This window comes from Medicago sativa, chromosome 8, assembly GCF_051527215.1.
Source record: "Medicago sativa cultivar Bolivia chromosome 8, Bolivia_mono, whole genome shotgun sequence".
NCBI classification, from domain to species: Eukaryota; Viridiplantae; Streptophyta; class Magnoliopsida; order Fabales; family Fabaceae; genus Medicago; species Medicago sativa.
The window spans coordinates 73,503,977-73,648,155 of record NC_140756.1 but is presented as its reverse complement, the minus strand read 5'-3'; the positions used below and the strand labels follow the sequence as shown (position 1 = coordinate 73,648,155).

The following is a 144,179-nucleotide window of genomic DNA, read 5'->3' as shown; positions in this document are numbered from 1 at the left end:
TAAATCACCCTCATTCTTACTTCTAAGGTCAGCTCAAGACTATACGTGCGAAAGGATCGCATCGGGACAATTTTGGGCAACTAACAGCCTAACTCGCAGTTGCGAGTAACTTCACTCGCAATGGCGAGCAAAGTGTGCATTCTGGGTTCCTACGTATTTACTCGCAGTGGCGAGTTATTCTGCTCGCAGTTGCGAGCTTACAGGTCACTCGCAGTTGCGAGTTGCATTGCTCGCAGTTGCGAGTTCTGGGTTCTAGCTCGCAGATGCGAGTGTTCTTGCTCGCAGGTGCGAGCGATGAATGTCAGTACGGCCAGAAACCTAAAAATTCCAACTTTTCACTTAATCTCCTAATTCTAACCTCAATTCAACATCTAATTATCATCTTATGGTATAACTAAGTTCTGTACACTAATTTAGCATCAACCTAACATCTTTTCATGATTCAATCATCCAATTCGGTCTTAAACCTAATTCCCAATTCTCACCAAAACTTAACCTAATCATGCCAAATTCATCCTATAGAATCATACCCTTAATAGTAATGAAAATTAGTCTCACCCTTACCTGATAATAGCAGAATCGCAGCTCTCCCTCTAGTTCTCCTCTTTTCTGACTTTTCTCCCTTTTTCTCCAAAAACGTACGTATTCTGTTTTCTAACTTTTGTTGTCTATTTATCTCTTCTAATTACTCTTATCACTACTAATTGCTCATCTCACATCACAGCCCAATTTTTCATATTTTTATTTTATTTATCAAATCTTATTTTATTTAATAATAAAATAAGTCATAACAACATAGCAACTTCACCACAACAAAATACTCCACATTATGCAGTTATAAATCATATAACCCACTCAACTTCATGAATCATAAAATTCACACATATCAATCATGAAAATCACGTAAATCATATATATAAATAGATTTTTAAATAATCGAATAATTAAGACGGGCGTTACAGTTTCTATCAATTTATGTCAATAGGATGCAAATGAATATACATGTGAATTTTCTTTAGAAAAACTTTAGAATTTTTGACATGAATTGCACAATCATATCAAGTGTATCAATCAATGATAATTTACAGAATTAAGTTTTTTCAATTAATCTTACACACTAGAGAAAGAAGAAATGATTTCGAAATATTTTCGGCTAAATTTTGTCTCATAAAACTATGAATTTTGTACTTTATTTTTTGCCTCAAATATATCTCTATTTATAAAAAAAAAAAAAATTATGTCATGAAGAGATACCATTCTTGAGAGAGTTTATGCAATTTCGAATGGGTATGTATAAATCATGTTCGTGTTGTTTCACAATCGTTTCGTTGGTTAAACAAGCACCCCTTCATCAAATGGTATTGGGTTCAATTCTATTCTCACTCAACATAACCTTTCATTTTTGGCCCGTTAATTAATTAAATAACTAACTAACATAAATCAAAGACACACAAAGAGGCGCCGAACCCACGACGTCACCTTGTTGCCCAATTTAATCAAAGGGAAGCACAAACCACTAGGCTACGTCAATGATGCTTTCAAATTATATATTTTGGAAATATCTCCTACAATCCTCCACCATTTTTAAAATAGATTTAAATCAATTATTCCATAAATCTTATGGTTTCAGATAATGATATCTCACGATTTGAATCATCACTAAGTTAAGTTTCACTCATCTTTAAATAGTAGACAAACTTTGATCTAAATATTCATTAAAACAAATGCGTGCATAACTCGCATATATATTAGTTATATGATAAGCAAGGCAATACCTCCAAACCATTGCTTAAAGAAAAATAAACGTTGTCTTTTCTTCTAACAATTTTCGTTAGTCTGGGGGTTGCACATTCCTTAAACTTTTAAACACTCCTATTGTTATCAAAGAGAACACTTTTGAAACGTTACCATTTATTTTAGTGGCCCATCTAAGTTTTTTTTCCTCATAGTATTCCACTTTGATGAATAAATCATATTAATTGTATTTATAGAGGTTAGAGTATGATACTGATATGGTGTCATAAGTGCCATTACACTTTTTCCCTCCTTTTCTATCTATTTCAGTCTGTAATTGGGTTGGAGCATTACTGCTCCCCTAAACGTTTTCCTTGTATACATATATAAATAATTTTGCTGGTTTATACATTTTGGTGAAATGATACAAATTAAGAAATGTAACTTTTGATGCACCTTTTAATACATAATCATGAAAGAACAATCTGTTAGACAATATTTAAAAGCCACAATAAAACACCTATTAGAACGAATCATACCACTTTGCTTTATGTTTGAGGACTTCCATTATTTTGAAAATCCCTAGAACACATATAAAGTCAAATCAAAGACATATACCTTTTACGGATTCAAATAAGAGTGTAAAGGACAAGCATCACCGGTATAAACTGACAAAATAGTGGGTTATTATTGGTTATTAGTGTAAAATAATTTTAGCATGCCCTTTTTAATTCTTCAAATAATGCATGGGTAAGGCATATTGTCATTGACATGCCAAAAAGGGCACATATTTATTTCATTCATCATATGCATAAATTCTTTAATTATTAGCATAGTACTATTGATATAGCAATGTGAGAAAGATGAACTTATTGAAATTCATTATAGGCTGATATGGGAGGGACTGTAAACTACTATTTATACAGAACGATTCCATCTAAGTAAAGGATTGTCAATTGTTTCCTTTTTCTAATTAATAGCATAGCATACATGCAACCTCCCATTTACAATTGTATAGTGGCCACTGTACTATGTGCTATTTTGTGCACCAGAATCAACTCCAACTATTCTTGAGTTTAGTGCAGAAATATTTTTTGGTGCTTTTGTGGATGCTAATGACATCTTTTCAGTGTTTAGTCTCTATGGAAAATTTCAAAGATTATGTCACAGTCCATGTTCATATTTTGATATTCTTTTAAGCTATAATTCTTTTTAATAAATATTGAGCTTTTCCTACCATTACTTATTTTAATCACTCTTCTTATTTTTCATTTCATGCTTTCTTTAAAAAAAAAAATCGTCGCAGTTCTTAGTTTCCCAAGCATTAGAAGCGCAATCGTCTGCAACTAAATCTTAGTCGTTAAATTTGGACTATACCTTGATCTAACGACTAACACTTGGCTATACCGACTACAAAAGTGATGACCCAGGTTTGTGGCTTTGAGTGAGAGATCCTGATAGAAAAAGTTAGGATCCTCTTCATTTGATGAATTTTTCTATTTGGAGAGAGATCGATACAATTAATATACTAATATTATTTTATTCATCGTGTCTATTATTCTCCAAATAGAGATGATCCTAATCCTAACAGGAAAAGTGACGACTTGATTGATAATATTCAAAAACACCAAGGGGTATTTAGGTACTTTGAAAAGGGAAAGCTAGGGACATTAGATGGGGACCTCTTATTATATCAATAGTTAAAAAAGAAAGAATAAAGCAATAATAATTCCCTCTCCAATTCTTATTTAAAACCTTCAATCCAACACCTCATTGAAGCCAAGAAACTAAGTGCTCATATATACAATAATTTCTATCTAGCATCCACATTACAACAACCAACAACATGACAACATTGTCAAATTATTTCCATTCACTCTCACAAACTCCACACAGGCTTAGGAAAAGAATGCTAGCAACATGGACACCAGACCAAGAATTCAACCAAGTGAGGCAGAGGTCTGGTGTAGACATGAAAAGGAAACTTAATTGGTATGATCTTGTAGCTCTTGGAGTTGGAGGAATGCTTGGTGTTGGTGTGTTTGTTACTACTGGTCCTGTTGCTCTTCATCAATCTGGTCCTTCAGTCTTTATTTCCTATATCATAGCTGGAATATCAGCACTTTTATCGTCTTTGTGTTACACTGAATTTGCAGTTCAAGTTCCAGTTGCTGGAGGAGCTTTCAGTTATTTAAGATTAACATTTGGTATAAATAAAACACTTTTTCTTATATATGAAGTTAACGTAGCACTAACAATTCAGATTAAAGACGTGTCCAACACGTTTGGGTTTGGACAGCGACATAACACTGACACACGTTACATTTAGTAATTTCATTTTCTCAAATTATTACTAGTATTGTTGTGACAGTGTCGTATCGAGTGTCTGTCGTTATTTATTTCTTTTTTTGCTTATGATGCAGGAGAATTCTTGGGATATTTTGGTGGGGCAAATATACTAATGGAGTATGTTTTCTCAAATGCTGCTGTAGCTAGGAGTTTTACAGAATATTTGAGTTTTGCTTTTGGAGAAAATAATCCCAATGTATGGAGAGTGGAAGTTCATGGATTGCCAAAGGATTATAACATGTTGGATTTTCCAGCAGTAGCTCTCATTCTTCTCCTCACTCTTTGCTTGTGTCATAGGTTTGTTTCACATATTGCTTCTGTTTTTTTAATTCTTTTCCTTCTGTTTTTTAGTTTGATATTGTATCAAGGTTTAAATCGTGCTTATTACGCTGCAAACTTTTATATATCGATGCAAAATGCGAAAAAAATGTGGTTGACATGGTTGAATTACTGCTATGATACCGTTGCAGAGACTTCAAAATCCTTTATATTGCGGTTGCAGACCACAATTTAAAACTATACTAATTAGGTTAATTGGGGAACCTTATTTCATTGGGTGGATATTTGAATATATTATCATATTATGTGACAGCTAACACAAACTTGGTGTTTTTTATAATGAAAGGATGGAATTAATGCTGAACCATTATTTACAATTTTGAATATTTAACTGGCTTTAGTGGATTTTGAAAATGATTTTTTCATTCTATTTTTTAAACCAAATAAATAATTATCATTCTTATTATTTGATGATTGATTTCAGTACAAAGGAAAGCTCCATATTGAACCTCATTATGACAGTGTTCCATGTGATTTTCTTTGGATTCATCGTTGTGGCTGGTTATTACAATGGAAGTACCAAAAACTTGGTTAATCCAAAAGGGATAGCTCCTTATGGTGTTAGAGGTGTTCTTGATGGAGCAGCAATAGTGTACTTTAGTTATATAGGCTATGATTCAGCTTCAACCATGGCTGAGGAGGTCAAGGATCCTTATAAGAGCCTACCTATTGGAATAGTGGGTTCAGTTCTTATAACAACTTTACTTTATTGCCTAATGGCTCTGTCTTTGTGCATGATGGTTCCTTACAATAAGGTCAGTCATATATAGTTTAATATTGACAATCAGCAAATCAATATCTATCATACATGTGACTTTAAAAATAGTCATGCTTAAAAATAATCATGCTTAAAGTCAACTATGCTTAATAATCTGACGAAAAAATCTGTATACCGCCTAACAATGTATTTGAATTAAATACGTCTAGGATTTAAACCCTGAAGAAAAATACTAACATAACAATTAATATACTAAAATTTATCATTAAAAAACTAATTTATTAGTTGAACAATGAATTGGATGCAAATATAAATTACATGTGTGTTTGGTTCAACTTTGGATAAAATTGATTATGACAAAATTGATTATGATAGAATTGATTCTGACATAATTGATTTTGAAAGAATTGATATATGTTTGGATACAATAATGTCGAATTGATTAAAGAGAATGAATGTTGTTTGGATAGTTTTAATCAAAATTGCTTTTGAATGTATAATTACTAAAATGGACATAGCTATATACAAATAAATGGATATAGTTGAATGTATGTGTAGATCAACACTAAATGTATATATATATATATTATTTAATTTAAATAAATAAATTTCTTGTATATATTAATTTAAAAAATAATAAATTCGATCATTAAACCAATTTTTTTTTGACAAAATATTTGTTCTATGTATTTTATATTTTTTGATAAAATATATTTAAGTTAAATAATAATGGAGCTGGTTGCCAAAAAAGAAAAAATACAGTTCTGAACGAAAAAACTGTATAAAATATCCAAAACTTGGTAACTCTTGACCATAAATATTTTTTGGGGCTAATTTGATTCGTTAAATTTTTTGATTAAATGTGGTACATTAAATTAAATACAAACCAAAATGAAGGAGAATTGATAAAGGACAATAAAGGAAAATAATGGGTGTTCACCAAAAAAAAAAAAGGAAAATAATGGGTAATAATAATCAAAATATAAAATTTAATGGATAATTGGTTCTAGTTAACTCAAAAGCTAGGAATTGTAGCTTCAGCCAGAATAGCTTTTGCAGAAGAGAATTGCTTTTGTAAAGCTGAACCAAACATGTGAAAAATTGCCTTTTTCAATTTTGAGGCTCTAGAATTGCTTCTAGTCTTAGAATAAGCTGAACCAAACAGGCTCGTAACTAGAATAAAAACTCTAAATTTTAGCTTCTAGTTAGAATTCCTTCTAGAGGTAAAGCAATTAAACATATAAAAATCAATTTTATGTGTATCAAAACACTTTTACACATGTTGATCATAAAACACTTTTACACATATTATATTTGTTGTTTTGTAGTGATTATAAAGCTATATATTCTTTGAAATGGTTACTAGATATCAGAGAAAGCATCATATTCAATGGCTTTCCTTAATATTGGTTGGAGTTGGGCAAGCAACATTGTTGGAGCAGGTGCAAGTTTAGGTATAGTGGCTTCTCTTCTAGTTGCAATGTTAGGACAAGCCAGATACCTTTGTGTCATGGGAAGGGCAAGGCTTGTTCCATCTTGGTTAGCCAAAGTACATCCTTCAACAGGCACTCCATTGAATGCCACTATCTTTTTGGGTAAGCAAATTGTTTGCCATCAAATATTTTTGAAAATTTCATTTATAAATAAATCTTTTAAAACTTTAGTTAATTGTCTTATCTTTGGGGTTCCGGCTTAATGATAAGAGCTTGATTTTATAAAATATATAGTTCAAATATATTTAGAGACAGTTGTAAAATGACTATCAATTCATTTATTGACGCAGGATTTTGCACTGCATCAATTGCGCTTTTCACAGAACTAGACATTATAATTGAGTTGATTAGCATTGGCACGCTAATGGTGTTCTACATGGTAGCAAATGCTCTAATATACCGTCGCTATGTAATCATCGGCCATACACCGCCTTTACACACACTTTTGTTCCTCTTTCTTCTCTCCCTCACTTCCTTATGCTTCTCCATAGTTTGGAAATTCAAACAGCAATGGTGGGGTCTCTTACTCTTCGGTGGCTCCATGATCACAATCACAGTTTTTTTCCAACACATGGTGCCTTGTAACAACAACCTTGTACAACAAGAATATGCTCAATGTTGGTATGTGCCATTCATGCCATGGCCACCTTCAATGTCCATCTTCCTCAATGTTTTTCTCATGACTACCCTCAAAACACTCTCTTTCCAACGCTTTGCTATATGGTCATGTTTTATTACCATGTTTTATGTGCTTTATGGTGTTCACTCTACGTATCAAGCCGAGGAGATTGAGAATTTGGGTGGTGTTAATCAAGTGGTCCCAAATTTGAGTGTAACCAACTTACAAACTAAGGTGGAAATCCAAATGCGTTAGTTAGCTGAAGCACATTGTTCTCCTACATAGACACTAAAAATGTACATATATATTGTGGGGGTAGAATTGATGTTTTCTAAAGGAATGTTGTTTTTGTGATTATGCTATATATCTTGTACGGTTTTGGGTACGTATAAAAAAAAATATGTTTGAAGATGATAACTTCTTAAATGAATCTTAACTACCTCAAGATATTAGTTAACTATGTGAGGATTACATTGATTTTAAATAGGAAAATGAAATTTTCGGCCAAAGTTTCCCGAATGAAATGTCAATGCTACTAAATCCCAAGTTTGACCAAAACTTACACCCATGACTCCTTTATTTTCGACCAAAGCGAGTTTTTATTGAACGACGGCAATTTACGAAGCTTTCGAGACAAAATTGCTCGCGATAAATAGCAGTCCCCTTTTAAATAAGAAGCAAATTAATCAACCACCAATCATTCTTTTGTTGTATATCGAACCAACTCAAATATAAGGCATCACAAATCCTTGTTTAAGGCCATAACTAATACTAAAATTTAAAACTTCTAATAATAAAAGCATGATACTAAAATTTAGTACTCAATTAGTCCATGATTATAACGACCATCGAAAGAAGGAAAAAAAAAACCTCACCTTAAGGGTGTGTTTGGTTTAGAAGAGAAATTGTGAAGAGAGAAGTATGTAAGAGAGAGTATGAGAAGAGAGAAAAAGGTGAGAAATAGAGTAGATTTGATGGGTTGTTTGGTATAAGAGAAAGATGAAAGAAATAGAGAAGAGAGAAGTGTGGATTATAGCAAAAAATACAAAAATACCCTTGAGATAAAAATCTCACATTAAAATGATTTAATTAATTCAATTACTTGATCTAATTATGAGCAGTTTAAATAATTGGAATAATTGAACTAATTATTATATTACTTAATAAATTAATTAATTGTTTATAAAAATAATTTCATTATTTTATTATTAATTAATTAATTTAAGTAATTTAATATTTTAGTTTTATTAGACCAACTCAACGACTTCTCCTTTCCTACCTCTCAAAAAAAACTTTCCCTTTCCTAATCCCACGAGTAAAAATTTTAGATTACTCATCTCTAATTTAATTTATGATTTTATCAATTAATTGGTAACTCACCACACAAAAAAAAACTCATACCAGTGTCAAAAAAAAAAAAAAACTCACACCACACAACAACCCATTCGGTTGTTCCACTTCATCATCTGCATTTACATATTAATTGAAACACCCTCCTAAACAATTTAGACCCAGCTTCTCATATTTTTGTCCAAAGGAAAAAGAGAAAAATAATCTTCTCATGTTCCTCTTGTAAAATACAGTTTGTGATTTTCATATTTTGAAATAAAGTAAAAGTTAAATATTGCCAATTACATCACCTTCATCGCAATACCTTTCTCCATATATACAAATACACCTTTGAATTGGAACAGCTGAGTTTGAATGTGTTCAACAAATACAATGGATGTTCAACAAATAAAAAAAGCTGAGGTTTGAATGTGATAAAAAAAACTAGGTAGGAGACAAGGGTATAATGGGAATAACATTCAAATATTGCTTCTCTTCCCTCTTTCTCCGCAGATGAGCGAAGAAGAAAAAAACGGTGGGACCCACAGGTTTTTTATCTGTCGCAGCAATTTCTCTTCTGCACCAAACGAGAGAAAGAGCACACTTCTCCCCTTATTCTCTCTACTCTATTTCTCTCTTGCCTATTTCATGCCTACCAAACAGACCATAAATGAATGTTATGGGTCGTGCTAACCAGTGTTTAAGGGCACTTGTTAATGATTAAAAAATAAAAACAATTGATATTTTTTATGTAGAAAAAGTTGTTTTTTGATGTTTTAAAGTGTTGAATACACAAATCCCAAAATAAATTTTTTACTATAAACTTCCTATCAATTGACCTTAAAGCACTTGTTAGCATTTCCCAATAGTTATTAGAGAGACAATTGAAAGTATGATATATATATTTTTGGCAAATGTTAACTTATGCCCTTAAGGCACAAGTTAAGATATTAAATATAGAAACATTTTATTGGAAATGCGTCGAACAAATGTTAACTATATTTTTTTATGATAGAATAAAGTATGATTTTTTATTTTATTTTTTATAAACGCGTCGAACAAAAACACTATTTTTGCTTTAGCCTTCGCAAGCCAAATTATATTCATTCAGGACGGGGTATGGTTTTTCAAAAACACAAGGAGTAGTTACTTAGAGGGTATGGGTACATGTGAGTCCAGGTATATCTTGCATTTAACACTTGCTCCATTTAGTCCATTTATAAGTTTGGATGTAAGACATATGGCAAAATATCAATCAAAGGTTGAGATTTAAAATTAAAAAAATAAGAGTTTGTTTAGTAAAATAATTAAATCTCTCTTCTCTGTTCACCTTTCCTCTGATCTCAGTTTTCTTCCCTCATCTTCTCTCATTGCCACCCACCATCATTTCCAGTCCTCCCCAACCGCCCGTTTCTGCCACCAACGTCCATAACTGCCGCCACCGTCCTATTAGTTAAAGCACTGTCAGCATAAAAGTTCTTTGTTAATTTCAGCATTGATCCTGCGATTCATTGTTACTATTACAATATACAGGTTTTAAGCTTTTTGGTTGTTGTTTTCAGGCTGTGAGAAATTCCTCAATTATTATTATTTTTATTAAATAAATAAATACCTTTTTAAAATTAAATCTCAACCTTTGATTATTTTTTTTGTCACATGTCTTGCATCTAGACTCTAAATGGACTAAATGGAGCATGTGATATAGACCAAATACATCAATTACTCAATGAATCTAAAAAGTCAAATGTTTCTTATAAATAGGACTGCAGCTTCTTCCTCTCCCATATTTTAATGGGTTGGTTAAGAAGATTGAGGGGGGCGCAATCAGTGTGACTTAGTTGAAGTGCTTTGGATGATGTTGTGGCGTTGCTCTACTCTTTTAAGCTTCTTGGTTGTTGTTTTCAGGAAATTCCTCAATTATTATTATTTTTATTAAATAAATAAATACCTTTTTAAAATTAAATCTCAACATTTAATTATTTTTTTTGCCACATGTCTTGCATCTAGACTCTAAATGGACTAAATGGAGCAAGTGATAAATGGAGCATACCTATACGCAGTACAAGTACGCAGATCGAGTACTCACATGTGTATGGATCCAACCTGGATACAATATTACGAGGACATATACAATATTACGATACTCAAACCCTACCCATTACATCTCTAATTTTGATGGAAATTTTTTTTTTTTTTTTTTTACAAATGATCTCATATCTTATGTTCCTGTAAGCATTTTTTAAAAGTTGAACAACATGGGGGACAAACCGCAGTTACCTTCAATTTATGATAATCCCAACATTTCTCAAAGTCTCTTAATCTATTCAGATTTTAAGATTCATGTGTTTATTTATAAAAGAGATACAGAATTTGTACTAATATTTTATAACAACTTTTGAGACAACATTTTTCAGCACAGCTACGTGCTGGCACTCAATTAGTAGTGCTAGCGCGTCACTCGGCTCCTCGGCTCACTTTGGTTGCAAAGACTTCCTCCTTAGAGCATCCACAATGGTAGTTCCCTAACAAGGACTCCTTAAATAGACCCCACGTGACACATCACTTATTTATAATTTTTTAATAAAAGTACCTATTAAGGACTCAATGACTCCAATGGCAATACACTAATAAGGACTCCAATGAAAAGTATTTAAATATGTCCCACTATCTTTACATATTAAACAAAAATAATTTATCTATTACTCATTTTTACAAGTGGGACCAAGTAGTACACATTTTATTACTTCTTTATGCAAGTGGGACCAAGTAGTACACATTTTATTATTTTTTTAAACGTGGGACCCGTTAGTTACTCAGGAGAGAGAGGGTCCTTATATAGTTGCCCGTTCCTTAACGGGGACTCAATTTTTCTTCCTCCAATGGAGGGTCCTTAACGGGGAGTGGTCCTTGTTAAGTAAGGACCCCCCATTGGAGATGCTCTTAGGCGCATGTCTCAGCAACACAAAACGAGGGTATCTCTGTTTTTATTTGACAAAAACAATAAAAAGATAATTGTTTAAAAAATTATTCTAAAATAGTTGTAGAAATATCCTTTATCTCGTACACCCTCCGGTCACTAATATAGGCAAAAATTCACTTTTTAGATACATTTAATCAATGATGTATGTGGTCTTTATTATATGTCACATACATCATTAATTGAATGTATCTAAAAAGTGGATTTTTGCTTATATTAATGACCGGAGGGTGTATATCCGAATTTCAAAACTCAAACAAATCACATAGCTTTGAGAACCACAGGGGAGTTGGATGAGAAACAGTCTCAATTACCGAGTCTTTTGGAAAACACTGCCGTCGTCTTGTTATCATCTGGAGTATGTGTTTGGAAGGATCCTTTAACTTATTTTTCTGCCAGATAAGAACCTTGTTTATTTACTTTTATCCTCAAATGACTAGCCATGATTCCTTCGGCAACTTACCCTCGGTGCATGTAAAGACAACAATGTCTCTATCTCAATTCAATTCTACAAAATCAGAGATTTGTCGTCAAATGAAAATTGGTGCTGATTTTTCTATATTTAAGTTTAGACAAGTTCTATCGTCACCCGATTAAATCCGAAAAAATATAAGATATTGAATAGTGTTTTTTCACATTTTTTTACACCTTTCAAATTATAAAATGAAAAATATTATAGGACACACGACAAACAAATATTGTCGAACTCTCACTCTCTCTTTTTTTCCTTCACAAAAACCCTAATTTCTTCTCCTTCATCCACTAAAGAGAGGTGATTTAAGGTCAATTTTTGACCCAAAATCACCTCTCTAACTCGTTTTTATATTTTCCTTTTATTAAAATAAGTGATTTTCACATCTATTTCGTTTTATTTTGTGGTTTCGTCGTCTTCATGCGACGTTGGTTGTTCGTCGTCTGTGCGACGTTGTTTGTTTTTATTGTTTCTCTCAGGTATTTGATCGCTTCAGATTGTCAGATCAGCTTCAATACAGTGCAGATCCAATCAATGACTTTGGCGTCATCCACGTTGCAGATTCGGAAAACATGGATATTCCGGAGATTTAAATATAGTCATATGTGTAGGCATTTATACTTTGCCATTTTATGCACATGGATGCCGTGAGTCTGTTCACAGATTCATCCTTTTTGTTTTTAGCGAATTTGCATTATATCGATGAATGAATGAATATCTTTTATTTTGTCAAAAAAAAATTATATTGTCGAATAAATTTAAAATTTTACTTCAAAGCCTACGACACACGGCTTTGTCAATAGTTGGGGAAAGACCCGTTACCCTAGAGCATATGCGTCGATTTTATCTTTTGAGAATTATTTTAACTTCATACCTATCGGAAGAAAAAAATTGTTTCATCAATATATATCTATTCAAAATCCAGGGAAAAAAATGTGTTTTTTACCGTGCAAAGGTAAACATCCGAAGAACATTGTTTTATCAAACGAAGATTTATATTTTAGTTTTATATAAGATTAGTCAAAATTTCCACTACAATTTAGCGGAAAATAAGCAACATAAAGATGAAAAAAGAGTAATTATACATTGACACTAGGGATGGGAATAGGCTAAGCCGAGTTAGGCTTTGCAAGGCCTAAGCCTGACCCGTCATATTTTTTTAAAGCCTAAGCCTGATTTGCGGCCTGTCATAAGCCTACTTTTTAGGCCTGAGCTTCACCTTCTGAAAGTCTGATATGACCTACTAGCATATTTAAAAGCCTATATTTTATGAACATATTTAAATAAGCAATGTAATCTAAGTTTAAATGGAATAGTGAACTAATAGTTCAATTAGATTAAATTCTCTTTTAATAATCAACACTAGGTTTTAGGGAATTCGACTATATATTGTATCATATTTCTATTCTAGTTTATAATAATACATTTATATATGCAACAAATTAATGTATACTAATAAAGCTTATCTTTCTTTTTTTTTTTTTGGATTACAAGAGGGCTAATGCCCAAAGAAAAAAAACAACTACCGCTTAACTAACCGCGGTGTGGAAATACCAATAGAGTCAGCTAACATTAACAAACTAATTTGAGCAGGACAATGCTCATATAAAACCAAGGAAAAACCCCCCTCACAAGCCATATTTGCCAATGCGTCTGCACAAGCATTTGCTTCTCTGTAGGAGTGTCGAATTCGGACCTCCCAATTCAAACTTAGCAGCGTCCTAATATTTTGCAAAAGACTCCAAGCTGCAGCTGAACCCCCTTTTGTCGAAGTAATAGTTGAGACTACTACCGAAGAGTCCACGTGAAGCTCCAATTTTTGAATCCCACGTGCACTAGCAATTTTCAAACCTTCAAAGACTCCCCATAATTCTGCAATATAAGCATTACAGCAGCCCAAACCTTTTGAGAAACCACACATCCAATCACCATTTTCTCCCCTGATAACTCCTCCACAACCAGCAAAAAGGCCACCTTTAGAAGCTCCATCTGTATTAAGCCTTATCCAACCATTTTCCGGAGGCTGGCAACGAATATGCTCTTCTACAAAAGTACTCACACTCGCTGCCCTGCTGCTACAAATATGAGAATTATAGAGTTGGGAGTGAACATGAATATTCAGCCAAGGAGAATGAGGCAAAACAAAATTCCCTTCATGAACCATTTTGTTGCGCCAATACCATAAAGTATGAGTTGTTGTTGCCCAAAAATCTTTCCAATGTGGTTTGCTGAGATTAAAATCAATCCATGCATCAAAATCTGCCTCAAAGAAATCAGTACGAAACTGCTCCGGAACGGTGTTTAACCACACAACCATTGCTATCGGGCAATCTCTAAGCACGTGCAATGTGGTTTCTTCAATATCTGCACAATGATAACAATATGGAGAGCCCATATGCATGCTGCTAAGTCTGCTACGCGTCAACAATCTGTTATGCTTGATGAGCCATACAAAGTATCGAACTCGTTCCGGAGCTTTAATCCTCCACACACGGTTCCAATCTGAGTTATCATAATTGAAACTGAAATTGCAAAGATAATTATAGGCGAATGAGACTGAATAATCATCAACTGAACCACCCAAGCAAATACCAATATCCCTCCCATGCTCTACACTAGGAGGCGGAATAGCATGAATTTTGCGCAACACCTCATTAGGCAGCCAATGACATAACTGTTGGAAGTTCCATTCCCCATTATCGTCAACAAGGTCTGAAACCTTTGCATACCTCAAACTAGTAGGAATGGAGATGTCTAAATCAATAACACGCAACCCCGCCTCAATCCAACATTGCTCCCACGCTAGCACTGAGTTACCATTTCTGATGGACCAAAAAACCATGTCACGAAGGTTTGGCCACAAGTACACCAAATTTTTCCATAGACTAGAATCATTGGGTTTAGACACCACTAAATCCATATTCATGTTCTCCCTGTCATATTTACCTTTAAGAACTTGACACCACAATGCATTATCTCCATTCTTCAACTTCCAAGCTAGTTTCAAGAGACAAGCTTGATTCATTTCTTCTAGCCTTCTAATACCAAGACCCCCACATTGCTTTGGACACGTTACCACATTCCAATTAACAGCATGAATAAAGCTTATCTTTCAAAAAAATAAAGCTTAAATTATTGAAAAGGTTAACATATTTCTATTTTAATTCAAAGTACAAAATATAATATAATAATAAATAATATTATTCATATTACTTAAATAGGCCGGCCTAATAGGATTAAGAGGCTTTTGAGAGGCCTGTGGCATGGCCTTTTAAGCTAAATAGACTTACAAAAAAGTCTAGGCCTTCTCTATTTATGAAAAAAGTCTGGCATGACCTGGTCTGACCTGTCGTAGGCTAGGCCGTAGGCCCCTGTAGGCCGGCCTGGCCTATTCCCACCCCTAATTGACACCCTTTTATACTCTACTATCTTTGTACCATCCTATGTAGCTTTCTTTTAATTTTCTCTCTCTCTCTCTCTCTCTCTCTCTCTCTCTCTCTCTCTCTCTCTCTCTCTCTCTTCACATCCCTATCTCTCCCCGTTCTCTCTTTCCTTCTCTCACTACCACCATTTCTCTTCTCTCTCACACCACCATCTCTCTTTCTCTCACCACCGTTTCTCTATCTCTATATCTCATTCACCACTATCTCTCTCGCTGGATTCTCATTGCCTTCTCTAATCGTCTCCATTCACGGTCTCTTCGACGAAGATGCCTCCTGCCTCTTCCTCTTCCGTTTCCGACAACGACGCCGATGGTGAGATCTGAGGGTTGTGATGACGAGGACGGTTGTGAGATATGAGGGTTGAGACGGTTGGCGACGGTGGTGGTGACAGCGAGAAAAAACGTGAGAGATGGCAATGTGGTGGTTAGGACTGAGGAAGACGGTGGTAAGATTTGAGGTTGAGGACGGCCGATTGTGGTGGTGGTGGTCGGTGAGGAGAAGAAAGAGAGAAAAGACGACGAGAAAGTTGATGAGTGTGTTGGACAAAATTGCCCCTTATTTTCTTCTAATTGACAAAATTGTCCCTTTTTAATTAATAAAAAAATGCCACAAAAAAGGGTGTACAAGGGGGTATGCCACATGCGAACGTCAATGTATCATTTTTTTTTTTTTGTTGAAAGAGTCAATGTATCATTGTTCGGTGAAAAATTACACGGGCCTAATTTTTTACGAACATGCAATTCAATAATTATCATTTCTAAAATTTGGAAGATTGTATAGCGAAACATATTTCACGAAATCATCCCTACACATGTATTCAATTACATGCCATGTTTTCTTTCCCCGATAATGCAGTTCTCTTTATCAGTCAACTATGTGTTGCGTTTCATTTTTTTCTGCTTCACTATGTGTGCTTTTCATCATTTTCTACTTCCGTATGCATTGCGTTTCATATTTTTCTACTGCATTAATGTGTTTCTTTTCATCTTTTTCTACTTTACTGTCTCTTTCCACCCACCTTTTGTCAATGCTATGCTCATCTAGCCGACGTGCTAACTAACCCTTCAATATGAAAGACATACTATATTCTACATTAGTGACGATGAAAACCAAAAATAATTGAATCATTAAGAATTAAATAGTACACTTTCAACTAGATCATCCATAATTGATATATAATGATAATAAATAAAATTTAACTGGCATGGAAATTTATATAGTCAACTTTAAACTTTGAGTGGGTTGGCGGGATTAGAATTAAAATAGTACAATTATTGGTGAAAGAATAATTTAATTAATTAAATAATTTATATAAAAAATTGTTAATCAAGTAATAGTACTTTGTAGGACACCGAGATCTACCTTAATTTGTGACTATAAAAACCCATACTAAAGTACAAGTTCAACACCTCCATCACAAACATTAAGTCATACAAAGAAAAAATACTAAGATGTCTGGAGGAGAAACAGATCGAGTGAGCATAGAGGATGAGACAGAGACAACAAAGGAGATTACAGAAAAGAAGCTGAAAGATAGAAAGGTGTCATGGGCAAAACTACGTCGTGTAGACTCTCTCAATTTGGAAGCTGGAAGAGTTTCTATGAATGCAAACCACAATTCCAAGGTCTTCATGCATATTTTTCACATATACCCTTTTTTTAGAGGATCTATATCAATGAATTGTTTGGTCTATATATATGAATTAATATTTCCCTCTTGACAAATTAATTATATGTGTCATGCAGGTGGGTTGGAGCGTGACATTGAGTTTGGCATTTCAAAGCATAGGAATTGTATATGGTGATATTGGTACATCTCCACTTTATGTGTATGCAAGTACTTTCACTAAAGGGATTAAAAACAACGATGACATTCTTGGAGTCTTGTCTCTCATCATCTACACTATTGTGCTCATACCCATGATCAAATACGTTTTCATTGTCTTATGGGCCAATGACAATGGCAATGGTACGTAAAACTATATATCTGACTCTAATATTTAAAAGTGTAGTACGTATCTTTCCGTTTATGTTGAAATTTTTATACTTATGTCATTTTTCTTTTTTCATAAATAAACCATTTTAACGCCTATAACATAACATAGCAAACAATTAAATTAACTAACATTTGCATGTAAAAAAGTAATGATATTTTTGTTGCACTATATCATAAAATACTACCTATATCAAAAACTATAGTGAAAAAATGGTTGAACTAGTTTAAATAAGCTTATGTATCATCAAATTAATAGTTGGTTTATTTTCTCAAATAAAAAGATGTCAATAAAAATAAAAAAAGTGAATTTCACAAGAGTTGCTTTATTTTTCTATCATGAAAGCAAATATGTTTGAGTTGTATAAGTATGATTTGACAGTGTGAGAATTTAATAGTGGTTATAGAATCAAATTTAATTTCCTTACAAACTTGTCATTGAAGTTTGAAAATCAACTTGAATGAAAATTGAAACTTCAAAGATTGACCAAGTTTCGGTTCAACTAGCTAGTTGGACTCGATTCTAAAAACACCGTTTCATTTGATTACAAAAAGAAAACTATCTGATTTATTAGCCTTGGTTTTAGAGTCAAATTTGTCCATAAGTTTAGCTAGATCCAATCTTGATTAGTTTATTGTAATTATTTTGGATCATTATGCATATTTTATTGTAATCATGTTGTCATCGAGCAAGATTAATGCACATACATTCAAATAAACAACTGATATATACTAGTACCCCGTGCATATAATGGAGTAACAAAGAAAAACACATTAATTATATCTTCGAGTTTTAATTTCCTTTATGAAAAATATTTACTTAAAATTAGACAAATTTTATGATGCATCCAAAAATAGTTTATTTTTAAAGATAAACCTTCCCAAGTTAATACTTTCCAAGGTAATACCCAACAAAAACCCACCTACCTTAGGTATTTTTTTTTTTTTTTTACGGAAACCTACCCTAGGTATGTTTTCTCACAACTAGACTTTTGAACCGTGCGACGCACGAGTCTTGTCGACTATAATAAAGACCAATGAATAATCTTTAACCCGTAAGATCATGGGTCGATCAATAACGCAAATTAGATTATTAGAGATACAATATTACAATCAAATTTGTCTTATTATGTCCTTCAATGACACTTGAATCTTATCAAATTTTACATTTTAATTTTGAAAAACTAATCAATTAAAGACCGTTATTTTATTTTATCACAATATATTATTGGGGCATTATCTTCTCTCTTTTTTAAAAAAATTTATAAAGAAAAAAGATAAAAAAGAATACAATACTATTATATTGTTGCACGGGTCAATTTTATTTATTACTTTTATAGTTTTTTTTTTTTGAAGGAATTTATTACTTTTATAGTTAAACATAAAAAATTGACTTGTAATAACTGTTTTAAATTTCTACTAACATGAAAAACAAACTCATTTCAATTAATAGAATTTCTAAATTACACGTACATCTCTAAAAAGAATAATTACACTTTGATATTTACTAAAAGTAATAATATATTTTTCCAACCAAATACATACATATATATATATATATATATATATATATATATAGAATTTAATAATAGAAGAGATCTTATACAATGTATTAATTATTTTGAAGATGTTTGTTTGGTTGAAGAGCTATGTAATTTACCACGGTTTAGGTTTTTTTTTTTTGAGAGAAACACGGTTTAGGGTTTGCTATATATAGCCGAGTTTGCATGGAAATTAGGGTAGCCGAGTTTGCATGGAAATTAGGATATTCTGTTTGTAAACGTATAAAATAAGTGTATAACAAGTTTTGTCAAAAAAAAAATCTACAGAAACAATAGATATATACAAACGATGACACAACATGATAGGAATGAAAAGCTCATCAACGAGGAGAAATATTAGAGATTGTTGCATTTTAGAGGTAATTGTCAGGTTAAATTGGGGCGCTGCATTTTAGATGGAATTCGTTAGGTTAAATTATTGCTAACCTAATGCAGCATTTTAGGGGAAATTATTAGGTTAAGTTGCTGCAGACCTAATAAAATTAATAAATAAGGATAAGGATTTGGATGAACAGGTCAAAACCTAGGAAAAAAGGTCAAAACCTTTATTATTTTTCCCTTTTTAAATTTGAGAATCGTTTTTATTTTCCATAGGTGTTCAAACGAAATAATGATATTTTTCAATCGTAACGTCAATCATCGTTAATTTTTTTTTATAATTTTAAATACTTGTCTGCAATGAACCACTTATGAACCTAAAAAGTGAAAAGTTGCTTACATTTGAGACCGGAGGGAGTATATATAGGGTTTTCCTAGAAGTCACCCATGAATGTGTCTTTTAGCAAGTCACACCTCAATGTGTGATTTCCACTTTTTAGTTATAACTTTGTTAAAAGACACCTTCATAAAAATTAGTTGCTGTCTTTTAACAAATGCTCATAGAATAACTTGCTAAAAGACACCTTCATAAAAGGTGTCTTCTAGCAAATCCTATATATATATATATATATATATATCCTTGTGAGCTCAGCTCAGTTGGTATGGACAATGCATAATATATGCAAGGTTTGGGGTTCGAACCTGGACCACCACAAAATATATATATATATATTGCTAATTTACATTCACCTACAAACATTAAAAAGTAAATTAGCAACCTACCTAAAATTATTAAAGAATAAGTTAGAAATCTACACCCACTCTTATAATTTTGGGGTAATAGTCACTTTGGTCCCTGAATGTGTAGCAATTAGTCACAATAGTCCTTCAATGTATCAAAATTCCAAAATAGTCCCTGATTGTCCACTTTGTTAGTCAAAATAGTCCCTAAAGCTTAAATAACCCTTTAATACTCACAATAACTCTTTTGATATATGGACTAAATTGACAATAAATAAGTACGTATAAGGACTAATATGACAATAAGTAAGTCTATTGAAGGACTAATATGACAATATTAACGAAATATTTGGGAAATTAGTCACTTTAGTCCCTGAATAGGAAAAGAGTCGTCAATTTAATCCCTGAATGCAGATAAATTGCAAAATAGTCCCTGAATGTAAACTCTTTTAGTCAATTTAGTCCCTGAATCCAGACTCAGTTAGTTAATTTAGTCCCTGAATATAGACTCCGTTAGTCACTTTAATCCCTGAAATTGACCAACAAAGTCTATATTCAGGGATTGTTTTGCAATTTCTCTGCATTCAGGGACTAAAGTGACTACTCCTTTCCTATTCAGGGACTAAAGTGACTAATTCCCCCAAAATATTTTAATATCAAGGACTATTTTGACTAACAAAGTGCACAACCAGGGACTATTTTGCTATTTCGATACATTGAGGGACTATTATGACTACTCGTCACTCATTCAAGGACCAAAGTGACTATTTCCCCTATAATTTTTATCAAGTTTTATACACCCACTTTCATCATTCCAAATATATTTTTTTTATTATTACAACAAAATTTTGTTTCTTTAAAAGCTTGTCTCGTGTGAAAACCAAGAAAAAATTATACAAGATTGTGAACACAACAAAAAAAAAAACTTTGACGTTATAAAAAATACACTATTATTAGTTGTCGCTTATTTTTCTACGGTCTTTTTTCTTGTTATAAATTATTAGTTGCCTCTACAAATTTTTATATATAAGAAAAACATTGAAACATGTATATTAGCTAGCTTAAACAAATGTTCAGGGTTGTTGTTGAAAAAGAAAATTTATGTTTATCCTTGCAATATTAGCGGTTGTTAACAAAAAAATAGATTATAACATTGTAATTTGATGATTTTTTATTTTGAATCTTCGTAAATTTTGACTGTACAAAATCGAATTAACTATTTTGAATGGATGTAGGTGGAGCGTTTGCATTATATTCGTTGATATGTAGGCATATAAAGATGAGTTTGGCTCCCAATCAACAACCTGAAGACATGGAACTCTCTAATTACAAACTAGAAATACCATCTAGCCAGCAGAAAAGAGCCCATAAATTGAAACAAAAGCTTGAAAATAGTCATTTTTCACGGATTATACTTTTACTTCTAGCTATAATGGGAACTGCCATGGTCATAGGTGACGGGATTCTCACTCCATCTATTTCAGGTTGGTTATAACAATTTAATAAATTTATTTTGTTTTTCAAAGTTTATATGTGTGTGTCCTTTTCTATTTACATACAAAAATTCATTTATAGACACGGTCAATTTTAAATGATTTTCAAGAGGAGACAAAAGTAATTGGCAACAATTTTAACTTTTTTTTACCAAGAAAAAGTTAACTATTATCATTAATCAACCAATGTTCAATACAAGAAGGATAAAAATACGGTGACTAGCCCAAGAACAGACCGCCCTAGCTAAAGTATGAGCAACCATGTTTGCTTGTCTCCTAACAAACTTCACTTTAAATAATAAATACTAAAAACAATAGCATAGAATTCTGAATCACCATGGCCTAGAGACGATAGAGCTTGCACTAGAGTAGCAGAGTCAGACTCGAAGACAACCCGGTCCCATATATTCACATCAGCAAAGTGAATAGCATCGAGTAAGGCTACTGCCTCCCCCTCCAAAACTGTCATATTTGCCCGTTGCCATTTCGTTTGAGCCCGAATAAATTGCCCCCGGGAATCTCTAACACAACACGCAAAAGATGTAAGATGGTTACGGTCATGGAACGCGGCATCCACATTGCACTTCAACCATGTCTCGCTCGGTTTTTCCCACATTGAGTTGTTACCTTGCACTCTACTCAGGCCGTGGCAACAATTTTAACTTAATACATTTAGAATATGTATCTTTTAGATTATTTTATAAAAAAAATACACTTATATATATATATATATATATATATATATATATATATATCAATATTTTGAAATAATTAAAGGCTGAAAAGTTGAATATGATTGTAGTAAAAGGTTATTGTCATAAACAATATTATAGTGAAAAGTTATTTCCATCTCCGATTTTAATAAATATAATAGTTGTGATAGGATATCGAAAATTCATTGTTAGGTAAAATAATGTTTGCTTTATAGAAATATATAGAGTTTGTTAACTTACTCCCATTTAAAAAAAGAGTAAGTCAACAAGCCTAATCTCACTTTTCATTTACTAAAAACCCAATTACACTTGGTCAATATGTTTTTTATATGCAAGGGTAGTTTTGTAATTTTCTTATCTAAAACTAACTCAAAAGAGTGAAATTGGTTATTTAATCAAAACGAGGTAGAACTAGTCTTGCTAACTTACTCATTTATATCCAATCCAATCCAAAAACTTACTCCTTTATATATATATGATTTGATTTTCTAATATGATATTGGATTTTTTTGAAGGATAATATGATATTGGATTTCAAAAGTAATGTTTGTCTAATTCTAGTTGAGTTGAATGAACTCATTTAAACAAACTTTTGTTGCATTTATTATATTTGATACAATCACAATGTTTTATGCAGTGCTATCTGCAGTGAGTGGGATCAGTACATCACTGGGTCAAAGTACGTACTTGATTCAATTATTTATTCTTATTTTTTTTTTTTTGAATAATTTCTTTATTGTTACTATCATCATGTGACAATGTTTGTTATTATATGTGATTTTTAATGCATGAGAATGCTCGGGTTTATGTCTTTCAGATGCTGTTGTGGGCATCACCGTAGCAATTTTGGTTGTCCTATTTTGTATGCAACGATTTGGTACTGATAAAGTGGGAGTCACATTTGCTCCAGTTATTTTAATATGGTTTACATTTATTGGTGGTATTGGTCTCTACAATTTTTTCAAATATGACATTGGAGTATTAAAAGCTTTTAATCCAAAATATATTGTTGATTACTTCAAACGAAATGGTAAGGAAGGATGGCTATCACTAGGTGGAGTCTTTTTATGCATAACAGGTTAGTAGAATTCAGTCTATTGATTAATCTTTTTAAGTTGTATCTTTTTTTTATAATTCTAACCAAGATACATATTATCATAGGATCTGAGGCCATGTTTGCTGATTTGGGTCACTTTAGTGTACGAGCCATTCAAGTAAGTAAAGAAAAATTATATATTTATACTTATAATGTATACTCTTTGTTTATGACACACACATATACATATGCACTAAAAAATTGGTGGACAATATCATTTTGTTTCAAAAAATGATAATTAAACAAGTTCTAACTTCATGCTTGGAGTGAAACATGCAATATTATTTCAATCATATCATTTTTATTGTAGTTATACTGATCACATTACACATATCATAATAAAATAATAAATATGTTTTTGTATGCAGATTAGCTTTTCTTTTGTTACATTTCCTGCAATATTGATAGCATATATTGGGCAAGCAGCATTTCTAAGAAAGTTTCCTGAAAAAGTGGGGAATACATTCTATGACAGTATACCAGGTAATTATTGGTAGATTAATTTTTAAGAGAAAACATATGCAATTGGAAAATTCATAATCTGGATTCTCTGCGGTTGATCAAAACACTCATTCACACAATCAAGTTGATATTGATCGTCCAATCCTGACATTTGATTTTTTATTTTATAATTTAAACTACCGAATTTTATTCTGAACTTTCCAATCTTGATTATATCAAATTTTAATCTGGTTTGTTGAATCTTGATCAGACAGTCCCCAATGTACGAATGTGTGACTGCAAGTTCTGGTTAACTGCAGAAAAACCCGGTCCATTAATTAGACAATATTATTACTCCCTCCGGTCCTAAATATAGGAGGAGAATCTTTTTTTAAGTTCATTGAATTATTAACGTATCTGGACTATAATATGAACTAAATACAACATTTTAGTCAATAAATTTCTCCATTAATTAACAAATGTGAATAACATGCAGACCCCTTGTATTGGCCAACATTTGTTGTGGCTATTGGTGCTGCCATTATAGCTAGTCAAGCAATGATTTCAGGAGCATTTTCCATTATATCACAAGCCCTTAGTCTAGGTTGTTTCCCTAGAGTTAAGGTTGTTCATACTTCAACTAAGCATCAAGGTCAAGTTTATATTCCAGAGATCAACTACATGTTCTTGATTGGATGTATAGTAGTATGTGTTGCCTTCAAGACCACAGAAAATATCAGTCATGCCTATGGTAATTACTAATTATGTTTATAAATCCTTATTTTCTTTGTCACTTTTTACAAGTATTCATTTATTTCAAGTTGGAAATGCTTAATGTAGGGATTGCTGTTATTGGTGATATGATGATCTCAACAACACTAGTTTCACTTATAATGCTTGTTATATGGAAGAGGAGTTTATGGATGGTCATCCTTTTCTTTTTTGGATTTGGTAGCATAGAGCTTCTTTATTTCTCAGCTCAAATAACCAAGTTCACAAAAGGAGGATATTTTCCAATTGTACTAGCTACGTTCTTGACAATAATTATGGGAATTTGGCATTATGTTCACAAAGAAAGATACATGTTTGAACTCAAGAACAAAGTTTCTACCGAGTATTTGAAGGAATTGGCGAACAACACAAATGTACACAGAGTGCCTGGAATTGGACTTTTGTATTCCGAGCTTGTACAAGGAATTCCTCCAATATTTCCTCACTTTATAGCTAGTGTACCATCCATTCATTCAGTTGTTGTGTTCGTCTCTATCAAGACAATTCCGGTTAATAGAGTTGCTTTGGAAGAGAGGTTTTTGTTTCGACAAGTGGAACCAAGAGAGTATAGAATATTTCGATGTGTTGCAAGGCGCGGTTACAATGATACGCTTGGGAATCCCGTGGAATTTGAGTCACAATTAATACAAAATCTCAAGGAATTTATTCAACAAGAGAATTTTATGCTTGAGGTTAATGAAGGTGCTGCTACTAATAATGTAACAACTACAACAAGTGAACAATTAGTAGTACCTATTTCCACTAATGAGAGTGATCAAATGGAAGATATATTAGGTAAAGAAGGGAAATCAGGGTCTAATAATTCTTCTAATAGAATAATCCCAAGTAAAGGTGCGTCTCATGTATCATCAGATTCCATTAGATCATTGCCTGCAAGTGTGAGAAAATCATCAAATTTCTATGAACCTATCATTCAAGGACCTGAAGAGGAAATAAAGTTTATAGATAAAGCAACAGAAAAGGGAGTGGTATATATGATAGGTGAAGCAGAGGTAGTAGCTCACCCAAATTCTTCCGTTTTGAACAAGATTGTTGTCAACTATGCTTATAGCTTCTTGCGCAAGAACTTTAGACAGGGAGAAGATTCTATAGCAATCCCACGCAAGAGACTTCTTAAAGTTGGAATGACATATGAAATATGATATATGAGATATGTAGTGAAACAAAGTGATGTATATGTTATGCATTATATGTTGACCATTGTTGTGTTATCTATGTAAAGAAAAATTGTGTTGGTGTGCTATATGATAAATATGTATCTTGAGTTCAATTTTATTTTAAGTTTGTAATTTCTTCACCAATTATTGTAAGTTTTGAATCTTGGAGAAGTTAAACTCATTGCTCTAACATAAATAAAAAGCATATTGTGAATTATATGTTGAGTACAAAATTAATATTATCTCATTATATTATATGATTAATGATGACGAATGAGAGATCTGGTGGGTCAAATTATGTCTTTATTTCCGGCCTTTTTGTTTTTTTAGTGTTCCATAAACAAAACATATAACAAAGTTTTACAACAAACATTTCCATCACACCTATAATAAATTCTGAGAACAAACAGTCACAAATTTGCAACACATGTATTCAAATATTTTATAAAACTGTAATAATTAGACACACCTAAAAACTATTGCCTTAAAAGTGTTTTTTTTTTCCTTCCTAAATCAGGTATCTCTATGCGCAACTGCTGAGACTAATCATTCGAACCTTGTAAGACTCAAACAGGTAAAATCTCCCTTTTAACAATGCGGCATGCCCTGACTTCAAACTCAGGACCTTAGTTGTTAAGTTAAAAGAGACCTACACCATCTCAACCGTAAAAGTGTGTTGGTTTCAAGTGTTTTATTTTAAATTATTTTCAAGGAAGTAAGATTATGGAAATATATTATTTTGAGTAAAAAAAACTTAGACTCGTACCCAAAAATAAAAAATAAATAGATACTATATTTTTTAAAAGTTTTTTTTTTAAAAAATATTTTCAAGTTTTTTTTTATTCTTAGAAATATTTTTACACGGTTTTTTCACTTATCTATTTCCCTGTTAAGGAATATGAGAATAAACAAACCACACTTAACTCTGATCTCCCACTTCCATCTTATATTATAACATTTATTTTCCTTTTTTATAATATTTAAATAAAATATTTTTAACCATAAGTGGCTCATCGTGTATCATTAAAAATAAAAGTTTATCATTGTTATATTGTAACATCCAAGATAATGACCTAATAGATATTAATTTGACAAAAGTAAAATTATCTTTGTATTTTTCAAACCACCGTTCATATTACATTTTTGATCCACTTAAAAAAACATTACATTTTCGATCTTGAAGACAAATAAGACCATAAACTTCAATTTTTGAAGGTTGTAACCATCGTCGATGACATTTTAAACGATTTTAAAGCATCGGTATACAACGAAGAAACCATCGTTTTTATAAATCTTGCAAAGTACAAAATGCACTTTATGTTATAACAAAAAAAAAAGATTGTGGCTAAGTTAACAAAAAAAAATCGTTAGTCAAACACAAACATAACGTGGAAATCCACACAAATACTTTAAAACTGGTTTTTATATTATTACGTCTCAGTTCTAACATCAATCGGATCCGTGGCGCAATGGTAGCGCGTCTGACTCCAGATCAGAAGGTTGCGTGTTCGATTCACGTCGGGTTCAAATCCCCCGATTGATTTATTTTTGTGCACATACGCCAAAATCATCACATCAGCAACCAAAGTTTTCCACATTCTTATCTCTTAATTAATGCAAAGGTTGATTGTTGGTGCCTTCATATCTTATAAAGTGCCAGCAAATGTATGTAAAATATTCACCAGGTCCTACAAAATATCGTCACATTTTTTGTCTTGCTAAGGACCAAATCAGATCTTATATCAATGTCATATATTAATCAAAACTGAAATACCAACCTTTTCTGTCTATGTGCTCTACATTGAAATCATCAAATCACACACCCTTTTGTTAAGGAAAATTATATGAATGATTTAATGGTAAAAACTCTACATTATATAACTATAATGCCAATAAATAAAATAAAATATGTTATGTATATATTATTTTTTGTAATATTTTTTGTATTACTTTCATATGCAGTAAACTCGTACATATCCACTAGCCGAGTTTACGAATCGATTTCATATACGCAACACGAATTTGCCGATAATCTTGATTTTGACAACCTTGTATCAATTAAAATAATGTAACTTTTATGTCTGGAAAAAGTCAAGTGAATGTAGCAAATGTACATTTTCATAAAACCAAAGTTTTGGAAGAGCTTTTAAACTGTGTATCAAACCATTTTTCCTTTAGTTTGGGATTTACTGATCAATGAAAACCAATTCAAGCCTTTTTATCAAATGTTATTCACACTCAAATAAACACAAATTCTATTTCAAACCTAGGTATAGTGTGTGCATAACATGAATGTTGCAGTGTGGTAAATGTTGATAATAATGCAGACCATGTCTAATAAACAATACAGATGAAGGCCTCAATCAGACATTTTCATATTCACCACTGACATCAATTTCCTCGTCATCTTCCATGTTCATTGAACCGGTACCAGCTTGACCAGTACCATCGCCGACTTTAGATCCTTGTCCCGGTATCCTTGCCTCTTGTATGATCCTCATGATTTCTTCCACACTTTGGCTTAGTTGGTCCTTCTTTGTTTCCACATAACCTTTTCTTTCAGCTTCAATTATCTCTTTAGGCATATTCTTCAAAAACCAAGGGTTCTGTTTGATCTCTGGGATGGTGACCCTCTTTAACAAGGATCAGAAATAATTAGTTTGAAAAAACGAACATATATAATCTCATTATACAAGATCTAAGTTTTTTATTTATTTTATTTAATTCTATCAGTGATGTTAGAGGAATTTCATTACCTTGGTTGATCTATTAAAATATTTTTCATTCGTAATTCTAATATTATAGGCTGTATGTATAATATAACTATGTTTGTATACTTTTTATAGAATTGATAAATTATACATACCTTGGCAGGATCGGCAACAAAGATGCGAGATAGAAGATTCCTACACTCTGCAGAAATGCGTACATAGTCGGGAACGGAGTACTGAACACCTATTATTCTCTACCAAACAGAGAGAATCAGAGTTAAAATTTCCTGGTATCAGAAATTATTCATAATGGCATTTTTTAAGTTCAAGATAAATAAGTAATTACCCCAATAGTCTTTCTGAAATTTCTAGGATCTTCTGGTTCTTCAAATGGATATGCACCAACTAACATGACATAGAGTGTCACACCACAAGACCAAACATCTGCAATCTACACAAGAGCCAAAAATACTTACGGGTCGAAACTTTCAGATTAAAACAGTAAACTGTTTATTCGATTCGGGACTGTACTATTACTATGTGTTAATTGTTAAACCATGGCTGTTAATAGAAATAAAATGTGGCTTGACATTATTCTTTAGGCCCTCAAGAAAATGAGAGACAAAATCTCAGGTACCTTTCCATCATACTCCTTTCGTGACAGAACCTCGGGAGCAATGTATGCAGGAGTTCCAACTGTTGACTTTGGTTGAGAGTGCAGTATTGCAGACTGTAATTGAATTAAATGCGAAAATTAACAAATAGTATTTTATTTTTTTGAAGCAACAAATAGTCAAATACTATTAACCTTGGATATAGTATAAGATATCATAATATGATATATCTCCATAAAGGTTCATATAAATGAAATAATATTAACCTTGGAGTAACCAAAGTCACAAATTTTAAGCCGAGGGGATGGATTTCCGTCCAAGAGAGTGTTTTCCAATTTCAGATCTCTATGACAAATTTCCTGCAACACGAAGCGTAATATAAGACACGAATTTGGAATGACGAACACAACAAATTCTGAGTTCATGCATACCATTGAATGACAGTAGCTAACACCGGATAATAGCTGTTGGAAGAAATATCTTGCCTGAAATATAGGAAAATTGTCCACTTCGTAAGTTTCAATGTGAATAGGAATTTAAACACACGGATTTTTCAAAAGGAAAAACAGAAGTTCAATTCAAACACATTAATTTTATAACCTCATCTTCACTAAATCGACCAGCGGAGCATATCCTCTCAAAGAGTTCACCACCAGAAGCATACTCCAAGACAATGGCTAGATGAGAAGGGGTCAGCAAGACCTGCAGAACAGATATTTCAATATTCATTGTTTCATTATAACTTCTCAAAGCTTTGAATAGTACGAATTGGAATCGTGCTTCACCGATTCAATGTCAAAGAACAGTTCAACAAAACACAACATTACATGCAAGAAGTTATACTTATTCAGCATTTATTGTTTATTTTTGAAGGTACAATCTATGTTAATGGGATAAGACTTAGTTGTTAGCTTGCTTCTAGTTTCTGTAATGCAGATATTTTCAAACTAATGATATTGGCTTTGCACGATTTTGTTAAGAAATATTGCAAGATATGAATAGTATGTAACATAAACTTTCGAGTATTATCAACAGTAATTATCTCAATGCAAAGGAATATGACCTTTCTTTCAGTAATAATGCACTGCACCATATAACTTATTGCACATTATGATCCAATTTCAATAAGGTGTTATATGAAAAAGCTAAATGAGAGTACTTTCGGAAAAACTGAGGCACCAAAATTGATTTCAACTTATGAAAGATTCTAGTAGCTGGAATACTCATGTATGTTTATTATAAGATCATATTAACATTTTCTTCACTATAAGAATTAACAACAAAAAAATTATCCAAATTAACATTATGTCAATGCTAATAACTCATTGTGCAAAGGGAACTACAAACTATACCTGGATTTCTTTTGAGTTGGTCACATTAAACTATGAACATGTCTTTTTTTAAAATAAAAAAAAACTACGAACATGTCAAATCTCTTTTTGAGACAAGTTTCAAGCATTTAATTATAAAGTAATGCATATAACCAAACTACATTCAAAATGCCCCTCCAGACCTAATGGAAAAACAGTTTAAGAAAGAAAAAACTGTTACCTCTTTGAATCTGATAATATTAGGATGCCTTAATGAACGGTGGTTAATTATCTCCCTTTGAACATTCTCATCAATCTGAAATCACAGCCACAAACTCACTTAGAACAGACACATATCAGAAAGAACTTGAATGAAAAAAATATCCCTAATGTAAAGTTTAAGCTTGATAGAGAGAGCAACAAAAAACTCACTCAATTCAATGAGAAAACTTATGAATATCACTAAATTCCATTCAATTCAAAAGTACAATCTCCAAAGTAAAATGCAAGAATATAACCATTTAACAATCTACAGCTAAAAATTATACTACTAAATAAAAAAATTGACAAAATATTTAATTAATTAATTTCCAAATAAATTAACTATTTACCAAGAAACATCATATTCATATCAGCATCACAGATATTCAAGAGAAGTAACAAGATTACTCAAGAAAACAGCATTAGTAAAATTGAATTCATGGGCAGTGAAAAATCATGAAAATTTTACCTTTTTACCCCTCTCTATGTATTTGAGAGCAACAAGTTCCCCAGTATTTTTGTCTTTAGCCAACCTAGCAACACCAAAATTTCCAGAACCAAGTTCCTTCAATGGCTCATATCTTTCTTCCATGTCAACCCTCTTAACAAAAACTCTCTAAAACTGAAAACAAAGAACTAATGAGATAAAAAAGACAGAGACTCAGACAAAGGGCCCCATATAAAAAGACTATGTCTATAAAAATTATATATAATTCAAGGTGGCTGATATAATATACAGTAATGTAGATAATTAAATTATTTTGGTTATGATAATGTTTTGTAATTTAATATGAAAATGACAGATGCAAAGACAAAGAAAAGTTCAATGACATAATTAAAGAGTAATGATATTTTGACATCCATTTGATGACAACTTTGTTGACAACCTTGTTTTTCTCACTTCTTATTGGTCAAAAACAATGGAGAGAGAAAAAGGAAGAGAGAGGATAACAACATCATGTGAGTATGAAAGAGAAAGTTGTCCAAAAGTTGTCAAAAAGTGGTTGTCAAAATATCATTTCTCTAATTAAAAGGGAGTCAAAAGAGACATGATGGACAATAGTTACAGTTAGAACTCAATAAAGTTATTTATGGTATGTTTTTAATGAGTTCCAAAGTTAGGAGTGGAATGTTATTGTATTGATAGGAGAAGTTGCTTTCATGAATATTTTTTTAAATACAAAAAATGATGTATGGTGTACAGTATAGGAAGAAGCGAGGTAATTATTGGATTGGACTTTGGAGGTTATGATAAAGCTATTGCCGTGTATTAATGAAAGACTATATAGTTGTAATTTCATTTCTTTATTTTTGGGTCTGCTGTATTGAATTTGAAGGTTGCTGTAGCCTAAAGTAAAATAACAACCTCAACGAATTTTTTTTAATCCAAATTTGATTTTTGGATGAAACAATTTTAGTAGACTATATTTAACTTACGAGCAAATTTTGGATTACTATAACTTCTTCTTTGAAAAATTGATAGTAACAACCTTTTTGAAACCAAAAAATCAAAAAATGCCCTAGTTGAAACAAAAATACCAAAACTGCCCTACTTTTTCAGAGTTGACTGGTATGTCGCAAGTTGGACTTGCGACCTACCTATGTCTCAAGTGGGAATGGCGACATACCCATCTCTCAAATTTTGCAATTTTTTTGTCTTATTGTATGTCACAAGAGGCAATGGCGACATATTTATTTATTTACATGCATGTCGCCATTCTAAACTGCGACCTATTTATTTATTTATTTATTTGGCATAATAAGACAAAAGTAGAAAGATATAGGTCGCAACTCCCACTTGCGACATAGGTAGGTCGCAAGTCCAACTTGCGACATACCAGTCAACTCTGAAAAAGTAGGGCAGTTTTGGTATTTTTGTTTCAACTAGGGCATTTTTTGATTTTTTAATTTCAACTAGGGCATAAAAAAAAAAATTCCCCTTTTTGAATACTCTCTCGTTCCTTTTTAATTGTCACTTTTGGATTTTTTACACAAACCAAGACAACAAATACATTTTACTACTTTTGATACAACAATTTATCTTTTTCCTATAATAACCTTCATCATTTAATATCTCATTTCATATATTTCTCTCTCTGCAATAAATAACCAAGGGTAATAATGACAAAACAACATTTAATGTTGTATTGAACATTGAAAGTAACAGTTAATTAGAAACAAAAAATTTCTACAAAAGTGACAATTAAAAAGGAACGGAGGGAGTAGTTGATAGTGTATAGTTTATAGTTGATGACTAATAGCTTATGACTATCTTTGGTAACACAAATAAGCATGCCGGCCAAGTGCAAGATGACATATTACACCGAGCTTCAATTTTTGGGGTCCAAATTCTTCCAAAAATATTAAATAGAGATGTTTAAGATCCAAATTTTAATCAAATTTAAAATTTTGAACTAAATAAATTTATTCACGTATATACAAAAAATGACACATGAGTGGAAGACAATCTATCAACAAACTATGTCGTTAAGAGGCTAAATTCCTACTTATATCAAATTTAAAGGTCCAAATTTCTACATATACCAATTTTAAGGGTCTAAATTCATTCATATACTTATTTCGATGTCTAAAATTTTGAAGGTCCAAAATTAAACCAGGGCCTCTAAAATGTTTAAGACAACCCTGCAAATAAGCTAGCTTATGGCATACTTTATAGTTTTTTTATTAATAATTAGAAAATATTAAATTATTAATATTTTAAAATTTGTCATCATTTTTATAATTTAAATTCAATTTAAATTATTGAAAAAATATTACTCTACATGCAACCATAACTTACCCAATTTAAATGTGTGTTTTTCCTGAACTTATCCCTCACTTATTAATTTCTTTTCACTATTAAATTTTGCATCATTCTTCTCTCTCATTCTCGAAAAGAATCATAAAAAACGACAGACATTAAATCGTTGTTGTGGTGAAATTGTTACTACTCTATATTGATCATTATCTCTATAATTTTGAAAGCATAAAAATACCTTGTTGTGATTTCATTGTTAAAGAGTCTCAAATTGGATGAAAGACGACGCCTACAATTTCCCGAATCTAGGTACTAATTTTGAGCTGCCTCAACAGTAAACTCGAATTTAGGTATCATGGAAATGAAACTTAGTTTACTCAGCTGCCTCAATCGTAACCTCAAATTTTAGGTATCTTGTAATGAAACTTGATGATAAAGATTTTTGTTCTTTTGGTCTTTTAAATTCTCCTATGCAAGCTATATATTCAAAAACTTTAAATAGTGTTTAACAAAATCCTATAAGGTGTAAATGTCATAAACTCGCAAGACAAATAATGGTTATTAAACAACTCTATAAGCAAGTAACTTGGCATTGCAAAATAGAGCCCAAATCTAAACTACTAGTATGCACACCCGTGCCAAGCACGGGTTAGAACTTCGTCTTACTTAAAATATTGAGTGAAGATGTCGTACCATTCTTATTTATGTGACTGCTCTATGTTCAATGTGTCGACCCACACAAGTTAGCTCCCCCCATGAGGTCCAACAATGTTATCATTGCCCGGTTCGACTTTGTGAGGGAAGCATGAGTTGTTCTTAAGGGAGGGATGTTAATATATCGAGTGTCAGTTAAAGTTCTATGTTGGATGGAAGTTCTATATTCTCAGTTAAAGTTCTTTCCAGTCGTAGATCTCGGATGCAAAGAATTTTATACTTAAGGGAGGGTTGTTAATATATCGTGTGTCAGTTAAAGTTCTATATTAGATGGAAGCGTAGATTTTGAGCAACATATAACTGATATGATCCATATACCCAGTTCTTTAAGGTTGAGGGTGAAGATGTGGTATCAACTCAATTATGTAAATTCTCTTAGTCTAATGGATGATCAAACTCAATATAGGATGGCTCCATATACTCTGACAAACAAAATGCACAATACTTAGTAGTTTTTTCCTTATCTTCTCTCATTTGCAAATTCCTTATTCAAATATGTTTTTTCATTTTATTTCTTCTCTGGAAAGAATTGAATGTAAACCTTCCTCCATGCAACCACCACCAACCAACCTTTGTGAATATATTATGCATTTGTTTGAGCCTAATTGACTATACCACATAATTACGGACGTGGATAGTTGCACATTTGGTTGTGTGAGTTAGAGCATCCACAATGGAGACCCTCAATTTTGAGGTCTTAAACGGGTCCCACATGGACACATCACTTTTTTTATTTTAATAATAGTACCTAGTAGGTACTCAACCATTCCAATGTAGACCCTCTAACAAAAGGTCTATATAGGTCCCACCTATACCTATTTATTTAAGATACTATTATCTATTTTATAATATTAAATTGATTAAATTGCAATTGAAAAACAATAGTACAATGACAATGATTATTTTAAGAAAAAGTAATGTGGGGACCACTTAAGCATTAGAGTCTTAAGTGAGACCCTGATTCCTAGAAGACCCAAAAAAAAATTTCCACATTAAGGGTACCTATTAGGTACCAGGTCTTAAATGGTGAAGACCTCACTAATGTGGATGCTCTAAGTTCTATATTGGAATGAAAGTAGGTTTTGACTACATATAAGTGAGATGACTCATAAATGTGATGTCTTAAGGTTTTTGATGGAGATGTGATATCAATCTCACTTGTATGATTTCTCCTAGTCTAATACGGTGATCAAACATATTGTAGGATCTCCAGAAGTTCCAAAATTATGATGAACTATTTTGTTAGTATTTTGATGTCATTTGTTTAATTTTTTTATCTTAGAGTCTAGTTATTGGATATCATTCACTTTCATGTTTTTTTATTCAACTTCCATTATTTTAAATCCATTGACTTTGATCTTCGGTGAAATCTGACAATGAAAAAAATTAATATGTGTTCTGCTGAGTTGACAAAATATATATTATTATAAATTTTAAAATGATGTGTGTGTTTTTTTTTTAATAATTGAGTCTAATTTTTTAGTAAAATAACTATCCCAAAACTCTAAATCCTTCAACAAACCCAAAAAATTATCAGCAACTCACTTTGTTCTCTATGCTCTCATAGTTAAAGCACACTATCTTATTGTTTTCCTTACCATTTCTCTCATGTCGAAATTTCTTTTTCATCTTTTTTTTCTCTGTCTCATGAAAGAAAATAACAAAAAAAAAAACCTCCAAGAAACCAACACCAACCCACCTTTTTTTACCATGTTGTGCCTTAGTCTAACCTTATTTAGCTAGGTCACAAGATTACTGATGCAAAGAGTTTTAAACTTAAGAGATAGATGTTAATGTGTCATATGTGAGTTAAAGTTCCGCATTAAATGAAAGAGTAGGCGATGAGAAAAATAAAAGTGAGATGACTCAAATACCTAATGCCTTAAGATTTTGGGTGAAGATGTGGTGTTAAACTCACTTTTGTGGTTGATCTTCTTTTATGATTATCCAATCCAGTTTAGGCTCCTCAGAAGTCACAACATTATGATGATTTTTTTTTTTATATCATTTGTTTAATTCTTTTAGCTTAAATTTCAGTTTTTGGATGTCATTCGCTTTGATGCTATTTTTTTTATCCAATCTTCAATAATTCAAATTCCTTCACATTTGATCCTTGGTTGGATCTGACAATGGTAAAATATAGATTTGTTATGCCGAGTTAATAAATTATATGCTTGTTTGTCAAAACAAAAAAAATATATGCTTATTAATTTTTTTTAAGTGAAGATATAGTATCAATCTCGTTTGTGTGGTTGCTCTTAGTCTATTATGATGACCCAACCCAGTTTAGGTACCCCCCAAACGCGTTGTGATGAGTTGACGAAATACATGGTTATCAAACATTTTAAAATGTGTGACATTTTTTATTTGAGTATAACTTTTTGATAAAATAAATACCTAAAAATCTCTAAATCCTTCAACAAATTCATAAAATTACCAACAGCTCACTCTATTTCTTACACTTTCACGGACAAACCACACACTCCTTATTTGTTCCATTATCATTTACTCCCTCCGTCCCATATTATGTAACCTAGTTGACTTTGTCATACATGCCAATGCACAATTTTGAACTTAAATATCTTTAATAATTTATTAGAAAAAATTATGAAAATTTGATATTTTGAAAATATTTATCGAGACGAATCCAACATCTTATATGCTATATTTTGTTTTTATTTATTAGTAGAAAAATAAGATCAAAATATATTATGTGAACACTAATTTTTTTTTTAAGTAGGTCATTTAAAATAGGACGGAGGGAGTATATAAAGTTCATATTTCTTTTTCATCTTTTTCATTTTTCTAATTTCCTTTCTCTCTTTTCATGAAAGAAATTAACAAAAACCTCATTGTATGATATTGCCACCAGCCCAACTCTTTTAACATGTTGTGCCCCAATATGATTTTATTTGACTATGTTTCTATATGATAGACGGAAAGAGTCTCACATTTAAGGGAGACATATTATTGTGTCAAATATGAGTTAAAGTTCCATATTAGATGTAAAAGTAGATGTTGAGCAACATATAAGTGAGACGATAAATATACCTATGGCCTTAAAATTTTGGTTGGATATGTAGTGTCAATATCACTTATGTGGTTGCTCTTAGCCTAATATAAAGATTTAACCCATTGTGGGCTTTCTCGGAAGTCAAACATTATTATGAATTTTTTTCTTAGTTTTTGATGTCGTTTATTTTATTTTATATTAAATTGAAGTTTTTCTATGTTGTTCATGTTCATACCATTTTTTTTGTCAACCTGCATTATTTTAAATTCCTTCACTTTTGATCTTCGGTGAGATTTAACCATAGAAAAATGTTGATGTGTTATGTTGAGTTAAAAAATTGCATGCTTATTCGACACTTTTAAATGATGTGGTGTTTTTTTACTTGAGTCTAATTTTTTGGTAAATTAATTATCCAAAAATTTACAACTCCTTCAAAGAACGCATAAAATTACCAGCATCTTTTGAAAAATATGTTTGATTGGGCAATCCCAACAACAACAATTAATAAAAAATCAAGATGAATATGTCATCTATCATGACTATGTCATCTATCATGATTAGTTTGAGAAAAAATATATTTTATAGTTCTTTGTAATTTTCCAACTTTAAAGTTTTAGTCTAGTAGTAAAAAAAGATAGACTATGGATTTAGAGATTACGGGTTTTGAGCCCTCTTAGTATCTTTAGAGATAGGTAAATATAGATGTATTTGGGAGTGCTCTTTTATTGTTAAATTCTTCCCTACCTTGTATACATGGCCGATCTTAATATTTTTGGTGCCCTGTGCGAATAAATAAAGTTGTGTCCTTTTAATTATTCAAATATCTTTCTTCTTACAAAAATAAAAATTTGTTTATAAATAAGATTCTCTAAAAATTATTTTCAATAAAATTAATCAAAGCTATTTAAAGAGAAAAATATGTATGCACTACTAACTACTAAGTAAACTAATAATTTTGATGCCCCTAAAAAAATGGTGTCTTGGGCGGCCCGCTCCTCCCGCCCATGCTCAGGGCAACCCCTGGTTGTATAAAATCAGCATTCCCTCGCCAAAACTTTATTTTTCCAAACAAAAAAATCATTGAAATTTTTGTTTTCCTTAAAGATAACGGATACCAGTGTGGAACTTTCAATTTTAAAAATAGATTTTACCATCCTCAAATGTGTAAACAAAATAGGATTTCTATTAAACTTTTTTTTAACAATTATACTAATAATAATAATAATAATAATAATAATAATAATAATAATAATAATAATAATAATAATAATAACAGTAATAGTAATAATAATAAGTATATAAAATCGTGAAAAGGAGAGTTTAGTTGAGCTTTTAAACTTCACAAACACCATTCCCGTTTTCTCCTCAATCGAGGTATCTATTGCATACTATTGCGGATGGTCTAATACTAATAAAATGGTTTGCAATTTAAATTTTATGCAGTCACCTTTCACGTATCTTTGTGATTGAAAAATTATGCTTTGACAGGATTGATTACATAGATGGAATTCCATATAGGAGCCATTGAAATTTGAAACGATTTGAAAGATAATTTGTCTAAATTAAAAGTATACTACACACACACACCAAACAACTACATTATTGAGTCTTTTTCAACAAAAAAAAACGTACATTGTTGAGTCTGAAAATAATTCAGCATCTCGTTAGGATCTCGTTAGGATTTGAAATGCCACATGACTCAAATAACGCTTACAAAGGTGCTTATTGATCACCCATCAAAGAGGTCATCACACACAACGGGAAATTGAATCCACGATCTTGCAGTTGAGTCAATTCATTACTAATTGAGTCAATCTTCATTGACAATGTTATTATTAGTATTAATAGCAAAAGGAGTGAATCAAAGACATGTTACCATACTTTAAAAAAAATAACAGGATAGACCTATTAATATTATTTATTTTTGACAAAAACCTATTAATATTATTAATATCATTCAATTCTCCTTCAAAATGTTGCTTTTTTTTTTTTGTGAAGGAACCTTCAAAATGTTGCTCTTATTTCTATTTCTACAATTATATGATTTTTTCATGTGATCTTGAATAATTTTTTTCTTTGGCTTCAATATCACTTTGATCCCTTAACCTATTTTAAAGGTTCAATTGGTCCCTTAACTTTAAAACTGGTCAACTCGACCTTTTAACCTATTTTAAAAATTCATTTCGTCCCTTAATTTTAATACCGGTAAATTTGGTTCCTTAGTGCAACTTAATCCCCTAACTTTGATTCTCGCGATTGCTAATTTCAGTTGCCAAGTTTATATTCTTAAAAAAATCATATCCACTATTGATATTAAAATTAAACATTAAGATTTAGAGTAACTATAAAATGTGATTCTTACTATATATTCATCCTAATAAAAATATCCATATGCATCTATCAACACAATGCATAGTCAAAATGATCGATTGTCATTTTTCACATCACATATAGAACAAAGCCTAACAATAGTACTACCTAGCTCCAGGTTTCTCCAACATTTTCCTAATTAGTATCATAAATCAAATCAGTTTTTTTAATAGTAGTTATGTAAATTAATAAGAGGATCATCTAAAAAATGACAAATCATAATGACAACATAATTTCAAATTAATTACTATAGTAATTTGTTAATCGATTCTCCTTTGAAAAATGAGTGAAAGTTTAAAGATCTTAAACATGAATCATAGAAAAAATCAATATGCACCCAAAAATAAAAATCAATAGTCATTATTGTGATTCTAGAAAGACTCTTAATCGTTTATAGTTATAGATAAATTGGAATATTGATAGAAAAATGATTTTTTTTAATATATTGAAAACTGGTGTTTGAATTTGAATATTCATTTTATTTGTTTTTTTTCCATCACTTTCTATTTTGCAGCATGATAATTGACACGATTATCATAATATTTCACCATCCAATGATCATGTTGTTGAATTTGAATATTGCATAATAATATTTTGAAAGTTTATTTTGGTTCAGACTTATAATCAAGGTATTTGGAGTTGCAACGGTCTTTGTTAGGGTTTCCCTGTTTTATATGTTTGTGTAGTTGTTTGTTATGGATTTTTGGCTTTCTATACCTTCGTGGATTTTCTTTTGGCACTGATAGTTTTATAGGCATTGGATTAGATATTCAGTTTTTCCTTTTATTGACTATTGTAAGCTATTTCTATTGTGCTATATCCTTATATTATTTTCCTCTACCGAGGTCTCGTGATTAACCTGTTACACAATAACACACCTCATGAAAATGATTCAGAAAAGAAGCTAATAAACCTATATACCACGAAGAGACATTGTAGTTAGCCTTAGAGATATTCAAATATAACTTTCTGTACATAAATACCAGTGCAGAAGCTATTGGAATACAACTATAAGACATTAACATCAAAACCTTGTTACGATCAAAACCTTCAATAATTTGAGAAAAAGAAATATTTGAATGTGTTTACCTTGTTTCGATCAGGAAGAAGGCAATTATCAACTAAAGATTTTTGCTCTTAATTTTTTTGGATTGAAAAACATTCTCCCTAAAAACGTGAAAAAGGAAACAGTGTCAAAATTTGGAAGATAAAAGTGGCAAAAGAAGGAGGATAAAACATATATGCCTTTGTCAGGTTTAACTTTGAAACAAATAAAAAAAGCAGCTTAAGTTAATAGCATTTATACACCATAAAAACATTCATTTATTTTTTTTACTCCGCAATTAATACATTTCAATTAATGTGTAAAATGAGAAGGAACATTTTTTTATGAAAGGAATATGCTCTTAAAAAATCATTAAATGAGTCATTGCATTCTTAAGTGACACGTGTACTATTGTTTTTAAGCAAGGGAAATGTTTATAATAGAGATAGAGATAGAGATTTTACTTAGACTCAGGTCAAACTCCATACTATCATAGACCTTCCATAGAAATTGGAGGGTCAGCACAAAAAATCATTATCATTCAAAATTATTATTTGAGAGTTTAGATTATCGGAAATTAAGAAAGTAACTTTTTTTACATATATTACTTCAAAAAACCTTTTTTACATATATATAATTTGTTTTTTTTTAATCATGATGGCCTACTATATTTATCTCTTTTTTTAGGGATATTATATTTATCTTTTTAGGTGTTAATATTTATCTGTATATTTAATTTTAGCAACATTGTTGTGGTAAAGGGATGAAGATAATAGGAAAAAAAAAAGTCATATATATGATACAACACTCATCAAAGAAATTAAATCAATAAAAAAGAATAGTGTCCACTCTAATTTCCCAATTACACAAAGCAAGTTAACAACAACTATCTATAATATTCAATATGATTTTAATCAATATTATAATCATAACATAGTCGGTGAGCAAAAGAAACACTGCTATTTGAAATGTAAAATATGATCTACAATACAAATCGTAGCTCTAAAATTAAGTACATGAATAGTTTTTTTTTTTAAAAAAAAACAGTAGTCATCGTGTGCATCATATTTCATCAAATCCGTTCTTCGAGATCCACATTTTGAACACTTAAAGAGAAGGTGAAATAGGTTTCCATATGCTGAATTTCCATATGTTCAGCTGAAAGAAAGAAAATCAGAGTGAAATAAGTTTAATTGTTGTACCCGTGGAAAATATAAAAAATAGAATCAGTTTTTGGAGACAGATATATGAAAATAAGAAAAAATCAATACATTGAAAGATGAATTTCGAAAACAATTTTAAAATTTTTGTATGAAATTAGAGATGATCTGAAAAATGGTGTGGGAAACATGAGCTTCAAAAGCAATATTTATAGCCAAAAAACACCAAATAATTACCACAACAATTATTCCACTGATTAATGGATGCAATAATTGGGAATAAATTATACATTAATTTTTGAAACAAACTCATACACATACTCATGATATATTAGTCTTTTAATTTGAAATAATCAAAGTCACAATTTTTTTTATTAATAACAATATATTGATTGCGAAAAACGAAAAGCATATAATAAATTTTTTCTTATTTACGTATCTTTTTTTTAACCCTGTGTCGATCTGGATTTAAACTTATAATTTAAATGTGTTAAAAATCAAATGAATAATTATTTAATTAAATATGTACAATTATTTTTATAAAGCACATATTTTTTTTCCACATAAAGTGTACACAATAAAAACAAATTCCTTCAAAAAAAATAATAAAAACAAATTATTTTTTATAAAAATATATAAATATAAATACTTGTAAAAACAAAGCAGAGTCTTGAAATAACTTATGTTCCATGATTTAAGTTTTTTTTTTTTTGAGAGAGTGATTTATGCTTTTTTGTTAAGACTTTTTTTACTATAGCCATATTTACGGTTGTTTTTTTAACTAAAATTTAAATCAATTTTTATGCAATTAATTATCATCAAAGTCTTAATCAATTATTATTAATGCCCAGAAAATTTAAATGTGTATAAAATATAAATTTCTAATATCAAAATAAAAAACATTATTTTTTCATACTGAACACTTTTTTTAAAAAAAAAATTCTTGGAAAATATAATAGAGTGGGGATATTTTTTTAAAAAATAAAAATAGAAGTTTAAATACTCCTTCTCCAAAATTTTCGGTTAATCAGAGTAATTTCATATGTAAATTTTCGGTTGTCATTCTGGTACATTAAATACTCCTCTGAATTTTAGCAAATAACATTTTGATGTGTATATGAAATTAAATGCACCTTTCAATATAAGGTTGTCACGTGTACTATCAAAATAAAATAGGGAAAATGTTTATAATAGAGATACCTTGATATCAATTATAAAATATACAATAATAAAATTGTCTCACAATAATATTAGTACATTTTCATCATGAAAATAACAATAAAAGTTAGTTCAATTCATTACCGCATAAAAAAAAATTCATGGATTGGCAAAAAAAAAATCTAATAGGGTATCAATATGAAAATAAGAATAAAAGTTAGTTCATTTTATTAATTTTATTACCGCATAAAAAAAATTCATGGATTGGCAAAAAAGAATTTAATAGGGTATCAATCGGTCAATGTTACAATAATATTTTGTATTAGAAAAAAAAATTATTATTAATACTAATATTGCATTAAATTATAATATAAATTATATATATGTGGTTATAAATATAAATATGGAAAGTTATTGAAATTCAAATGCTTGAGAATGCTATATAGAAGGTTATTGAAATCCAAATGCTTGAGGATGCTTGGTTTTTCAAAAGTGTTTCTCAAGAGCGCCACATGTCACTACAATATTGAAACTTGAAAAATAGGTCTCAAATTTATATAACTAGTATAGTGACCCGTGCCAAGCACGGGAAATAAATTTTTTTTTGATCAAATGTATAGATTTTATATTATGTTATCTTAAAGTTATAAGTGTGGTTATAATTTAAATTTGTCATGCAAAAAATATCATCTTAATTTTGTATATATTTTGAAATATCTAAACGACGCACATAATGATTAAAGTATTTGTATTTATAATTATAAAATATATTTGTAGTATAACGGTTGCTCATTGTTAAATTTAACGTATGTAATATTTTTGCAAAAAATACGCCGACGTACTGTATATTATATGTGACATAACGTATTATATTAATCATAAAAACTAAAATATTTGTATTTTTTTTATAAAATAGTCAGCGTCAGATGTAGACACCCAGTACGTGAATGCAAGCGTTAGAATTTTTATGGGTGTGTATAAATATAGTTCGTGCTACACAAACGCTGATTGTTATTTGCTTTTATTTTTTACAATATCAATGGTCTAATGTAAATATTGTATTTTAGGGTAACAACTATGTAAAAAAAAAAAAAGTCTCATGGTTGTTACACCTGAAAAGTGCATCAATTAAAAGTCAATTGCAGGAGGATCTGCTTATATAGAAATTGCATGTCTTGTAATGACCAGCACGGCTTACAACGAAATCAAAAGAAAATACGACTTACAAACATTACACAACTTTAGTTTTCTCAGTTATAGCAACAACAATTCTAAAACATAACCAATGATCATACTTTTTGAAAAACTTCATGATACACAGCATTTGTGGCCTCCTTGCAAACATTATTATCTTCATCCAATATGAGCAGCTTCAAACCTTTTCTAGAAGTAGATCGAGAGACACCGACATAGAGTTATCCATGCGTGAACACGGGCCTAGGAAGATAAACTCCCACTCGAGATAAAGATTGACCTTGACTTTTATTAATCGTCATTGCAAAACAAAGCGTCAATGGAATTTGCTTGCGCCTGAATTTGAAGGGTAGTCCTGGATCACTCGGAATAAGATTCATCCTGGGAATGAATATCCTGGTACCTGCCCTTTTCCTGTCATGACTGAAGCAACTATCGTGCTCTTCCCAAAATGAGTAACTGTCAGCCTCGTACCATTACACAGTCCATTGGCCTGATCGATGTTTCTCTTAAGCATAACTGGGCATTCTACCCGTTTTAACCGATGATTTGGAATTCCAAAGCTCTTAATACTCTTAAGAAATTCCGGTGTGAACCACTCGCTCTTGACATCATAATTTTTGTCCGATTGACAAACAGAATCAGAGCTTAAATACTCTTTCTTTTCACCTGGAATCAGTGACATCATAAATTCGTTAACATGCTCAACTGAATCAAGCGTTGGTGGGAATCTTCGGGAATTTCCACCTTCATTTCACCATTCTCATCCGAATAATCGTTGTCGTCTCCAATTGAGAGTATCCACTTGCCAAAATTAGCAATTTCTTTCTGCTCTGTAGGTACCGAAGATGCACCCAATCTCATATTAACATTGAGCCTCAACACATTACAATAAGCCCATATCTTTGATGAATTGATTGTTGCATCAACAATATCCTATCTCGATCCTTTTCAGACAACATGCAATATCTTCCTGAAATCACCACCTAAAACTACCATCGTTCCACCAAAAGGTCTAAACTCGTTGAGGGGATCATTCTTCGACATGATATCACGCATCGATCGATCGACTGCCTCAAAACACCATTGGTGCATCATTGGAGCCTCGTCCCAAATTATCATCTTTGCAGCACGCACCAGATTTGTTATATGACTATTATTATCCATGGTCGGCGATGATGCCTCATTAATCTCAACAGGGACTTTGAGCGTTGAGTGTGCGGTTCTTCTAGATGGTAATAGAAGAGCCGCTATACCGCTGGATGCAGCATTTAAAACAATTAACCCCTTCAATCTAACAGCATCTGACAATGTTTTCTGTATAAAAGTTTTTCTAGTACCACTGTAACCATATAAGAAAAAGAAACCACCATTGTCAGAACCAACGGATTCCATGATCTTGTCATGCACACATCATTGTTCATCAGTCAGCATCAGTAACATATCAGCGTGTGTCTTTGCCATTTCATCCTTGTTGTAATTTAGCTCATCAACGATAAGCTTGTTTGTGAAGGTTGGCATGTCTGCTGCGTTTGGCCTGGGCATAGATTTGAAATCAGTAAGCGACCGTTCATTTTCATGAAGCAACATTTCAATTTGAATCAAACACAGGTTCTTCAAGTCATTCACCAATACGCAGAGCTTCATATTAAATATAAAGTCACGAAATTAATATTAACACATTTGCATGCATATGTGTGCACGTTGAAGAGAAAGAAAAAAAAATAGCTTTATATGAGAAGCCTTTATATTTAAACGTATCATTATGTGTTGAGACATGCCTATTTTCACTTATGTCTTTGACATAAAAACTAAAATGATAGGGAAAATTGTAGCCTCTTGTGGGTAGACAGCGTAAATTCTTTGAATTATATGCAATGCAATGAAAATAATGATATTAAAGTTACAACTCAAACTCTTAATAGATAAAAGCTTCTTTCACCTTAACTCAAACTAAAAAAAAAATAAGCTTATTTGTAAAGGATTGATTTAAGTCATTATTTACTAAATGTACTAAAAAATAGATATAGGAACTGATACAAAATGATGTCATGAATGGAAACTAATCTAGATAATGTGAAAAGTTAACCAGTTAAAGAACATATAATGTGAACAAATTAATCATGATATACATTGTTGAAATCTATATACCTACTTTGTTAGGTAGCATGGAATTTATCAGTGTTTTACTTAAGCTTATATTTTCTTACATGCATACACTCATATTTAAATTCTCTCTTTCTATTCTATATATTGTTGTATAAACTTATTCTCATCAAATAAAAAATATTCAATAGTGTATTTGTTAATTTTTTCTGAAAGACTACTGTGTTTGTTTATTATTACTACTTAAATAGATAAATATATTTATGGAGACAGGCACATAATACTTTGAGCATGAGTATGTTAACCATTTTTTTAAACCTTGCCTTTTTAGCCGTGCATTGCACGGGAAAATAATATACTTTCTTGATCAAATGTCTTGATTATATATCATGTATCTTAAGGTTGTAAGTATGATTATAAACCAAATTCGACATTAAAAAAAAATCATCTTAATGTGATATATATTTTGAAATATCTAAATATTGTATATAAGGATCAAAGAATTTGGATTTAAAATTATAAAGTATATTCGTGTATAAAATGTATTCATTGTTGAACTTAGCATGTTTAATATATTTTCAAAATTACGTTGACCTACTGCGTATTACTATTTGCAACAAAAATGTATTATATTAATTATAAAAACTAAAATATTTGTATTTTTTATAAATAGTCAGTGTTTGACGTAGATACCCAGCAAACGACAAGAAATGTTAGATTTTTAATGGGTGTGTATGAATATAGCTTGTGCTACACAAATGTTGTTTGGTTTTGTTTCCATTTTTTTTACAAAACCAGTGGTCTAATGTCTATTACTTTGATAATTAAAGAACACACTATCGTTACATACCAGACAGTGCAAAGGAGGTCAAAACAAAGCAAAAAAAATCGCATGGTTGTTATACCTGAAAAGTGCATCAATTAAAAGTTAATTGCAGGAGGTACTGCTTATATAGAAGTTGCATGCCCTGTAATGAAAATTACGCACGCAATGAAAAAAAAAGTCAGACTATACCTTGAAAATGAGCCTATGAGGGGTAATAGGCCAGACTCATGCCTATAATTTTTGAAGTAGGAAAAGCTTATGCCTTACAATGCTCGGCCCGGCCTAGCCCATTTCAACCTCTAGTATGGGTCATAAGTTTAATTCCCTTGTAATTTTCCCATTTTTGTATATCACTCTCGTTCTTATAGACCAGATCCACTCATTCGACATTTCCTTTGACCTCGTGATTTTGTTAAAAAATTTGGTGAGCTACCCCATCCCTCTTTCTCCTAGTATTTTATACACTTCAATTGGTATGTTGTCATGTCAGACTTCCTTGTCATTACTCATCCTTTTCAAAGTTTTTTTCCCCTCATGTTCTTGGATCTGACAAAAATAGTTATAGTTTTAAATCCTCCTCTCCAGTGTTTAACCAGTTAGAGTCCGGTAAGATCTCATTCCTTTCATTAAATAAGTTGCGGAAATGATTCTTCCATATATTCTTTATATCTCTTTCCTTCATCTCTAATACACTTCACTTAATCCAAATCTCGTATCTTTATTTCTCATCCCTTAGCAAGACTATATATAGATTGTTCTCACTCCTTGGTGCCTAAGTAATAGTATTGGTGTAACCCATCCAAATCTTGTGCAATTGCTTCATTCATTCCATTTTTTGTCCCTTTCTTAGCTCTATTATAATTTTCCCAAAATTTGGCCCTTTTACACATAGATGTACTCTTTAAAACATTTCATTTTGATTCTCTTTTTACTTTGAACACTTTTCTCAACCACCAATATTATTTGCTCCTAGGTCCAAAACATTTTGATTCTCCTAGTGTCTATTCTTCTACTTTTCTAATCTCATATTCCATCTTACCCCACATATCACTTGTGTTTCCATGTAGCTTCGTGAAACTTCCCATTAGAATATTGTGTTGGAAAATACTTTCATTTTCACCCTATAAATGTAATCACTTAGCTTATCATGGGAGTCTAATTGCGTCTTCTTATATTCTCTCTCCTTTTAACCTTTACATATGTAACCAATAATCTATGTTAGATAGTCAAACTCACTCCAGGTAAGACTTTATATTCCAAACAAATCTTTTTATTATAGTTCATAGTAAGAAATAAATTTATCTGAGAACATGACATCTCAATGTTTGATCAAAAGTCAACATACAATTTGTGATGAATTTACCGTTTGCATTTAACTCCCCAATGTCATACCAACCCATGCACACCTTAAAAACTTCTTGAAACACTATCGGCCATACATGTCCATTTAGATCCCCTCCTAGGTAAAATTTTCTCCTACTGGAATATCCTAAATGAAGTATTCTAAATACTTCGAAAAACTAACTTTAAGATATTCTTCCAACACTACAAAAGATGTGTGATGACTAATAACATTAAAGATGTATTGTTTCCTTACAAATTTTAGGGTTACGATAAGGTCTCGTATCTATTTTACATTCATAATATCATTCTTCCACTCATTATCCACGATAATTCCTATCTCATTTCTCGATCTAACTTTATAATTTGTCAGTGTACCAATGCTAACATCTAATTCTTTCGCTTTTTCACTCACCCCACTTGGTTTTTTGTAGGCACACAAAATTAATCTTTGCATAGTCATAATGTCAACTATTTCCATATTTTTTCAAGTAAGAGTAACTATATTCTATATTCGAAAATGGATTCTACTCTCAGATACAACTTCTACCTGTTCATAAAGAAAAGGAAACCCTTACTTATTTTTCACTGCATCTAGACGACAATGTAGAGAACTTTGCTCATTTGACAATGTACTTGAGCTAACAAAATGTGTTGCTTCTAGACATCGAGTGTTGCTTATAGGCATTAGTGGGGTTGACTGTTTTAGACCCAGTCTAATGGTGGATCCTTTTATTATTAGTTTCAAGTAAGAGTGACTATATTCTATATTCGAAAATGGATTCTACTCTCAGATATAACTTCTATCTGTTCATAAAGAAAAGGAAACCCTTACTTATTTTTCACTGCATCTAGACGACAATGTAGAGAACTTTGCTCATTTGACAATGTACTTGAGCTAACAAAATGTGTTGCTTCTAGACATCGAGTGTTGCTTATAGGCATTAGTGGGGTTGTCTATTTTAGACCCAATCTAATGGTGTATCCTTTTATTATTAGTTAAGTTTGATATATTATTATTTTTTATTCTTCAATTTTTATTATTATAAAAAAAAATTTACTAAAATTTTAAAGGTTAATGTTCAAATTATTTTTTTGGTTCATATTAGAGACACCTCGAAATGAATGTGATACGAAGAATTCACATCTTCTCCAAAAAGACTCATAACTTGAGATGGATGGGGTACTTAATAAGACTAATCACAAGGGGATTTAGAATCTTCTTAGTTTATGACATTTAAAATGTTTTACTCTATCATAATCATAAGAGATATTCGACTATTTTGAGAAATTGTGAATTAATTGATATTAACACAAACTTTATCATACTTATCTGTCACATTTACTACTACATGTGTTTTATATATTTTTTTTATGCATTTCAGTATAAAACGAATATTCTATAATAGATTTCGTAACTAAAAAAAATGTATAAAATTAATATAACCAGTTATCAACAAAATTGAAATTTTAGACTTGAGGTATTTTATATTTTTTATAAATAGCATGTGGACAAATAAATGATTATATATTTTAGACTTGAGGTATTTTATTTCAAATTCATGCTTTTTGAAATATAAACTCCAAATGAAGAGATTTTTGTTGTAACTAAACGGTTCAACGGTTTAAAATTATATGTTTAAAGAGGTAATGGCCGAAGTCGAGTTTTTACGTTAAAGATATTCCGGTCTTATTTTCATTTAGAGGAATTCATTCAATTTGATATCTACTTAATTAGCAATTAGAGAGACAAATTAATACAAACAAATAATAAACAATATTATAAATAAATACTACACATTATGATTTTTTTTTTGAAAGGCTGCACATTATGATATATAATTATATAGTTATATAGGGCATGTAAACGAAAAATTATAGGATTCGTACATGTAAAATTATAGCTAATTGCTTATATCTCATTGAAATGAGGATACGTACACTGAATTATAGATTCAAAAAAAAAATCAGTGATGTAGATGAAAAATTATATACCGTAACTATATATGGCATGAAACATTAATTACCTAATGTGGTATTATACTAAATAAGGGAACTCGTTAATTCCGTAAAAAAAAGATCTCATTAAAAGATCAAGATTTTGTATCTTATTAAGAATTCGTACATTGATTTTATTTGTCTTTACGAACGCGTCTCAGAATACAAAAAAAGAGAGGAGACATCGGACAAAGAAATTAGACTAATGCTATAATTTTAAACGGAAAAAATAACTAAATAAATCAACCACATGATTTGACCATTGATACTCCAAGTTTCTTGATGTGAATGAGAGATATCAGGATTGGGTATCATTTATATTGATCAAAAAATATATATAAAAACAAACAAACAGACGAACAAAAAAACGATCTAATATAAAAGCAGATATAAAAATATAAAAATAAAAAACAATCGGAGTCAAACAACCTTATTGCTCATTAGAACCATCTCCAAGGAGTAAGGAAGTTTGTCCTTGTTCATATCTCTCGCAAACCAAAACCGGACAACTTGTACCCTAATATTCCAACTTTCTTTCAAATGGGATATATCAGAAACAAAGTCGATCTTTGGAGACATTTGATTATAGAGAGAGATACGAAGATGACACAAAGAAAAAGAAACGAAATAGAAAGAAAGACAACTGCATAATTGGAGTTGTGATGTGAATAAGTTGTTGGCCAACATGTCTAATTTATAGTTGATTTTTTAGGACAATTTCGTAAAATAACAATATTTAATTTGAACTGATATCTTTTTTTTTTTGAAGAAATTTGAGCGCATATCTTAGCTATTAAACAAAATACATTAATTTTTATTTGTTTTGTTAAAGCTTACCAATCATAAGTCTGTCGTTAACCTATTAGTACTATGCAATACATGTTTCCTTTCATCAATTACGTGCAACATGTATGGCAATTTAAACTCCTAAATTAAACCAACAATTAAAGCCTTGCAATACTCGTTCGTCCAAAAACTTTTTTTTATGTGCATATATTGTAAAGAAAAAAAAATAGATTATCATTCTTAACAATAAACAATGAGTATTGACATTGTAACCGATTTTATTTTTGGGCATGATTATATTATTAAAAAATACATTTTTGTCCATTATTTGTTGTAATAAAACTATTATTATTATTATTATTATTATTATTATTATTATTATTATTATTATTATTATTATTATTATTATTACTACTACTACTACTACTACCATGACGAAACTAAACAGAGGAAAATTATAATACAAATAATTATTCCCTTGTCATACTTTTATAGAAAAATTATAATACAAATCCTTAGATAGGGTATCAAATTGATATACATGGTAACAAAAATTAATTACAAAAAATAATATGGAAAGTTATAATAATTCAAAGGCTTGAGAATAAAAGAATAGAAGGGTGCCACATGTCGACACTTGCTTGAAATTCTAAACCATTAGAAACAGCGACACATGTCAACACCAAAGCAAATGGAAATCATTTCCATAAAGGGCGATGAAACAGGTCGTAAATTTATATTATATAGATATAGATACGACTTATAATGATGTAACAATGGTTTCCTTTTTAATTTCTTGTATCGCAATATACACCATACACTAAGAAAGATACAACTGAATATACCAAAAAACAAAGAAAAATACCACTAAAGAATTAAAATAATCTTGATTCTTGAATTTGAAATAAAATGATACACATGATCTTGACCAATTGGCCAGAAAAACATAGAATAATTTGCTCACTTAAGGTTTTCCCTGTAGATCAACACCACCATTGTCACCATTCAACTGTGCTTCCTTTGTTGAATCCATAAAACTTGTATTCAAATTTGCACCAATTGGAGTATTTGGAAAATGAGAACTAGTAGAAGGTGCAGAAGAAAGATTATGTTGTTTACAATAAGCTAGTAGATTTCTTACATGATCTAACTCTTCAAGAGACTTCTTTAACTCATCTCCGTATGTAAGAATAGCACCAAGACATCCAGTAGCAGGGAATCTTGCACGCATTTCAGACTCAAAGATAATTGATTTCATTGCTTCATCTTTTAGATGATCATCATCAATATTCTTTAGCATCTTCACCATGTTGGAAACACCAAACAAACGATGAGCCTTGGCGAAGATTTCTGGTTTATTGGCTGGAAAATAAGGAGCTAAAGCGCAATTTGGAGAACACTTTCTTCTTTGATATTTGCATGCTGCACAAGCCATTCTTTTTCTCTGAATATCGTCTAGGAGGAGTAGTAAAAGGGTTAGTGTGTTTAAAGAATCAAAAGGAGAAAGAAAGGGTTTCTTTGGAAATGTTCAGAAGCATGAAAGTAGAAAGAGAGGTTTAGTACTTATAAATGGAAATTAGGAGAAACATTCGAGATTTACTCAATATATAAGGATAAGGATATTCTTTTATCTGTGATTTAGTCCATAACGGTATTGGTTATTTTCTGTTTGTTTGTTGAAAAACGGTTAGGTATTTTTTATAGAAAACTATATACTAGTAAGTCTTATAACTTGATAAGCATATCAATAATATCCATTAAAAATAAGCATATCAATGATCTATACTAGGTATACGTTCCTTCAAAAGGTATTATCTTACTATTAAAAATTCATGCAATTCATATTTTTTATGTCAGAATATATGTACAAAAACTATTTTGGTTGTTGAATGTGGAAGAGGCTATCATGATGGTCTTTGAAAATATTGAAATTGTAAATATAATCTTAAGGACTAATACTTGCAATTAACATCATCTCACTTATTCGGAGAATAAAATGGGTTTTATATACAGAGCAATGTTATTTGTAGCGACAAATAGTTTCCCGAATTATTCACGAAACTTGGCTCAACCAAATTTATGAATGGACGGATATCAAGCAAGTAGTGGATTGAAATTCTTTGACTCTTTTAAAAAAGAGAATACGTGTTTGGAACTAGTGTTCGCGATGTTGTCGTGGAATTAATTTTCGCGAGGTTCACCATTATCATTATATATAAGTATGATAGATCTATTGATTAATGAGTTAGTTACCACTTCCTTAATATCTTAGTTACCGTCTTAAGATCTAGTTATAACTCCTTTAAAGGTTAGTAATTTGTTGTTAATAAGTATGTACAACTCCTAACTATATAAAAAAAAACAGAAATATTGATCTATTAATGAAATTTGCAAAATAAAAATAAAAATATTGATTGATTAATGAGTTCTTTTTTTATTGACAAATATCGATTAATGAGTTAGTTACCACTTTCTTAAGATTTCAATATATATTTTTGGATAAAAAATTAAAAACTACTTCAAATACAATGCCAACAGAAAAGGGAGAATGACATCCATTCACCAAATGAAGGCCTGAATCACACATTTTCATAGTCATCCCTGACATCAATTTCCTCATCATCTTCGACGTTCATGGAACCGGTGCCAGCTTGACCACCATCGCCAGCTTTTGATCCTTGTCCCGGTACCCTCGCTTCTTGTATGATCCTCATGATTTCTTCTACACTTTGGCTTGGTTGGTCCTTCTTTGTTTCCACATAACCTTTTCTTTCAGCTTCAATTATCTCTTCAGGCAAATTTTTCAAAAACCAAGGGTCCTGTTTTATCCCTGGAATGGTGATCCTCTTTATCAAGGATCAGAAATAATTAGTTAAAATGAACATAATCTCATTATAAAAGATTTAATCTAACTCCTGTATTTGCATTAATTCTTTTAGTGATGTTAGAGGCATTTCATTACCACGGTTGATTAGTTAAATTATTTTCCATATCTTAGGCAATTACCATGAACATTTGTAATTCTAATGGTATAGGTTGTATGCATACTATAAGTATAATGTTTGTATCTTTTAATAACATTAATTAATGTTACATTGGTACATACCTTGGCAGGATCGGCAACAAAGATGCGAGATAGAAGGTTCCTACACTCGACTGAAATATGTACATCGTAGGGTATGGAGTATTGAACACCTATTATTCTCTACCAACCAGAGAGAATCAGAGTTAAAATTGCCTGGTATCAGAAATCATTCATAATGACATTTTTGAAGTCAAGTTAAATAAGTACTCACCCCAATAGTCTTTCTGAAATTTCTAGGATCTTCTGGTTCTTCAAATGGATATGCACCAACTAGCATAACATAAAGTGTCACACCACAGGACCACACATCTGCAATCTATACAAAAGAACCAAAAACACTAACTCAATCGACAATTTTTGACCAAAACGTGAACTTTTTAATCAATACGAGACTGTACTATTACTATTTGTCAATTGTTAAACCATGGTTGTTATGAGCCATAACAAGTGGGGTTTGAAACGTGGTTTTTAATCGAAAATGATTGAGAAAATCTCAGTCACCTTGCCGTTGTACTCCTTTTGTAACAGAACCTCGGGAGTAATGTATGAAGGAGATCCAACTGTTGCCTTTGGTTGAGAATGCAATATTGTTGACTGCAATTGAATATTGAATATGATGAATAAAATTAACAAATACTATTAACCTTTGGATATAATATAAGATATCGTAATATGAAATACTGTTAACCTTGGAGTAATCAAAGTTGAAAATTTTAAGCCGAGGGGATGGATTTCCATCCAAGAGAGTGTTTTCTAATTTCAGACCTGCATGACAAATTTCCTACAGCACAAAGCATATTATAAGACATGAGCTTTTAATGAAGAACACAGTGAATTCTAAGTGCATGCATACCATTGAATGACAGTAGCTAACACCAGATATTAGCTGTTGGAATAAACAGCTAATATCTTATTCGTGTATACGATTTTCATTAAAAGGAAAAACAACAGTTCAATTATATAACCTCGTCTTCACTAAATCGACCAGCAGTGCGTATCCTCTTGAAGAGTTCACCACCAGCAGCATACTCCAAGACAATGACTAGATGAGAAGGGGTGAGCAAGACCTGCAGAACAGATATCTCATTCATCATTTTGTTATAACTTCTGAAGGCTCTCAATAGAACAAATTGGAATCTAGTTTCACTGATGCAAATGATTATAACCTTCTTTCTTTTAGTAATGATGCACTAAACCGTATAACTTTTTGCGCAGAATGATCAAATTTCGATTCGGTGCTATACAAAGAAGCTAAATGAAAGAGCTTTTGGAAAAATTGGGGTGCAGAAATTAATTTCAGCTTATGAAAGATGCTAATAGCTAAAATACTCATGGTTACTGTAAGATCATTTAAAATATATTTTTCTATAGAAATTAGCAAAAGAAAATTATCCAAACTAACTTCCCGTCAACGATAATAACTCATTGCGCCAAGGGAACTACAGATGATACATGATTTTCCTTATGAGTCGGTCACATTTCATTATGAATAAATCAAATCTATTTCGAGACAAGTTTAAAGAAATGTGTAAAATGAGTGCAGGAAGCATGAAGTAATACAGATAACCAAATACTACATTCATAATGCCCCTACAAAACCTAAAGAAGAAACAGTTTAAGAAAGAAAAACTGTTACCTCTTTGAATCTGATAATATTATGATGCCTTAATGATCTGTGGTTAATTATGTCCCTCTGGACACTCTCATCAATCTGGTATCACAATCACCACTCACTTAGAACAAACACACACATATCAGAAAGAATTTGATTGAAACTTCTTGTACATAATATCCTTAATGAAGAGTATAAGTTAATTAAGCTTTGTTAATACACTACACTTCTCCATAGTGCTGCTGAGTGTGATTAGGCAAGCTACTTAAGCTTGACAAAGAGTACAGCAAAAAATCAATTCAATGAGGAAACTTATGAAATGTTTACCTTTTTACCCCTCTCTATGTACTTGAGAGCAACAAGCTCGCCAGTATTTTTGTCTTTAGCCAACCTAGCAGGACCAGGTTCCTTTAATGGCTGATTCAAAAAATAAAAAAGTTCCTCTAATGGCTCATAACGTTCTTCCATGTCAACCCCTCTTAACCAAAACTCTCTAAAATCGCAATGAAAGAGCAAATGAGATTTAAAATAATAATAATAATAATAATAAGACAGGGGAAAGAAGGTCGAAGGACCATGTATACAAGAATGTGACTATAAAATTATAAAATTCAAGGTAGTTGGTATAATGTAATGTAATTTTATAGGCTTAAATGCGTTTTTGGTCCCTTAACTATATTTTTGGTATCACTTTGGTCCCTTAACTAAAAAAAAGATTATTTCAGTATTTTATCTTTATCTCCGTTACCTGTTTTGGTCCCTTCCGTCAAAAAAATTCAGAAAAACGTTAGGGTTTGTACTGTTCATCTTCTTCCTTCTCCTTCCATCCTTTTCTTCATGATCTTCATCATCAACAACACACCAACCCAGATTTTGAGACCAAAACGATACCAAATAAATACTTAAGGGACCAAAATAACATTTAAATCCAGAAAAAAAAAACCAATTTTCTTCATGATCTTCCAATTTTTCCATTCAAAAACATCCATTTCAATCCAAACAACCGTATCATTTCCCTTCTGTGAGTTCTTCAATTTCTTCTTATTCTTTACTTCTTCAAACCCCCACGCGCACACACACTCTTTCAAAATTTTGAATTTATATTCACACCATGTCAAATAACAACACACCCAATTTCTCAAATCCTCAAAACAATCACCGTCCTCAACTGGGTCATCCTGGAAATTATCAAAATCAAAACTTAGAAAAGTTATGCATAATGCTCAAATTTGAAAAAACCTCCTTTAGAAAAACCCATCCTTCAAAAATTCGAAACAGGAGAAGAGTAAGGTTCTGCAGAATGAATTTGAAACAGGAAAAGAGTAAGATTATGCAGAATGAATTCGAAATGGGTGAAAATTAAGGTTCAAAAATTTGAGTTTCTGGATTTTCTGTGTTTTTTTTTCTGGATTTAAATGTTATTTTGGTCCCTTAAGTATTTATTTGGTATCGTTTTGGTCCCAAAATCTGGGTTGGTGTGTTGTTGATGATGAAGATCATGAAGAAAAGGATGGAAGGAGAAGGAAGAAGATGAATAGTACAAACCCTAACGTTTTTCTGAATTTTATGACAGAAGGGACCAAAACAGGTAACGGAGATAAAGATAAAATACTGAAATAATCTTTTTTTTAGTTAAGGGACCAAAGTGATACCAAAAATATAATTAAGGGACCAAAAACGCATTTAAGCCAATTTTATATCAAGGTGGCTGGTATAGTGTAATGTAATTTCTTTAATTTAATTTAGTAATGATAATGTTTTGCGATTTAACATTGTTGGATCATGGTAAGCCCCAAGATCATTCACTGAAGTCAAAGAGTAACCGTGCAACATATTTAATCTAAAATCTTAAAATATTTGGTTTACGAGTTGTTTTATTAATAAAGTGTTCAACATTCACTTTTTTAAACAATGTAGGACTTTTAACTTTCTTTGCAGTTACCATAACAAATATGAAAGAGATAGGCAAAATTTAATATTTTAAGATTTTTGGTGAAGATGTGGTGTTCAGCCTTATTTGTGATGATCTTTTGAGATTCCGCCGTGACGAACATCAGTAATGTATCAATGTCGATAGTTTAACTAACAAAAACTAGTTCTTTGTATCAAAAGTTTTCATGATAATGTTCATCAGTTTATGTCCTATTAATAGTGAATGACAACAATTGTGCAAGTATTTGTGGATGAAGAACGTTCTTCTCATTCCCAATAAAAAAATGGATATTGAACATTTTAAATAGAGATTTGGCATCAAATTCAACTCGAATAGTTACTCATCATAATATAATGACACTAATGTTGGCTTTTCTAAAAATCCCCCCCTGCCGACCTATCACACATTGCAGCTAAACCAATAGGAGTCCCACAATTTAGCTCATTGTTTCCCATTCTTCTTCCTGCATTATCACAATCACCATCTCTAAACTCTACTAATGTATGGGTCTGGCTTACCATATGCCCAATTATTTAATGCATTACTTTGGCTTTTCTCAAAAAAACCTATTAAATGATAATAATGAATAAAATAGTTCCATTGAGTATGACTTCTTTGCCTAATCAAAACTAGACATATCAATTCATCTCAATCCCAATGATGAAATTGAGTGATAAGCCAGCGACCGACCGTGTATAATATTCTTTTATATGTGCATATAAAATTTAGACATCTCGTAATAAAAATGTGAGAAAAAAACTTTCACAAAATATAGACACATTAATGACCAGTGAGACAATATGGTTGAGTCAGTCTGAAATCAATGATTTCTTCTAGATTACCTTGTACATCAAAAACGTTTATTGACTTGAGTTTTGGAATGTCTTTGCATATACCGCTTTCCTCTTTTGGAGAAGAAGGCTATTGACAAATCTCCTACAGTCAAAGGTCTTTCAACACCGTCACTCAAGTGTCTGAGGTCTTGAAGGACCAATCCCAAAATTAATTATTTATATTGTATTTGTCATATTCTTGTGCAGATGTTGTATCAAATATGACATGTCTTGATGATTATGCATTGACATTTTATGAGCAACGTCGTACTCAAGTTAAATCATTGGTGTTAGTTGATTGTGAAGATTTGATCATTTCATGTTTTATTAAGTTATAATTTTATTTAGGCAAAATATCTCATTTGGTCAAGTTTGACAAAAATATCGAGTTAGATTCTTTAAGTTATTAATTTAATGTTGAGCTTCTTCTTACTAGGATGCCCTTGGCCTTTTCTGGCTGCTTTGGATTCACCCACGACAGCTCCAGTCCCAAAGACGGTGAAACCACCGGATCCGGTTAAGTCCTTTGCTCAAGCTCTCTCCGGCGAGGTTTCAGATGCAGGTTCCGGCGATACCTTCCGCTTCCCTCCCAAGGTGGTGATGGGAGCCTCAGTTCGTGTTAGGATCTCCAAGGCTGCCTATGAATCTGGGTTAGCAGCTTGCAAAACCCATCTCCATGGACGGCTAACTCTACACAAAGGTGATGCTCCGGTCACTACGCAATCTTTGAAAGCGCGTCTAGATTCCCATTGGCCTCACTTGCAAAACTGGACACTAACTCTGTTGGGAAAGGGGTTTTATGAATTCAATTTCAGCTCAATTGAAGATATGAGAAGAATTTGGGCTCTTGGAGCTATTAAGCTCAAACCAGGATTCATGTGATTCTACCGCTAGACCAAAGACTTTACTCCTCAGGCACAACATCAAACTCATGCTCAAATTTGGGTAAGATTCATGAACCTTCCTCAGGAATATTGGGAGAAACAAACTTTGATGGAAATTGCCTCAGGGTTGGGCACCCCAATCACCATTGATGATGCCACACAACACAGGCGCTTTGGAATTTTTGCTAGGGTCTTGATAGATGTTGATTTATCAGACACTTTGTTTGAATCGGTGGTTGTTGAGTTGGAAGATCATGCTCTTTCCATTGCTGTCCAATATGAAAAGCATCCTATGTTTTGTTCACACTGTAAAATGCTTGGCCACGCTATTCAAAATTGTTCCAAATTGAATTCTTCCACCAAATCTGATGGCCCTGCTCATGCTCATAGTAAGTCTACTACTAGCTCTGACAAGGTTATTTCTAGCTCTGGTTTGAACATCAAGAAGGCTCTCAACAATCCTGGCAGCAGTGCCCTGTTTGGGAATCAATCAGCAGCACTTAAACATACTGAGGAGAATAGCTCTGGTTTGAATGACAAGCAAGTATCTAAGGACCCTAGCAGCAGTACCCTATTTGGTAGACAATCTGAAGCACCCAAACTTAAGAAGAATGAGTCCCTACACACTAAACATGGATGTTCCAATACACATGATATACAATGTGATTCCATTGCTATGTTTGAAGAAGGAGAACTCTCTCCCTACTACAGCAACACAATGATGCTCAAGATCTATCACAATTTGATGAGATTCTCTCAGCTGGAGATCCTCCTAAAAACCTACAACTCCATAATTCTTTTGAGTTGTTGGAGGATGATGATGATTCTGTAGAGGAGTTGAGACCAGTTGTTGAGGTTCACCCACCTATTGCTGTTGAGGATGTTTTGATGAGCAATGGTAATAGAGTGGTTGCACCCACATAAAAGGAAAGCTTGTTGCCCCCAAGATCTGCAGAGGTGATGAAAGTAGTTTTGCATCAAACAAGATAAGTATTTGTGTATCGTCTCCACAGGGAATAGTGCGTTATCAATGACAGTTTAACATCGATTATCATTCAAAGTATTAAGAGTACTTGTTTGTTTGAATTGAAATGTAACTAGCTAAACTAATTGCAATAAGTAAAAGTTGAGATAAATAAGGATTGAAACTTGTTAGGAGTAGCGTTCCTTAACCAAGCGTCACACGTAACCTAATGATCCATACGAATTCTAGCTTTATAAACAACATTATCACAATCAATTCTAAACTATCCTTCGTGTCCAAAGTGATATAATTATTTCTAAGTTATCGTTTAAACATTCGTGTCCAAATTCCTTAAACGATAACAAAGTCGATCGGATAACCTAATCGACCGTGTCCAGCCTGGTTAAGTTATACGAAAGCATTTAGCTCTTGATTATGGTGATTATCACAAGATTAACAAAGATGTCAAGTAAGTTAACCTAAGATATATTGCTACTCTAGCTCAAGATTCAAGAGTTTGTGTCCAAAGCATCTTGAATCTCATTGAAAGCATTAACACAAGAATAACAACAATATTGAATATAAATTGCTAGAACCATATATTGCAAGATAAAAAGGATTACATGTTTAGCAAGATCAAGTACCTCTCATCCCAACAAAGGGTATTTAGCTACTCATCATCATGGAAGCCATGCAAGGATGGATTGAAAAGGAAGGATTCATTACACTTGTGATGTCTCAACAAAGTATTAAGATCCAACTTTCAAAACCAATCTTACTCAATGAAGAACTACCTTACTTCTCCCTATGAAAATATCTAAACTAAAACCTAAGAGAAGCTAAGAAAATATCAAGCTAAGATATGATAAGATATTTACCAAGAATAGCAAGTGGGCTATTTATAGAATTCCCATTATGCTTGAGCTCGCCTCGCGAGCAGACTTACTCGCCATGTCGAGTGCTGTTTCCTGCACCGTTAAGATTCTGCCACGTCACCCTGGGAGGGTCAAACCGCCCTTACTCGCAACGGCGAGTAGCTCTGCTCGCCTCGCGAGCAAGGGGGTGCTCACGGCTTTGTGGCTTGATTTGAAACTCGCCACTGCGAGCTGCTGTGCTCGCCTCGCGAGCAATGTAGTGCTTGCGGCCTTTTGCTCTTTTCTTGGCTTTATCATGCTTGCTTAGTGTCTTGAGGTTAAATCCTACACAATTGGGTAAAGTAAGGCAATTAAAGCGTAATAAGGCAATTATCACTTTTATCTCGGCTTTTCCTTAAATTTCTTGCAAAACAAGTAACAAAAGTGCTTAAAATATAACATGAAAATATCACTTCCTAGCACTTATCAAACTCTCCCCAACTTAACTCTTTGTTTGTCCTCAAACAAAAGATTGAAAATCAAATAAGTTAATAGAACAAGACACAAGTACAAAAGGTTTTGAAAACTTTCTCAGATAATGATTCAAAATGAATGTGCGTGCAAGGCTAAGTTTCCAACTAATTTAGAATTCTACTACTAACATGAGATGAGTCCTAAGTACAAAGTTCATGTCAAACATTTCAAAACAATAATATATTTATTTACGAACCACACCTAACACGCTTCTATGAAAGTAAATAAACAATTGAAATCAAATGAATGAGGGTTATGAACACACATCCGGCAATCAAGTTAACATTCCAATCAAGTTATGTGTCCATCCAAATATTATTTCAAAAGGCATAAAGAACATGGATCAAAAGGTCTTTGAGGGTTATAACTTGGCTTGGCTACAAAAGAAATGTCATATGTGGGGCAATTGAAATCAAAAAGCCTAACAATTAGGAACATTCCTTGTATCAACCATTAAATTTCACAACCTTTCCTACCAATCATTACAAACCCTTGGTGCTTAAACATGAAGCACTTTGATCTTGACAACTTATTTTCTTTTTGGATTTTTCTTTCTTTTTCTCTTTTTCTTTTTCTTTTCATGTACACATTGTTTTTCTTTTCTTTTGTATTTACAACAACATGTTGTCTTGATCAAAGATAAATTTACACCATAGTACTTGACATAAGATTTACATCTACCTTCTCTCCCCAACTTGAATCAACAAATACCCTAATTGAATGTTCCTCTACTCTAAGGCAAAAGGGACAAATAACATTGAGATTTTAGGGTTCAACAATTAAAAACATATCAGAGTCCTAAAGTGCGTCAAGAATGAACTGAATTTTGAAAAATTTAAAGGCAACTTCATCAAGCATTGTGCTTGTGAATTGACAGTTCATAATTGATGACTCCGATTCATTTGGCTCAAGTGGGTTAGCAAATACTCGCTCTTCTCACAAGGTAGGCTATTTGTGGTCAAGTAAGTTTCACTCAATAACAAAAATGTGCCTTGATCACTTCCATGCCTTCACACAATTTAAAACAATTATTGGATTTAACATAAAACAACCGAGTTAAACAATGAAAGCCGGTCTCCTTGCATATGTACAAACATTTGAGGTTTCCTCACTTTTAGCTAGTACTAAGTGGTTCACAAACAAATAAATTATTATAAAGAACTAAATGAAATGAAATTTGCACAAAGTACTCGTTCCATATTCGAGTAAAAACCTAGAAAAACTGGAAACTTGTACCTTGGCTTTGCGCTTTTAATCGTAACTATGAATCAATATCAATCATCTGAGAATTGAAATTTAAGCTTTGGCTATTAAAACCACAAGGGTACTTGATCATACAAAAAAAATATATATGCTAAACATGAATTTAACTAATCATAATACGAAAATAAATAATACTAAGATAAATAAAAACATCACAATACTAATCAAATTAAATGTGCCAACGAAACACAATACAACATAACACAATACGATTGTACTAATACAAAAATAAACTGAGTCATTAGTGCTAAATCAAAACACAAAAGAAGTAACATTGTTCAAAAAGTATCAAAAGAGAAAGCAAATGAAATATAAGGAAGACAGCAAGAAATGAATGAAAGCTTGATAAAATCACTCTATGAAGAACTGGCTTTCAAGACTTTTCCTCCTCCTTAAGATTGCATATCATCATCCGAGCCATCGTGAGAAGATGTAGCACTCGGTACATTTGCTGGATCATCTCTATCATCATCCTCATCACCACCTATATCTTCTCCCATGGTTGCATTCTCATGCCCTGCAAAGTCTCCAACCCCTCCATATGGACCTGGCATGCCCTCAGGCCAATTAACATAGTTCTGAAAAGCCTGTGGTGTCATGAACTGATCCATCACCTCCTGTGGGTAGCCTACTTGCTGCTGCATGACATACTGAGATTGTTGGAAGTAGGTGTTTGCACGGTTTTGAGCTGTCAGCATATTCCAAGTGTGCATATTGCTTTGATGTTGCCACTGAACGTAGCTAGCAAAATCAAAGGCAGCAGTGGGTTGGAATGGCATGGGTTCTTCCTGTGGAGGAGGTGCCTGAGAAGATGAAGCTTGCTTCCCCTTACCTTTATCTTTTTTAGATTCACCCATGATGAAACGGGTGATGAAAATATCATTGATGGGGTTGCGAATTTTCTCATGAACGGCAGAAGGAAGCTTCATACCGGTATCCTTAATGAGTCCCATGATGAGACCGGGGAAGAATAGGCGGGCTGGTGGCTCACCCTTCCCTTGTAAAGTGACTTTCCTTAACTCCCAAGCAATGGTTCGAGCTATGTCCACTGGTTTACCATGAAGGATATAGTAAATGAGAGGGCACACTTCCACAACACAATCGGACATGTGGCTACTTGGCATGACATTGTAGAGGATAAACTTTTGGATTATTTTGGCCGGGTTAGTCATGAATTTGTATTGGCAGCGGTGTTCTCTCCCGGCTTCACTCTTGTCATAGTTGAAACCCTCAAGCAAAAGAAATCGTTTGATTTCTTCATGAGTTTCATCAACCTTAAAGTGCCCCAAGTTTTGTTTGGTGTGGAATTCATCATACTCATGGTCATGGGGTAGTTCGAAGGGATTGCCAAGGTATTTGTTGATGGCTGCCCTATCAAATTTAATGGTGCGACCCCGGACAACAGTCTCATATGGGAAGATATCAGTGAAGGGGTTTTCTGGAAGAGCATTGGCGTAAAACTCACGCACAAGCTCAGCATTTAGGTTGGTCATGGGGTTACAAAGCCTATCCCACCCTTGGTCTTTCAAAAGTTTAGCAATCTCCCCGTAAGGTCCATTAGGGCTTATGTTAAACACTCTCTCAGCCCACATGTTTTGGTCGAGCAACTCGACATACCTCTCCTGATGAAAGCGGGATTTAAATCTACCCATATCAAAACTTTGGTTTCGGGAGGGTTGGGGTGCAGAGGCTTCACCCTTCTTTCTCTTTTGAGGATTCTTAGGAGCCATACCTGCAAAACAGCCAGGAAATCCATACACAATACAATATAACAGTCAAAAATCTGTATGGAAACAAATCAGCACAATTGGCATCACTAGAACTTCAAACCAGAACAAAAATTTTCAGGTTCTGAAGCTACTCGCCTCGCGAGCAGCTCTACTCGCAGTGGCGAGTTAGCAGATGAATTTCTGGGTTCAAGATGGACACTCGCCTCGCGAGTGATGAAGCTCGCCACGGCGAGTAACCCAGAATTTTTCAAAATTCCATTCTTTTTTTCAACAGTTGTTTAGTTTCATGAATTCTAACCCTAAATAAAGCATTTTCGACCCTGGTAATGACCTAAAGATGAATTGAATCATGCCTTTGTTTTGTAATTCGAATTTATGCCACAAAACCCTAATCTTTATTTTTCAAAATTTACAAAAGGGTTAACCAAAAGATGGTGGTTTAGAGAGAAAAGCAATACGAAATTGTGCATGATTCTGTTTCATCTTAGGCATCTGGGTGCTAAATCAGAACAAAAGTTTCATCAACCTTCAATCTTCTAATCCTAGGGTTTACATGCATTCAAAATTGAAAATAAATCTGAAGCAAGAAGAAATGATTCAAACCTGTTGGAAGATTAAATTGATGCAAGTGCAAAATAAACAGAAAAGAATGAGTGGCCTTGTCTTGACTTTGATTGAAACTTTGAAGATTTAGGGTTAGTGATGGTGTTAGAGAGAAGAATGTGAAAATTTTTGATGAGAGAGAGTGTAAAAACGAAAATGATAAGGGAAAGATAAAAATGGGTGGTTTAAGGAAAATAATGGGGGAGTTAATGTGAGTTAGTGGCCTTGGGATGTGTAACTGCCCAACTGAGCTTACTCGCCTCGCGAGCAACACTACTCGCAGTGGCGAGTGATTTGGTCATTTGACCATTTTGACTACCAGTTTGCTCGCAGTGGCGAGCAGTTTTACTCGCCTCGCGAGTTGTAACAATTTTGAATTTTTGGCTCCTGCTTTGGATGTTTTGATGCATGCACATGACTCTAATAACTAATATGCCTTAAAACGATAAATAGACTTACAAAGTTGGGTTGCCTCCCAACTAGCGCTTGTTTAACGTCGTTAGCTCGACGCCTTTTCCGTTAGGGTGGCCAAAATGAAACGGATAGCACATCATCTTTTGAACTCCTTCGCTTTGGGAGAAATTCCATGAACTTTAGGAACAAATGATTTGGAGTCCATGACCTCCCTAGCTTTGGTTTATTGAACAAGGTGCAAATTTCATCAATGACTCGATCGATTTCAACCTTGTTCATTTTCTTCCCTCTTGTTACCATTAAATCTTCCTTGATTTGTAACCGTTCCTTTTCCTCAACCACCATTGCTTCTTCAATATCAACATTTGTAACTACCTCATTTTGAACAACAACTTCTTCAACAATCTCTCCGACTCTCTCAAACATGTTTGGATTATTTTCTTGTTCTCCAAGAGTGGATTGATTGTTGACTTGGTTATCCATGATTTGTGCTTGAATCAACCCAATTTGAAGTGATAAAGTCTTCAATCTTTGGTTGGTATCTTGCATGTTTATCATGGATTGTTGCATGAAGATGTTCAAAGTATTTTCAATCACCTTGTATCTCTCATCTTCATAAGAATGTTGCTGATACTGAGGATAGGATTCATACTCGGGTGGAGTATAGAAGTTGAAGTAACCATGTTCAGCCATGATTTTGGCTAGGTGGTGATCCTAAAACGGAAACAACTAACAAGAAACTTTTCTTTGTTTATCAACAAGGGGTTAGTACAAACAACTTATCAAATAAAGAAAAAAATATTTACGGATTATATACAAATGCTTAAAACGATAAATCAATCGTTCTATCTATGATAACTAAACACCATTCCCCGGCAACGGCGCCATTTTGATGAAAGTAGTTTTGCATCAAACAAGATAAGTATTTGTGTATCGTCTCCACAGGGAATAGTGCGTTATCAATGACAGTTTAACATCGATTATCATTCAAAGTATTAAGAGTACTTGTTTGTTTGAATTGAAATGTAACTAGCTAAACTAATTGCAATAAGTAAAAGTTGAGATAAATAAGGATTGAAACTTGTTAGGAGTAGCGTTCCTTAACCAAGCGTCACACGTAACCTAATGATCCATACGAATTCTAGCTTTATAAACAACATTATCACAATCAATTCTAAACTATCCTTCGTGTCCAAAGTGATATAATTATTTCTAAGTTATCGTTTAAACATTCGTGTCCAAATTCCTTAAACGATAACAAAGTCGATCGGATAACCTAATCGACAGTGTCCAGCCTGGTTAAGTTATACGAAAGCATTTAGCTCTTGATTATGGTGATTATCACAAGATTAACAAAGATGTCAAGTAAGTTAACCTAAGATATATTGCTACTCTAGCTCAAGATTCAAGAGTTTGTGTCCAAAGCATCTTGAATCTCATTGAAAGCATTAACACAAGAATAACAACAATATTGAATATAAATTGCTAGAACCATATATTGCAAGATAAAAAGGATTACATGTTTAGCAAGATCAAGTACCTCTCATCCCAACAAAGGGTATTTAGCTACTCATCATCATGGAAGCCATGCAAGGATGGATTGAAAAGGAAGGATTCATTACACTTGTGATGTCTCAACAAAGTATTAAGATCCAACTTTCAAAACCAATCTTACTCAATGAAGAACTACCTTACTTCTCCCTATGAAAATATCTAAACTAAAACCTAAGAGAAGCTAAGAAAATATCAAGCTAAGATATGATAAGATATTTACCAAGAATAGCAAGTGGGCTATTTATAGAATTCCCACTATGCTTGAGCTCGCCTCGCGAGCAGACTTACTCGCCATGGCGAGTGCTGTTTCCTGCACCGTTAAGATTCTGCCACGTCACCCTGGGAGGGTCAAACCGCCCTTACTCGCAACGGCGAGTAGCTCTGCTCGCCTCGCGAGCAAGGGGGTGCTCACGGCTTTGTGGCTTGATTTGAAACTCGCCACTGCGAGCTGCTGTGCTCGCCTCGCGAGCAATGTAGTGCTTGCAGCCTTTTGCTCTTTTCTTGGCTTTATCATGCTTGCTTAGTGTCTTGAGGTTAAATCCTACACAATTGGGTAAAGTAAGGCAATTAAAGCGTAATAAGGCAATTATCACTTTTATCTCGGCTTTTCCTTAAATTTCTTGCAAAACAAGTAACAAAAGTGCTTAAAATATAACATGAAAATATCACTTCCTAGCACTTATCAAGAGGTCCCTAGTAAATTGAAGAATGGGTCCTCTAAAGATATGGTTGGTGCTATAAGCTCTCCTAATATAGGTTCTGTTATTGGGAGGCAGACATTCCCTTTAAAACAACTTGTTTCTCTTGTGTCAGCTGGTCTGGTTAAAAACTCTGTTGTTTTGGGGCAGCAGTTGCAGCCAATTCTCAATCCCATCATTACTTCTGATGAAATGTTGGGCCCGGACAAGGGATTGGTCAAGCTTTTTGATGGCACCCTAAAAGCCACTGCTGCAAGCATGGATAGCACAAAAAAGTTGAGTAAGTTTTGGGCAGATGGGCTTGATTCTGAACCTGATATTGATATTGAACCTCAAACTGCTCAAGCTATTGATGCCTCTAAGTATTTGGAGACTCCGAGTGATACTAGTAAGAAAGGAAAAAAAAGGCAGACCTAAGAAACTGAAAATTCCTACAACATCAGTTGAATCCATTCCACACTTTCAGAATGTCTCGCAGGAAATTGACACTGAACAAGTGAATACCAGGTCTAAAACTGGCAGTCATTTGCCTAAAGCCAACTCCTCTCAATGAAGTACATCTATTGGAATATTAGAGGCATAGGGAATCCTGAAACACAATTGCATCTGTCTCAATTGCTTTTAACTCATAAACCAGAATTCCTCTTCATAGCTGAACCTATGGTCACCTATCAATCCATACCTGCTGGATACTGGCATAGACATAATCTTCAAAACTCTACTGTTAATACTGACAAGAATAATATGTAGTGTCTCTGGAATAACCAACAGAATGTGCAAATGCTACTTAACAGTTCTCAATGCATAGGTTTCTCCTACTTATCTGATGGGGCTCTAATTCATGCGGCAGCTGTGTATGCCTCAACACGCTACATCACCAGAAGAAAATTATGGCTTGACCTATCTAATCTCATTCAAGCTCACCATGGGCCCTGGATCTTTGTAGGTGACTTCAACTCAGTGCTTGGTGCTCATGAGAGATTAGGGGGTAGGCTTCCCCTACATATCTCATGTATTGAATTTTCTGAGTGGACTAACAGACATGCTCTGATTCATATGGATACTATGGGTGCTCAATATACCTAGACCAATAAAAGAGATGGTAATGCTTTCATGGCACAAAGGTTGGACACGGCTATTTGTAATGAAAGTTGGATTGACCACTGGAATGTGACTAGCTGCAACACTCTAATTAAATGTTATTCTGATCACTTCCCTATCCTGTTGACTATGCATAAACACTCTCCAATCAATATCATCCCTAGATTCAAGTTCTTCCAAGTTTGGACTGATTTTGACAGTTGTGAGGCGCTGGTTGCAGACCACTGGCGCACCCCTCTAACTGGTTCACCAATGCATATTCTCCATTTCAAACTTAAAACTTTGAAGCCTAAACTCAAAGATTGGAATAAAATGTGGTTGGGGATTTCCACCAGAAGTTCCATTTGGCTCAACAACAACTCAGTGCAGCTCAGTTAGCTATTGATACTTTATGCTTCAACCCGGATAGATCTCTTGAGGAACTCAACTGCCTATCTAACTACAGTCAAGCTCTGAATCACTTAAACAAATTCTGGCAAGATAAGAACAAAAATGCTAAATACCTAGAGGGGGATAGAAATACTGCTTTCTTCCACAGGAATGCTAAAATTAGAGAGGCTCAGGGATTCATCAGTCTTCTTAAGGATGGAAATGAGGTTTTTACTACTGCCGCAGACATTGAAAATCATGTTTTACAATATTTCACCAATATCTTCTCTACTTCCAATATCTGTGAACAGAATGATCTTCCCAACAGGGTTATTCCTGATTTAGTGACTGATCCTGAGAATGTTATGCTTATTGCTATTCCTCAACATGATGAGATCAAAAGTGCTGTCTTTGATTTGAATGGGGAAGCTGCCCCAGGACCTGATGGGTACTCAGGGCATTTTTATCAACACTTTTGGCATATAGTTGGATCTGATGTGGTGACTTCCACTCAACATTTCTTCACCAACAATTACATTATGCCCAATCTTAACTCCAACCTCTTGATTCTTATTCCCAAAGTCAAGGGTGCTGACAGATTGGATAATTTCCGTCCTATTGCCTTGGCCAACTTTCAATTTAAAATTATCACCAAAATCCTTTCTGATAGATTGGGGTCCATTTCTTCTGGAATCATCTCTGTCCATCAAAGAGGGTTCATTCCAGGTAGGCATATCCAAGACTGCATCATGACAACATCTGAAACTGTTAATCTGCTACATAAAAAAGCTTATGGGGGTAATATGGCTTTAAAAATAGATGTAAAGAAAACCTTTGATACTATTAATTGGAAGTTCCTCATTCATGTGCTTCAATGTTTTGGTTTTCATCCAACTTTTTGTGATTGGATGAAAAAGCAGTTGGTTTCTTCAGCTGTACTAGGGGAGTGAGGCAGGGGGACCCTCTCTCACCTCTTCTTTTCTGCTTTGCTGAAGAAGTGTTAAGCAGGGGATTGGAAGCGCTAGTCACTAATGGTAGTCTGACTCAAATCATGGCTTCAAGGAATTTATTTATGCCAAGCCACTGTTTATATGCGGATGATATCTTAATCTTCTGTAAAGGTACTTTGGCCAACATCAGGCACATTATGAAGCTTTTTGAATCATATGGCACCTATTCTGGACAGCTGATTAATGCTCAGAAAAGCAAGTTTTATGCTGGTTTGCTCTCTCTTTCTAGAGTTCACACCATCACCTCCATTATTGGCTTCAGTCATGGAAGTCTCCCTTTTACATATCTGGGCATACCTCTTTTCAAGGGTAAACCTAAGGCCAGACATCTGAGACCGGTTATTGACAAAATTCAGAGTAAACTTAATGCTTGGAGGGGTAAATTGCTTACTATAATGGGTAGGGTTCAATTGGTGAATGTTGTGATTAGTAGTATGTTCACCTACTCTTTCCATGTATATAAGTGGCCTGTTAGTTTGCTTTCGGAAGTGGCAAAGCTTATGAGGAATTTTATTTGGAGTGGCATATGCACTCAACAGAAACGGTGCACAGTCTCTTGGGCTAACGTTTGTAAACCCAGATATCTTGGAGGGCTTGCTGTGAAGGACCCTGCTCATGTTAATCAAGCTTCTTAACTCTTGCTCACCTCGAAGCTTTTTACCTCCAATGAGCAATGGGCTAGTATTTGTAGAGCCAGATTTCTCAACAAACACAAACCCAAAACTCATCATTTGACCTCATCAATTTGGACTGGTATGAAGCCCCACATCCACTACATTATGACTTATGCAACTTGGTCCATAGGCAATGGCAAGAATATAAGCTTTTGGGATGATAGGTGGCTAGAGCACTCTATAGTGGATCTCTGGAACATTCCACCCTCTATGCTTAAGGAGATTGAGCTAGAGGTAGCACACTTTATTGTTGATGGCAAATGGTGTCTCCCACCCTACATACATCAGAAAGATCCTGCTTTAGCTGCTAGAATACAGCAAACTACTCTGCCTGAGGATGATCTCCCTGACAACGAAACTGATTCTCTACAAGTGGTGTCTGCTTATCACAAGAGTATTGGTGTTCCTTAGAAGATGAAAGCTAGATGGTACAACTGTATGAAGTACTGTCACAACATTGTTTGTTCATGCGTTCATGTGCTCAGAGAAAGTAACCAAGTTGCAGATGCTTTAGCTAAACACGGTCAAGGGTTATCATAATACTCCACTCAATGGTGGCTTTATCCCCCACCTTTCCTTGATCCTCTCCTACAGAGCGATAGAGTTGGTTTGTCTTCATATAGGATGACTTCTGTTTGATGTTTTTTCCCTCCCTGGTTGTAAGGTTTGGGTTGTTATTGATTTTGTTTTCTTGTACTGTTCAACTTGGGTTCAGGCCTCTCCTGGTTTTATTGATTTCTAGTTTAGATAAAAAAAAGTTATTAATTTAATGCACCTACTTGAAGTTTTGTATGTTTTATGTTTCAAATATGCACTTAAAAGGGTAATAAGGACATATTTAAAACTTAAAAATCTTAAAGGACTAACCCAATATTTTTGTCAAACGTAAATGAATAAAAGATGTATTTTGCCTTTTATTTATTTTATGAGTTTCAGCTGTAACGCCCTCCTTTTATTTAATTATTTTTATTAAGTTAGAATTTATTTATGTGATTTAATTATTTATATGATGTGTTAGTATTTTATTATGTGGCATTATTCTATTATTTATTAGAATATGAGAATTATTAGTGTAAGTAGAATTGGGGGTTAGAATAGAAAGAAGAATAAGTTGTTGGGCCCAAAATAGATTTAAAAAGAATAGAAAGGATATAAATAGAGGAAGCTAGGTTGAGAGAATAGTTTACAAACGTTCAGTTTTGCAGAAAAAGAGGAGAAAAGAGAAGAACCTAGGAGAGAAGAAGCTGCGATTTCTGCATATTAAGGTGAGGGTGAGACTATCTTGCATTAATATTAAGTTGTTAAATCATTAGATTACATTTAACAAGTTGGGGAGAGTTTGTGAGATTAAGAGGATTAGGGTTTATGAGCGATTTTGATGATTAGATGTTAAAGAACCATAGAATCGATGAGAGAATCATGAACAGACCTTAGATATCCTATAGGAATGTTATTAGAAGTAGTTTGATGGTTAGAAACATGAGAATGGATGAAAAGTTGAGATTCTAAGAAAAAGTGATTTTAAGTGTTTTTGAGAAATAAGTGATTCTAGGATAAGTTGTTTTGGAGATTTAAAAATATGATTTTTCAGTAAAATATGATAGGATTTGTCGAATAGAACGCGTAGGCGAAAACGGAATCGGATTCGGAGTAACGGTTAGGTTTTTACGGACGAAACGGTGAAACCGAAAAAAATGGGACTGCACAGAGCTACATCGCAGGTGGGCTACTGCCTTCCCACGCCTGCGCGCAGTTTTCCACGCCTAAGCGCAGCAAGGCTGCCCCTCATGGGTGACTGCTTGTTGTGCTTTCGTTGCGTGCTGTCAGAACTTCGATTGTTGCGTTCTTGTGTCTTTTTCACCTGTTTCCGTGTTGAATTAGCTCTCGGTGTAAACATGAAAGTTGTAGATAATTGAGTTAGCTTTCTAATGGCTTTGGAGTGACTAGAAAATTATGTGTAGATTTTGAGTTTTGATGAAAATAGTCCAAGTGGGTCTTCAGAAAACTTTAAGAAAACTTAGTATAACTAATCCCAAGTTAGTCCAAAAACTTATGGTTGGTTTCCCAACTTCAACTTAAGTATTAGGGATTTAGTTGAGGTGTTTTATGAGTATTTGGCTTATGTCTCATTGATCAAACTTGATTTGCTTTTGAAGAATGTTTTGGACTTTGATATGAATGTAATTGATTAATGTATATGTGGTTATTGTTGTTGATATGTTGGAATACATTATGTGAGTATTGTATGATGATAGTTCTCTGGCAAGTGCACCAAATACTATCGAAGTAGTAAAAATATCGTTCCCACGAGGACTGTTTTTAACTTCAAAAATTCAATCGCGTTATAAAAATAGGATGTATAAAGGTTTATTTTTGTTTGCCACTAGGCAGTAGATTTGGTTTGATTTTATGAAATCAAATAAAAGAATAAGATTTGATTAAGAAAATATGGAGAGAGATGAGATCAGGTCTTCGAATCCTCTATGTTTCCCCTAATTGGTTACTGCACCTATTATTACTAATGATTTTCTAGTTTCACGATAGTTAACAAATTAGCCCTAATCAATCCCTTGAGTTAGGACCCTCTTCTTAAACTACAGCCCCTAATTCCTTAGGTGGTCTAATAATCCTTGAAGGTTTTATGAACGTTAACCTAATATCACTAACAAACGATTATCTATTCCTAGACTAACCATGTTTATCAGAACAATTCAATTAGGTCTAAGTCGAAAGCTATGGTCAGTAGTCATTCGATCTCACGAAATCATGTTTATATTTGATCAGGATATAAAAAGCATTAAGAACAATTGAATTGAATAAAGACTAGAAATTCATTAATAAACAATAGAGTTTCACAGCAACATAATATCAATTAGGGTTACATAGGTTCATCTCCGACCTAATCTCTAAGAGATTTAGCTACTCATAATTGAGTTTACAAATAGCATAATCAATGAAAGAATTAAAACATACATAAACTGGGTTAGAGATGATGAAATCCTCTCCGCTGCAGCCTTCTGGGTGTTAAAATCGCACTTTAGCTCTCCAAAATCGTAATCATCTTTGTTTGAGACTGACTTCAGCTTAAATAGGCAAGTTCTGATCGCCCAAAATCGTACCACGATGGCACAAATCGTACCACGATTGGTACTTTGAACCCTAATTTCCTTTAAAGCCCTCCTTGAAATCGTATCACGATGGTATGGATCGTATTGCGATCCAACTCTTCAAAAAACATGCTTTCTGACTTCAAGAAATCGTATTGCGATTAGTAAATCGCAGTACGATTGGCTTCTTCCAGTTCTTCCATATTTGATGCTTTTAACTGCTCCTGGACACTTAATGTTGCTTAGAACTCTATCAAAATGTCAAAATAAGTCCTAAAAATTACGTAATGACAGCATGTCATCACAACCCCAAACTTAAACCATTCCTTGTCCTCAAGGAATTTGCTTGCAACAGTGACAAATGACAGTAAAATAACAGTTACCTGACAAAACGATAGTACCCAAAAGTTCATTCTCCTTCTAGCTAAAGATGAGCTAGTTTGACTTGTTCGCATCCACCAATTCACAACTCCACGCATTCAATTGAAACAGGGTTCTACCAGTCGACATGCAGGTCTACATATTACCATACGCTTGAAAAGTTTCTAAACATCAATCAAAGTCAATATCATTACACACTTTTGAGGTCTTTAGGGTTATAACGGGGCTTAGGTGAAAGGTGGGATATATTTGGATAAGTAGGCTACACAAAATTTGAGTTAGGCATTCCTACGGAAGTTAAAGCACAAAATTCAATCCTTCAATCATTCACCTTGTGGAATAACAATCAATGCAAAGGTACTAGAGAATATTTTTAACATTTAGGGACAATCGAGTTTGAAGTTACTCGGATTTTAAATGTTTTGTCCCTTTTTCATCATTCAATTTCTTTTTTTTTTTTTTGATACACCATTTTTGTGTGTATTTTGCATGACAATTTCTTTATTTTGTTCTCTTATTCTCTAGTACCCCCACCCCAAACTTAATTGGTTGCAAATTCCAATAGCAACCCCAAACTTAATCTTTAGCAACATTCTACAATGCCTTAACTCAGAAAATACATTAAGGGACAAGTCCTAAAAGTCTCTAGGCTTGTAATGTAGTTTGTCACCGAACAAAAAGTTCTAATCCTACCGGCTCACAATTGGTTAAGAAAGGATAAATTCAACAAATTAAAACAGGGTAGGCTTCAAAAAGGCTCACAGGACCAAGCACTTTTGCCTCAGTGTGTAATTGACAAAGACCAATTAATAATAGAGAAACAATGCAAGTTCTAGAAATGTAGTTGCATGGAAAACTAATCTAAATATAAGTAAATTGAAAAACAAGATTTGGCAATGAACCTTATGGCTGAGATTTGTGGGAGTATGTGACTACCTAGCAACGCCGTACACTTCGCCTTTGAATCAAGTCACCCCTCCTTTGAACTTTTAGAATACCGTTTCATCAGACAACTGTTACTAAACTGGAATAGGTCACATAACAAACAAATTCGTTAATAATAAACAAGTGCAGGAGCAATTACAATAGGGAAATAAGTTCAATGGACTTCGACATTAAAAAGAAAATAAAAAGAAAATACACCAAAAGAAAAATGACTGAAAATAACATGTAGTGGGTTGCCTCCCACCCAGCGCTTCTTTATCGTCACTAGCTTGACTGCTAAGGATTCTCAGAGGTCCTTCAGAATGAGTGCCACCCTTCCTTTTGGTAGGTCACCACCTAGGTATGGTTTAACTCTTTGTCCATTTACTTTGAAACTTCGATCTCCTTCAGGTGTCACTAGTTCAACAGCTCCATATGGTGACACACTTTTGACCAAGAATGGTCCAGACCATTTTGATTTGAGCTTCCCAGGAAACAGCTTCAACCTGGAGTTATACAACAAAACTAGCTGTCCACAGTTAATATCCCTAGGCACTAAGTTTTTGTCATGATACCTTTTTGTCCTGGCTTTATAGATGAGCGCATTTTCATACGCTCTAAGCCTCATCTCCTCAAGTTCATTAAGTTTCAAAATTCTTTTCTTACCAGCGGCTACTTGATCAAAATTTAAGGCCTTAATGGCCCAATAAGCTTTATGTTCTAGCTCGACTGGAAGATGACATGCCTTCCCATATACTAACTGATAGGGTGAGAACCCAAGATGGGTCTTAAAGGCTGTCCTATATGCCCACAGTGCGTCATCTAATTTCCTAGACCAATCTTTCCTATTTAACGCAACTGTCTTCTCCAGAATCTGTTTCAGTTGTCGGTTTGAAACCTCTGCTTGACCACTAGTTTGTGGGTGATAGGGAGTTGCAACTTTGTGCTTAATGTTATACTTTTTGAGCACATTTTCAAGAAAATTATTGCAAAAATGCTTCCCCCCATCACTGATCAATACTCTAGGGGTTCCAAACCTAGTGAAAATATTCTTTTGAAGGAAGTTGACAACCGTTTTGGCATCATTAGCAACACATGGTATCGCTTCAACCCACTTTGTGACATAATCAACACAGACTAGAATATGGAGATAAGAGTAAGAGGAAGGGAATGGTCCCATAAAATCAATACCCCAACAATCAAATGGTTCAACTTCAATGATTCCTTTTAGGGGCATTTCATTCCTCTTTGATATGTTACCTGTCCTTTGGCATCTGTCACATCTTGTGACAAAGTCGTGGCAATCTTTGAAAAGGGTGGGCCACCAGAATCCACTTTGCAAAATTTTTGCAGCTGTTCTTTCTCCACTGTGGTGGCCTCCATAAGCTGAGCTATGGCAGTGCCACATGATACTATGTGCTTCCTCACCTGCAACACAACGTCTAATCAAACCGTCAGTACCTACCTTAAACAGATATGGGTCATCCCACAAGTAGTGGTTTGCATCTTTGAAGAACTTTTTCCTCTGAGGGTAGGTCAGATCATCAGGAACTATGTTGCCGGCCTTAAAGTTTGCCATGTCAGCAAACCAAGGTCTTTCTCCAATAGCAAACAGCTGTTCATCAGGGAACTCGGCCTTGATGGCCTTCTCCTTCTTTGTTACCTCATCATTCTCCAGCCTTGAGAGGTGGTCAGCTACCACGTTCTCGACTCCCTTCTTGTCACGAATTTCAAGATCAAATTCTTGCAATAATAGGATCCACCTCAACAGTCGAGGCTTTGAATCCCCTTTAGTTAAGAGATATTTGAGAGCTGCATGATCTGTAAAAACAATGACTTTGGAGCCTATTAGATAAGAACGAAATTTTTCCAATGCAAAGATTACCGCAAGCAACTCCTTTTCAGTTGTGGAATAGTTAACTTGATTTTCATTTAAAACCTTGCTTGCATAGTAAATTGCATGAAAAAATTTGTTCTTGCGTTGGCCTAGGACTGCACCAACAGCATAATCACTTGCATCACACATAAGTTCAAAAGGTAAATTCCAATCGGGTGCAATGATTATTGGTGCAGTCACCAACTTGTTTTTAATCAAAGAAAAAGCATTTAGACATTCAGAATCAAAATTAAACTCATTTTCTTTGACTAAGAGGTTACAGAGGGGTTTGGAAATTTTAGAAAAGTCTTTTATGAACCGCCGATAGAAACCGGCATGCCCCAAGAAACTCCTCACTCCTTTAACATTGATGGGTGGAGGAAGTTTCTCTATAACCTCTATCTTGGCTTGGTCTACCTCAATGCCTTTAGCACTTATTTTATGCCCCAAAACTATACCTTCAGTTACCATAAAATGACATTTTTCCCAATTCAAAACAAGGTTAGTTTCGGTGCATCTTTTAAGTACAGCATTTAAATGGAACAAGCATTGATCAAAAGACTTACCAAAAACAGAAAAGTCGTCCATAAATACCTCAATGTTCTTCTCTATCATATCAGAGAAGATGGAAAGCATGCACCTTTGAAAGGTTGCCGGCGCATTACACAGCCCAAAGGGCATCCTTCGATAAGCAAACACTCCAAATGGACAAGTGAAGGCAGTCTTTTCTTGATCTTCCGGAGCCACTGCAATTTGATTATACCCCGAATACCCATCCAAGAAGCAATAAAAGGCTTGGCCAGCTAATCTCTCAATCATTTGATCCATGAATGGTAATGGAAAGTGGTCCTTTCTTGTTGCGGTATTCAACCTCCGGTAGTCTATACACATTCTCCAACCAGTGACGGTGCGGGTAGGTATCAATTCATTTTTTTCATTTGCTACCACCGTCATTCCTCCTTTCTTGGGTACCACATGAACTGGACTCACCCATGAGCTATCTGAGATAGGGTAGATCATACCTGCATCTAGTAACTTCAGCACCTCTTTCTTCACCACTTCCTTCATTGTTGGGTTAAGTCTCCTTTGAGGTTGAACTACCGGTTTGTATTCAGCCTCCATGTGTATTTTATGCATGCAATAAGCTGGACTAATACCCTTCAAATCAGAAATGTTCCACCCCAAAGCTCCTTGATTGTCTCTTAACACCCTCATTAATTTTTCTTCTTCCAAAGGTGTCAAGGTATTGCTGATGATTACTGGTTTAGAGGCATCCTTAGTGAGAAAAACATATTTCAAGTGAGAAGGGAGTTCTTTTAATTCTGGATTTTTCTCTCCTTCTCCACTCAAAATAGGAGCATCCATAGAGTGCTTACCCATTAATTCTTCTATTTTTACCGGACCCAACTCTTGCTTGCTTGCTGCTAGTTGCTTCACACAATCACTTACTTCAAGATCTTCATCATCTTCACCTTTTGCTATAGAATTCACAATTGCACGTTCAAGAGGGTGTGTTGGTTGATGTTCACAGGAGTCATCTTTAACTATTTCTTCAACAATGTCAATCCGGTAACACTTGGGATTTTCATCTTTGTGCTTCATGGCCTCAAATATATTAAACACTACTTGCTCCTTATGAAATCTCAACATTAGCTCTCCTTTCTCAATGTCAATCAAAGCACGGCCAGTTGCAAGGAAAGGTCTTCCTAGAATGAGTGGCATATCCTCATCTTCAGCCATATCTAAGATCACAAAATCCGCTGGAAACACCAAGTCATTAACCTTGACTAGCACATCTTCAAGTATACCGAAAGGATAAGAGATTGACCGATCAGCTAAAGTAATGGTCATTCTTGTTGGTTTTGGTTCCCCACACTTAAGCTTCTTCATCATTGAAAGTGGCATCAGATTTATACTTGCTCCCAAGTCACATAAAGCTCTACCAATGTCTACCGGTCCAATTGAACAAGGGATAGTAAAGGCACCAGGATCCTTCAACTTAGGTGGCAGCTTCTTTTGAAGAATAGCACTACAATTTTCAGAAAGTGCAATGTTCTCATCATCCTTAGGCTTCCTTCGTTTAGTCAACAAGTCTTTCATGAACTTAGCATATAACGGCATTTGATCAAGGGCTTCACCGAAAGGAATATTCACCTGAAGTTGTGAGAAAAGTTGCATGAACTTCTTGAATTGGCCTTCATCCTTTTCTTTCTTCTTTGAAAGGTGAGGGTATGGAAGCTTCACATATGATGGAATAACCTGTGGTTTGTCTCCCTCTTTCAAAATTTGACTCTTCGACTTCCTCAAGATTGAATCTTCATCAATTAACTTCTCACTTTTTTCTCCCTCTATTTTTTTCTTCCTTTCATTTTCAACTACACCCTCATCATTTTTTTCAACTACACCCTCATCATTTTTTTCAACTACATCATTCTCCTCCACCTCAACTACATCATCAACCTTCTTTGGAGCTTTTGGAACTAAAGGTGTCAAAACCTTTTTGCTCCTCAATTCAATAGCATTACAAGACTCATTCTTAGGGTTGTCTTTAGTGTTACCTGAGAATCCGCCTTTACTTTGTTCAGCCAATTGCTTAGCTAATTGCCCCAGTTGAGTTTCAAGCATCTTCCTAGAAGCTTCATTGTTCTTTCTTTCAGCTTCTTGACTCTTCTTCATCTCTTCAAAGTTGCCTTGAGTCATCTTCATGAAATTCATCATAGTTTCCTCAAGAGCTGATGGCTTCCTTTGTTGTTGTTGAGGAGGAGTAAGCATCTGAGAGTTCAAAGCATTGTTATTTGAGTAGCTTAGATTTGGATGCTTGTTAATGCCTGAATTGTAGTATTGATTCTGCCTTTGATAACCTCCCATGAAGTTAGCTTCTTCATTTGATCCTTCTGGAACACATTCACCATTGGGATGTTCTTCACCACATAAGTCGCACTTGATTGCAGCTACTTGTTGTTGCTTATGAGCCAAAGTGAAGCCTTGAAACTCCTTAGTTAGAGCTTCGATTTGTTTGTTCATCGCTGCTTGGTTAGCAAGGATAGCAGTTTGTTCACTCACCCCAAACACTCCTCTTTCCTTCTTCTTAGCTTCAGCACGATACTCATTTCCAGCCATGTTTTCTATCAAAGCTTGGACTTCATGATCAGTTTTGCTCTTGAGACTACCTCCCGCGGAAGCATCTAAGAACATTCTTGTGTTTGGTGTCACCCCCTCAGTAAAGATTTGGAGGTATTGTTTCTCGGTGAACTCATGATTAGGGCATCTCTTAAGAAGCAAATTGAATCGCTCCCAAGCATCATACAATGATTCACCTTCTCCTTGCTTGAAGTTAGAGATCTCCATCTTCTTGTCCCAATACTTAGACATCGGGAAATATTTCTCCAAGAACTTCAGCTCTAACTCTTCCCATGTTTGGACAGTCCCGTTTGGAATTGTTAGCAACCAATCTTTTGCTCTTCCCGTCAAGGTGAAAGGAAATAGCCTTAGCTTCTTTTGTGCTTCAGTCACGGTGGCTGGTTGCACACAAAACTCACAGGTTTCAGCAAAGCGACTCAAGTGTTCATGAGGACTCATAGCTTCAGTCCCATCGAATTGCTTGTCCCTTAAACCGTTGAGGACAGTTGTCTTGATGTCGAAAGCTACGGGGTTAGCTGGTTGAAAAGTGTGGGTCAGTTGACCGCGATGAGTGGCTAACCCGTAGTCTCCTAGTTTAGGTCTTGGTGGTACAACTCCTTCTCCTTCCATAGTTGCAGATTTAGGAGAAGAGATTGTTTCAGATTCACTTGAGAGTTGCTCCGGTACTTGTTCTCGAACACCCGGTGGAACGGATTGAGCTAACCTTTGCGATCGGACAGCTTTCCGAAGTGCTCTAGCAGTTCTTTCAATTTCCGGATCGTACTCTAGGTCGTCAGAGCTCTGTTTACCTCGCATAAACAGCAAAATACCTTAGTAGCACTGCACAACGCAAAATAATCAAGTGAATATGAAAACAGAAAAATAAAAATAAAAAAAACAGAAAAGTAAATTGCAAAAACCCTAAATTATAACGTAATTGCCTTGTTGAAATAATTCAACAGTCCCCGGCAGCGGCGCCAAAAACTTGATAGTTCTCTGGCAAGTGCACCAAATACTATCGAAGTAGTAAAAATATCGTTCCCACGAGGACTGTTTTTAACTTCAAAAATTCAATCGCGTTATAAAAATAGGATGTATAAAGGTTTATTTTTGTTTGCCACTAGGCAGTAGATTTGGTTTGATTTTATGAAATCAAATAAAAGAATAAGATTTGATTAAGAAAATATGGAGAGAGATGAGATCAGGTCTTCGAATCCTCTATGTTTCCCCTAATTGGTTACTGCACCTATTATTACTAATGATTTTCTAGTTTCACGATAGTTAACAAATTAGCCCTAATCAATCCCTTGAGTTAGGACCCTCTTCTTAAACTACAGCCCCTAATTCCTTAGGTGGTCTAATAATCCTTGAAGGTTTTATGAACGTTAACCTAATATCACTAACAAACGATTATCTATTCCTAGACTAACCATGTTTATCAGAACAATTCAATTAGGTCTAAGTCGAAAGCTATGGTCAGTAGTCATTCGATCTCACGAAATCATGTTTATATTTGATCAGGATATAAAAAGCATTAAGAACAATTGAATTGAATAAAGACTAGAAATTCATTAATAAACAATAGAGTTTCACAGCAACATAATATCAATTAGGGTTACATAGGTTCATCTCCGACCTAATCTCTAAGAGATTTAGCTACTCATAATTGAGTTTACAAATAGCATAATCAATGAAAGAATTAAAACATACATAAACTGGGTTAGAGATGATGAAATCCTCTCCGCTGCAGCCTTCTGGGTGTTAAAATCGCACTTTAGCTCTCCAAAATCGTAATCATCTTTGTTTGAGACTGACTTCAGCTTAAATAGGCAAGTTCTGATCGCCCAAAATCGTACCACGATGGCACAAATCGTACCACGATTGGTACTTTGAACCCTAATTTCCTTTAAAGCCCTCCTTGAAATCGTATCACGATGGTATGGATCGTATTGCGATCCAACTCTTCAAAAAACATGCTTTCTGACTTCAAGAAATCGTATTGCGATTAGTAAATCGCAGTACGATTGGCTTCTTCCAGTTCTTCCATATTTGATGCTTTTAACTGCTCCTGGACACTTAATGTTGCTTAGAACTCTATCAAAATGTCAAAATAAGTCCTAAAAATTACGTAATGACAGCATGTCATCACAACCCCAAACTTAAACCATTCCTTGTCCTCAAGGAATTTGCTTGCAACAGTGACAAATGACAGTAAAATAACAGTTACCTGACAAAACGATAGTACCCAAAAGTTCATTCTCCTTCTAGCTAAAGATGAGCTAGTTTGACTTGTTCGCATCCACCAATTCACAACTCCACGCATTCAATTGAAACAGGGTTCTACCAGTCGACATGCAGGTCTACATATTACCATACGCTTGAAAAGTTTCTAAACATCAATCAAAGTCAATATCATTACACACTTTTGAGGTCTTTAGGGTTATAACGGGGCTTAGGTGAAAGGTGGGATATATTTGGATAAGTAGGCTACACAAAATTTGAGTTAGGCATTCCTACGGAAGTTAAAGCACAAAATTCAATCCTTCAATCATTCACCTTGTGGAATAACAATCAATGCAAAGGTACTAGAGAATATTTTTAACATTTAGGGACAATCGAGTTTGAAGTTACTCGGATTTTAAATGTTTTGTCCCTTTTTCATCATTCAATTTCTTTTTTTTTTTTTTGATACACCATTTTTGTGTGTATTTTGCATGACAATTTCTTTATTTTGTTCTCTTATTCTCTAGTACCCCCACCCCAAACTTAATTGGTTGCAAATTCCAATAGCAACCCCAAACTTAATCTTTAGCAACATTCTACAATGCCTTAACTCAGAAAATACATTAAGGGACAAGTCCTAAAAGTCTCTAGGCTTGTAATGTAGTTTGTCACCGAACAAAAAGTTCTAATCCTACCGGCTCACAATTGGTTAAGAAAGGATAAATTCAACAAATTAAAACAGGGTAGGCTTCAAAAAGGCTCACAGGACCAAGCACTTTTGCCTCAGTGTGTAATTGACAAAGACCAATTAATAATAGAGAAACAATGCAAGTTCTAGAAATGTAGTTGCATGGAAAACTAATCTAAATATAAGTAAATTGAAAAACAAGATTTGGCAATGAACCTTATGGCTGAGATTTGTGGGAGTATGTGACTACCTAGCAACGCCGTACACTTCGCCTTTGAATCAAGTCACCCCTCCTTTGAACTTTTAGAATACCGTTTCATCAGACAACTGTTACTAAACTGGAATAGGTCACATAACAAACAAATTCGTTAATAATAAACAAGTGCAGGAGCAATTACAATAGGGAAATAAGTTCAATGGACTTCGACATTAAAAAGAAAATAAAAAGAAAATACACCAAAAGAAAAATGACTGAAAATAACATGTAGTGGGTTGCCTCCCACCCAGCGCTTCTTTATCGTCACTAGCTTGACTGCTAAGGATTCTCAGAGGTCCTTCAGAATGAGTGCCACCCTTCCTTTTGGTAGGTCACCACCTAGGTATGGTTTAACTCTTTGTCCATTTACTTTGAAACTTCGATCTCCTTCAGGTGTCACTAGTTCAACAGCTCCATATGGTGACACACTTTTGACCAAGAATGGTCCAGACCATTTTGATTTGAGCTTCCCAGGAAACAGCTTCAACCTGGAGTTATACAACAAAACTAGCTGTCCACAGTTAATATCCCTAGGCACTAAGTTTTTGTCATGATACCTTTTTGTCCTGGCTTTATAGATGAGCGCATTTTCATACGCTCTAAGCCTCATCTCCTCAAGTTCATTAAGTTTCAAAATTCTTTTCTTACCAGCGGCTACTTGATCAAAATTTAAGGCCTTAATGGCCCAATAAGCTTTATGTTCTAGCTCGACTGGAAGATGACATGCCTTCCCATATACTAACTGATAGGGTGAGAACCCAAGATGGGTCTTAAAGGCTGTCCTATATGCCCACAGTGCGTCATCTAATTTCCTAGACCAATCTTTCCTATTTAACGCAACTGTCTTCTCCAGAATCTGTTTCAGTTGTCGGTTTGAAACCTCTGCTTGACCACTAGTTTGTGGGTGATAGGGAGTTGCAACTTTGTGCTTAATGTTATACTTTTTGAGCACATTTTCAAGAAAATTATTGCAAAAATGCTTCCCCCCATCACTGATCAATACTCTAGGGGTTCCAAACCTAGTGAAAATATTCTTTTGAAGGAAGTTGACAACCGTTTTGGCATCATTAGCAACACATGGTATCGCTTCAACCCACTTTGTGACATAATCAACACAGACTAGAATATGGAGATAAGAGTAAGAGGAAGGGAATGGTCCCATAAAATCAATACCCCAACAATCAAATGGTTCAACTTCAATGATTCCTTTTAGGGGCATTTCATTCCTCTTTGATATGTTACCTGTCCTTTGGCATCTGTCACATCTTGTGACAAAGTCGTGGCAATCTTTGAAAAGGGTGGGCCACCAGAATCCACTTTGCAAAATTTTTGCAGCTGTTCTTTCTCCACTGTGGTGGCCTCCATAAGCTGAGCTATGGCAGTGCCACATGATACTATGTGCTTCCTCACCTGCAACACAACGTCTAATCAAACCGTCAGTACCTACCTTAAACAGATATGGGTCATCCCACAAGTAGTGGTTTGCATCTTTGAAGAACTTTTTCCTCTGAGGGTAGGTCAGATCATCAGGAACTATGTTGCCGGCCTTAAAGTTTGCCATGTCAGCAAACCAAGGTCTTTCTCCAATAGCAAACAGCTGTTCATCAGGGAACTCGGCCTTGATGGCCTTCTCCTTCTTTGTTACCTCATCATTCTCCAGCCTTGAGAGGTGGTCAGCTACCACGTTCTCGACTCCCTTCTTGTCACGAATTTCAAGATCAAATTCTTGCAATAATAGGATCCACCTCAACAGTCGAGGCTTTGAATCCCCTTTAGTTAAGAGATATTTGAGAGCTGCATGATCTGTAAAAACAATGACTTTGGAGCCTATTAGATAAGAACGAAATTTTTCCAATGCAAAGATTACCGCAAGCAACTCCTTTTCAGTTGTGGAATAGTTAACTTGATTTTCATTTAAAACCTTGCTTGCATAGTAAATTGCATGAAAAAATTTGTTCTTGCGTTGGCCTAGGACTGCACCAACAGCATAATCACTTGCATCACACATAAGTTCAAAAGGTAAATTCCAATCGGGTGCAATGATTATTGGTGCAGTCACCAACTTGTTTTTAATCAAAGAAAAAGCATTTAGACATTCAGAATCAAAATTAAACTCATTTTCTTTGACTAAGAGGTTACAGAGGGGTTTGGAAATTTTAGAAAAGTCTTTTATGAACCGCCGATAGAAACCGGCATGCCCCAAGAAACTCCTCACTCCTTTAACATTGATGGGTGGAGGAAGTTTCTCTATAACCTCTATCTTGGCTTGGTCTACCTCAATGCCTTTAGCACTTATTTTATGCCCCAAAACTATACCTTCAGTTACCATAAAATGACATTTTTCCCAATTCAAAACAAGGTTAGTTTCGGTGCATCTTTTAAGTACAGCATTTAAATGGAACAAGCATTGATCAAAAGACTTACCAAAAACAGAAAAGTCGTCCATAAATACCTCAATGTTCTTCTCTATCATATCAGAGAAGATGGAAAGCATGCACCTTTGAAAGGTTGCCGGCGCATTACACAGCCCAAAGGGCATCCTTCGATAAGCAAACACTCCAAATGGACAAGTGAAGGCAGTCTTTTCTTGATCTTCCGGAGCCACTGCAATTTGATTATACCCCGAATACCCATCCAAGAAGCAATAAAAGGCTTGGCCAGCTAATCTCTCAATCATTTGATCCATGAATGGTAATGGAAAGTGGTCCTTTCTTGTTGCGGTATTCAACCTCCGGTAGTCTATACACATTCTCCAACCAGTGACGGTGCGGGTAGGTATCAATTCATTTTTTTCATTTGCTACCACCGTCATTCCTCCTTTCTTGGGTACCACATGAACTGGACTCACCCATGAGCTATCTGAGATAGGGTAGATCATACCTGCATCTAGTAACTTCAGCACCTCTTTCTTCACCACTTCCTTCATTGTTGGGTTAAGTCTCCTTTGAGGTTGAACTACCGGTTTGTATTCAGCCTCCATGTGTATTTTATGCATGCAATAAGCTGGACTAATACCCTTCAAATCAGAAATGTTCCACCCCAAAGCTCCTTGATTGTCTCTTAACACCCTCATTAATTTTTCTTCTTCCAAAGGTGTCAAGGTATTGCTGATGATTACTGGTTTAGAGGCATCCTTAGTGAGAAAAACATATTTCAAGTGAGAAGGGAGTTCTTTTAATTCTGGATTTTTCTCTCCTTCTCCACTCAAAATAGGAGCATCCATAGAGTGCTTACCCATTAATTCTTCTATTTTTACCGGACCCAACTCTTGCTTGCTTGCTGCTAGTTGCTTCACACAATCACTTACTTCAAGATCTTCATCATCTTCACCTTTTGCTATAGAATTCACAATTGCACGTTCAAGAGGGTGTGTTGGTTGATGTTCACAGGAGTCATCTTTAACTATTTCTTCAACAATGTCAATCCGGTAACACTTGGGATTTTCATCTTTGTGCTTCATGGCCTCAAATATATTAAACACTACTTGCTCCTTATGAAATCTCAACATTAGCTCTCCTTTCTCAATGTCAATCAAAGCACGGCCAGTTGCAAGGAAAGGTCTTCCTAGAATGAGTGGCATATCCTCATCTTCAGCCATATCTAAGATCACAAAATCCGCTGGAAACACCAAGTCATTAACCTTGACTAGCACATCTTCAAGTATACCGAAAGGATAAGAGATTGACCGATCAGCTAAAGTAATGGTCATTCTTGTTGGTTTTGGTTCCCCACACTTAAGCTTCTTCATCATTGAAAGTGGCATCAGATTTATACTTGCTCCCAAGTCACATAAAGCTCTACCAATGTCTACCGGTCCAATTGAACAAGGGATAGTAAAGGCACCAGGATCCTTCAACTTAGGTGGCAGCTTCTTTTGAAGAATAGCACTACAATTTTCAGAAAGTGCAATGTTCTCATCATCCTTAGGCTTCCTTCGTTTAGTCAACAAGTCTTTCATGAACTTAGCATATAACGGCATTTGATCAAGGGCTTCACCGAAAGGAATATTCACCTGAAGTTGTGAGAAAAGTTGCATGAACTTCTTGAATTGGCCTTCATCCTTTTCTTTCTTCTTTGAAAGGTGAGGGTATGGAAGCTTCACATATGATGGAATAACCTGTGGTTTGTCTCCCTCTTTCAAAATTTGACTCTTCGACTTCCTCAAGATTGAATCTTCATCAATTAACTTCTCACTTTTTTCTCCCTCTATTTTTTTCTTCCTTTCATTTTCAACTACACCCTCATCATTTTTTTCAACTACACCCTCATCATTTTTTTCAACTACATCATTCTCCTCCACCTCAACTACATCATCAACCTTCTTTGGAGCTTTTGGAACTAAAGGTGTCAAAACCTTTTTGCTCCTCAATTCAATAGCATTACAAGACTCATTCTTAGGGTTGTCTTTAGTGTTACCTGAGAATCCGCCTTTACTTTGTTCAGCCAATTGCTTAGCTAATTGCCCCAGTTGAGTTTCAAGCATCTTCCTAGAAGCTTCATTGTTCTTTCTTTCAGCTTCTTGACTCTTCTTCATCTCTTCAAAGTTGCCTTGAGTCATCTTCATGAAATTCATCATAGTTTCCTCAAGAGCTGATGGCTTCCTTTGTTGTTGTTGAGGAGGAGTAAGCATCTGAGAGTTCAAAGCATTGTTATTTGAGTAGCTTAGATTTGGATGCTTGTTAATGCCTGAATTGTAGTATTGATTCTGCCTTTGATAACCTCCCATGAAGTTAGCTTCTTCATTTGATCCTTCTGGAACACATTCACCATTGGGATGTTCTTCACCACATAAGTCGCACTTGATTGCAGCTACTTGTTGTTGCTTATGAGCCAAAGTGAAGCCTTGAAACTCCTTAGTTAGAGCTTCGATTTGTTTGTTCATCGCTGCTTGGTTAGCAAGGATAGCAGTTTGTTCACTCACCCCAAACACTCCTCTTTCCTTCTTCTTAGCTTCAGCACGATACTCATTTCCAGCCATGTTTTCTATCAAAGCTTGGACTTCATGATCAGTTTTGCTCTTGAGACTACCTCCCGCGGAAGCATCTAAGAACATTCTTGTGTTTGGTGTCACCCCCTCAGTAAAGATTTGGAGGTATTGTTTCTCGGTGAACTCATGATTAGGGCATCTCTTAAGAAGCAAATTGAATCGCTCCCAAGCATCATACAATGATTCACCTTCTCCTTGCTTGAAGTTAGAGATCTCCATCTTCTTGTCCCAATACTTAGACATCGGGAAATATTTCTCCAAGAACTTCAGCTCTAACTCTTCCCATGTTTGGACAGTCCCGTTTGGAATTGTTAGCAACCAATCTTTTGCTCTTCCCGTCAAGGTGAAAGGAAATAGCCTTAGCTTCTTTTGTGCTTCAGTCACGGTGGCTGGTTGCACACAAAACTCACAGGTTTCAGCAAAGCGACTCAAGTGTTCATGAGGACTCATAGCTTCAGTCCCATCGAATTGCTTGTCCCTTAAACCGTTGAGGACAGTTGTCTTGATGTCGAAAGCTACGGGGTTAGCTGGTTGAAAAGTGTGGGTCAGTTGACCGCGATGAGTGGCTAACCCGTAGTCTCCTAGTTTAGGTCTTGGTGGTACAACTCCTTCTCCTTCCATAGTTGCAGATTTAGGAGAAGAGATTGTTTCAGATTCACTTGAGAGTTGCTCCGGTACTTGTTCTCGAACACCCGGTGGAACGGATTGAGCTAACCTTTGCGATCGGACAGCTTTCCGAAGTGCTCTAGCAGTTCTTTCAATTTCCGGATCGTACTCTAGGTCGTCAGAGCTCTGTTTACCTCGCATAAACAGCAAAATACCTTAGTAGCACTGCACAACGCAAAATAATCAAGTGAATATGAAAACAGAAAAATAAAAATAAAAAAAACAGAAAAGTAAATTGCAAAAACCCTAAATTATAACGTAATTGCCTTGTTGAAATAATTCAACAGTCCCCGGCAGCGGCGCCAAAAACTTGATAGTTCTCTGGCAAGTGCACCAAATACTATCGAAGTAGTAAAAATATCGTTCCCACGAGGACTGTTTTTAACTTCAAAAATTCAATCGCGTTATAAAAATAGGATGTATAAAGGTTTATTTTTGTTTGCCACTAGGCAGTAGATTTGGTTTGATTTTATGAAATCAAATAAAAGAATAAGATTTGATTAAGAAAATATGGAGAGAGATGAGATCAGGTCTTCGAATCCTCTATGTTTCCCCTAATTGGTTACTGCACCTATTATTACTAATGATTTTCTAGTTTCACGATAGTTAACAAATTAGCCCTAATCAATCCCTTGAGTTAGGACCCTCTTCTTAAACTACAGCCCCTAATTCCTTAGGTGGTCTAATAATCCTTGAAGGTTTTATGAACGTTAACCTAATATCACTAACAAACGATTATCTATTCCTAGACTAACCATGTTTATCAGAACAATTCAATTAGGTCTAAGTCGAAAGCTATGGTCAGTAGTCATTCGATCTCACGAAATCATGTTTATATTTGATCAGGATATAAAAAGCATTAAGAACAATTGAATTGAATAAAGACTAGAAATTCATTAATAAACAATAGAGTTTCACAGCAACATAATATCAATTAGGGTTACATAGGTTCATCTCCGACCTAATCTCTAAGAGATTTAGCTACTCATAATTGAGTTTACAAATAGCATAATCAATGAAAGAATTAAAACATACATAAACTGGGTTAGAGATGATGAAATCCTCTCCGCTGCAGCCTTCTGGGTGTTAAAATCGCACTTTAGCTCTCCAAAATCGTAATCATCTTTGTTTGAGACTGACTTCAGCTTAAATAGGCAAGTTCTGATCGCCCAAAATCGTACCACGATGGCACAAATCGTACCACGATTGGTACTTTGAACCCTAATTTCCTTTAAAGCCCTCCTTGAAATCGTATCACGATGGTATGGATCGTATTGCGATCCAACTCTTCAAAAAACATGCTTTCTGACTTCAAGAAATCGTATTGCGATTAGTAAATCGCAGTACGATTGGCTTCTTCCAGTTCTTCCATATTTGATGCTTTTAACTGCTCCTGGACACTTAATGTTGCTTAGAACTCTATCAAAATGTCAAAATAAGTCCTAAAAATTACGTAATGACAGCATGTCATCATATGATACATAATATTATGATGTTCTATGATGTTAAGTTGATATGATTCATTTCTTATTGATGATATGATATTCAAGCACTGTTATATGCTGCAATTGTTGATGTTTGTTGCTGCTGAATCTTAGTGAAGATGTATAAGTCGGTCTAAGTCGTAAATATCTAAGAGGTTGTCCACATTAATGGAATTATGAGAGATGTTCATGAAGTTTTCTAAGTTGTAGAAAGTTGAGTCCATTGCATACTCATATACGTTGGTTGGGGGCTTGATGCCTGGAATGCTTAGTCATTCACACGATGGGTGAGGGCTTGATGCCCTGGAGCTTTTGCTCACTATGTTGGGGGCTTGATGCCCTGAAGAGCCTATTTACGCTCATATAAGTTGGTTGGGAGCTTGATGCTCTGTATTGGTACCAAATGCATTTGCATATCAAGAGGTTTTTAAGATGATTTAAGATGTGAAATTGTCGAGTGTCAAGTTGTTAAGTTGTCAAGATGCTAAGATGATTTGAGATGTTAAGAGTTGCATAGTCGAGTTAAGTCGCATTGTCGAGTTAAGTGAGGTTTGATTATGAAGTGTGATTGTGATTCGATGATTATGATTTAATGATGATGTTTGTTTATGAAGTTGATTATGAACTTGATTATGAAGATGTTTTCGATAAATACTATGTTTTGCTCATGAATATTATCGATGTTAGATGTTGATGCTTATGATTATTATTGATGTTAGATGTTGATGCTTATGATTATTATTGATGTTAGATGTTATGTGATTTATGATAAGATGTTATATGATTATGATAATGCGTTTGTGACTATTATTTGATGACATGTGATGATGTTTTATGATTAATAATTGAGGTTATTGATGAAGTATATGACTAATGTAGGAAGAATAATGACACTAGTTAAGGAAGTTTAAGTTATTAGATATGATTAATGAATTATAAGATGTTTAAGTTGTTGAATGTACTTTATATGATTTATATGTTTAATATTATTGTTTGAGAAATCTCACCCCTCTGCTTGGAAATGTTGCTCTTCGTATGGGTAACTTGCATGTAATCAAGGTTAGCTGCAGTCGTGGGTGGCTATCTCTCATAGTGTCTTTAGGTGCTCTGATACGTAACGGGATGAGATTTATGAACTGTTTTCTATTCCTTTGCGTATTATTTTATGAAGCTTTGATGAACACTGATGACTATGATTTGAGACTTTTATAATAAGGTTTGCGTGCCAAAGACTTTTATGATGTTAAACTAATTCCGCTGCGCAGTTTTAAAGATTAAGTTGAATAATTTTGAAGGATAAATTATTATCCATTCCATTTTACCATTTTTAAGAAGTGTAGCATTCCGTTTATGATTGAAAATACTCTGATTTATTACGAATTTTTATGTTGGGAAAACGGGGTGTTACATCAGCTCTCTTGTATCCAAAAAAAAAAAAATACTCCATTCGTACCTTTTTATAGAACCACTTCACAAAAATCACGAATATCAAAAAAAGTCGGTGAAGTAATAAATTTGTTGTAAATGTATGTAGTTATGTACCTATAATACTGAATTTCCCTTTGTCTATAAATATATTTAAGGGTCATGTGAACATTTGTCTTGAGAGCACATATCAAGTATTCTTCCGAGACGAAATTTTTACCTTGAGTTCTTTAACATGTGTCCAACATTTCCCTATAAGTAATGTTAACTTTCATATTTCAAAATACATTGATATTATTAATAAGAACATCCACAATGGAGACATCTATTTTTTTGTGCTTAAATGGGGCATGTAATACATATCAATAATTTATAATTTTTTAATAATAATATTTAATGAACACTCAATCCCTCCAACCAGCATCTCACACAAATTTTTTAAACGAGATCCACTAATCAACTATCAATAACTCTGTATCATTGTATTTTATTTTTTTAACATTAAATAGGTGTTGGACCCGCGGGTAGAGGGAGTGCTTACTTGAGGCCCTCTACCCATTAGGTACTCAATTTTTTTTTCCACGCAGAGGCGGTGCCTAATAGGTACCAATATTTATGGACATCTGTATCATCATTGTGTATAGTCTAAGGGGTAATTTACTTGAAAAAATAATAATAAATACATCTAAAAAGTTATAAATCTATATAATATAAATTTACGGCCGATTCCATAGCCCTTTATGGAAATGTTTTTTCTCCTCCTATTCTTATGACACGTGGCACTCTCATCCTATTCTTTTTTCAAATACTCTCACCACATTCATCCTCACAAAATACTCTCACCACATTCATCCTCACAAATTTGTATTTATTGTTTATGTATAAAAGGAAGTTTTACAATTTCAAATTCTAATATGCTTCAAATTTCAAATCAAACATTTCCTATTCATTCAAAAAATACGAATTCCAAATTATTGTTGATTTATTTTGTGAAAACGTATGCTTTATATTTGTAAAAATAATTAAATGTTTTTTCTTTCTGCTAAACGTTTCGTATTTTAGAAATACAAATACAAAAGGAAGTTTTACAATTTCAAATTCTAATATGCTTTTTTTGAATAATCAAATAATTTAAATTAATATATTTGAATTCAGATATTAAAATAAAACAAGTAATATCTAATTAAAATACGATTAATGAAATAATTATTTAAATATCAAAGAGATGAAATAATTGATATATGTCAAATAATAAAAATATGATTTGATTTGTCAAAAAAAATGATTTGATAAAAGTGTAACTTTTTAAAATAATTTAATTAGATTTGGTAGTAACCATTAATTTGTTATATAATTTAACTAGATACATTTTACTTGGTACCCAAAAAAATAATATTTGGTTATTTTGTTAAGGTCATGTATGATACAAATATTTACTAGACTAAAAAGTATACGTTATTTTTGTCAAAGGATAAATTCCACCACAATTAATTTTTTTAATAAAACGCCGATTACCGCAAAAAAAAAAAAGAGGACGTAAACCCCATGTTTTTCTTATTAGATATTTCTATTTTTGGTAGAATCATGTAATTTAATTTTGGTTGAAATACAAAAAGAAAAATATTAAATGCTATTAAATTGGTTCCTCTTTTTTTTTTTAACGTAAATTGATTCCTCTTTTTTTTGGCAATAATATAAATTGATTCTATTTAATGGTCTTGCTAAAATAAACGTTGAACCTTCCCTAAAAAAATAAAGTAAGCCTTAAACCAAAAAAAAAATTAGGAATTGCTTAATAGCTAAAAAAATTAATATTTCAAGACCTTTCCTCTAAAATCGCAAAAACCGTTGAACAGATTTCACCAAAAATTTTTTAATGAATTTCGTTCAATTGTTCAATGTTTGTTTTATGAAAGAAAAAGAAAATCGGATACTTTATTTTAGGACATAAAAAGATTGGAAATGGAGGTATTTAATTTGAATTGAAAACGTATCATTAGAGAATATCAAAAATATAATTTCAGTTGATTCTATTTAGTGGACCTGCTCTAAAAAAAATAAGCCTTAAACCAAAAAAAAAATTGGAATTGCTTAATAGATAAAAAAAAATTATTTCAACACCTTTCCTCTAAAATCACAATGGCCAAACGAGATTATATCAATAAATTGGCAATGTTATTAAAAAAAATTCCCAACATCATTCAATCAATGTGTATCTCTTCTATTAAAAAAAATATCGCAGGAATAATGCAAAAAAATATTACATATGTCTATCTCTACATTTTGTTATTAACACGGTTCAAATATAATTTGATTTTTCAAATCATTATTTTTTATTATTTTATATTAGTTTTTATTTTCATTCATAAGAATTTCAATTCACACGTTTTACTTTGATAGTACACGTGACAACCTTATATTGAAAGGTGCATTTAATATTTTATTTCATATACACATCAAAATGTTATTTGCTAAAACTCGGAGGAGTATTTAATGTACCACAATGACAGCTGAAAATTTACATATGAAATTACTCTAATGAACCGAAAATTTTGGAGGAGTATTTAAACTTCTATTTTTATTCTTAAAAAAAAATATCCCCACTCTATTATATTTTCCAAGAATTTTTTAAAAAAAAAAGTGTTCAGTATGAAAAAATAATGTTTTTATTTTGATATTAGAAATTTATATTTTATACACATTTAAATTTAAAAAAAAATGACATTTTCTGGGCGTTAATAATAATTGATTAAGACTTTGATGATAATTAATTGCATAAAGATTGATTTCAATTTTAGTTAAAAAAACAACCGTAAATATGGCTATAGTAAAAAAAGTCTTAACAAAAAAGCATAAATCACTCTCTCAAAAAAAAAAAAACATAAATCATGGAACATACGTTATTCCAAGACTCTACTTTGTTTTTACAAGTATTTATATATTTTTATAAAAAAATAATTTGTTTTTATTGTGTACTCTTGTTGTGGAAAAAAAATATGCGCTTTATAAAAAATAATTGTGCATTCTTCAAAAAAAAAATTGTACATATTTAATTAAATAATTATTCATTTGATTTTTTAACACATTTAAATTATAAGATTAAATCTAGATCGACACAGGATTAAAAAAACGATACGTAAATAAAAAATCTTTATTATATGTTTTTCGTTTTTCGCAATCAATATATTGTTATAATAAAAAAATTTGTGACTTTGATTATTTCAAATTAAAAGACTAATATATCATGAGTATGTGTATGAGTTTGTTTCAAAAATTAATGTATAATTTATTCCCAATTATTGCATCCATTAATCAATGGAATAATTTTTGTGGTTATTTGGTGTTTTTTGGCTATAAATATTGCTTTTGAAGCTCATGTTTTCCACACCATTTTTCAGATCATCTCTAATTTCATACAAGAATTTTAAAATAGTTTTCGAAATCCATCTTTCAATGTATTGATTTTTTTCTTATTTTCATAGATCTGTCTCCAAAAATTAATTCTATTTTTTATATTTTCCACGGGTACAACAATTAAACTTATTTCACTCTAATTTTCTTTCTTTCAGCTGAACATATGGAAATTCAGCATATGGAAACCTATTTCACCTTCTCTTTAGGTGTTCAAAATGTGGATCTCGAAGAACGAATTTGATGAAATATGATGCACACGATGACTACTTTTTTTTTAAAACTTTTCGTGCACTTAATTTTAGAGCTACGATTTGTATTGTTGATCGTATTTTACATTTCAAATAGCAATGTTTCTTTTGCTCACCGACTATGTTATGATTTTAATATTGATTAAAATCATATTGAATATTATAGATAGTTGTTGTTAACTTGCTTTGTGTAATTAGGAAATTAGAGTGGACACTATCCTTTTTTATTGATTTAATTTCTTTGATGAGTGTTGTATCATATATATGACTTTTTTTTCTTATTATCTTCATCCCTTTACCACAACAATGTTGCTAAAATTAAATATACAGATAAATATTAACACCTAAAAAGATGAATATAATATCCCTAAAAAAAAGAGATAAATATAGTAGGCCATCATGATAAAAAAAAACAAACTATATATATGTAAAAAAGGTTTTTTGAAGTAATATATGTAAAAAAAGTTACTTTCTTAATTTCCGATAATCTAAACTCTCAAATAATAATTTTGAATGATAATGATTTTTTGTGCTGACCCTCCAGTTTCTATGGAAGGTCTATGATAGTATGGAGTTTGACCTGAGTCTAAGTAAAATTTAATCAATAATGGTCTCACAATAATTTCAAAAATCAATTGACTCATTAAACAAAAGAAGCTATTGGCTTAAGACAAAACATAATTGCTATGAGCAGTGTAACGCCCTCCTTTTATTTAATTATTTTTATTAAGTTAGAATCTATTTATGTGATTTATTTATATATATGAGGTGTTAGTATTTTATTATGTGGCATTATTTTATTATTTATTAGAATATGAGAATTATTAGAGTAAGTAGATTTGGAGGTTAGAATAGAAAGAAGAATAAGTTATTGGGCCTAAATAGATTTAGGAAGAGTGATTAATATTATAAATAAGGAAGCTTAGGTTAGAAAGAGTTTTTACGTTAAACCGCTTTTTGGAGAAAGAGGAGAAAGAGAAGAACTCAGAGATAGAGAACCCTAGGAACGAAGAACGCTGCTTGCTTTTGATTTCAGAAAAATAATCTAAGGTAAGGGTGAGACTATCTTTCACTAATATTAGGTTTGTGAATCATTAGATTGCATCTAACATGCTTTAGGATGAGTTTGTAAGGGGGGAGTCTCTATTTATCGTAAGGGTTGTGTACTAGTGAAGGGTTGCTAATGTTCGTTGCTTTCTAATTCTTTTGATGAATCTATGATTAAATTTGTGTTCTTTTATGTCACTATAATTATATGTTATTTTTCGCTTCTGAATTGTGAAGTTTTCATGTTAAGTTTGTGATTAAAATATGATGATGTATTTAGATTTATGTGGCTTAACTAACAACACGTGATTTGAATGTGAATCATATATCGTATATGTTATCGATGTACATTTATTTTTATTCTGATACCTGTATGTGTGGTTGATAAATTATTTTGATATGGCGTGATGAACTTGTGCTACTGCTCTTACTGTTCGATTTTTATGAAACAATTTTATTCTTATTTTTTTTCTTCCTAATTGTTTAAAAGAGAAAACAGTTTGTTTGAGTTTCATAGAGAGGACTTCTATCCATGTTCCTCTAGCTTTTGTAGATAGGGGTATCACTTCTTATTAATCTCTCAATTGGTTAAAAAATTGCTTGAGTGTATCAATCTGCCGAAAGCATGTAGTTCTGCTTCAATGTTGATTCGTTCATGATTAGTGTTTAAGAATTGTTTCAAAATACTAAAGATTTCTTTGAAAATTGGTTTAAAAGATACATATGAACCGAAAGAAAGTTTCTTTTTATTTTCTAAGGTACTTTTACGTATGGATTGAAAATAGCAATATGTGAAACTTTGTGTCAGGTTTAAATATATAATAAAGACCTAAATTTTCCTTTTTTCGTATCTGGTATGGCAGCTTAAAATATTATAGTACTCTACTTGAACATATATGTATTTAATTATGTTGGTAATTATTTAAGATTTGTATGTGAAAGCCATCGAAAGAGAGTTTTTGATTTAAGTCAAAAATAAAGTTCTTATCCTTGAAAATTGATGTGCTAATTAAAAATGTGTTATTCGAAGATGTGTGGTTTAAAGATGTGTAATTGAAAGATGAGTTATATAAAGATGTGCTATTTGAAGTTGTGTGATTTAAAGATGTGTTATATAAGAGTTGTTATGTGCTATACCTTGCTGTTGTTTACTGCTGTTGACTGTTAATGTCTTGAAGTTGCATGAGTCGGTCTAGGTTGTCATGATTTAAGAAGTTGTCTATTTTAATGGAGTTGTATAAGAGGTTCACGTTGTTGTCCAAGTTGCATTTAGAGTTGCGATGTTGCATAGTCAGCGATGGGGGCTTAATGCCTGACAGGTCCTTTATGACCTTAGCGATGGGGGCTTAATGCCTGACAGGTCCTTTATGACCTTAGCGATGGGGGCTTAATGCCCGACAGGTCCAAATATGACCTTAGCGAAGGGGGCTTAATGCCCTGGTGGTACCACATGTGTAATGAAGTTGTCTAAGTTGTTGTTGAAGTTGTCTAAGATGATTTGAGAAGTAGAAGTTGCATAGTCGAGTTGAGTTGTTAAGAGGTTAAGATGTCGAGTTGTTAAGAGGTTAAGATGTTGAGTCGTTAAGATTGATTTATAAGTTGAATACGAAGTTGATGTTGATGACTGATTATGAAGCTGACCATGAATCTGATTATGAAGTTGTTATGATAATGCTATGTTTGATAATGCTATGATGTTTATGATTAATATTTGACGATATGTGGTGATGTTGTGATTAATATATGTGATGATGTGTGTGATTATTATTTGATGATGTATGATGAAGTATATGACTAATGTAAGAGATTAATGATGCTAGTTAATGAAGTTTAAAGTTGTTAAATGTAATTTATGATTTATGAGCTTAATATTATTGTTTGAGAAATCTCACCCCTTCTGCGTATATGTTGCCTCGACCGTGGGTAATGTGCAGGTAATAAAGGTTAGAAGTGTTCGCGAGAGGACTCCTCGCTTGTGTCTAGGTGCTCTGATACGTAACGGGATGGGGCTTGCTTTCTTATCTATTCCTTACGTGTCTTATGAACTTTTCACGAATAAGTATTGAACTAATTTACGAGATTTTGATAAGGCCTGCGTGCCAAGACTTTTATGATGTTGAACTATTTTCCGCTGCGTAGTTTCAGATTTATGATGTTGAATTTTGAAAGATAATTATTATTATCTATTTTATGATTTTCAAGAAGTATGTGACATTCCGTTTATGAATTAAATACTCTGATTTTATATGAAATTTTTATGTTGGGAAAACGGGGTGTTACAATTGGTATCAGAGCAGGTCGGTCCGTCCGGCCAAGTAGATGAGTCGTTGTGTCGTGTCGTCATGTTTTTCTAGTTAGTAGTTATGTTTTTTTTATGTGATCATGTTTAACTGACTAACTTGATGTGGTTTTTGTGTTTTGTTTGAAGAAGTAATGACTAAATTTATTTTCTCTTGTGCTTTGAATTTCGAGGACGAAATTCTTTTAAGTTGGGGAGAGTTGTAACGCCCTCCTTTTATTTAATTATTTTTATTAAGTTAGAATCTATTTATGTGATTTATTTATATATATGAGGTGTTAGTATTTTATTATGTGGCATTATTTTATTATTTATTAGAATATGAGAATTATTAGAGTAAGTAGATTTGGAGGTTAGAATAGAAAGAAGAATAAGTTATTGGGCCTAAATAGATTTAGGAAGAGTGATTAATATTATAAATAAGGAAGCTTAGGTTAGAAAGAGTTTTTACGTTAAACCGCTTTTTGGAGAAAGAGGAGAAAGAGAAGAACTCAGAGATAGAGAACCCTAGGAACGAAGAACGCTGCTTGCTTTTGATTTCAGAAAAATAATCTAAGGTAAGGGTGAGACTATCTTTCACTAATATTAGGTTTGTGAATCATTAGATTGCATCTAACATGCTTTAGGATGAGTTTGTAAGGGGGGAGTCTCTATTTATCGTAAGGGTTGTGTACTAGTGAAGGGTTGCTAATGTTCGTTGCTTTCTAATTCTTTTGATGAATCTATGATTAAATTTGTGTTCTTTTATGTCACTATAATTATATGTTATTTTTCGCTTCTGAATTGTGAAGTTTTCATGTTAAGTTTGTGATTAAAATATGATGATGTATTTAGATTTATGTGGCTTAACTAACAACACGTGATTTGAATGTGAATCATATATCGTATATGTTATCGATGTACATTTATTTTTATTCTGATACCTGTATGTGTGGTTGATAAATTATTTTGATATGGCGTGATGAACTTGTGCTACTGCTCTTACTGTTCGATTTTTATGAAACAATTTTATTCTTATTTTTTTTCTTCCTAATTGTTTAAAAGAGAAAACAGTTTGTTTGAGTTTCATAGAGAGGACTTCTATCCATGTTCCTCTAGCTTTTGTAGATAGGGGTATCACTTCTTATTAATCTCTCAATTGGTTAAAAAATTGCTTGAGTGTATCAATCTGCCGAAAGCATGTAGTTCTGCTTCAATGTTGATTCGTTCATGATTAGTGTTTAAGAATTGTTTCAAAATACTAAAGATTTCTTTGAAAATTGGTTTAAAAGATACATATGAACCGAAAGAAAGTTTCTTTTTATTTTCTAAGGTACTTTTACGTATGGATTGAAAATAGCAATATGTGAAACTTTGTGTCAGGTTTAAATATATAATAAAGACCTAAATTTTCCTTTTTTCGTATCTGGTATGGCAGCTTAAAATATTATAGTACTCTACTTGAACATATATGTATTTAATTATGTTGGTAATTATTTAAGATTTGTATGTGAAAGCCATCGAAAGAGAGTTTTTGATTTAAGTCAAAAATAAAGTTCTTATCCTTGAAAATTGATGTGCTAATTAAAAATGTGTTATTCGAAGATGTGTGGTTTAAAGATGTGTAATTGAAAGATGAGTTATATAAAGATGTGCTATTTGAAGTTGTGTGATTTAAAGATGTGTTATATAAGAGTTGTTATGTGCTATACCTTGCTGTTGTTTACTGCTGTTGACTGTTAATGTCTTGAAGTTGCATGAGTCGGTCTAGGTTGTCATGATTTAAGAAGTTGTCTATTTTAATGGAGTTGTATAAGAGGTTCACGTTGTTGTCCAAGTTGCATTTAGAGTTGCGATGTTGCATAGTCAGCGATGGGGGCTTAATGCCTGACAGGTCCTTTATGACCTTAGCGATGGGGGCTTAATGCCTGACAGGTCCTTTATGACCTTAGCGATGGGGGCTTAATGCCCGACAGGTCCAAATATGACCTTAGCGAAGGGGGCTTAATGCCCTGGTGGTACCACATGTGTAATGAAGTTGTCTAAGTTGTTGTTGAAGTTGTCTAAGATGATTTGAGAAGTAGAAGTTGCATAGTCGAGTTGAGTTGTTAAGAGGTTAAGATGTCGAGTTGTTAAGAGGTTAAGATGTTGAGTCGTTAAGATTGATTTATAAGTTGAATACGAAGTTGATGTTGATGACTGATTATGAAGCTGACCATGAATCTGATTATGAAGTTGTTATGATAATGCTATGTTTGATAATGCTATGATGTTTATGATTAATATTTGACGATATGTGGTGATGTTGTGATTAATATATGTGATGATGTGTGTGATTATTATTTGATGATGTATGATGAAGTATATGACTAATGTAAGAGATTAATGATGCTAGTTAATGAAGTTTAAAGTTGTTAAATGTAATTTATGATTTATGAGCTTAATATTATTGTTTGAGAAATCTCACCCCTTCTGCGTATATGTTGCCTCGACCGTGGGTAATGTGCAGGTAATAAAGGTTAGAAGTGTTCGCGAGAGGACTCCTCGCTTGTGTCTAGGTGCTCTGATACGTAACGGGATGGGGCTTGCTTTCTTATCTATTCCTTACGTGTCTTATGAACTTTTCACGAATAAGTATTGAACTAATTTACGAGATTTTGATAAGGCCTGCGTGCCAAGACTTTTATGATGTTGAACTATTTTCCGCTGCGTAGTTTCAGATTTATGATGTTGAATTTTGAAAGATAATTATTATTATCTATTTTATGATTTTCAAGAAGTATGTGACATTCCGTTTATGAATTAAATACTCTGATTTTATATGAAATTTTTATGTTGGGAAAACGGGGTGTTACAATTGGTATCAGAGCAGGTCGGTCCGTCCGGCCAAGTAGATGAGTCGTTGTGTCGTGTCGTCATGTTTTTCTAGTTAGTAGTTATGTTTTTTTTATGTGATCATGTTTAACTGACTAACTTGATGTGGTTTTTGTGTTTTGTTTGAAGAAGTAATGACTAAATTTATTTTCTCTTGTGCTTTGAATTTCGAGGACGAAATTCTTTTAAGTTGGGGAGAGTTGTAACGCCCTCCTTTTATTTAATTATTTTTATTAAGTTAGAATCTATTTATGTGATTTATTTATATATATGAGGTGTTAGTATTTTATTATGTGGCATTATTTTATTATTTATTAGAATATGAGAATTATTAGAGTAAGTAGATTTGGAGGTTAGAATAGAAAGAAGAATAAGTTATTGGGCCTAAATAGATTTAGGAAGAGTGATTAATATTATAAATAAGGAAGCTTTGGTTAGAAAGAGTTTTTACGTTAAACCGCTTTTTGGAGAAAGAGGAGAAAGAGAAGAACTCAGAGATAGAGAACCCTAGGAACGAAGAACGCTGCTTGCTTTTGATTTCAGAAAAATAATCTAAGGTAAGGGTGAGACTATCTTTCACTAATATTAGGTTTGTGAATCATTAGATTGCATCTAACATGCTTTAGGATGAGTTTGTAAGGGGGGAGTCTCTATTTATCGTAAGGGTTGTGTACTAGTGAAGGGTTGCTAATGTTCGTTGCTTTCTAATTCTTTTGATGAATCTATGATTAAATTTGTGTTCTTTTATGTCACTATAATTATATGTTATTTTTCGCTTCTGAATTGTGAAGTTTTCATGTTAAGTTTGTGATTAAAATATGATGATGTATTTAGATTTATGTGGCTTAACTAACAACACGTGATTTGAATGTGAATCATATATCGTATATGTTATCGATGTACATTTATTTTTATTCTGATACCTGTATGTGTGGTTGATAAATTATTTTGATATGGCGTGATGAACTTGTGCTACTGCTCTTACTGTTCGATTTTTATGAAACAATTTTATTCTTATTTTTTTTCTTCCTAATTGTTTAAAAGAGAAAACAGTTTGTTTGAGTTTCATAGAGAGGACTTCTATCCATGTTCCTCTAGCTTTTGTAGATAGGGGTATCACTTCTTATTAATCTCTCAATTGGTTAAAAAATTGCTTGAGTGTATCAATCTGCCGAAAGCATGTAGTTCTGCTTCAATGTTGATTCGTTCATGATTAGTGTTTAAGAATTGTTTCAAAATACTAAAGATTTCTTTGAAAATTGGTTTAAAAGATACATATGAACCGAAAGAAAGTTTCTTTTTATTTTCTAAGGTACTTTTACGTATGGATTGAAAATAGCAATATGTGAAACTTTGTGTCAGGTTTAAATATATAATAAAGACCTAAATTTTCCTTTTTTCGTATCTGGTATGGCAGCTTAAAATATTATAGTACTCTACTTGAACATATATGTATTTAATTATGTTGGTAATTATTTAAGATTTGTATGTGAAAGCCATCGAAAGAGAGTTTTTGATTTAAGTCAAAAATAAAGTTCTTATCCTTGAAAATTGATGTGCTAATTAAAAATGTGTTATTCGAAGATGTGTGGTTTAAAGATGTGTAATTGAAAGATGAGTTATATAAAGATGTGCTATTTGAAGTTGTGTGATTTAAAGATGTGTTATATAAGAGTTGTTATGTGCTATACCTTGCTGTTGTTTACTGCTGTTGACTGTTAATGTCTTGAAGTTGCATGAGTCGGTCTAGGTTGTCATGATTTAAGAAGTTGTCTATTTTAATGGAGTTGTATAAGAGGTTCACGTTGTTGTCCAAGTTGCATTTAGAGTTGCGATGTTGCATAGTCAGCGATGGGGGCTTAATGCCTGACAGGTCCTTTATGACCTTAGCGATGGGGGCTTAATGCCTGACAGGTCCTTTATGACCTTAGCGATGGGGGCTTAATGCCCGACAGGTCCAAATATGACCTTAGCGAAGGGGGCTTAATGCCCTGGTGGTACCACATGTGTAATGAAGTTGTCTAAGTTGTTGTTGAAGTTGTCTAAGATGATTTGAGAAGTAGAAGTTGCATAGTCGAGTTGAGTTGTTAAGAGGTTAAGATGTCGAGTTGTTAAGAGGTTAAGATGTTGAGTCGTTAAGATTGATTTATAAGTTGAATACGAAGTTGATGTTGATGACTGATTATGAAGCTGACCATGAATCTGATTATGAAGTTGTTATGATAATGCTATGTTTGATAATGCTATGATGTTTATGATTAATATTTGACGATATGTGGTGATGTTGTGATTAATATATGTGATGATGTGTGTGATTATTATTTGATGATGTATGATGAAGTATATGACTAATGTAAGAGATTAATGATGCTAGTTAATGAAGTTTAAAGTTGTTAAATGTAATTTATGATTTATGAGCTTAATATTATTGTTTGAGAAATCTCACCCCTTCTGCGTATATGTTGCCTCGACCGTGGGTAATGTGCAGGTAATAAAGGTTAGAAGTGTTCGCGAGAGGACTCCTCGCTTGTGTCTAGGTGCTCTGATACGTAACGGGATGGGGCTTGCTTTCTTATCTATTCCTTACGTGTCTTATGAACTTTTCACGAATAAGTATTGAACTAATTTACGAGATTTTGATAAGGCCTGCGTGCCAAGACTTTTATGATGTTGAACTATTTTCCGCTGCGTAGTTTCAGATTTATGATGTTGAATTTTGAAAGATAATTATTATTATCTATTTTATGATTTTCAAGAAGTATGTGACATTCCGTTTATGAATTAAATACTCTGATTTTATATGAAATTTTTATGTTGGGAAAACGGGGTGTTACAAGCAGATCTTTTGAGCATTTAATTGCAGACACATATACTCAATAGATATTATATTTTTGGTATTTTTTTGGTTACATGAGAAAAGAAAAAGAAGAAAAAAGAAAAGAAAAAAAAGGGATTACATCCTTACAAAGGACACCCCAAGGGCATCAGCTAGCAAAGCTAATGACAAACTAGAAGGAGGCGTTTGGAGCATAATTAAAGAATCTACGTTATTAGCTCCCAACTTTGCTAGCACATCTGCACAAGCATTCCCTTCGCGAAGGGTGTGATGAAGCGATATTGACCAATCTTTTGCCATGAAATCTCTAATAATCTCTAGCTCATTCGAATAATGATGAAACTGAGATGTTCCCTCTGTGACAAGTTGAACCACATGCAAAGAATCTGAGAAACACATTACTTTCCTATATCCAGCCTGCCAACATAGTCTGATGCCCACTAAAAGTGCTTGTATTTCTGCATGGAGAATATTAGATAAACCTACACTCCCATAGAAACCAAATTGAAATGTTCCATCATGGTTACGCACCAAGCCACCAAACCCTGCCTTCCCTGGATTAGCAAGAGCACTTCCATCGACATTGAGAATCATGGCATCCTCATCCCCTTTATTCCAACACACCTCACGAATTGCTCGAGTGGAGTGGGAGGTTGGATTTTCAAACGCCTGTTTGGAAACATGTAGCTGAGTAAAGATAGAGGTTATGATCTGGTACTTCACAGGAGTTGTTCCCTCAAAAATAAATTTGTTACGAGAGATCCAAATATTCCACATTATTAATGGAGCTAAAATACCCGCTTCATCCACTAAAGTCGCGATGATCTTTGAAATATTTTCTAGACCAACCTTGTGACACATCGCTTGAACATCACTAAACCCACAATCAGCCCAAATTTCAACTGAGCGTGGACATAACATTAGACAATGAGAAATAGTTTCATCTTCACTGCAGAAAGGGCAAGTAGGAGTTAAAAGTACTCTCCGATGGTACAAGATACTTCTAGTGGGGAGAGACTTATGGTACCAAGATATTTTTGGTATAATATCAAAGGAGTAATTCGCTTTTTATCATTTACAAATAAGGATTACGGATTCAATCTCACATGGTCCAATACATGGTAATATTTATAAGTTTTATACAAGTAAGTATAAAATGCCTAAAAAAAAAAGCAAGAATAATTATTATTTTTCGATAATCATTAAGAATAATAAATGACAAATTTTATCAATTTTTTTAATAAAAAAACGAAAATAACTAAAGGATTCACATCTACCACTGCTTATAATGATTATTTTTTATTAGAAATATTCATAATGAACTTGTGGACAATTGTCATGTGCAGACATTCAAGTATTTATTAGTAAATTATATGTATATTGGCTACAATAATATGGTGTGTACCACTTTCTTATCGTGTTGTGTTGTTGGTGTAAATATTTATTCTTTGGAAAAGCATTTTAAGAATCTCAAGTTCTATATATGGTCTTCGTTGTTCACCATCAAACAATAAAGATTTGTTTTCAAACTGATGAAGAAATACAAATATTCAAAAGGACCATAAAAAAAAACAAATGATATTAATGTAATAAAAAATTTCTAAATCATTAATCACATTTTAATATTAATGAAGATATTCTCCTTAACGAGAGGGTTGTGTTTATATATATATATATATATATATATATATATATATATATATATATTTCGTTAATGAGAATCACATTTTAAAAAATTTCTAAATCATTAATCACATTTTAATATTAATGAAGATATTCTCCTTAATGACTACTTTACTCCTATACAGGTAATGAGAATCACGTTATTTAAATGATTTAATTTTGTTTAAATCGATTTAATATCATTAATAAAATACCTTAGATATTTAATGGAGAAATAAAGGAGAATCACGTGATTTTAATGCATTAATCACATATAAACTGGTTTTAATCTTTACAGATATTCGACTTACTTGAGACATTTTTATCAGTGTTTTATTAAATAAATTTTATACAAACATAATTTTAATTGTATATAAAAAATTATTGAATTTTGAGATATTTGACTTCGATAAGAAGTTCGTACGAGTGTTTAACAAATTTTATACAAATATAATTTTAAACATATATAAAAAAGTTTTTTTTTGAATGTATATATAAAAAAGTTTTAGAAATCTTAATTTTTTTTTTTGACAAAAGAAATCTTAATTAAGAAACCCAAATATAAACATATATAAAGAGAAATGCTAGCTACTTATAGAAGTTTGTATGAGTGTTTAACAAATTTGGAACATATATGCTTATGAAAGTTATATTTTCTTATATTTATAGAGAATTAAATCTTTGCTTATATGCTTTAGCAAATTTAGGTCTGACTCTTAATGATTATACTAACTGCAATAGCATCTCTGCCTAAATTAGTGAGTATTCTGTTGGAAACAAGTTTGGTTTATCAAACTTTAGATTCTTAAATTTCCGAGAGTTTTGGTTTGGTCTCTCCTCTTTTTCTATTGTATATATTTTTTATTTAATATATTTTGGTGAGGTGATACTCTAATTGCCCACTTTTGGTTTAAAAATAAAAATAATTGAAGACAGTATAAATCCCATTAATATTATTGATATACTAAATAACATATTCCATTTTTCAAACAATGAATAAAAAATACAGCCTAGCAAAATCAATGCAAATATTTTGCTACCACAATATAGCCTTTTAAAATTGGTCTTTCAACTATCAATGATAATTTTTGGTAAACCATCATACGCATAAACGACCCATGGTTTGGGCAAAATGTATGTTATTTGTATCACGTTCATTTTGAGGTGTAATATGGACCTCTAAAAATGATGTGTGGATAAAGAAGTTAGTACAAGAGAGTATGATCAGTTTTGGAACATGGAATATAGACACTCTTATAGAAAAATATATTGAAATAGTTGGTGCTATGACTAGAAGGAAGATTATTGTACGTGCATATAGGAAAATAAGTGGTTGGATTAAAGGGCGAAAAAATTAGATAGTTCAAGGTTTAAGAATTGGTACACTAACAAAGTTAGATCGAGAAATGAGGTAGACATTATAATGAATACAGAATCAAAGAAGGATATTGTATATGTAAAAAGGACAGAACATCATATCATATCTATACAATTTATAGTGTAACAGTACGTCTTTAGTGTTACAAATTAGACAGACAAATAGGGTAAACATTATTGTTGGTGAGGAATGAAAGAAGGATATTATAGATGTGAAAAGGATAGGAGATCATATTCCTAAAAAGTGTAGTGGAACAATACATCTTTAATATCATGAAATTAAGTGGGTGGATGAAAGGGCGAAAGAATTAGATAGTTCAAGGTTTTAGAATTGGTGCACTAATAAAGTTAGAACGAGAAATGAGGTAGACATCATAGTGAATACGGAATCAAAGAAGGATGTTGTATATGTAAAGAGGATAGGACATCATATCATAGTTATACAATTTATAGTGTAACAATACATCTTTAGTGTTATAAGTTAGACCGACAAATAGGGTAGACATTATTGTTGATGAAGAATGAAAGAAGGATATCATAGATGTGAAAAGGATAGAAGATCATATCATATTCCTAAAAGTTATAGTGGAACAATACATCTTTAATATCATTAGTGCTTATGCACCCTGGGCAGGGTTAAAAAAAACTTTAAAAGTAAATTTTGGGATGATTTAGGAGGCTTAATTCTAAATATACCACTAGGAGAAAATATTTTTTCTACGAGGGAACCTAAATGTGAATGAAGGGAGTGTTTTGAAGGCTTGAATAGGGGTATGATCTAAGGGAGATATATGCGGATGGTAAATTCATATACAAGGGTCGGGTGCAATAATCATGAGGCCGAGGTGTACACTAGGTTGCCTTAATCAAAGACCAAACCCAGCAAAGTACCACGACAAACCGTGGTGCTGCCTACACGAGAGTACCCCTGTCTCACAACCTAATGCCCACAAAGATCCTCTAAAAAATCGCAGCTGCACAGCAGCAAAGCTGCACTACAACAGGCTGAAATACCTGCAACTAAAAAACAGGAAAACCAAGCGGACACAACAGCAATTATGCACACACAAAAGCCTCCCAGCCAGCGGCTACATCACGTAATAGCATCGCAGAACTGACACTAACACACCCAAAAATAATTCAAACAACATAAGGTTAATGCATGACCTACTATCAACGCCACAAAACTGTTCTTTAATTGATTAATTTTTCACGTTATCTAGATTAGTGAGCATTCATGACATCTTTTTGTAGCAGTTTCTATATCTATTTATTTTCGCGTTAATTAGATAATGGCTTGGAAAATCCTTTACAAATAAGCTTATTTTTTTAGTTTGAGTTAAGCTGAAAGAAGCTTTTTTCGATTAAGAATTGAGTCGTAACTTTAATATCATTTTTTCCGTTGCATTGCATATATTCTCTTACTATCATTTTTAGTTTTTATGACAAAGACAGAAGTGAAAATAGACATGTTTCAAGACATAATGATATATTTTTTTTTAAGGCCAGAACATGTTGCAATTGTCATTGATGAGAATTAGAACAAATGGCGTGTCATTATGCAACTTTAAAAGGAAAAGCTGCACTTAAAATGCATTAAGAGGTAACATAAAACTTCAAAGTAAAAACATGTCTCCACTGAGATATGCTTTGTTAGTGTTGTCTCCACTGCACTTCTCTTTGCGTACTCCTTTGCTGTTGTTTTTGAAGCAACACAATTCAAATACTGCTTGGAATTCTGGGATGACGAGTTTAGCATCAGGGTGCAAATGACATGGACGAGACAATTATAGTAAAGAACAAACCAAGAGTTACTAACTCTACGATACCATTCAGCATTTTCTACATTTTTTAAGCTGATATGTTTAAATATAAAGAATTCTCATATAAAGCTAATATTTTATCTTTCTCTTCAACGTGCACACATATGCATGCAAAGGTGTTAATATTAATTTCGGGACTTTACATTTAATATGCAAATCTGCGTATCAGTGACGATGACTTGAAGAAGTTGTGTTTGATTGAAATTGAAATGCTGCTTCAGGAAAACGGACGGTCTCTTATTGACTTCAAATCTATGCCCAGGTCAAATGCAGCAGACATGCCAACTTTCACAAACAAGCTTATCGTTGATGAGCTAAATGACAACAAAGATGAACTGGATAAGACACACGCTGATGTTGACTGATGAACAAAGATGTGTGCATGACAAGATCATGGAGTCCATTGGTTCTGACGACGGTGGTTTCTTTTTCTTATATGGTTACGGTGGTACTGGAAAAACCTTTATATGGAAAACATTGTCAGATGCTGTTAGATCGAAGGGGTTAATTGTATTGAATGTTGCATCCAGCGGTATAGCGGCTTTTCTATTACCAGGTGGAAGAACCGCGCACTCGACGCTGACAGTCGTTATTGAGATTAATGAGGCATCATCGTTTACGATGGAAAAGGATAGTCCTAGGGCCGACCTGGTGTGCGTTGCAAAGTTGATAATTTGGGATGAGACTCCAATGATGCACCGATGGTGCTTTGAGGCAGTTGATCGATCAATGTGTGATGTCCAAGAATGATCCCCTAAACGAGTTTAGACCTTTTGGTGGAATGACAGTAGTTTTAGGTGGTGATTTCAGGCAGATATTGTCTGTTGTCCGAAAAGGAACGAGGCAGGATATTGTTGATGCGTCAAACAATTCATCAAAGATATGGGCTTATTATAATTTGTTGAGGCTTATTGTTAATATGAGATTAGGTGCATCTTTGGTACTTGCAGAGCAGGAAGAAATTCCTAATTTTGGCAAGTGGATACTCTCACCTGGAGACGACAATGACGCTTCGGATGAGAATGGTGAAATGAAGGTAGAAATTCCTGAATATTTGCTCATAATTATAAACTTTGTGTATCCTGATTTGAATGATAACATTGGTGACCAGCTATTTTTCTAAGAAAGGGGAATACTCGCACCAACGCTTGATTCAGTTGAGCATGTTAACGAATATATGATGTCGCTGATTCCAAATGAAGAGAAAGAGTATTTAAGCTCTGATTCTGTTTGTCGATCGTGTGAAAATTATGATGTCCAAAGCGAGTATTTCACAACAGAATTTCTTAATGGTATTAAGAGCTCTGAAATTCCAAATCACCGATTGAAACTAAGGGTGGGATATCCGGCTATGCTGATGAGAAACATCGATCAGGCCAATGGACTGTGTAATGGTACGAGGCTGACAGTTACACATCTAGGGAAGAGCACGGTAGTTGCTACTGTAGTTATAGGAGAAAGGACAGGTACCAGGGTATTCATTCCCAGGATGAATCTTATTCCGAGTGATCCAGAACTACCCTTCAAATTCAGACGCATGCAATTTTCATTGATGCTTTGTTTTGCGATGACAATAAATAAAAGTCAGGGTCAATCTTTATCTCGAGTGGGAGTTTATCTTCCTAAGCCCGTGTTCACGCATGGACAACTCTATGTCGTTGTCTCTCGAGTTACTTCTAGAAAAGGTTTGAAGCTGCTCATCTTGGATGAAGATAATAATGTTTGCAAGGAAACCAAAAATGTTGTGTATCGTGAAGTTTTTCAAAAAGTATGATCATTGGCTATGTTTTAGAATTGTTGTTGCTATAATTTAAAAAACTAAAGTTACGTATTTTTTGGAAGTCGTTTTTCTTTTTTAATTTCTTTGTAAGGTGTATTGGTAGACATGGCAACAAACCCCGCCCCCGCAAGACCCGGCCGCCCCCGCCCCGAATTTAACGGGGAAAAACCGATTTAACCGGATGCGGGTACGGGTGTGGGGGAAATTTGGAGTTTTAGTACGGGGGCGGGTGCGGGGTATGCTTACTCTCGCCCCGCACCCACCCCCGCCCCGCACCCGTTTTTTAAAACTTTCTTTCTTAAATTTTATAATCTTATTTCCATAAGTACCAACCTATTTTAATATAATATTACTCTTTAGAAACATATTTATTATAATTATTTTGGTCTTTTGAAAAAAGTTTATTAGATAAATAATTATTAATATAATTATTGTGTTTTTGTTGCTATGAAAAAATTAAAAAATATGCATTTTTTAAATATTTTATAAAAAATAAAGTTTTCGCGGGTGGGGGTGGGGGCGGAGCCGGGAGTTGAGGGCGGGGTTGGGTGTTCAATTTTTACCCCTGATATGGTTTGGGGACGGAGGCGGGTACGGGTGCATGGAAGCGGGGGCGGGGATTCTCAAACCCGCCCCCGGTCCGCCCTGTTGCCATGTCTACGTATTGGTCATTACATGACATGCAATTTCTATATAAGCAGATCCTCCTGCCATTGACTTTTAATTGATGCACTTTTCAGGTATAACAGTACGCAGAACTTTTTTTTTACATCGTTGTTACCCCAAAATACAAATTTACATTAGACCATTGGTTTTGTAAAAAATAAAAACAAATAACAATCGACGTTTCTGTAGCCCAAACTATATTTAGACACACCCATAAAAAATTTAACGTTTGCATTCACAGGCTATGGGTATACATCTGACACTGACTATTATATAAAAAAAAAATAATCTTTTTAGTTTTTATGATTAATAAAATATATTATGTCAACAAATAATAATATACAGTACGTCGGCATATTTTTGCATAAATATTACATATGCTAAGTTTAACAATGAGTACATCTTATACTACAAATAATTAGTATAAGTATAAATCCAAATACTTTAATCGTTATGTGCAATGCTTAAATATTTCAAAATATATACAAAATTAACAACATTAAGATGATATTTTTTTTCCATATCAAATTTAAATTATAACCACATTTATAATTTTAAGATAGCATAATATAAAATCCATACATTTGATAAAAAAAGTTTTTTATTTCCCGTGCTTGGCACGGGTCACTATACTAGTAGTTTTATGTTTAGGGACAATTTTTTTTTTAAATGGTATTACAATTAGGGACAAAAGAAATAAACTTAAAGGATGTTAGTGGTAATTTACTATGTTTTGTCAAACACTCCATTTTGTCACATTTTTAAACAACTATTCATTTTTCATATTTCTTCCGATCGTATTTATAAGCAAAAAAATTTCTATATTCATTGAATAAGCAATGTATCCGGTCACATTTATAAACCATATATATATTAGTTATTCAATGATTTTTTTTTTTTTTAGAAAAGCTGTTCAATGAATTTAAAAAAAAAAACTATTTTTTGCTTATAAATATGATCAGATAGAGTATTCATTAAAAAATTGATGTATCTAGACTATATTATAGTCCATATACGTAAGTTATTCAATGAATCTGAATTTACTTTTAAATGTGAATAGTAATCTTAAGTAATTTTATAAAAATATTATTCATTAGTAATATTGAAAACATAAATTAAAATAATTGAAAAAATATAACGTAATAAATAGTAAATGACATAATAAATAAATAAACATTAATGATTTTTTAATAGTGCAAAATGACACATAATTTAAAACAAACAAAATTTATTAAACTTAAAACATCACATAATTTGAATAGGATGGACTAAATCGAGAGAGCGCCGAACTTTTGTGAAATATACTAGTATATAAAATTTGGACCATGGCATAGTACCTTTAGTTAGGGGTACAAATGTCACACTACCTTTAACAAGGGGAATGTGAATAACTAACTAATTAACTAATTAACGTTAAGACAATAGGATCAAAGCTTTAGTTTGATTTGGATACCATACCGTAGCAAAAGGGAAAGACACGTTGAAAAATGAATGAAGATGAATGCGTAATCAACACAAAACTACTGTAGGAATATTCGAAATCACAGTCAAATATTCCAGGTAAAGTTATTATTACCAGCACTAATTCAGGGTTAAATACCTTGTCTTGTGCCGCCACATAACACACCCACCAACTAACTTGTTCGCCGTTTCCAACTTTACTTCATTTTTTTGGAGACAAAACAACAACATCACCGTGAATCTCGATATTCTCTTCTTTTTATTTAATTTAATTTAATTTAAACCCTTTACACTTCTTTTTTCTCTTTCTTTACACACACACCCTTTACACCTATTCTCTACCTCACTTTTTGTTTCTACTCGCTGCTACCTGGTGAGTTTCTCTCTATCAAACTCTCACCATTTCCATTCCTTCTTTTTTTTTTTAGTTGTTCTTTCGATCTTATTTTTACTAGGGTTTAACTAATTGCAATGTGATTTTCATTTCTATTATGTCTCCTTTTTTTTTTTTAATCTATTCTATTGTGCAATTTGATTGGGTATCATAGAATTTTATGACTTTGATTGTTTCATCTTCATAAAGGGTTGAAAAATCTTAACTCAAGGTCAAGTTTTTCATTTGTTAATAACTATGTCTGCTACTATATATATAATATTATTTCATCTTTGCTTTTCATACGCCAAATTGTTTTAAAAAATCAATTTCTAACAGACAGTTTTCTTTAATTATTGTGATTATGATCTCACACCCATGTTGTCATACCGATCAATTATTCATTTCTGACACGCGGCGTCGAAAGCTTCTGACTGCCGGCATTATTTTAATTTTCTCTTCATTTTTTTATATTTTTGTAGTCATATTGAGTTGATTTGATATAATCTTGTATGGTTGAATTGTTTACTTATTCTATTTTTTTTCATTGCAATTAAGTTTAGTTTTATTATATAATATGTTATGGTGTTTCAATTTGGGTTTGGATTGGATGAATGGGATTCTCATGATATATTTAAATCAGGTAAACCTGCACTGGTTCTGTACCGTGCATCCTTTGCTCACCAACCAACCATAAATGGGCTGTTTCAACTCTAAGCCAACAAGACAGTATCCTGGGAAAGAGGATCCCGTGATTCTTGCATCACAAACGGCTTGTAAGTCGATTCGTTTCTTTCAGTGAAATGGTAGTTATTGGATTGTAGGCTGTTGCGATTGGATCTGTTTACTTAATTTTGAGTTTATATGCTTATGAGGACCTGCTTAGTGTGAATTTACATTTGGTCTTTCAATCTTGCTGAATGAATCTTAAAAGTATATAATAATGATAAAACTAAGGCCTTGTTTACTATATGAAAACATTTTCAGTTTTGATTTTCTAAAATTTATGTTTGTTTTAAAACTGTTAACAAGGAGATGGAGGATTTATGTAGTAACAATTGTGATACAGAGGATATGGAAGACAGACTTGAGAGAACGCATTTTCAGAAACAATGTTTTGGCATTTTCAAAATTGATGAAAATATTGGATTTTTTCAAAGAAGTTGTAAAAGAAAATGGTGAGGAATATATTGGATCTATATTCTCTTATGTTTACTAATTCAAGTGAAAAATGAAAAACATGAAGCATTGGAGATAAATGGGCCGTAAGTTATTGCCAGTTTGCAATACAGTTCACTTTGTTTGGTTTTTTGTTAGAAGTAGGCAAAGGTGGAAATGTAATAACTTAATAAGGGCCTCACCTGCTGTCATATGATATATCTCAACATGGGCTATATGAAGGAAACTGAATTTCACCGTGTTTTGTAAATGTGCGTAAGTAAACTGTTAATTGCTTTTCTTCTACTCATTGCGGAAGTAAACTAAACCGAATATCATGGTTGTTTTTTTTTTCTCTATATTTGCTAATCTTTACTCATTTGTTCTGTTTGCTTGCCTGCTATCAATTATATTCTTTACTCATTTGTTCTGTTTGCTTGCCTGCTATCAATTATTTTCCATTGTGGCACCACGACACCCAGAAAAGGTTGCTTTCTTTCACATTTAAAACTATGCATTCAACAAACTCTGTCTGTTTAAGAAACAAAAATGAGACTTGTTGGTTCATTTGTTTCGGTGGTTCAATTGAAATTGCTGGGAGTATAGACGATCGTATTTTTAGTTTTCTTACTTATATTATTAAGAAAAATGTTTCCATCTTGTGATGGATTTGTTATGGAATTACTCTATTTCTCAAGCACTCAAGTTAGTTTTTGTAGTTTAAACCCGTGTATCAAATTTTGGTTTCAGTCACTGTCAGTGAAGTTGAAGCATTATTCGAGCTTTTTAAGAGCATCAGCAGTTCTGTTGTTGATGATGGGCTAATAAGCAAGGTACTACATAGCAACTCTGCATAAGAAATTGTAGGGAGTTTATGACAATAAGCTGAAAATAATCAATGGATATATCCTAAGCTGTTGTCACAAGCTCTTACAAACACTTGCTAATGTCATAAGATAAGCCGAAATAAGCTCTTCCAAATGCCTCTTAATCCAGATAACATTTTTGTGCATTTTTTTCATTTTGGTTATTTGTTGTTTTTATTTGAACTTTTAGCCTGTAATGTGATCATGGGTATTCTTTCTTTGCAGGAAGAATTTCAATTGGCAATCTTCAAGAATAAGAAAAAAGAAAATATCTTTGCAAATCGGGTACTTTATATCATACTTTTACTTTCTTAATAACTAACTATGCCATAAATTTTTGTTCTCTGCAAGCATGTCAACTGCCTATGGCTCCAGTATTTGTCAACTTCATAGTTTATACACCTAGGCTTTATTTTTCTCATCTCCCGGTTTCTTTGAAGATAGAAATCAATGTTTGATAAGCCTTGCAACTTTCTTATTTATTTCTTGGTCAGCAACTCAGCATTATATGCCATTCTTGTGAAATAACTTTTTCAATTGACTGGATATCCATTGATACGATGTCAGAAATTTCTACGTGCAGATCTTTGATCTATTTGATGTCAAGAGGAAGGGCGTTATTGATTTTGATGACTTCGTTAGATCTCTCAATGTCTTCCACCCAAACGCAGCGCTAGAAGACAAGATAGAATGTGAGTTAAATTGAATCCTCCACTTATTGTTGTTTACCTTAAATTCCTCACTTTGATCTGTGTGTCCTGATATATTATGTTTGGGATTTTCCTGCAGTCTCATTTAGGCTCTATGATTTGCACAATACTGGCTTTATAGAGCGTCCAGAGGTGAGATGATGATTGCTTGTTCATATACCCTCAATGAAAATGACACGTTTGTTAATCCACTGAATGTTATGTTTTTATTCCTAAGTGAACACTTTTGTTCTGGTCTTGGTTTTTTGACGTTATTCTTTGTTGCGATGACATTTATCCTCTTTTCATTGATATAATTTTAATTTGACTTTGCTTTTCTTTCCCTTATTTGGTGATGTCTGACAGGTCAAGCAAATGTTAATTGCACTTCTTTTCGAGTCTGAAATGAAGTTGGCGGATGATGTGATAGAAACAATTCTAGACAAGGTATGTTAGCAAAATTCACAGTTAACATGGAATATTAGATATATGTTAGCAAAATTCGTAGATACCATAGAATATTAGATATGAAATGAAAGTCCACCTGCAGAAGAAATATTGTTGCTGATAGAACTATTGCAATTTTTATAAAAATCTTAGTTAGACATTGCTTTTTTCTGGCCAGACTTTCTTGGATGCTGACTTGAACCAAGATGGAAAAATAGACATTGTTGAGTGGCGAAAATTTGTTTCTGAAAATCCTTCATTGCTCAAAATCATGACACTTCCCTACCTAAGGTATGTCCTGGACTATTTTCATGGTATATACGAATCTACTTTTATCCATATTATGATTATGATGTTCAAACTATAGTGTAATTTGTTATTTTTGTCATTGATGCAGGGACATAACAACTTCTTTCCCAAGTTTTGTATTTAATTCTAACGTGGATGAAATTGTTGCTTGAGAGCAAACACAGCTTTAGGTTTAGCAATTATTGAGAGTACACAACTTTAGGTTCTCAAATTATTAAGAGAATTGGATTGGATGTGTTTGTAAAAGCTCAAACAGAAATGAATAGATGCCATGCTTGTTATTATATTTAAGCCTTTCTCAGTGAGCTGTAATTTGTAAATCACATTCTCATTGAAATTTTTCAGTCAGGTTTCCAAGTTATGTCTTTTCCTTGTATTTTTAATATTTAAAGTATTTATGAAGTATCTGTAATTAGTGCATATATTAATATGTTATGAGCAACTTAAAAACAAATTCACAACATAACTCATACAAATTATATATGTTCCGTTATAACAAATCATTTTTGTTGGGAGATATAACGATGATTTGGGGGCTGAAGTAGATTGATAAAGAAGTAATGTTCGATATAAGTGCAACTAATGGATTGTATACTGTCCAAAGCAAATGTATTGAATATTTTTTCAGTAAACAAACCAGACAAAGCATTACACGAGGTGTAGAATTGGGGAATAAATTTCAGAATATCATTTCAAAGGAAATGAGAATGCAACCATTAAACTACCATGATATATCGTGCATAATTAACGAGCCAAATAGTCGGTACAAATGATTACATAATATGAAATTATATTTACACTCAAGGGCTTTTAAAAATAAAATGTATTTACAAAAGATCATTTATCAACCATGATCAAGACCCTATTCATTTTTCTACCCCCACTAGATTATGTGCTTTAGTATTCAAAAGCCTCTTAATGTGCTCCTCTCAAATTGTCCCAAGAGCTCCCTGCAATGAAGTCCTGAAGTTGGTTCAGCTGCAGCTAATAAACTTTTCCTGTATATGCAATTTACCAACCCTGCTGCATCGGATTTAACTATCTATGTTTTTCTCCAGACTCATTTTCTGAGTACATTGTTAACACCATCTCAATCATAGCAATAAAAGAGGACACTGTTATTTGCTCTCTTATGCATTATAGTTTACTGCACCAGCTGCAGCTCGGTGCTTGAAAATCATATCCCACCCCATGTTTGCATCAGGAAAGCTTCAAACGTGAATTATGGTGCAGCCACTCTCATGACTAGGCAGGTTGGAAAGGTTGATCCTGCACTGATACAGTTGCTTGGTTGAATTCTTGGACAAAATTCTGAGCTGCTCTTGTACAATATAAATTAGACCATAAGAATAATAAGCATGATTATGCAAGTAAAATTGGCCATCCTTAATTCATCTAAACTTATACTTGTTGTTAAAATATTAAATGGTTTATAATCCAATTATATTGAAAAAGCTAGTTGAAGGAATCACAGTAATGCTGCCTCTCCATCTGCTCATGTGTCTTTTCCACTCTTAAAATGTCATTGTATAAGTGATTTTTAAAGTGTTTAGTTGATCAATTTCCTATTGTTTTGGAACCATGTAATTGATGTATCTATTGAGTACGAAAAGATTTTGCGTGAAGTCTAACTAATTTTGTTATAAAGCTGGAATTTACAAGAGTCAAAAGCATTTTTATAAGCAATTATTACAACAGAAAGAAGCTTTTAGTCCCACATCGTTTGAAACTAGAATAACTCAAGTGTTTATATAACTCCTGCGTGGATCAACAGTCACGACCTTACTTGAACAGGATCTGTTCTATAGGATCGTACAAATGTGTCCTTGATTTTCTAAGCTAAATATGTAAGGAGACAGGAAGACAGGAACATATGTCATGATGAATGAAGGCCGTGCGATCAGAGCGTGATTAACGGCTGAGAAGATTCTCTTGTTGAGACATCTTCTTGTGCAGTAGATGATCGTTCTTCTTGTTGAGACATCTTCTTGTGCAGTAGATGATCGTTCTTAGACACACGCTGTCTGGGGTGGTCGCACGGTGCTCTTACAGACTCAACAACCTTTTTTTGCTTCATATTTTTTATACATGGATGCTATTAATGTTTTTCCCTTATTATTTTTCTATGTACTACACTTTTATGTGACACCGATCCGGCTTGAGAATTGCAAACAGGTTCACTATCCTATCAAGATTGCTACTGTGTCTGAGATTGATTGTTTGAAGCTAATCCGTGTTCTTTACTGGATCTTTTTCTCTATGGCTATACTAGGACAGTAGCTTCTGTAATGAAAATTACAAATTTAGTTGCATGGTTAAACTACCTATTCTGAGTATGATTGATGATGACACTGATGATAGTTTAGAGGATGTCACTGACAGGGGATCTGTTTTTTCTTAATCATATGTTGACTCATTCCATGCTGCTCCTAATGTTACTTCACTTTATTCTTTTGGAATGATTCAGAGTTTCCTATTATGTCCTAAAGTAGGAACATCAAATTAATGCAAATTGTGATCTATTTCTCTGTCGCCGCACCTAGTGCACTAGAAAATTCATTTCAGCTAGCTACAGAAGTGGAACCTGCTGTAATAAAAGAGCTCTCTAGTTGAGCCACGTTGTTTTTATTGGATATGGCCTTTATTTGTGTACTGATTTAGCTCCTTGCTGTAAAGATTTTACTATAACTCTATGCAGGGACAAAGGAATTAGGTGTGGCTTTGATTTGAAATGTGTCCTTGTTCATTGTTTTAATTCCATTGGTGAGAAGTTGAATACTAGTATTCTCATTGACAAGGTGGAATCTGTTCAGCAAGTCATGGAGAAGTCCGCTAATTTTCAAGTGGTTGATGCACAAGAGTATGCAGTGATTTGTCTCAATGACACTCAACTATTGTTTATCATCCTTTATGTTTTACTTAGCGACACAATATATGGCAAGCAAAATCACGGAGATACTGTGCAGTACATTTGATGCAGATACAGGTGCTGAATATAAGATTCAATAATCCTAGGGGTTTCCTACTGGTGTGGAAGGAAAATTCCAACACTGAAAGCCTATATCAAATTATAGGATAATTTGATTCAATTGTGCAGTGGAGTAGACATTATTATGCATATATCCATGGCCATGAGATTGACATTGAGAACAAGGTCAATTTTAACCGGGGAGGTAAGGTAATGCTTGGATACGAATGGAGAAAATCAATTGAGGAAATGAGACATGAAAATTGATCATAAGATCAAGGAAGCAATGTGAAGCAAGAGAGAGGAATTCTCAAACAGAAAATACTTCTTGGATGGTGCGAAAATAGCACAATGATTGGTGTGTAGAAAATTGATGAAGAATCCCTTTCTCCTTTAGATATTCTCTAGTAAAGTAATGGCTTAAGAGTTCGTACTTCGCCTTCTTCTAATTTTCCTTTAGTACATTACTGTTGTAATTTCCAAACTCACCAATTGTATTGTTTCATTGATTCAATAGTGGAATTTATGCATTCGTATTCTACCATTATTTGTTAATAATTGGCAGAACCCAGATGAGTTTACCAAAGATGTTATAAACAATGTATTGCAAAGAATCAAATAACCAAAGGAAAAACTCATGCTTTAAAGGTCGATTCTATTTCTTGTTTTATATTAGTTAAGTCAGTAATTATTGTTCTCATTATGTGGTCTTCCCATATATTCAAGGAACTGCTTTAGCTCAACATAGCGTTATGTTTGGGGCAGAATTTGCACAAGCATCTTTTGGAAGAGCTGTAGCAAAATTTCCTTGATGAGGTTGAAACTTTCGTTGTTGTTTTACATTAACACGAATCTCGGCCATATTACAGCTATGTAGGAGTTGAAACTTGTGGCGCAAGCAAAAACTGTACTGTCAAGGGGAGATGTGAGGGTTAAAGTAGAGCATTGAGTGATATGGTATATATCTTGATGCATTTGACATGGAACTGTCAATATTTATTCCTCTTTTGGAGCTTTATTGTTTCGTTTGTCTACACAGTGCAGCTCAGCAATGCTTCATTATTTGTGTAGCTCTCCTATTTTTGTTTCCTGTTTATCTATAAAACACTAAATTTGGCATAGGACACTGATATTGGCACACAGATTACACCAATAATTGTTTAAGAATATAGAAATGATTAAGTGTAATTATATGTATTGGTATCATGACGGCGTTGGACACCGGACATGACAAAACACATTCAATTTGAAGATCCTTTTATGTGTATGTTTTAACGAGCATGAAGTGTTAGAGGTGAGTAGACTTTTCCTAGGTTGGTAAATTTTGTCCTCCTATTGATGGAATGGAATTGATTTAGACTTTTACATCCGATGGTGGGGTATTTTTTATTGGAATAATTATTGGCTGACAACCTTTTTTTTATACCACTCATGTACACCTCCATGTGGCAGGGATATTTTAGGAATTTCATCTTACCACCATTCTCTCTTTCATTGTGTGTGGAGATCACATGGACAATGTCACAATTGTGTGTAAAGGTTCAAAGGGTGTATGCCCTATGGACACATGTCACAATTCTCTCTTTCAGCAAAATTTAAAGGAAAATGCTATGTCATGCGAATTATAATTCACGAACCGCTCGCGAGTGTATTCCATGCATGGCACTTTTTATTTCCTTCCGTGGATTCCTCTTTCCCTTAATTTTTATTGGTCAATTGATTTCGTGATGCCGTCGCTATGTTTTTCTCGTTGTGTTTAGCATCGTTGAATTTTAAAGGGTCATAAAGAGAATGACATAAAGAACAAAAAAGAAAATCAAAAAGAGAATGACATAAAGCACCGTTTACAATACAAGTGCAATAAAAAGGGTTGTTCACAAACTATATTCCGAATAAACTAAATAAATACATTATCCAATCATTATTATAAGCAAAAATATACTTTTTAGATTCATTCAATAAATGATGTATATGATCAATAATATAAACCACATGTATCATTTATCGAATGAATCTAAAATGTAGATTTTTTTTACCTACAGTGACTAGGTTTTTTTTTCTTTAAACAAAGTTACCAATGTAAATCCAAAGTAAAAAATATTGTATTTGACTTCAAATTAGGGTTTAAGCTTTAACATTCAAATTTCTCCAAAATCCCCCATTTTTATGCTTACCCAACTCAGAAAATTTTCAGTCTCTGTTGCATTTCCGTGCAATAAATAAATGGTGTTATGGTGCTTCCTTTTGCCAAACACATTCTATTCCAAAACCCCTTTCTCAAAAAGCTTCCACCTTTGCAAATCATTCTTCATGGGCATGTCAATTTCAACCAATTCAGTCCATTTTCGCAAAAAATTTCAACTTTTTCTGACAACTGTGAGAGGCTTTCATGGGAACGTTCCACCCAAGAAATTCTACTGGGTAAGCTTAAATTTGCTTTGAGGAATCATCAATTGCAAGAAGCATTGGAAACTTTTCGTGATTTTCGAAACCTTTATGGTTACCCTGAGGTTAATTTATTGAATCAGCTTATTGTTCAGTTGTGTTATTCTTCTAATAATGTTTTGGTGAGAAAAGCATGTGATTTGGTTTTGAAAATTGTTGAAGAGAATTCAGGTTTGATTCATGTTGATACATTGACAAAACTTGCATTGTCTTTGGCTAGAATGCAAATGCCGTCTCCTGCATCGGTTATACTTAGGTTGATGCTTAGTAAAGGGTTTGTGCCATCTATGAATTTTTTGTCCTTGATTATTTTTCATACTGTGAAGACAGAAATTGGAACACATCTTGTATCGAATTATCTGTCTCAAGTTTGTGATTTTTATAATGGTTTGAAGGATAAAAAGGCACAACATGCAATCATGTTGAAGCCGGATACTTTGGTATTTAACCTTGTTCTTGATGCTTGTGTGAGGTTTAAGTTGTGTTTGAAGGGCTTGTGTTTGATTGAGTTAATGCCGCTAATGGGGACAGTGGCTGATGCACACTCGATTGTGATAATTTCACAGATTTTAGAAATGAATGGTTTGAGAGATGAATTGATGGAATTGAAATGTCATATTGATGGAGTTTCGGCGTCTTATGTTCGGCATTATCGTCAGTTCTATGATAGTTTGTTGAGCTTGCACTTTAAATTTAACGACATTGATGCTGCCTCTAAGCTTGTTTTGGATATGAATAGCTCGCATAATTGTCACAATAATGAAGAATATAGGAATCACTTAAAAAAGCCGAGCTTTATCGCCATTGGATCGCCTAACCTTAAGAATGCATTAAAGATACATATAGAGCCTGAGCTACTGCAGAAGGACACTGTGCTTAAATTGGAAGGTAGAGAAGGTCTTGTTTTTTATAAGGGTGGGAAACTGGCTCTTAGTAATAGAGCTTTGGCTAAGTTTATCATTGGTTGCAAAAAAGATGGTAGAATTAGTGAACTTTCAAAACTTTTACTTAGCATTCAAGGGGAACTATACTCAGCGACAGGATCTGGGTTGTGTTCTGATGTGATCAGTGCTTGCATTCAGATGGGATGGCTTGAGTCTGCTCATGATATTTTGGACGACGCAGAGGCTGCCGGGTCTCCAATGGGTTGCGATTTGTATATTTTACTCTTGTCAGCATATCAGAAGGAGGAAATGCAAAGAGAAGCTCAGGCACTGCTAAAACAAATGAAAAAGATTGATTTGCTCCCAGAATTGTCTGATGATGCTATTGACAAACACGTCCTTTGTCGAGAAACATCAAATTCAGTTGGGAAATCAGATTTGGCTGTCGCCTTAGCTCAAATATTGAACGCTGAAGATCAAACAGATATTCCTTTAGTGTATAACTTCAATTCTTCGATCTTCTTTTTCTGCAAGGCAAGAATGATAGAGGATGCATTGAGGGCATATAGAAAAATGTGCGAAATGAAAATTCGACCGACAAATCAAACTTTTGCTCATCTCGTGTGTGGATATTCTTCTCTTGGTATGTATCGTGAGATTACGTTCTTGTGGGGAGACATCAAGAGATTCATGAAGAACAACTATTTAGTTGTAAATAGAGATCTATACGAGTTACTGCTGCTAAACTTCATTCGAGGAGGTTACTTTGAGAGAGTGATGGAGGTCATTGGCCATATGAATGACCGTAGCATGTATACCGACAAGTTGCTGTACAAAAGCGAGTTTCTTAGACTTCATAAGAATCTCTATAGGAGTTTAAAAGCGTCGGATGCAAAAACAGAAGCACAAAGCAAAAGGCTTGAGCATGTTCAGGAATTTAGAAAATGGGCCGGTATTGATTAATTGTCTTGTAAATATTCGTGTGCTCATCTACGTGCATCTTTTCCAGCATTGGGTCTTGTGAATGTTGTGTCTGCTTGTGCTTACTTGAAGTATATTTAATTTTGATTCTGGCTCAACTTTAGCATTCCGGAAATTATGTGGAAATTTTTGTTTCATTAGTAATTTACCATACCATGATCCTAGGAATGAATTTCTTCATACTGATGGTGTAACTCTAATTACCCAATTTGAAATTGATTCATCATTTGATCTCTCAGCATGCAACTCAGGTCAGGCTCTAAGATTGAGAAGGCACTTTGATCGGTTGCTTGGCATCCCTTAAAGACTGGGAGGCTGGGAGCTCTTTAGGCATGTAAAGGCATCGAGGGTTTACTGAAAACAGCAGTGCTGAGGGTAGGTGGATTGTGGGATTCTTGGGCCACATTGACCATTCTAACAATCTCAATGCTGAGCTTCTGGTTGTGTTCAATGGTTTGAAGCTGGTGCAGAGAGGGATTATCTACTTGGACTCAATGGGTGCTATCAGCCATGTCAAAGATCCTTTCTCCTAGTTTCATATGCTTATGATTCTTTGGAGCAAAAATAATACTTTTTTCACATTTAAACGGACTTTGACTGTGTTTGGTGTATTGCTTATATGTGTGTTTGGGAGCGCATCTCGGTGACAGCCACCGCAAGTCTAATTGCATTTCACCATGGAAATGCACAAGCTACAAACTGTAGTCTCAAAAGGAATGTGCGTTCATGTTGATATGAAGAGATTGTTAGTCAGACTAAGTTTGGTTTCAAATGCCAATTGATATGAAAGCAAGTTTACCTTTTCATTTCTGAAGATATTTCATTTACCATTTTGCTCAGTAACCCTTATATTGTGATAAGTGCACGTAATGTTTGTCCTTTGTTGTGGAATATTTGCAAGGATCCTCTAATGTGGCGTACTATTCACATAACTTGTCATTTTGACTTTAGTCGTTCGCGCATGGAGAAGATTTATCGCTGTGCGATTGACCTAAGTTGCGGTCATCTGGAAGACATTGCTGTTAGGGGGTTCGGAACCGACGAACTTTTCAAATATATGGCTCATAGGTAATTAGTTTTGTTTGTTTCAATTCCAGTTTCATAATAATTTGTTATCAACTGTACTGATCCTTCTTGATATGTCATCTTGCTTAACGATGGTTATACTTATGCATACTCTAAATTATAATTTAACTTAATATTTTCGTCCCATATTCTCCTTTTTAGTCATTTAGCATAATTTGCAACGCACTCAATTTAACTTCTTTTGTAACAACTCAAATAGATATTAACTGGTTACGACTTTTTGGCTGGAATGAAATTTCAGATAAAGGGTTGAGTGAATTTGTGAAGAGGAGCTTTCATGTAGCAACAGCCTATCTAAGGATTGCCTTGAAGTTATTGGTCGATGTTGCCCTCTTTTGAAGTCACTAAATCTTGAGAACTTGTTTTTCAATCAAAGCACTAATGGCGGGTTTGTGTACTCTTATGACGAGGGTGATAAAGCATTTGTTATTGCAAAAACAATGTCTGGGTTATGCCATCTTGAATTGAAAGGATTTTTGCGTAATTATGGTGGATTGCCTGCTCTTCTTGGTGGCTGCCCTCTTCTTAAATCTCTTAATCTACGAGGTTGTCTTTGTCCTAATTTCAGTCCAGGTTTGGGAAAAAGGTTCCGTGACAGTTACTACTATGATGATGGTTTAGCTTATATGGACACTTTTGAAGATACATAAGCTAATGATGATTGGGGGTATTAGATAATTGATTGTGACTATGAATTACTAATTCTAGGTTTTTAAGAACAGTGACGAGAATATTATTGTTTTCTTGGCACGCTTTCATCTCAAATGTTGATTATGTTGCTTTAAAGTAATTTTGTTAAGGACATTTGAAAGTCTGATATTTTATTTTTGAATAGTGTACTTGAATTTCGCAAGAACGTTGTATGCCAACATGGGCTTGCATGTTTTTAAATCAGATTATCCATCTTTTTTTAATTTCGTTCTTGAATGATTTTGCTGTTTTCTCATTTAGCTCCCTGTTGAAAAGATGGTTGTTATTGTTACAAGATTTTCCAAATTAGAGATCAGAGGGGCACACTGATCAACCTAGTTTCGCACGACAATGAACACAAATGTGTTGTGTTCTCTGCTTTCGATTGACTTGAATCCAATTGTGAGCTTGTTTTAAGCTCAATGTGAATGGACAACAAATGTGTCGTATTCTCTGCTTGTTTTAAGCTTCAACAAGGTTCTGGCACAGCGTGCATGGACAACAAGGATTTCAGATAGATAGTAATTTAGTGCCATGGAGAACTAACACTGTGATGAGTTTATCATGACTTTTTTTTTTTTTTTTTTCCTAATACAAATAGAAAGCAAGCTTACATTTACCAAAATTTTCAGATTACAAATAACTTGGCGAAAATTGCATTTTCGGTGTTAACTTTACAAACACCTAGGCTCCAGATCATGTCACTGGCTGCTGGAATAATTTATGGTTGAGTGGATTTTCTTTATACAAAAGAAAGAGAGGAACCATTTTTTCTTCTCTTCCTAAGATAGATCATGGTCATATAATGAAGTTTCACTTTACCTTGATTTTAATTTCATATTGATAAATGATTGTCCACTATGAAATAGTAGTTGTAAGGACTTAAAGTTCAAGCCACCGTCTGCCGCAATATGCTGAATGCAATGTTAATTGCTTACTAGAAAAATCACCCATCTACTTGTTAAATCCACTGTCTGAATTATTTCCCCAAAAAGATTAGTTTCCTCATATAGTCTGGTAATTTATAAGGAAACCATAATTATTTGCGTAACTCTGGAGAGGGGTATTTTGAGTTTTTTGAAGGGTCAGTAAGCAATTCAAGGGGGCCTATTGAGCAAGGTTCCGAAATGGCCCAATAGAAGATCCAAGAAGAAAAGGAAACATATATAAAGCAACAAGTTGATGTTGTTAGAAAAAAGTATAGCGGCGGTAAAAGAATTAAATAATGGAAGTGAAGGCGAAGAAAAACGAAGTGAGCGAAGAAGCAAAAGAGAAAATCTCAGAAAGACTATCAAATCTAGAGAATCTATGGTTTCCACGCGCTCAACAATCCACCGCCACACTCCCTTCCCAACGCAAATCCATCTTCCACTCTCTTCTCACTCGCGACCCATCCCTCTTCCTAGAACGCTACGGTTCCAATCTCACTTCCATCGAATTAACCGAATTCGAAACCCTAAAAGATGATTACGAGGTTAACTGGCACGTGACGCGGTTGCAAAGCTTGTTGAGTCCGACGACGGAGGAGTTGAGGAGGAAGGCTGTGGTTGCGAAGAATAGGAGGAGGGCTTATTTGGATAAGTTGATGGTTGGTGGAGTGTATTTTTCGGAGGAGGCGATGAGAGAACGAGAGGCGTATTTGCATTATGAGTATGTTGGGAAGTTTCAGGATAGGTTTGGGAGGAGGATGGCTAGGCCGGGGGAGAGGTGGTCTGATACACTTTTGAGGAGGTGTGAGGAGGCGGAGATTGTGGCTAAGATTAGAGGGGAGCAGGAGAGGATTGGTGTGCCCAGAAGCGAGTGGATTGGTAATGAAGGACTTCAAGAGGAGGAAGAAGAGGAAGAGGAGGAGGAGGAGGAGGAAGAAGAAGAAGAAGAAGATGTTGAAAAAGACGAGACTGTGGAGGTATTGCTCTTTAAACTATCAATCTATGTCGCACTAACACTGACACATTCACCAGACACGACACATGCACTAAACACATTCATCAGACACGACAGTGACACTAACACTAACACGCTGAAAATAGAAGCAGTTGAATATAATCAAATGTATCGGTGTTATGTTGGTATCAGACATTGAACATACCTTTGATATGTATTTGTGTTACATAGCTATCAAACAATTACTATCTTTTGAAGATTTTATTTTTCATGCTAGGTCAATTATTCATTTTGGATTTATTTTGTTTTTAAGTAGCCATATTTTAACGTATAGGGAGAAAACAGGAAGAGAACAATTCAATGGAATAATGTTGATCAATTGCTAGACTTAGGTCCTGTTTGGATAAACAACTTAGTTAGGCGCTTATAGCATTAGTACTTATTCTTATTGTTAGCTGTTTCTATAACAAAAGATAAAATTAAGTCAAACTGTTTTCATATTACCTATAAGCTGTTTTCTTAGGCTGTAGAAATAAGTTGAAACAGCTTATGAACATGTTATTAGTTGTTTCTATAAGCTCTTCCGAACAGTCTCCCAAGTGCTTATGCGAGTAGATAAGTTCAAATAATCAGTCCAAACAAGCCCTTATTTGCAACAAAATAAGAAGGATTCTAAATTACCAATTAATCTTTATGCCTATGGCTTGCAGCAATTATTTATGTATACAACAATAGTTCTATTTTTTCACATTTTGTAGAATTTATATAATTGGTTAGGTGGTTGTGGTTGGAACAGGAGGGATTAGCTTAAATAGTTGAAGGGTTAGAAACTAGAAGGGAGGGAGATTCATATATGTTAATCTGGGAAAATAAAGCAGTGACTTGATTAATCAGTTGTGAACAGAGAAACCCTTTGCTGAAAGGCCTTGGAAGCAGAATTCTCTCCCTCCTCTTTTTTTCCCGCTCATGTTTTGCAATATTCAACAATACAAGTGTGCCTTTACTTTCTATCTTCCATTAGTTTTATTCGTTCTTATCTGCTTCTCCGTGATAAAGTCCGGCCTTCTGAATTTTTTATTTGGGGATATGGACGGAGTTAAAACCTTGGGGGATTCAGTTGAACTCATGTAGAAAATGGCCTTTGATCATGGGATACCATTGCCTAAGATCAAGAGTGATGCCACTTATAGAATTGACCAACTTTACTATTCTGGCTATCAGCGTAGAGTTAACTTCCTTACAAAATTGTTTGCGTAAACTCGGGTAGTCTTGCATAGAATTGTGAGTTTGAGGACAATTGAACCGGTCAACAATATTGATTAATGATTATTCACCCCAGGAGGTTTAACGCTTTCTAAGAAAATCCAAAATACAGCAATTGAGTGATAAGACTGATAATATTTCTTGTTGCAAATTGCAATGGACCCAACAGGCCAATGTGTTGATTGAACCCAACCATGATTAGCTGAAACCTATCTCCACCAAGCTAAATCCAGCTCCAACGAGGGTAATTTAGTCCCACCATCCTTCACTCTTTAGTAAAACTTGAACCTTGTGATCTGCAAATCTTTTCTTAGTACATATAAAATATTAGCTTCACAATTAAGACTTCTCGTTGCAAGTTTGCAATGGACCCATCAGGCCAATGAGGTGAATGAACCCAACCAAGATTAGGTGAAACCTAGGTCCACTGAGCTGAATCCAGTACCAATGAGGGCAACTTAGTCGCCCCATCCTTCACTCTATGGTAAATTCAAACTTGTGATCTGTGTCAATTTGCCTATCAATTTTGAACTTGTTATGTTCTATTTTCGGACCATCAACTACAGTGGAGGAATATGTGCAAGAATTTAAGGTCCAAGTGGCTCAAGCATTGGTGACTAGGAGTAAGTTACTGGGGTATTTCCTGGGAGGGTAAACAGAATGTGAAGAGTAGGGTTCTTACCTGTAATCCCACAAAAATGAAAATAGCTGAGGTACTAGATTTAGAAGAGCGGTGGAAGAAGAGTTACGAAGCACATGCTTATATAAAAATTGTTTAGTCTCAATTTCATGCACTATGTGTTAGGAACCCAAGAATTGAGTAGAATAGAAAGAACAATTTGATTAAGAAAATAGGAAAGATAGGAAAGAGAACTCTCCTCCAAAGGGTTCTCCCTTTTCCAATAGAATCACTACTCTATTCACAATTTTATAAATGATCAATGATACCCTCTCTAACTCCAAAATCTTCCTATCTATACATAACTAGCGTTTCCACCCGTGCAACGCACGGGCGAACAAAGATTTTTTGCGGCTTAGCCAAATTATTATTTTGAATGTACCACCAAAATAAAAACATATTATGGAGTTGTTAGACAAATGAGATTATGTTGTCATCATCAAAATAAAGATGTCATCATTTGACATATAGTTCAATTTAATTTAAAGTAATTATACATAACCCTGACCAATAATGATTAATGACAACATAGGTTATAAGTGTCACAAAAAAGTAATCGACACTTGAAAGAGAAATTAATCCAAAAAAAATCCTTCTTTAAGATAGATGCATCATCGCTTCATAGCTCCAAAGTTATCTACAAAATTAAACAAAGGTTTTTGCGTGTGATTAATGTATATATTGGATAATTCAAATTGACCATGAAGCTTAAATATACCCATATTCATACTTGATAAGCTATTTTCTACAAATTATCAAACACATCCGAATAAACAACGTTGATAGTTGAGGTGCATGGATTGCCATCTTCATCCAAAATCAACATTTTCAACCCTGAGTGGAGTTTGTCTTGTAATTTAATTGAGTGGAGTTTGTGATTTTAACATTAATACAATTGTTAATCACAACAATATTTATACCTACAATATAATAGTAACATAAACTAAATAACTCTAGCCCCCCATGTTTGAAGAATATGAAATTTTGGACTTAAATCAAATACTTATAGCCTCCCATATAAAGAGAAATATAAAATTTCAAACTACCATCAAATACTTATAGCCCCCCATGTATAGGAAATATTGATTTGCTTGAGGGTAGCATTGAAATATATGTTTAGAGAATATTCAATATGATTTATGTCATACAGAGAGAGAGAGAGGAAGAAGAAGAAAGAAGGAGTGAGAGATTGAAAGTGTGAATTTTGAGTTTGAATTGTAGGTGAAGTTTGTCATGTAATTTAATTGAATTTTGAAATAATTTAATTCAAACTTAATAAACAAAACACTAAAAGAAATATATAAAAAGAAAAAAAAATGTTACAAAATTCAAAAGGAAACTTAGTAAAAAGTCATTGTCAATAATAGCTTCAACATCTACTTCACAAATAAGTAAGCATCTGTTATGCTTCCCATAAATCATACATCATTTATATCAATTTAATCAGTTTGAGTTACAAATTTGATAAAGAACTTAATACACAATTGTCTAATATTTTTTGCCTTTCAATCAATCTCTATATTTTTTTTAAATAATTGTCTATTGTTATTGTATGTAACACACAATGGAAGAACTTGATAGACAGTTGTATTCACTCTTATACTTGTTGCAGAAGCTTATAACAACACTTTCCTATCCATGTAAAATTAGTCACATGCTAGTCTCCCATTGCTCCAATATTGCCTATACCAGCAAATTTATAAGTCAATGATACAGTAAGTAGGGAGATTGTTTTATTAGTCTTCAAATGAGTGCAAGTGAAAACTGTTTACTCTACAATTATTTTATCACTAAATTCTTCATCGCCATTCCAAAAGGGAAAAGGAATTCGAATAAAACTTGATTGAACATTGCATTTAACACAGACAATATCAATTTTAATGTGTTCTTGTCATTCAAAACAGAAACGTAACTTGGTTTATTGCAGTCATTTGGTAAAAAAAATGACTATGCCTCTTTAGTATCAATTTTTTAACAATTATTTATGATCATTTAGGTAAAAATCTTAATTCAGCACTATGAAATGGCTCTGCAAATTCAATAGTGAATTTTGTAACAAACAAAAATGAATATTCTTTAAAGGAATTATAGTAGGGAGATTGAAATTAAATAAGAAGGTGATAAAAGCAAATGCAACCTAGCTGAGAAAACATAGTCTAACACATGGCTGAAGATAGGAAGGGTAGAATTAATTAGATACCTTGAAGGAGAAACTCTCAAATGTGTAATTGGTTGTGATATCTTCCACACTAAGATTAAGAAGAGGTAAGCCTATTTAAAAAAAAAAAAATCAAAAGTCAATCTCAGGGTAAATTTAATATTGTTAAATTGCATATACCTATTTAATCTTAACCGTCAAATGCAGGAAAGGAATAAAAACATGTTCTTATCCATGTACCTCATCATAACTGTTCCAGTTTTGTATCATAGTGAACTCAAATCCACCCTTACTTATTGTTTCATCTCTGTAACCTTCCATTGATCCTAACATATCGTTCTCTCTCATCAAACTGATTATAAGTTTAAAAATGACGATAATCTACTAAAAGTATTTAATTACTTAAATGTATCATCCTAAAATATTTCATTGATCATAAAGCATAAGCAAGACAGTTATCCATGTTTGGGTACAATAGTTTGAGAACTAAAGTTTAGGATCTTATAAAGCATAAGCAAGACAGTTATCCATGTTTGGGTACAATAGTTTGAGAACTAAAGTTTAGGATCTTACCTTAGTTCAGAGAACCGCAACAGCCAAAAAGCAAGGGCATCATGAAATAAGTCAAAACAGGTCCTGGTTCAATAGATAAATGAACCTATAAGTTGTAACACTAACAATTAGATTTCCAAACAGTGTCAAAAGGAGTCAAAAGACTTTTACGAATTACAAAGGCCTTCAATATAAATCTATATGTTAACTTGTTAAGTGAATTAGTAAAGAAATTGCCATGGGAAAAAATGCCAACCAATTCAAAACCCCGTTTAGATTCGTTAACTATTTGGAAATTAGATAGCATGGCATATTCATAAAACTTAGTGTCAACTAAACACTACATGCAAGCTGGCAAAATAATAAAGTAAAGGTTAAAAGCTCAATGATATGAACAACAAATTGATATACCTCCTGGCAGGAATTTTGTCTTGTGGCCCATCACAACATGGATCACAACATTATTGCAGTTGTTCAAATTCCTCTAATTTTTCTTCACCTATTGCTGCACAAAAAAAAATCAAAACAGAAAATCATTTATCATTATTGCAAGTGGTTGAATGAGAAATAGAAAATGTATCCAAAAAGAGGAAAAAACAAACAAAATTAACAAATAACCTTTGAAGAGATTATCGTTACAAAAAGTGACAATAAATCTGCAAAATGAAATGAAGAAAAAGGATTATCGTTCCATTGAACCAAACAGAATCAAAAGCAGAAAACATTAATCGAAATTTCTAACAAAGAGGATTTGAATTAAAAATTAAACCATAAACCCTAATTTCTATGAACACAAATTACCTTCGCATGAGATGATTCATGTTGAAAACGGAGATTCGTGTCTGCCTGAACTAAAGGAGAAGAAAAAATTACGATAGCGTGAATTTTAGGGTTGAAAGGAAAGTGATTGAAGGAGAAAACTTACAAAATCGTGATTGAGCATTACGCCGGAAAATGAAGGAGGCGATGGGAAAGGCGGTGAAAGAAGAGAGACACAGAGAGAGAGAGTGAGAGAGAGATTACAATCTCAATTTTTAGGGTTGAGCGATTGTGGGCGGGAGAGAGTTTTGAAATTGTAATTTGAATTTGAATTCTGATTGTACAGAGGAGACAATTTTCTGGTTTCAAAGCAGAGTGGTGGTGTCATATGGTGTATGTCGTGTTTCACATATGAGGGTTGAAAAGTTTTCTTCTCAACGTGAGAATGGGGGAAAGCGTTCCCCTTTTTTGCTTTTGCATTTATTGTTTCTGATGGTAGAGTGTTGGGCTTGGGCTTTTTTGAATATTTCTTTTGTTTTTTACTTAAAAATAGACCCAAATTTCCTTTTTCTTGGAGGGAAATCAACAAATTCAAATATTAATGCCATAAAATGGAATTTGATGATTTTAAAAATGTGAAAAAATGTGGATTACATCATTTTCAGCTCCTACTTACTATTTTTGATGATAAAATGAGCTTTATAGAAGTGATGATTTGGCATTGGGTGCTTAAGAAGTTGACACATTGGATTGAGGATGTGCCACATTGGATTGGTGTAAAAAAAGTTGCTATTTGTTGCTTCACGTTTGTATATTATTAAGATGGTCCTAACTACCCCCATTAACTAATAACTTCCCTAACTAGCTCCTTAACAACTTTAACTACTCTAATATCTTTATTCTATAGAGAAATGCTAGGAGCACTCTCTTTCTACCACTCTCAAACACCCACTCTACTATTGGGTGAAACCCATGTGGGTCTCACCACTTTATGTGGTACTCATTTCAAAAGTGTGGTCCTCACATGGATTTCGACTAATAAAAGAGTGGGTGTAAGAGAGAGTGTTAGAGAGTGTCCAGAACACTCCCCTTATTCTATATCCTAACACTATGGAGTGGTACCAGGGTTTCAAGCATTATTCAGATACAGAGTAGTATCTGAAGGGGAACCATTGGATCTGTTTCGTGGTTTTACCCAGCCCAATATAAAGCCTCGCATTCTTGGACCCTGCTTGAAGTAGTTCTTGCCAACCCTACTACTAAGACAGATGCACAAGGAGGAATTAGTCTGTCAAACAAGCAGCAGGTCGCAGCTGCACCCACTGTGGAACAGAGGAGTGCCACCTTTTATATCAAGAGTATAGTAAATGACAAGAAGGGGGGTACTTCCGTTCCATTGTGGCCAACAGAGTTGGAGCTGATGCATCCTGAGACCACTGTTGTCTAGAAAAGAGAGCATGGTAGTCACTATTGTGAGAGAAGATCTACAAGTGAATGAGGAACAGAGAGACTGTCCAACCGAGGGGCAGAAGAAGCATTACGGGAATATAAACAGTACAGATTCTAATGCCGAGGGATTTCTCAATTGCCAAGCTGGAATTTCAAGGGGACAGGGTAATTGATAGAACACATCAAGTTATAGATTTAGTTGTCACTGGATATAGAATTAGTTGAGTGATTATAGTTAGAAAGAAAGTGAAGTTTGATTAAATAGTAGAAGAGGTTGAACCTAGAATGGAGGGGGATTCAGATTTAGTTTTGGAAACAAAGAAAACCATTGGAAGGAGAATTCTCACCTTCTCTGTTTGTAGTTGCAGTCGTAAATAATAGAACTGTTCTGTTTGATAAATAATAATCTAACTAAACTGTATATTTTCCAGTCCTGTCTCTAGATATTCTCAACTGCAAATGACCATTTAGAATATACTGCATGATCTTTTTCTACATTTGATATCATCTGCTTAGTTGTGTATTTTAATCTTGTATCATACATGGAGCAATCAATGACATGGTAAGAATAATATGGTATATGTAAACAATGAACAGTTTGAGGGTCACTAAACTAAAACTATGTTGTTTTTTAATCCACAGTTTCTTATCTTTTGGGCTTTGGGGATTTCAAGTATAATTAATGGTATAACCATATGATTTGTGGACTGATCATCTCTTTCTTTCCTTTTTTTTTCCGCTACTGGCAGAGACATGCGCCTCAACCTGATGTAAGTAACAATGGCACATCTGATCCAGCTCGAGTGAGAGATGATGTAACTGATAACGGCACATCTGATTCAGCCAGAGCGAGGCAGGATCCAACCTTAACTTCAGAAGAGTTGGAGGACCGGATGAATCAATTCACTTACATCATGCAGCAGAAGTTTCTATTAGGAGAAGATCACGAACATGTAGATTATGCTAAAATAGATAACGATGAGACCCTTGACGACCATTGGCAGAGGGAGGCCAATATTGATGCAGAAGAGAGATATTTTGCTGATGATTAAGTTGTATCAGCTTAATAGTGCAGAGTCAGATATGTAAATATTGCTTGACTTTTACTCCGTTTGCCAATCTTCAAATCTATACTGTACTTAAATTAACGGATTGTGTTTGTAACACTCAGTAGTAACTTGCTGTTGGTAGCGTTTTATTTTCCCAAGTTTCCCAAATTGGGGAGAACTGGGGACCCACTCTTGTTGATTTGGTGAGGATATGCCTCCCATGTCAATATTAAGAGGTGCATTTTCAGCAATCTGTTCAAAAAGCAAGTTTTTTTTTGTATGCTGTCCAAAAACTGTAAACTTACGTTTAGATCTAAAATAACTACATTTCTTTTTGATCTAGACATGTCATGTTTTGCCATTACAAGCAAAATAAATGGATGTTGTTTTGGATTAAATTAATGGATGTTTGATTGTATAACTCACCAGCTATAGCACATGCAAATTTGGTGGTCTAACATTGATATTTAATTGCTTTATTTTTATTTTTTTAATGCTGATTTTACTCATTTTGTATGTTAACACAAGTTGCTCATTTTTGACGAATCTGTTGGCTAGGGATATAGAATATATATGGAATTAAATTGTGTATAATTCAAATGTAGAGGACGTTTGAGTTAACATAAATCATAAATTTATTACAATGCTCACCCAATATGTGAATACAAAATCGTAATCTTATGACTGTTAACATGAATAATATAATCACAATTTCCTTAAAAAAATGAATAATATATCACAATTGTGTTGTCTTACGTTCAACCAACAATGTTGATATTGATAGATTAGATATCTTCATTAGAGTTTAAACCTGAAACTTCAAGATTGTGTGTGAGTTTCCTATGATATTTGTAACTTAATTTACAAATAAAAAAAATATGCATCTTATTCAAGAAGACAACAATAATTTGGTTTATTCAAGAAGACAACAATAATTTGGTTTTAAGTGATCCTGGAGCAGGCTCTCTTCAAAATTAGTTGCTTTAATCTGATTACTATTCACTATCTCTCGTCTAGGAAGAAGTAACAGTTCCTAACACATGAGGAAAATTCTTGCAAAACACCGGTTTTATAAAAAGCGGAGGCTACGGTGAGAGACCAAAACATGTCTCTCACGATGCAAATTAATTTTTCACCATTAGATATATTAATAAATTATTGTGCGGTCAGGATGAGAGACTTGTAACTTCTTTCCACCCTTTTCAACGGTAAGTAGTACCTTTTAAGCAAATTCTAACATGGACAAGTGCAACAAATGGTCCATGATAAACCATGACTTTTTCACCATCAGATCAAATAAGGCAATCTCTCGTACTCTTCCTCTTAATTCTTGAAATCCATTTCTTCCTCACACATCAATACATAATTTTTTTCCGGTTAAATATGTTTTTGGTTCCTATAAAATTCGGAAGCTTTAAATTTAGTCCTTACTTAATTTTAATAGCATTTTTAGTCCCTACAAAAAATACTCATAATTATAGTCCCTGCTAAAACAAATTTTGTATAATTATCATCAAACTCTTAACTTTTTTAACATTTTTTATGAGACAAGTTTAGAACACTACGAAAGGTTCTTTACTAAAATTTAGAATTTTTAAACACGAAATGAATTTAACATAACTTTTTTTAAACGAAAAAAGTTCAAGATAAAATAAACAAAAATATGGACATAGAAATCAAATTTTGAGATAATTTTTTATGGGTGTAGCTTTAGCAATGTTCTTAACACGTCTACAAAAAATTGTTCAAAGGCATAAGTGTTTAAACATAATTAAACAAATTTGGATTTAGTAGAGACTAAAATTGAGTGCATAATTTTTTTATAGGGATTAAAAAATTATTAAAATTAAGTAAGGACTAAACTTTGAAGGTCCCGATTTTATAGGGACTAAAAACATATTTGACCAAAACAAACCTAACCAACTAACGGTATCAAATAAAACAATTTTGATCGTTGTATATGACCAAATTGGACTAAGGACAAAGTACGAACTGAAATTTCGGCGATTGAAATCTTTAGTATAAGTCAATCCGATAAAGTATCCGTTTAGAAACATAATAATGGAAAGACATTCCTCCTATGACAAAAAATGAATCAATCGACTAACGATATGAAATATAATCACTCAGAGCGTTGAATATGAACTAATTGAACCAATAACGGAGTTGAAACTCAAATTTTGTCGATTAGAATCTTTGGTATAGGTATAAGTAAATCCGACGAGCAATCCCTTCAAAATCCTAGTCAACTTGGAAGAACATTACTCCGACGATCGAAAACGACCTAACCGACTAACAATATCAAACAAAACGATTCTGACCGTCGGATATGGCCTGATTGAACTAAGAATGAAGTAGGAATTGGAATTTCGATAATCAAAATATTTGTAGTGAGTCAATCTGGCAAACTATCCATTTAGAAACCTAGTCAACATGAAAGGCGTTCCTCTAACGACTAAAACGGACCCAACCGACTAACTGTATCAAATAAAACAATTCCAACTTTTGGATATGACCTAATTAAACTAGTAAAGAAGTAGGAACTGAAATTTCCACGATTGAAATCTTCATTATAAGTCAATACAACAAATTATTCCTTCAGAAACCTAGTTAATATGTAAGGACGTTCCCCCGAGGACCAAAACAGACCCAAGTGACTAAATATATCAAATAAAACAATTATGACCGTTGGATAGGACTTAATTGAACCAATAACGTAGTAGGCATAGGTATTTCGACGATTAGAATGTTCGTAATAAGTCAATCTAGCAAACTATCTATTTAGAAACCTAGTCAACTTCGAAGGACGTTCCTCCGACGATCAAAACGAGCCCAACCAATTAACGATATCAAATAAAACAATTTTGACAGTTGGATATAACCTAATTGAACTAATAACTAAGTAGGAACTGAAACTTTGACGATCAAAATGTTCTGTATAAGTCAATCCGATAAACTATTCATTTAAAATTTTCGATATAAATTTTTAATATCACATATATAATTGCAAACATTTAATGATAATATAATGTATTATTAAATCAAACTTTTATTGTTTTTTATTTTTTTAACAATTCTTTAATTGCCTAATAGTATACTACTGAATTAATATTAATTTTTTACAATTTACACCACGTTTTAGAATTAAATACGTTTAAATTCTATTACAGCCAATATGAATGCTTAGCACAGTTGGTTTTAAATTCAGTGCCAGGATGGACATAAGTTCAATACCTGTCCTGTGTTGCCCCAATGTTCTTTTTTAAACGGCATCTTCAACCTCCAGACGTGTCAACATGACCCGGTCGAAAACCCACGCGACCCAGAAGAGAAAAACCATAGCTTTAAGCTATTTTAATACCGAAAACACAATATTTCTGCATCTTTAAACACTTATAACTGAAATTTTTTTTATTAATTTCAACAAAAAATACCCAACATCAGTTTTCGAGCTTCTGGAGAACCATTAACAATATGGAAATTTTAAAACCATAACGTACTGAAAAGCTTTTTTTAAAGCAAAATCACATCATGCAGTAACTCTTTGATTTTTTTGTTCGTGGAATAAATAGATTATTTCTATAATTTATTTCAGGGGTAATAGTCACTTTGATCCCTGAATGTGTGATGATTAGTCATTTTAGTCCTTCATTGGATCAAAATTTCAAAATAGTCCTTGATTGTGCATTATGTTAGTCAAAATAGTCCTTAACACTAAAATAACCTTCAATGCTCACAATAACTCTTTTCATATAAGGACTAAAATGACAATAAACATGTAATTATAAATACTAATATGACAATAACTAAGTATATTGAAGGACTAATCTGACAAAATTAATTAAACATTTTAATATCAAGGACTATTTTGACTAACAAAATGCATAATCAGAGACTATTTTGAAGTTTTGATACATTGAAGGACTATTTTGACTACTCATTACAATTTCAGGGACCAAAATGACTATTACCCCTTTATTTCATATTCGATGATGATCATCAAATACATGCAATAAAGAGACTTAATCTAAAGGGTGAGTGCTTTGGACACAAAAACTGAGATATTTTCATGAAAAAACAACAGATATGTATTTTGTATTAACATAATTTTTTTATTGGAGAAGAGAGATTTTTTTTATTGAAACATAATTGGGATAAAATTTGTTGGGAAAGCTTCTGGGTAATTTTGGTGTATGGGGAAGAAATGATTTATCATCAAAATTAATGTTGGAAGTGGATTAGATTTTGGTGACAGCTGTATCTTCTAATTGTGATTTTAGTGTTGAGATGGAGTTGAACTCATTTAAACCATAGATCTAATCCAAAGGTAAAATTTACTACCTCGCCAACGAAGTGCCTTACCATTACCTTATGTTAGCAGCCACCTTATTATATTAATTAAAGGTTGTAACTTATTGTAAAAAAAAAAAAAATCAACTTTAACTTACAAATGCAGGTAAAAAAGCTCAAACCACCGTGAGAGATATGCTTTGGCATCTCACGCTAGCCTCCGCCTTTATAAAATGTATCAACTGGAAGATTGCAGGCTAGTTTAATCAAATCAAATAAGAGAGAGCTACTTGGTCAAAATGTGAATGCAAGAATTGAAAGTTGTGCCCTTCTTTTTACCAAAAATAATTAATTATTTACAACCGTCAGCTTTGAATTTTTTGTCAAAAAAAAAAAAAACTTTTGAAGAGATAATGAAAAAGAAACATGGAATGAAAGCCGAAATTTTCTGCAATCTAAACTACTCTTTCCGTCCCGGAATATCTGACCAATTTTCTAAAAAAAGTGTCTCAAAATAACTGAGTCATATCAATTTTCAATACAACTTTCATCATTCTCGATACAATATAACTCTAATTAATATTACTTTCATCATTCCCAATACAATATATTTCACTTTCCCCTTTATTTATACATTTTTCTTAATCTATGTGAAAAATCAAACTGGCTCAGATAAAACGGGACGGAGGGAGTATAAAATTGCTAGATTATGTTCTTTTTATTTTTGTCGTACTTCCATGGATTGGCATTTTTTGTTTGTTCAATATTTTGATTGCAAAAGAAGCTGCTCCCTCCGTCCCGTTTTATCTGAGCCAGTTTGGTTTTTCACACAGATTAAGAAAAATGTCTAAATAAAGGGGAAAATGGAATATATTGTATTGGGAATGATGAAAGTAGTATTAATTAGAGTTATATTGTATTGGGAATGATAAAAGTTGTATTGAAAATTGAAATGACTCAGTTATTTTGGGACACTTTTTTTTAGAAAATGAGTCAGATATTCCGGGACGGAGGGAGTAGTAAGCAAGGACATGGACATTGACATATGGAGGCGCCATACATACCCTATCCTCGAAATAACAAAACCAAAACGGATAAGGACAACAATTTTGTAATGTAAGGTCATCACAGTTCACAACACAACACAAACAATGGATAAGAACAAAATAAGACCACTCAAACCAACATGTACGCTGGTCATGTACACATGGATGCTTCACCCTCGTTTTTTAATTTCTTATCATATCATACTTAATAGTATATATGTTTAATTATACATTGAATCCCATTTGATTCTCATTTTGGCTGTTATAATGTTGTCATCGTAATTATTAAGTTGTGTAGTCAAATATCTTGATTAAGATGGCGCACTATCTTTGTTTATTAATATGGAATAACTTGACACAGTTTTTCTACATGATTAAAAATGGTATCATGTCATTGTCAAATCACTTGATTGCATCAAATTTATTTTTATTTTGTGCAATTATAACAATTTGGTTAGTAAAAGTCAGCTTAAGGGCATGTTTGGTTTAGTTTTTCAGAAGCAATTCTAGCCAAAAAGCAATTATAAGTAGTTTTTCAGAAGCAATTCTAGCCAAAAAGCAATTATAAGTAGTTCTAGCCAAAAAACAACATGTTTGGTTTGACTTTTCAGAGAAGCAATTCTAGCAAAAAAGCAATTATAAGCAATTTTCCATGAAGCTACAAATCCTAGCTTCTAGCTTTTCTAGAATCAATTATAAACAGTAAATTGTATATTTTATTATTACAACCTGTTATTTTCCTTTATTGCCCTTTATCAATTCTCCTTCTTTATCAATTCTCCTTTAGCTATGTCTATTTTAGTAATTATACATTCAAAAGCAATTTTGATCAAATCAAAATCATCCAAACAACATTCAGTTTGTTTAATCAATTTTGCATAATTGTATCCAAACATAAATCAATTCTCTCAGAATCAATTCTGTCAGAATCAATTCTATCAGAATCAATTCTCTCAGAATCAATTATATTCAAAGCTGAACCAAACACACAGTAAATGAGATAGATTTTTAATATGCATATAAATGTATTGATGAAATTGAAGTTTGGAATATATATGACATATTATAACTTTGTACAATTTCAAAAAGATACGGAGATATTTTATAAAATGATGATTAACCAAAAGAAGACAAAAAACAAAATCTAATCTTCTTGATAAATCCCAATTTCAATTTGTTACGTTTCTTGGTGAAATGGAAAGGAAAGAGCAGAATGGCGTATCCGTAAATTTAGCACAACCATGTTACTGTTCCATTCTATGATGATGACTCAGACACTTTCCGAAAGTGTGGTTTTTTATATGATTGCAACGTGTACGTGAGGTAGTTTGCCACGTGTAAGTGGATTCACGGGACAGTTACAGTTAATATGCCGCGCCGCTTTGCGCGCGAATTGATAAGAGGCGACCCGACCACAGTGCGCAGCTTTGTGGTTACGCTTTTACATATTTACCCCTTTAGTATACTTATTTCAAAAAAAAACTTAAAGCATTCTTCTTCTTCTTTTTTCTTTTTTGAAGTAACACACGTTATTTATATTGTTCTATAATAAGAATGCTAGACAATTCCAAGTAGAAAATTTTCAAGCGATAAAACACATTGAAATATGTATGAATCAGAGTTTGAATTTAAGATTTTTTATTTTTTATTTTAAGTAAAGAGTGAAATTTATATTGTTATGCTATTTGACAAAAAGAAATGTAAAATAGCAAAAAAAAACTACTATCAAAAGATGGATTGTAAGACTCAAAAAGAAATTAATTAAAAAAAATTGATTTTTGTGTAGCATAAAGCCAATTGTGTATAAAAGAAATTGCATCTAAATTTACAAAATTTCTACCGCTATTTAATAGTGAGTACTAAACATACAACCATTTGTTAAGTTTCTTACCATTTAAACAAATTCAATTATAGTTTACTTAATCCGTCAAATATTTTTATTTTTAAAATTTTTATGGATTCATAATTAAAATGAGGATAAGGAGAAATTAAATAGGATGAAATAATTAACCCAATTCGAATAACTTATTTACTAAAAAAAGAATTAATTTTATTCCATTTACTTTTTAATAGTATAATCCATCTAGTAATTCTTTATTTTTTGTGAAACAGATATAAAAGGAAAATGTTTATAAGAAACAATATAAAATATAAAATTAATAAATAAATAAAAATACTTGCACATAATAATTTATGATATTATGATTATGATTACCCTTCTGCTACTTGCCTAGTTGCAACCTACTTGTACTTGGTATTTTATATAAGCTCTATTATTTTCAGAAAATCCAA

General features: G+C 33.3%; 11 protein-coding genes, 4 long non-coding RNA genes, 3 other non-coding genes and 2 pseudogenes across 24 annotated transcripts in view; 14 read left to right on the top strand and 6 right to left on the bottom strand.

The window, feature by feature from the left end:
• The first annotated feature begins 3,515 nt into the window (after positions 1–3,515).
• LOC146901370 (cationic amino acid transporter 6, chloroplastic-like) lies at positions 3,516–7,667 on the top strand. Its single transcript, XM_085734928.1, has 5 exons — positions 3,516–3,941; positions 4,158–4,380; positions 4,847–5,177; positions 6,507–6,735; positions 6,924–7,667. The coding sequence occupies exons 1-5, from the start codon at positions 3,581–3,583 to the stop codon at positions 7,505–7,507; spliced, it is 1,728 nt and encodes a 575-aa protein (XP_085591054.1). The 5' UTR covers positions 3,516–3,580; the 3' UTR covers positions 7,508–7,667.
• Positions 7,668–16,880: 9,213 nt separating this feature from the next.
• On the top strand, positions 16,881–25,996 carry LOC146901369 (potassium transporter 5-like). Its single transcript, XM_085734927.1, has 9 exons — positions 16,881–17,098; positions 17,220–17,442; positions 21,323–21,571; positions 22,931–22,972; positions 23,111–23,371; positions 23,455–23,507; positions 23,758–23,872; positions 24,327–24,581; positions 24,671–25,996. The coding sequence occupies exons 1-9, from the start codon at positions 16,925–16,927 to the stop codon at positions 25,762–25,764; spliced, it is 2,466 nt and encodes an 821-aa protein (XP_085591053.1). The 5' UTR covers positions 16,881–16,924; the 3' UTR covers positions 25,765–25,996.
• Positions 25,997–27,234: 1,238 nt separating this feature from the next.
• Positions 27,235–27,306, top strand: TRNAW-CCA (transfer RNA tryptophan (anticodon CCA)). Its single transcript has one exon. It is a non-coding gene; the product is annotated as a tRNA-Trp (tRNA).
• Positions 27,307–27,931: 625 nt separating this feature from the next.
• On the bottom strand, positions 27,932–31,321 carry LOC146901367 (serine/threonine-protein kinase SAPK3-like). The gene is made up of 9 exons (XM_085734926.1): positions 31,145–31,321; positions 30,656–30,730; positions 29,705–29,806; positions 29,536–29,589; positions 29,371–29,463; positions 29,128–29,220; positions 28,837–28,941; positions 28,646–28,744; positions 27,932–28,412 (listed from the first exon to the last, which is right to left on the bottom strand). The coding sequence occupies exons 1-9, from the start codon at positions 31,265–31,267 to the stop codon at positions 28,143–28,145; spliced, it is 1,014 nt and encodes a 337-aa protein (XP_085591052.1). The 5' UTR covers positions 31,268–31,321; the 3' UTR covers positions 27,932–28,142.
• A 20,787-nt stretch (positions 31,322–52,108) lies between these two features.
• Positions 52,109–52,579, bottom strand: LOC146901366 (LOB domain-containing protein 24 pseudogene; annotated as a pseudogene).
• Positions 52,580–53,531: 952 nt separating this feature from the next.
• On the bottom strand, positions 53,532–56,334 carry LOC146901365 (serine/threonine-protein kinase SAPK3-like). Its single transcript, XM_085734925.1, has 8 exons — positions 56,169–56,334; positions 55,866–55,940; positions 55,195–55,296; positions 54,918–55,010; positions 54,731–54,823; positions 54,441–54,545; positions 54,251–54,349; positions 53,532–53,990 (listed from the first exon to the last, which is right to left on the bottom strand). The coding sequence occupies exons 1-8, from the start codon at positions 56,307–56,309 to the stop codon at positions 53,724–53,726; spliced, it is 975 nt and encodes a 324-aa protein (XP_085591051.1). The 5' UTR covers positions 56,310–56,334; the 3' UTR covers positions 53,532–53,723.
• A 17,737-nt stretch (positions 56,335–74,071) lies between these two features.
• On the bottom strand, positions 74,072–81,600 carry LOC146901363 (uncharacterized). Of its 2 annotated transcripts, XM_085734827.1 has the most exons (2): positions 76,932–81,600; positions 76,045–76,177 (listed from the first exon to the last, which is right to left on the bottom strand). In XM_085734827.1, exons 1-2 carry the CDS (start codon positions 81,481–81,483, stop codon positions 76,173–76,175), a joined length of 4,557 nt encoding a protein of 1,518 aa, XP_085590953.1. In that variant the 5' UTR covers positions 81,484–81,600; the 3' UTR covers positions 76,045–76,172. The 2 variants fall into 2 exon arrangements, with proteins under 2 accessions (XP_085590952.1, XP_085590953.1); XM_085734826.1 differs by having other exon boundaries at positions 74,072–81,595.
• LOC146901364 (small nucleolar RNA R71) lies at positions 80,798–80,904 on the top strand. The gene has a single exon (XR_015024401.1). It is a non-coding gene; the product is annotated as a small nucleolar RNA R71 (small nucleolar RNA).
• Positions 81,601–82,216: 616 nt separating the features above from the next.
• On the bottom strand, positions 82,217–89,745 carry LOC146901361 (uncharacterized). 2 transcript variants are annotated; one of them, XM_085734825.1, is made up of 2 exons: positions 85,077–89,745; positions 84,190–84,322 (listed from the first exon to the last, which is right to left on the bottom strand). In XM_085734825.1, the coding sequence occupies exons 1-2, from the start codon at positions 89,626–89,628 to the stop codon at positions 84,318–84,320; spliced, it is 4,557 nt and encodes a 1,518-aa protein (XP_085590951.1). In that variant the 5' UTR covers positions 89,629–89,745; the 3' UTR covers positions 84,190–84,317. The 2 variants fall into 2 exon arrangements, with proteins under 2 accessions (XP_085590950.1, XP_085590951.1); XM_085734824.1 differs by having other exon boundaries at positions 82,217–89,740.
• On the top strand, positions 88,943–89,049 carry LOC146901362 (small nucleolar RNA R71). Its single transcript, XR_015024400.1, has one exon. It is a non-coding gene; the product is annotated as a small nucleolar RNA R71 (small nucleolar RNA).
• Positions 89,746–97,014: 7,269 nt separating the features above from the next.
• Positions 97,015–99,309, top strand: LOC146901360 (uncharacterized). The gene is made up of 2 exons (XR_015021886.1): positions 97,015–97,108; positions 99,040–99,309. It is a non-coding gene; the product is annotated as an uncharacterized LOC146901360 (long non-coding RNA).
• Positions 99,310–99,867: 558 nt separating this feature from the next.
• On the top strand, positions 99,868–102,162 carry LOC146901359 (uncharacterized). The gene is made up of 2 exons (XR_015021885.1): positions 99,868–99,961; positions 101,893–102,162. It is a non-coding gene; the product is annotated as an uncharacterized LOC146901359 (long non-coding RNA).
• A 558-nt stretch (positions 102,163–102,720) lies between these two features.
• Positions 102,721–105,015, top strand: LOC146901358 (uncharacterized). Its single transcript, XR_015021884.1, has 2 exons — positions 102,721–102,814; positions 104,746–105,015. It is a non-coding gene; the product is annotated as an uncharacterized LOC146901358 (long non-coding RNA).
• An 8,980-nt stretch (positions 105,016–113,995) lies between these two features.
• LOC146901357 (calcineurin B-like protein 1) lies at positions 113,996–118,065 on the top strand. Its single transcript, XM_085733620.1, has 9 exons — positions 113,996–114,235; positions 114,879–115,011; positions 116,144–116,226; positions 116,485–116,544; positions 116,843–116,951; positions 117,049–117,101; positions 117,315–117,395; positions 117,574–117,686; positions 117,793–118,065. Exons 2-9 carry the CDS (start codon positions 114,933–114,935, stop codon positions 117,854–117,856), a joined length of 642 nt encoding a protein of 213 aa, XP_085589746.1. The 5' UTR covers positions 113,996–114,235; positions 114,879–114,932; the 3' UTR covers positions 117,857–118,065.
• A 1,415-nt stretch (positions 118,066–119,480) lies between these two features.
• Positions 119,481–119,759, top strand: LOC146901356 (small nucleolar RNA U3; annotated as a pseudogene).
• A 3,025-nt stretch (positions 119,760–122,784) lies between these two features.
• LOC146901354 (Pentatricopeptide repeat (PPR) superfamily protein) lies at positions 122,785–126,982 on the top strand. Of its 2 annotated transcripts, XR_015021883.1 has the most exons (3): positions 122,785–124,953; positions 125,222–126,050; positions 126,310–126,982. XR_015021883.1 is itself a non-coding variant. In XM_085733619.1 (1 exon), the coding sequence occupies exon 1, from the start codon at positions 122,904–122,906 to the stop codon at positions 124,962–124,964; it is 2,061 nt and encodes a 686-aa protein (XP_085589745.1). In that variant the 5' UTR covers positions 122,791–122,903; the 3' UTR covers positions 124,965–125,080. The 2 variants fall into 2 exon arrangements, 1 of the variants encoding a protein (XP_085589745.1); XM_085733619.1 differs by lacking the exons at positions 125,222–126,050; positions 126,310–126,982 and having other exon boundaries at positions 122,791–125,080.
• Positions 125,944–126,718, top strand: LOC146901355 (F-box protein SKIP19-like). The gene is made up of 2 exons (XM_085737047.1): positions 125,944–126,050; positions 126,358–126,718. The coding sequence occupies exons 1-2, from the start codon at positions 125,944–125,946 to the stop codon at positions 126,716–126,718; spliced, it is 468 nt and encodes a 155-aa protein (XP_085593173.1).
• A 976-nt stretch (positions 126,983–127,958) lies between the features above and the next one.
• On the top strand, positions 127,959–137,009 carry LOC146901352 (coiled-coil protein). Its single transcript, XM_085733618.1, has 2 exons — positions 127,959–128,664; positions 136,252–137,009. Exons 1-2 carry the CDS (start codon positions 127,984–127,986, stop codon positions 136,552–136,554), a joined length of 984 nt encoding a protein of 327 aa, XP_085589744.1. The 5' UTR covers positions 127,959–127,983; the 3' UTR covers positions 136,555–137,009.
• LOC146901353 (uncharacterized) lies at positions 131,939–134,500 on the bottom strand. 4 transcript variants are annotated; one of them, XR_015021880.1, is made up of 8 exons: positions 134,220–134,500; positions 134,096–134,140; positions 133,913–133,950; positions 133,706–133,799; positions 133,316–133,400; positions 132,983–133,068; positions 132,785–132,855; positions 131,939–132,267 (listed from the first exon to the last, which is right to left on the bottom strand). It is a non-coding gene; the product is annotated as an uncharacterized LOC146901353 (long non-coding RNA). The 4 variants fall into 4 exon arrangements; XR_015021882.1 differs by having other exon boundaries at positions 133,316–133,378; XR_015021881.1 differs by having other exon boundaries at positions 134,096–134,145; positions 134,220–134,495.
• A 7,168-nt stretch (positions 137,010–144,177) lies between the features above and the next one.
• The window catches only part of LOC146901351 (uncharacterized), a 3,903-nt gene continuing 3,901 nt past the window's right edge, over positions 144,178–144,179 (top strand). Inside the window, exon 1 of the mRNA XM_085733617.1 lies at positions 144,178–144,179. This exon is cut by the window's right edge and continues 1,088 nt beyond it. The gene's annotated coding sequence lies outside the window, so the exon portion shown is untranslated.

Excerpts from the sequence above, each read along its gene's own strand:
- LOC146901370 (XM_085734928.1), top strand. The coding sequence starts at position 3,581 with ATGACAACATTGTCAAATTATTTCCATTCACTCTCACAAACTCCACAC. Across the intron at positions 4,381-4,846 it reads ACTCTTTGCTTGTGTCATAG|TACAAAGGAAAGCTCCATAT; the intron begins GTTTGTTTCACA and ends GATTGATTTCAG. Across the intron at positions 5,178-6,506 it reads TGATGGTTCCTTACAATAAG|ATATCAGAGAAAGCATCATA; the intron begins GTCAGTCATATA and ends AATGGTTACTAG.
- LOC146901369 (XM_085734927.1), top strand. The coding sequence starts at position 16,925 with ATGTCTGGAGGAGAAACAGATCGAGTGAGCATAGAGGATGAGACAGAG. Across the intron at positions 21,572-22,930 it reads TCTCACTCCATCTATTTCAG|TGCTATCTGCAGTGAGTGGG; the intron begins GTTGGTTATAAC and ends TGTTTTATGCAG. Across the intron at positions 23,508-23,757 it reads TTAGTGTACGAGCCATTCAA|ATTAGCTTTTCTTTTGTTAC; the intron begins GTAAGTAAAGAA and ends TTTTGTATGCAG.
- LOC146901367 (XM_085734926.1), bottom strand. The coding sequence starts at position 31,267 with ATGGAAGAAAGATATGAGCCATTGAAGGAACTTGGTTCTGGAAATTTT. Across the intron at positions 29,221-29,370 it reads GTGACTTTGGTTACTCCAAG|TCTGCAATACTGCACTCTCA; the intron begins GTTAATATTATT and ends ATTCAATTACAG. Across the intron at positions 28,413-28,645 it reads TTGTTGCCGATCCTGCCAAG|AGGGTCACCATCCCAGAGAT; the intron begins GTATGTATAATT and ends TCCTTGTTAAAG.
- LOC146901365 (XM_085734925.1), bottom strand. The coding sequence starts at position 56,309 with ATGGAAGAACGTTATGAGCCATTAGAGGAACTTTTTTATTTTTTGAAT. Across the intron at positions 55,941-56,168 it reads ACATAGAGAGGGGTAAAAAG|ATTGATGAGAGTGTCCAGAG; the intron begins GTAAACATTTCA and ends TTGTGATACCAG. Across the intron at positions 54,824-54,917 it reads TCAACTTTGATTACTCCAAG|TCAACAATATTGCATTCTCA; the intron begins GTTAACAGTATT and ends ATTCAATTGCAG.
- LOC146901363 (XM_085734826.1), bottom strand. The coding sequence starts at position 81,483 with ATGCGAGGTAAACAGAGCTCTGACGACCTAGAGTACGATCCGGAAATT.
- LOC146901361 (XM_085734824.1), bottom strand. The coding sequence starts at position 89,628 with ATGCGAGGTAAACAGAGCTCTGACGACCTAGAGTACGATCCGGAAATT.
- LOC146901357 (XM_085733620.1), top strand. The coding sequence starts at position 114,933 with ATGGGCTGTTTCAACTCTAAGCCAACAAGACAGTATCCTGGGAAAGAG. Across the intron at positions 116,952-117,048 it reads GCTAGAAGACAAGATAGAAT|TCTCATTTAGGCTCTATGAT; the intron begins GTGAGTTAAATT and ends ATTTTCCTGCAG. Across the intron at positions 117,396-117,573 it reads TAGAAACAATTCTAGACAAG|ACTTTCTTGGATGCTGACTT; the intron begins GTATGTTAGCAA and ends TTTTCTGGCCAG.
- LOC146901354 (XM_085733619.1), top strand. The coding sequence starts at position 122,904 with ATGGTGCTTCCTTTTGCCAAACACATTCTATTCCAAAACCCCTTTCTC.
- LOC146901355 (XM_085737047.1), top strand. The coding sequence starts at position 125,944 with ATGGAGAAGATTTATCGCTGTGCGATTGACCTAAGTTGCGGTCATCTG. Across the intron at positions 126,051-126,357 it reads TTCAAATATATGGCTCATAG|CCTATCTAAGGATTGCCTTG; the intron begins GTAATTAGTTTT and ends ATGTAGCAACAG.
- LOC146901352 (XM_085733618.1), top strand. The coding sequence starts at position 127,984 with ATGGAAGTGAAGGCGAAGAAAAACGAAGTGAGCGAAGAAGCAAAAGAG. Across the intron at positions 128,665-136,251 it reads AAAAAGACGAGACTGTGGAG|AGACATGCGCCTCAACCTGA; the intron begins GTATTGCTCTTT and ends CGCTACTGGCAG.